This window comes from Mercurialis annua, linkage group LG4 (genome assembly GCF_937616625.2).
Source record: "Mercurialis annua linkage group LG4, ddMerAnnu1.2, whole genome shotgun sequence".
In the NCBI taxonomy this organism is placed as follows: Eukaryota; Viridiplantae; Streptophyta; class Magnoliopsida; order Malpighiales; family Euphorbiaceae; genus Mercurialis; species Mercurialis annua.
The window spans coordinates 39,019,506-39,122,926 of NC_065573.1; the positions used below are offsets into that span (position 1 = coordinate 39,019,506).

The window sequence follows — 103,421 nt, forward strand, 5'->3', positions numbered from 1 at the left end:
ATACATAGAAACCGGCAACAAAGGGTCATACATATTAACCGGTAGTAGATGGGCATAAATAGAAACCGGCAACATGTGGACATACATAGCAACAGAAAGCATATGGACATACATAGAAAACGGCATCAAAGGGACTTAATAGAAACCGGCAGCAGAGGAACATAAATAGAAACCGGCAGCAGAGGAACGTGGATATGAACCAATAACAAAGGGACATACATAGAAACTGATAGCATATGGAAATACATATGAACCAACAATAAAGGTACATACGTAGAAACAAGCATCAAAGAGACATAGATATAAACTAGCAATAGAAGGATATATATATATATATATATAGAAAGGATATATATAGGAACCGGCAGCAGAGAGACATAAATAAAAACCGGCAGCAGAGGGACATAAAATAAAAGCTAGCAGCACAGGGACAAATATAGAAACCGGCAATAAAGAGACATTAACAGAGACAATAGCACAAAACATAAATAGGGATCAATAACACAAAACTAAACTACATAATCAATATCAGAGAAAAAAAAAAGGAAATAAAAAGGGAGATATTTGACTCAAGTAAGGAACGAACTAAACTAGCACAAAGACAGTATCCAATAAGAGAAAAGACGTATAACACAAAAATTAATTAAAAATGAGCTGAAGTTAAAATGCTTAAATAAAGTGGGTAAAGTTGTTTGCTGACCTGTAAGCATATGAATCCAACGACATTCCATGCACAGAAGTGCCAAATATTGGCAAAAGCTGAACTATCCAGATTCCATAAACCAATAAATTTGAGGTCATGAAATTCACTAGCACCAAATGATATTTTGACCGAACAGAAAGCATAGGGACCGCAACACAACACTTCGCCAAGGCATTTCCTAAAATAAAAAAATCATCAAAAAATATAAGTATTCCGTGTAACATAAAAGATTCGTATATAAAAGATAAACTAAATAGTCAATATCTTACCTATAACATGCCATCTGATAGAATAATATGTCTTGGTGGAATTTTTGAGGAATCAAGAATCAAGATAGAGCTCCCAATTTTGATAAGTTTCCAAGAAATATTTTCTGCCACATAAAATTACAGTGTTGACATGTCAACAATGTCAATGAACTAAGAGGTAGTGTAATAATAGCAAGAAAGATTTCAAAAACAGTTGTAAGATATAAAATTGCAAAAGAATATTTTAATGGAAAAGCACTTCTTGACATCAAAATGTCTGCTTGCTAATAAAGCTAAGTTTAAGACCATTGCCTAAAAAAGAAGTGCTGCCAATCAGATAAAACTCATGAACATTAACAAATTCAACTTTTACGTGTAGTTCAAATTACAGTTCAACAGCATGACATCAAGGAAATCTCAAATTAAATTGATGTCACACTGAATTCTAATTAATTATCAATGCCTTCCTAGATACTAACCAGAATGAATACAACACAAGCATTCGAATTATGCATTTGAATGCAGAGCAATATTCGGTACAAAATTCATACGAGAAACAGACTAACAATCAATCCACAACATTAGACAACAAAAATTACAAATTTTAATTACGATAAAATGGGTAAACAGAGACTTTTTTTTTTATCAAAGAATAGCCTATTGCCCATAAACGTATCATACTAAATCCTTATTAATTATCAATTCCTTCCTAAATATTAACCATAAATGTATACAATACAAGCATTCGAGTAGATCATAGACAGCAGATGTATAAACATACTAAAACAATACAGCTATAATACGTTACAGCTCATAACATAACATCAATTCGTTCCAAATTGAAGCTCATAAAACCCAAATAAACTTACTTGTTGAAGAGGAGAGGCAGCAGAAACAGAGGTGGAGGCGACGGCGGCAGAAAGAAGCAGCGGAGCTGGGGGCAGCGGCGGCGACAGTTATAAGGAAAAAATGTGAGGTTCTTTTGTAGGTGATTGAAATTTTGAGAGTAAATAGAGGGGGAAGAAGAAGGTAGCGGCGGTACCAGGCAGAGGCAGACGAAGGAAGAAGCGGCGGCGTCGGCGGCGGTGACAGTTACCGGGAAAAGACGTGAGGTTGTTTTTGTAGGTTATAAATTTTTCAAGAGAATATTAGAAAGGGAAGAAAAGTGGCGCGAGGTTTTGGTTTTTAAAACATAACCGACGGAGATCAAAACCTCGCCGTTTTGGACTCGTTTTGTGTCGCTGACTAAATTAAAGCCTAATTGGATTTGGATTGCGTTTTAGAAACGCGTTGTATATTTATCCTAATACCCCTTAATATAGGTACACAATTTTTAATTTCCGATTTGGATTTTTTTTTTCGATTTTCGATTTTTTTTGTGAGGGACATATATAGATAGTTAGAGAGTAAATAACTGATTAAATGCAATAATGGGGTATTTTATATTTATTATATAAAAAAATCATGAATGGCACTCCTATTTTTTTATTTATCCGTTTGGACAAACATATATTTATTTATAAATATTTAATTTTTAAAATAAATAAATAATTTTAACAAATATCTTTTAAAGCTACTCTTTTTGATTAATGACTTCATATTTCAATTTTAAAATATTTATTAATAAATAACTTAATTAAATTCATAAAAAAAACTTAATTAATACAATTATATTAGCTTTTACGCTTATAATTTAAAACAAAAATGACATTTTACTTGGTTAAACCGAATCTAACAATTTGCTCACCTACCATTAGTAACCAGTAGAAAACCCCTCAAGGATAATATATTCAATGTCCTAAAATCCTATATATGTTTAAGCCTTCTAAAGAATGAAGCTTAACAAGAGGAACCAAAATAATAAGAAGTTGACAAACTATACAAATTAGAGCTACATGTACTTGCACAGTATTTGAACCTGCCAATGTGTATATTTTTCATAATATCTTACTAATGTAACATTGGAGCACAGAAGCTAAATGCTGAAATGGAAACAACAAAATGAGAAATCGTGGAATAACAGTTTTTTACAAAATAAGTTATGAATATAAAATTTCGGAGTTTTAAGAGTGTTTCCATTTCCGAGACGTTGGAAAATAGACAATGTCAAAACCATACAAGCAATAAAATATAGTAATAACAATAATTATGTGATGATTAAGAAAAGATTAATAATTTGGATTAATGAGAATTAAGTTACAGCTCATAATGATTCACTCTGCAATTAGTACAAGATTCCATGACCATCAAATGGTGCCAGTGGAAGAGGATAGTTGCCAACCAACTTCTAATTATGGCTAGACAAGGCTTTTCATCAAATTGTAGTGCACTAATACCAAACCTTTGAGAAGAAGACCCACAAACTTTCAATTCATTGCTCTGGACACAGAGCTAAGATCAGCAAAGGGATGAATCATGTCATTTTCAGGAACAGTAATTAATTATCAAATCTTTTCAAGCTTTAGATTGATTCCCACCAACATTTCTCCTCGCACAGCATCCCACGAAATATATGATTGACTGGTATTTACGGCACAAGGAAAAGAAAGCGTCAAAATGCATCACTGCATATTTATAATCATATTTCATAAAATAGGAATAACAGAATCTTATTGGCGAAGGTAAAGTATTTTGATCAAGTATCAAGTTGACGATGTCCAGTGGATCTTACAGAATATATATAACTTCAATGTGATCCACAAAATGAAAGGCTTATAGTTTTGCAAAGTTAATGAAGTAATGAAATGCCAACAACGTTTGATAATAGTACTTACCAGTACAACAAATAGAATCACATTAAAGATTGCAACGACTCTCCACTCAGTTTTCATGTATTGTGCAACGCCGGCCCTGAATGAATGTATATAGGAGAAATGAGGCAACTTTTATACAGAAGAGAAGGGGGGGAAAATTGATGACACCAAAGCAAACATATTACGTACTTGCAGGAGTCGCAGTTGTAGCATTTGATAGCACGAGAATTTTTATAAAGTTTGCAGTCTTTGCTTGAGCTAACGGGGTGGAAGCTCAAATCGAAGTATGAAGCACTGACAGCAGGATAGCCACATCTAAAAAGTTGAACATAGCATTTTCAGTAAAACGGTTCCGGACTTTCTAAGTTCTCTAGTATTAAATCATACATCTTATGCAATACAAGAAAATTTGACTAATGGATAGTTATTTAAAACGAAGAAACATGAATAACTTTTTTGAAGTAAACAAAAAGAATTTAAGATTTCATTATTTCTACATGGTTAGTTGAAAGCTACTTCAATGCCGGCAAAGGGAGAGGGGAAACAAAATTTAACAAAAGGCGCTTACTCGGATGGTGGCTTGCAGCAACCGGCTTCAATAGGACTCAGTTTTGCTGACTTGTACTGCTTAAGAGTCTGCAATCTTCAAATGAAGTATCAGACCTGATGATTCAGAATTTTGGTAATAGATGGGTTGTCATAATTTGAAGTAAAGATAGCACCTTATATTTTTTGGATAGATTATTGCAGTCCTCTGATTTAACAAGACAGCTCTTCAAGCGCTTCCAGTTTTTGGTATTATTCAACTGACGTATAACTCGAAAGTAAGCATAACTGCGTGTAATTTATGAATAGCATCGATGGTAAATAAATTCGACAGGGTTGCACACCTGTTTAAGAAACCATGAGCTGTAATCCTGAAGTTGATACTCCTTGTACCTGATTAAAAAAGTTCAAGTCAGACTTGTCAGTAGTTACTGCTATCACCAATATGAACAGATCATGCATTAATTATCCGCAATAGACACAGGACTAAAATCATGCTACTATGTTCGAATTCTGGTCTGCTTCCCAGTCTTTTGCAGTTGGATTTGGGGTTACAAGAATATAACTAATAGATGAACCCGACTTGTGTAAATATTGTATATTTTCTTACCTCAACCCAGGGGCATTATGTCCGGATCCATTATTTGTTATGATAAACCTATAAGAAAGCCAAAAGAATTGCAAAATAGTGAAAAAAATGCACAGTATAAAGTAAGAGATGCAGGCCTCTATCATGAATCAAGAATATATAATATTCAACAAGAAAGCTTGTATCATTTCAACTACCAGTTATATGGCCGCTTAAACGCGAGGTAATATTACAAAAAAAAAAAATTACAAAAAGACAACAATGATTTTACAGAAACATGTTTAAGCTCAAGACTCAAATTTTGAATGTTCAAGCACAAAATATTGAAGAACACGAAAAAACCTATCCTATATCTTAAAAAGATTACGAGTGGATCCAAGTAACACACTAAAAACCAGTATCCAAAAAACTTACGCCAACACGGTGAAAACCAGAATTGCCACCAAGATAATACAGAGCATAACCAGATACTGTAATCGACCAGTCAAGGGATGTCAACAGAATATATTAAAGAGCAGATATACAACTAGAGAACGTAAAATAACTTCATATGAAAAACTTATAAATCTAAACTTCACATAGGAATAGGATACAATCCATAACAGTATCGAGTTGTTCTTCAACGCGCCCATGAAACCAACGATTGATCTAGTAAACAACAACATATATCAGTAGCTCCACTTGTTACCAGAAAGTGATTACAATTTACAAAAAAAGAGTAAAAAAGACAGCAAACTTACATAATGAAGATGAAACCACCAAGGCCTAGAACAGGAAGAGTAAGAGATTTTCTGCAGCTGTCATGATGTGTGCTCATCCATATCCCAAAAATTATGACAGCTATAGATAAAAGCTGCAGAATGAGACCAAAACATAAGCATAAAACACACAATGTTGTAACACAGACAGCAAATTTACTTTCTACAGACTTAAAATTTAAGCAAGAACCAAAATTTTTTTAGCTGGATTAAAAAGGCATACCATGGTGAGAAAATTGATCCATCTGATCACAAAATTACTGGTACCAATACCCATCTCCTTTTTTTTCAATGAAAATACAAATGAAGGACAAGAAATTAATTTTTTTTAAAAGTTTGAATATTTTTATGGGTTTTTAAAGAAAGAAAAAAAGAAGAAATGGGTATTAAGGGTATTGTAGTTACTTAAGAAGCATAAGTGCTTTAAGTGGCACTTGCACTACAAGCAATGGCGTTAGAAGAAGAGAGGGTTTTGGTCTGGTTTGGCATTTTGTTAGGGGATAATGGAGAAGAGAATGAAGGGTATTCTTGTCAACTAAAAATGAATTACAGGTTGCACATGGTTCTTGTTTTTAATTTCTTTGATTCATGGCGTTAAGTTTAAATTTAATCACAGGACACGACACGACAATTATGTAACAGAAATACAAATATTCTTAAACTCTTCTTTTTAAGATAATCTTTTAGTATTTTAATGTTAGTCAATGCACCATGTTGACCATTGTCATGTGATTTTATTTTATCTATAAGCAAGAAATTAGGCAGCTTTGGACAAGAAGAAGACTCTATTTGAATGTTGTAAGAAAGACGATATCTTTTTAGATTTTTATTCTGTGAATATGATTTTAAAGAGTACAAGAATTAAATTAAATAATAAGCAATCATTTTTATTTTCATTTTTTAATATTATTCAGTTATTAATTTATTTCAAGATAATAATTATGTGAACAAAAAATACATAACATGATAACCCCGTAAACTATACTTGAATTAAAACTGCTAAAATCAATTTTTTGATTAAAACCGAAAAAGTTATAAAGGTCCTACCACTTGGTAACTCTTTTTATAGACGACTATTGCATCTTTATTTTCCGCTAGTGGGTGTATTGCACACGGCGTTTAAAATTGAAAATTTATTGTTACATCGATTGATACTTTTTCAACTCATATTTAACAACATCACCATCTTTATTTTCCGCTAGTGGGTGTATTGCACACGGCGTTTAAAATTGAAAATTTATTGTTACATCGATTGATACTTTTTCAACTCATATTTAACAACATCACCTTCTCTTTAACAGAAAGACTTCATTTTGAGGAACTCAATCTATCCAAATAAAGTATAGGGACCACATATAAAAATATCGTCAAGTGTCGGGACCTTCGTATAGATTTGACAGTTAAATTTGTACCAATAGTTCAAGATATAGGTGGGAAGGGGACCAACTGGCACCAGCAATGAGTTAGGAAATCATGAAATAGTAGGGACTTTTCAACTAAAATTGCCTAATTAGGGTTAAGCATCAGAATCAGATTAAAAACCCTTATCTTGCCATTAATATGACTAAGCATTTTAACTGAGAGGCCAATTAGTGTTCAACTACCAACAAGGCTACAACTTTTCAGAGCCTTCAATAATTAGTTCCACTTCAAAAAAAATTGAATCTCACTCACTCCATTAATTTTACTGCTGCAAATTGAATAGGGTTTCTGAAGTATATGATACAACATAAACTGAAAATTCAGTCCTACAGTGTGCAAAATCAATATAACCTGTAAATTGATCTACTCTTGTATCGATAGGTCCGTTTGATTACACCCCGAGAAGCATCTCTAATCCGTCAAGAATGAAGAACGCGACGAAACTATGATCCTGCATTTAATCTTTTCTGCTTCCGAGTGAAACCTGGTATATCGAGAACGGCTACTGCAGATCGAAGTTTACGAGCCAGCAAGCAACTATTCTACTCTGCTAGTGCATGATAAAATTGTAGATTTCATTTCTTCTTTATCCAGTGATGCTTCAACTATCACCTGCCCAAAATAGGAGTTCAATACCACCAACTTTTATGAACTCCACAGTGCTATTTCACACAAGGTGAAAATTTTGAGGTTATATGCATTTGGTTCGGGTTGACATTAGAATTTTTTTATTTTTTGGTTCGGTTTGGTTTTGGAAGTAAAATAAATTCAGTTAAGTTTTAGTACAAATTGAACTAAACAAATTAACCGAACCAACTAGTTTGGTTCTGTCTGAAAATTTTAAATCCTTATAATTTGGTTCCCTTTGCTTTTGAAAAAAAAAATTATCGGTTCGGTTCAATTTAGTTTGAATCGAATGCACACCCCTATATACGACTAGCAAAATTCTGAAATTTTTACCTCTTGTACTTTGTTTTCGGATCGAGCAAGTAACTTATACTGATTCTCAAACATGGATGCCATATAAACCTGAAGCAAGAATGGATGGATGAATAAAATATTGGAAAATCAGACTGGCATGTCAAAATGAAAAGGCTTAATTACTTAAAAACCACTCACCTTGAACTTTTTTTTCGTTTATACCCTGACCTAGGAAAAAATTCATTTATACCATGACGTATGTATTTATGTTTCACCTCTACCCCAAGGCACTAAATTAACCTCTTTTCATTAAGAAAAAAATTTAAAATAGTTTTTCATTTTTAATCTAAGCTAATTAGAGTTTAATTAGAAATGAATTTATCTTTAAATGAATGACTATTTTAAACTTTTTTTAAAATGAAAAGAGGTTAATTTAGTGTTTCGGGGTAGAGGTGAAACATAAACACATACGTCAGGGTATAAATGAATTTTTTTTTAGGTCAGGGTATAAACGAAAAAAAAGTTCAAGGTGGGTGGTTTTTAAGTAATTAAGCCAAATAAAAAGGTGTAAAGCTCAAAGCTGAATGCTATAAATCTCAAACTGAACAAAAAATTAAAAACACCAACTTCTTAGTATATTAAACATGTACTGTACTGATAGAACTAGAGCAAATAATTATGTTTCCCTCAACATTAGTAAATAAAAACTATGCTGAATATAGTTACCTGAAAAGTTGGAGCTAAACCGGGACTCAGGAAGAATCGACCTTTAGAGACGGACTGGATTCCTTCAACTTGTTGCAGTTCTTTGATAAGTGATTCCACATCAGCCCACTGTCAATGCCGAACAAACAGTTGTCAATACACAAATGCATAGCAGAATTCTAGCTTCATTATTTTAAACATATCTAATGAGAAAAAAGAATCCACTTTTTCTTCACCAGAGAAAAGGGGCACAGCCATTTACTGACAACAATAAAATATATGAAACTAAAGTTCGACCTCGGAATCTGCCTCTGCTACTTGTAATCTCCCTTCCAAGGAATCATGATCCCCAACCACAGACTCCAATGCCTCGGTCAGTGGATCAGGCTGCCATGAAAAACAAGAAGACAAGAATTTACATGTTGTAACATACAATCAAATAAGGGCAGTGCTCAGACTAAAAATAGGTATGTATGCTGCATAAGCTAGATAATTGTTTACCGTAATCTCTTTTAGTGATAAGAAAATTCGTTCCAGTGTGAAATCCAATTGATGAACTTTTGCCTCCACAATCTGATACCACAAAGATCACCTCAAATATTCAGATACAATGAACAAACAGGGAACTTAAGATATATCAACTAATGCATACGGTATTGAATTTACTTAGCTACAGGTTAAGCACGGAAATTGGATAGCAAATAGAAACAATGAAGTTGACAAATGTTTTTGAGCTTTAACATGCCACGACTTGTCAAATTCCTTGTCTGTGTTTATGTCTTTAAGTTGAAAAGTATAATAATAACTGCAGTTCAGCATAAACTAAGTCCATATACCTGACCAACTTTAAAATATGATGCAGGGTCTAAGGTTGCATCCCATGACACCTCCGTTTGGTGAATTAACGCGGCCACACCTTCAACCTACATGAGTTCTTTTAGGTTAATTTTCTGTTAAGAATATCAAACTGTGAGCTTCAAATTGTTATTTATAACTTTTTTAATGTGTCCATGAAACGATGTAAACCGGTATATTAACTGATATCTCTGAAAACTATTCAGATCTCCTACACATGGAGAGATTATGATACTTGTTATATACTTTCAAGAAGTTTGCTTCTCAGAACAAGCGAGAAAATGGTAATTAATAAATAAGCTAAAACAAAGTAGCATACCTCAACAAAAATTCCAAAGTATGTTATTTTCTTGATGCAGCATTTTACAACATCACCAACTTGAAGTTTCGCCTGCAATAAGCAACGGAAATAAGAGATTCAAGGCCTGGAAGTTGATGATCATTGAAATGAACATCAATCTTTTGAACTAAACAAACTGTGAATATTCGGAAAACTATCCATCTGAATCAGGATAAAATCATAACAGAAATGCAAATTTCATTTTATGAAGTTTTCACACATCATTATTTATATTGAACAAGTGGTGCCAATTGAAAATTCTGTAAAAGGATGCCTTCAACATAATAATAACTGAAATTGTACATATGACTGTTACAGTAAAACTAATTTAAATGCATTCAAAGATGTATAATTTGAATGTAAAAGCATAAGAACATAGAGTAGTTACCAATAAGAAATGCTTCTACATATTTATAACTCACCATGAGACTTCGTTTTCTCTCAATTAACTCTTCCTTCTCTTTGGGCCTCAAAGAAACTGTTAGTTTCCGCAATGTTCTGTCAATCGCTACCACGTTCACCTTAGTTTTCTGCAAATGAAGAGCCCATCAGAATAAAATTTTAAGTACTTAGTATGATTTAAAGATCGAGCCAATTTCTCCTAACCTGGCCAACAAACGAGGTCAAGAATTTGAGTTTCTCTTGGTCATAAATCTTGAGAAGATCTTCCAACTTCATATCTGATTTAACTTCTCCAACATTTTTAGAAACTTCTTGAGTCAAACTTGAATCAAAAGATAAGTTCCTGTTCAAGACACCATAACTTCCAATAATTCCTAAACTTTGCTTATACATTGATGGGTCCAACCCTTTCTGTTTCAACCAAGACTCAAATGCTAGGAACTTCCATTTTGTCACAAGATTACGGTATGGCAGAAATCCTACCAATGAGCCAAAAGATACCTGTAAAGTGATTACACCAACTTAAAAGCTGATAGAACTGCTCACTCCAAAGAAAAATGAAAAAATGGGCGAAACTGAAGCACATTTAGTAAGCTCATATCACCAACTTTGAACTGTACTTACTACAAAGCCTCTTGTGCTGGCGCTAACCAGCTCCACTTCACCCCTATTTCCCGTCTTGAGAAGATCTTCTGCCCTGGACCAGTCACCATCCTACAATTTCACAACATTATAACAAAAGTTGCAATAATAAACAATAAAAAAAACCTCGAAGCTGAAAAGGATGTAAGAATCTGACCTCTGCTGGTGATATAGGAGGGAGACTATAAAGCTCCTCAGCATTTTCATTACTTTCAGGATTCAAGAGAGATGTCTCTTCTTTGACTAATTTTGGCATTTTCATCACAGATTGATCTAATCTATAACAACACAGCATGTTAAAAAGTGTGTTTGAAGACGACTTTGACAAGCAGGGGATCTACAAATTCTAAGTACAACTTTGCTGACCTCTCTGGTTTTCCTTGCAATGTAGCATCAATTGAGAATTTAGTTGTGGAATCAGCCAATACATCATCAGAATGTTCTTTTTCAGGCCCATTTATTTTCTCAAGCGGCTGCAATCCTTAAAAACACAGCAGAAAATCATTTTTCTATAATTCCATCTAAAGGGCATTATCTTGCTTATGATGCAAAAGGCAGGTTGTGATAAGTATAAAGTTCAAGGAAATTACGAATGAATTGTTAAATACAAGATAAGCCCCAACATAATAGCTGCAGCCCCATGCAAGTGCTAACATTTCAATTCTAAAAGGTTCTTTATATAGAAATACAGTTCAGTACCTAGTCTGGAGTCATCTTCCGGCTCTTGGTCCTTCGAAACTGAGCTGCCCCAAGTTTCTGAAGATTCATCAAGACCACTCTTTGCAATTTCAGGCTTCTTTACTAATGTAAAACCACTGTATTTGTTCTCATCCTCTTCTTTCCCTGTTCTCAATCCAGTTGCATCATTGCTAACCTTGATCTCTGCATTACCCAAAGGTTCTTGCTTTTCTTCGGCACTCATTGGTTCCGGCTTTCTCAACAAAGTCATATCACTAAAGTTCTTCTTGTCTTGATCATTTAGCATTTTCAATGTCAAATTTGGCATAATCCTCACTTTCGACTTTGAAGATGGCTTATATTCCTCATCATCCTCGACAAACAAAGCTGGTTTTCGCAAGATAACATTAGGAACAGTACGTTTAGTATTATCTACGTCTCTTCCAACTGGTTTGCTTGGCCTCTTTATCTCCTGTGACACTGGCTTCTCATCTACTTGAAATCTAACTCCTCCTTTAGGAACAGGCCTAACCAAATTTAAACCTTCCAATGAATTCGATGCTGGCTTTTTTACTATTCCTTCTAATGAATTTGACGCTGGCTGTTCGGCTATGCCTTCTAATGAATTCGACGGTTTCTTATTGTCAGAGACATCAAAAGGAAGCTCCTTAATTTCCACTATTTTACCCTTGTTTTTGTAAAATGACTTCTCAACTTCGAGAAATGACACATCCGGGTTGGCCTTTCTAGCCATAATCTAGCAACCAAAAGGATGCAATTACCACACCACAAACTCATAAACATACAACATTACCTCATTCAAAGTTTCAAACTTATACTTAATAGCGCAAAAAAGGAGCCACCTTGGCATGAAATATTCTTAACATTATCTCACAAAAACTTGAGCTATTTTAGCAGTGCCACTAAGTTGCATAAAACATTTTAAATTTTCTTGAATACCCTATATGAAATTCAACACAAAGCACTAAAATGAAGTAAAATTTGGCAAACTTTAAAAACCAAACCTCATAAAAACTTGAACTTTATATACACATAATAATATTCATGAATACCCAATGAAGAAAAACTTAAAGATAGTGAGAAAAACATGAACCTTAGCAAGAGTAAGTTTTGGGTCTTCACCAAGCATACGGCCAAAATTAAGCTCCATTTGGTCGTGTGGCTCAAGCTTAGACTCATCTTCTTTAGCTGCAAAAACAATAAACTTAGTTTTTCTAGCAACCCACAATTCTCTTCTTCTACTGGTTTTTATGAAGCTTTTTTTGAATGTAACTGATACTGAAGGAAATATTGATTTAGTGACTGCGGCGGTGCTGGTGGCAGTGACGGTGGTTAGTGTAAGACCGTCCATATTTGGAAATTTGGGAGTAGTATCATCAGACAGTGATCAATGGCATTGGATTTGTTGTCTTAATTTCAAATAATGAGAGTTTTTTTTTCTTTTTGATATTTTGAGGCAAGGGATAGAATGGGTGTAGAATGAGAAGGAAGATAAAAGGTGGGAAAGATAGAGGGAAGGGGGTTTATCTGTCTGATTCGTATATTGTAGAAATATCTATAATATTTAATATTTTAAATAATAATTAAATATTTCTAATTTTGAATAATAACTGTATGTTAGTTTGTGAATGTTTTAAGTACTACTCCCTCCGTCCCAATAGAGTTGTCCACTTTGTCTTTATCACATAGTTTAAGAAAAGTAATTATTACTTATGGATTTTATAAAATTTTCCTTACTTTTCTTGTCATACCCCTATTTAATATAGGGTCCACTAGCAAGTTACTCACTAGTAAATTTTGAAGAGGGTTAATAAAGGAAAATTGAGTGTAAAAGGTAGTTACTTTTTGAAAGTGGACAAGAGTTTTGGGACAAAAATATTTCTCAAAGTGGACAACTCTATTGGGACGGAGGGAGTATATAATTTTGACAATTCTTTAGTTGGAGGTCTAGAGTTACTTTCTAAAAATTAATAATATTATTTAAATTCCTCTCAAAAAAAATATAATATTATTTAAATTCAATTTATTAAATAATATATGAGTGCTTTCGGATTTGATTAAAATTTTATTATTTTGTCGGTTACATGTCTTGGTTCTTGATAAGTCCACTTATTCTGTTGTGTTTCTTGATTTATTTCAGTTTCTATATGATGATTCAAGTTTATTTGTTACAGATTTATATCGATTTTATTAATTTTTTATGATGATTCAGATTTGCAAAGTGCGAGTTCTTTTAGAGAATTGAGGTTATCCGCAATTATTACAATTTCTTTTGGGTGTAATCAGTATGCTCGAAAAGTTTGTTTATATTTTTAGCAAATGTATCTTATTATATGCCGGGCCATAAAAAATATTATGATTTCTTACGGTGTAACAACCTGATTGAGATAGTAAATGATAAATGATATTTTAAAAAGAAATAAGAAAAAGTTGTATGGAATCATGAGCATCGCATGCTATTATGAATAAAAAATTTAAAAATCAGGGATGATACTGAAAAATTAAAAAGATTATACTTGATATTATGAAAAAATAAAAAAATCATGGATGATATTGCTTTTTTTATTTTGAGATCACATTGCAATTTTTGAAAAAAGGATTAAATTATAAATTTTGCTTCGAGCCAAATTTATTTTAGTAATTGATCCTTATTTATATGAATAAATTGAAATCCAATCATATTTCAATCACACTCGTAAATTAGTCATCTCCCATTTAAAAAAGCGATTATCTTTCACCTATAGCAATTAATTTATGCAAAAACAACTCAAAAGAGAACAAAAATAATTTCATTAACTTGAACTTCCTTCATCTTGCCCCTAATGACAAAACATCTTGATTCGTTTAACAAATTGAACAACATCCAAGAAACCAAAATCAACCCAAAAACATTTCATGGCTACCCAATTTAATTAGCTAATCCATTGCTCCTACCAAATTGGAGGATTAAAATAAATTAAGGACAACATTAAGGACTAAATCATTTATATGCACATTCTCGTAAAAAAGGAGGCTATGATTGTTCTTGTGCAACTACTTCACCCTCTTCTGCTTGAACTTCCTCAGCTTTTTCTTCTTCTTCAATTGTATTTTCAAGATTTTTCTTGATCGAAGCGGACTGTGTGAGATGATTGTAGCTTCCTTTTTCTTTGAACAATTGAGCAAAGTGTGGCTTGCAGTAAATTATACCATCAAGAGCAGCATATGATGAAGTTGTCACAGAGCAGCCTCCGTGAGAGCACCTGAAGCATGATTTGTGGTAGAATTCTCCTTCCACGCTTAACTGTTTGATCACGTATTTTATCAGAATTGTTAAAAAAAATCGAGATATGCTGCGGAAACTATTCGGAAATAAATGAAAGAGTTTACGTAGTTCGATCATGTGATATACTAATTTAAAGTGTGACTAGGACATTTTGAAAATGTATAACATAGGATTCATCTTTCATCGTTTTAGCGTTTTACTCACCACATTTGAAAGTTAGTAAAAAAATCCACTTTTCATTTTTTGTATTTCTAGCCTAAAAGTATTTTTCATTCATCATACAATGTCGTTTTGACAGTTTTGTAATAAACGAAAAGATTTTTTTGCAATTAAATCGAAAGGGGGATTTGAAGTTTGATCACCTTCTCTAATGGGTAGGCAGTTTTCTTGCATTTTGCACATTTGTCTTGGGTGCCAGAGAACATTGAGGAAAGTTTACTAGGAGTTCTTGCCTTTAGAATATACAAAAAAGAAAAAGTTAATTTGCATCAGTTATAAATAACAAAATAACAGAAAACATACATATTTGCAAAGAATTTACGTACCAGTCCATTTTTCTTGTCTCCGGCTTAAATGACCATAATTTAAAGAAATACGTTATTACCAAATGATAAAAAATAAAAAATAAAGATATCAAAGACAAAAAGATAACAATATATTATTTACATGGTGGAAACTTTTTGGCAAAACTGCCCGTCTCCTTGAAAAGTTGCTCAAAGTGAGTTTTGCAGTACAATACTCCCTCCATTGAGGAATAGTTGCTCATCTGTCATACGGAAATAAAAACGCTTAAATGGGAAATATCAGAACATTGAAACAATTTTATTTACAAGAATGTGTTATAAATATAGACTTTTCGAGTTTTATAAATATTTTCAAAATTAAACATCGAAACGTAAAATTTCAGTGCAATACGAACCACAAGACGGCCATCGCAGTGGCTGCATTTGAAGCAAGTCTTATGAAAAGGAATGCCATCAGCAGAGATCATTTCAATGAAATGAACAGTCTTATCGCAGGCCTTGCATTTCTCTGTTGTTCCACTGAAACCCACCATGATTAATTAATAATGATGATAATGAACAAAATTAATTAAGATTAATTAGATTAACAACAAAAAATTGGAGGTCAAGGATTCTATCTCACAAAGATTGAGATAGAATTTGAACTCTCAAGAATTTGTTGTTATGATATTGTTGGCAGATGAATTGGATGTGCATTATATAGCAAAAATTGTTGAGAGTTTTTGTTTGAAGGAGATTAATTAGCTTTTTTAAGCCACTACATATTTAGTGTTCTTTCAATTTGAGGTTCTTTTTACTTTTTTTGCAAATATTGGATCATATTTTTGACCAAAGATTGTCCTCATAACATGGATCATCTTTTTAACGTATTTTTCTTCTAATTTTGCTTTATGATAATTATGTAATAATTTCTTTTTATTAATTATTACCTACATATATAGAGTTGTTCATCGGGCTAGATATATACCTGGACCGCTTAGATCATATTAGAACATTTATTTTTGAATTTTTTTATATGAAATACTGTTTTTTTTCTAACATTTACTGTTTGGATTAATTATATATAAAATTATAATCTTCGTACTAAATTTTAAAAATAACATGATTTTTAAAACGTATCAATCACAGACATTACCTTCATTTCTTTTTAATTTCATCATGGACACATATTTTGGTGAAATTTCGCTGACTTGAACACCTGATAAATATGTCATATGATAGAGTTGTTCATCGGGCTAGATATATACCTGGACCGCTTAGATCATATTATAACATTTATTTTTGAATTTTTTTATATGAAATACTGTTTTTTTTCTAACATTTACTGTTTGGATTAATTATATATAAAACTATAATCTTCGTACTAAATTTTAAAAATAACATGATTTTTAAAACGTATCAATCACAGACATTACCTTCATTTCTTTTTAATTTCATCATGGACACATATTTTGGTGAAATTTCGCTGACTTGAACACCTGATAAATATGTCATATGATAGAGTTGTTCATCGGGCTAGATATATACCTGGACCGCTTAGATCATATTATAACATTTATTTTTGAATTTTTTTATATGAAATACTGTTTTTTTTCTAACATTTACTGTTTGGATTAATTATATATAAAACTATAATCTTTGTACTAAATTTTAAAAATAACATGATTTTTAAAACGTATCAATCACAGACATTACCTTCATTTCTTTTTAATTTCATCATGGACACATATTTTGGTGAAATTTCGCTGACTTGAACACCTGATAAATATGTCATATGATAGAGTTGTTCATCGGGCTAGATATATACCTGGACCGCTTAGATCATATTAGAACATTTATTTTTGAATTTTTTTTATATGAAATACTGTTTTTTTTCTAACATTTACTGTTTGGATTAATTATATATAAAACTATAATCTTTGTACTAAATTTTAAAAATAACATGATTTTTAAAACGTATCAATCACAGACATTACCTTCATTTCTTTTTAATTTCATCATGGACACATATTTTGGTGAAATTTTACTAACTTGAACACCTGATAAATATGTCATATGTCATGCCACATCAGCAAAATGGCACTAAAAACTGCCGACATTATTTTTAAATAAAAAATAAAAAACGGTGTCTATGATTAACACATTTTAAATGTCATGTTAGTTTTGAAACTTAGTGCAAAGATCATGATTTTATATGTAATTAATTCTTATTTTTTTACTAATGCTTTTAACTCTTTACATTTCATAACAACTTTTTTTTCTTTTCCATATTATATTTTGAAAAACTTTTCTTTTATATTAACTCCCATTTCCAACATTATCTTTCATCATTTTTATTTTTATTTTTCACCATTATATTCCTGCACTTAATATTCATCACATATTTTTTTAAAAAATTTTAATTTTAATTTTTCTGAATTTAATTTTATTTTTTATTTTTTTAATTGTTAACGTTTTTCATCAGTTTTAATGTCAACACAATATCAACAACATTAAATAAACTAACTAATTTAAATCTTTACATATTTTTTTACAGTAATTTTTATTTTTTCATCTTATTTCAATTTAATTTTTATTTTTTATTTCATTTCACGTATAATGTGGTTTTTTCGTTAATGTTAATATCAACATAATAACAACTTAAGATCAAAATTGTAATATTACAATAATTCAATATTATTGTTGTTTTCTTCATCAATGCTAAAATTAACAAAATATCAATCGAAAATCAACACAATATCAACACTGTATTATTACAATAATTCAACATGATTATTTGTCTTCTCCCCAGCTAAAATATCATTATCTATTCTCAGTTTAATTAATTTTTTAGTTTATTTCACGGACAATATTATCTTATATGCCAATGTTAAAATTTAAAAAAATCAGTTGATTATCAACACAATATCAACATAAAATCAACAACACTGTAGCATTACAATAATTCATCAATCAACCATCATCGAAAAATCGTACATGGGTTTGAGCTTTTAGAGATAAAAAAGTAAGAGCAATATAAAAATAAAATATTTAAAAAAGTTAGTTAAATCTGTAAAAACCCTTTATTTTTTTTCATCAAACCTAATCCAAAACCTATTGCATTTTTTTTTTATACATGGGTTTGAGCTTTTATTTTTTATTTCTAATATTTATGTAAGCTCAACAACATTCGATCGAAACTTGCATAAATTTGTACGATTAATTTTAAGTTTAGGTATAAACGAATTTAAATTTATACTGAAAAGAGTCAAATTAATTTGATTAGACATGCTCCAACTTATCCAAATTCGCTCCATGGCATATATCGGGTGTACTACGAGAAATACTTACATGAACTTAGTTCACCACGTAGATTTATGAACCATCCATTTATCGTGTGACACGTGGCAACAATAAATATAATAATCAATCAATAAATATCACATTAATTCACATTAAAATATAGGCAATTAATGTAATATTTATTGATTGGTTAATACATTTATTGTTTACACGTGTCACACGATAAATGGATTGTTCATAATCCTACGTGGTGAACTAGGTTCACCTAAGAATTTCTCGTGTACTACATCTAATGATAACATTTTAATATGCAATTTAAATTACATAAAATGAGTTAAATTCTTATCAATTCAGTATAAAACACTTAAAATACATGTTAAATATTTAATGGATGGTGTGGATATTATATTCTCTCAAATCTTTATCTATTAGTCCATTTAAAAATATATGAATTTCTATTAATTTATCGAAGTCACAATTATGACTTGCATGTAGAAACCATGAATATGATCACTCAAAAATTAACTGAATACTCATGATAGATGTATTAGCCGCACTTATTTATTTGAGTGTCTAGATAATTTTAGATGTGTGAAATATTTGAGGAAATTAAAATGAAATCAACATTTAATTAGCTCATTTTGATGGATATTGAACTTCCGCAGTTATTGAAGTAATGAGTTATTAAAGTGTGATGATCAAAATTCGTTTATTTCATATTGGTGATTACAATTGAAAAATTGTAAAAAGCCAATCTTGTAGTAGTTTAAGGCGAAATATTTAAATCGACAAAATTTTGGACAGTCTTATTAGCAGCATAACTATTTTCTGCTTCTTAATATTGTGCTTCAGTTTGTGCTTCTCAATTGTGATCCAAGTAATTTCAAGATTCAACCAATCAAGTTAATTCCTTATGAGATAAATTTTCTTGATCCAGGTGAATCAAGATGCAACCTATCCATCATTAAAGGTGTGGAAGACTGCAGTTAATTAATATTATGCTTCAGTTTGTGCTTCTCAGTTGTAATCTGTTTTTCCCTAATGATAATGTTGCTTTTCTCAATTCTATTCTCTGAAATCTTATTACTCATGGAAAATCTATGTTTTTATTTTAAGTATGTATTTTATGCTTGCCACTATGGTAAGAATTCAAAATAAGCTCATGGTGTATAACTTGCAAACAAATTTAATCTTCAATTAATTCAGGTTTACAAATAGTGGATAAATTAAATTATTTAACTTGCATGCTTTGTGGGTATTTGGTAGTTAAATATATTTTCTTTCACTTCCAAGTTCCAACAATTACTTAAAAAAATTATTAAAATTATATAATTAGGTTTTTAAGATTCAAACAGTTGTCGATATAAAATATTTTATCTATTTTTTTTCAACAAATGATAGGTGATTTAACTCAGTTAAATATTTAAATAAAACTACTCGTGTTAAACATATTATATTTTTAATATATATTTTTACTTTGGCAAAAAAAATATTTTTTATTTAAATTATTTTAAATAATATAATTATTTATAAATTTTTAAAATTCAAAATAAATATCTTATATTATATTGTATTAAATTTATTAATGGAATTTTTATTTTGTTTAATTTTAACTTATGTATAAAAAATTATTTTGTATTTTAATAAAAAATATTTAATTTTTAGATAATATGATTCATCTTATTTATAATGTAAAGTATAATAAAAATTTAATATAGTAATTTATAGTAATTTAATATATATCTAATTATATATGATCAAACAAATAATTTGAAACAACTATCTAATATCAAAATAGATATCCGATATGATTTGAAACAAATAATGTAACTATTAGTGAACAAACCAGGCAATGACGGGGAGACAAAGCCCTTTTTGTCTGACGTTCTCCGACGGCCGGTAATGGTACCAGAGAAGATGATTTTTTTAAAAGACAATTGAAATAATTAAAAAGGTAAAAATATATTTAGGTTCCTACTTTAAAAGTTTAAAGAATTTAATTTGAAAATTATTAAAAATAGTGAGGTTATTTTTGAACTTTTTTTCTAATAGATTTAACTCAGTTAATTTTCATCTTTAATCTGTCCAATTTTAACAGAGGGTTTAATTATCCAATTTTAAAAATAAGAGGGCTTATTGGTGCCAAAAAAAAAGGACTGATCTGTACTTTTTAAAATAATCAAGAGTCTGTTTGTACCTTTTGCCAAAAATAAACTATCCCCTGGTGCTCGACTTACTAACCCAAGTATCCAACGAACTAAAAAAAACTAAAGCAGTTTATTTCCTTGCCAAAAGAGCCGCGTCTTTTTCTTCAATTCTCGTTCAGAAACTACAAGCTGAAGTGTCGCCGCCGCACCGTTAAGAACAACTCCGGGAAGCCATGAAGGTTTTCGATGTTAACGAAAATACCCTTTCTCTAGCTCTCTTTATTGATGTCACCAATTCCAAGTAACTCCTTTTCTCACTTTATCTCTTATTTCCTTTGCGTTTCAATTTAATTTTTCTTAAAATGGTGATAAACTGATTTTTATTCATCATTAATTTCCGTAAAAATTTTAAATATTGCGCCTTCTCAAAAAGTTAAATTGATTGCAGGTTTAGTTTGCTTAAATTGTGTGTGTTTGATGTTGTATAAATTGAGGTTTAAAGTTGAAACTTAATTTTTTAAAAAAGAAATTGGCATTTGGAAATTTTCATAATTCAAAATTGGGATGTTAACGTTTAAGCCTTTCATCAAATTTAGGAATAATTATACAATGTAATGGTTGTCCTATGTTATTCGTGCTACAAACCAACATGACGTTTTCCATGTGTGTATTTAATGATAAAAAAAATGATAAATAAAGATTCCTTATCACAAATATTCATTGATTTGTTATAAAAGTGGTGTGCCGGTTGTATGGGATACACATTCTAATTCAGGTTAGGAAAATGTGTACAAAATATTCTTTAAGTTCCTAAGATGCTTACCTGGTTAATTTTGCAGGGATCTTCTTGAATCTATGCAAGCTGGAACCATGGAACCCGAAGTTGCACTGGTCAATGCCTCACTTGTATGCATCCTGATAGTCAGACTTCAACGAGTCTGGTTTTTTAGTTAGTTCCATTTTAGTTGTGTTTTGGCATTTTTGGACTATATTAATGCTAATGGGTTCTCTTACGGTGGTAGATTCCAGATGTGTTTCCTGTTCTAGCTGCAGCGCATAAGACACTTATTGCCAAGTCACGGGATTCGTTGACGACAAAGACTCTTCATTCTGAGCTTGTTTACAATTGCTCAGGATCTAAACATGTAATTAATTTTCACTATCTGAAAATGCTTCTTGACCTCTTATTTTACGTATTGCTAAAATTAATGTTTTAAGCTGGAATGGTTCTAGATTACAGAATCCTTGAAAAGATGTGGAATTTCAGAAAACACTACATACATCCTTGCAGGTCGTTTCAATGCTTCGGGAGATGAGGTGAGACTCTGTCATAAATGTTGTGATATCATTTTAGTATCCACAATGCTAATTTAAGAGGATGTCTATTCTGATTACAAATTTACAATGACATTATGCCACTCTATTAGATGAAAAGCATAGATAAACTCATTAATGGAAAAGAGATTGACTTGGAGGAATTGGAGGGGAGGGCAAACCAAGCCCAAATACAAAAGGTTAGTTATGCTGCAGCCCCTATCGCCAACGTCTTACAAGTTTATGTGATTTTATATATCCTGATACCATTTATAGATGCTGATCATCAATGTTTGAAAATTGTCAGCACTACAAAATCTCAGGCCTGGAAGCAGGAATATCCTCTCTTGCAGATGCCATTACATGCCGTATAGCTGCTCGTGATGCATTGTGAGGTGAGCTGAACTGATTGTATTTAGTTTGTTGTAAGCTTTTTGTATGGTTGATAAGACTTAAAAGTTATAGCCGAAGTGCTTGCTGAACAATTTTTATTAGACAGATTAGGAACGGAAGATTAAAATTTTGATTTGGCAGTCGTACAAATTGTGAGCTTTTCATAAACAGAAATCTTTTAAACAACCCAAAGAATGAACGAAACCTTAATTTTTGTTATATTTTGTGCTTTTATTATTTAAATATCAGCAGCCAATGCATCCAAAAGAACTTCCTGGTACACGTCCAACTGATTTGAATTTAGCTGCAGTTTCCTCTATCTTAAGACATTCTTCATTTCGTGTAGCTTCAACTTTTGCTTTTTTCTCTTCTGCGGCCATGTGAATTTCTGCCATTTTGTTCTTCATTATCTCTGCATATTCGCCCTTCTTCCTTTCCAACTTTTCCTATCACACACAAAAACAACTTGGACACTTTCCGTTTTCGGTTTACTAAAAAACAGTGTTTTAAGAACCAAATTGGACCTGGCTAGTGCTACCGGAAATCGGTGGTTAGTCCGGTTCGATGCTTTTCTAAAAATCAAAAATATGGCTCAAGCTCAACCTCTTTGCACTAATGAAAACCGCAAGAACTGAAAGCCATTGAACCAATTTAACCGTAAAAATCATATGATTCTTCATTTTCTTGTCAGAATGTGATTCATTTACAAGTTTCTCAAGTCTATTCTCTTGAAATTTATATATGTTTATAATTAAACATACAGACTATTCTACAATATATATGCTGTATAAATATTTTTACTTTTCATTTAATTGGCTGAATCGGTGGTTAAACCGGTTCAAACCTTGGAGCAACACTAGTTTAGTTTTTAAAACACTGCTAAAAATAACTCAATACAGTTTCCTTTACCTCATTCTTCTTCATTTTCATCTCCATATATGCTCTCTTAGCAGCTTCCCATGATCCAACAGCAGATAGCTTTTCATGAATCCTGTTACAAACAATTCAATATAATTCATTTCAGTTTCTTTAATTAAAGCATGAAAGCTTATGTTTTTGACGAGGAAGGTGTTCGCTTTCTTACTTTCTCTCCACTTTAGCCTTCTCATTTTCTTCCCATGCCTTGATCAAAGCATTCCTTTTCTCCAACTCATTCCTTGAGAACGCCGTATCTAAAAGTATAATAATACAGCAGCAGAAGTTTTTGTAAAAAGTTAAACTTAGTCATTTCAGTTTTTCCCCTAATCTAAATTTAGAATAAGCATAATATATCTGGTCATAAATCTTTGCCTGAATATGCATGCGATATTAGATTGGCCTAATCAAAGTTCAGAATATTGAATTTCCTGTCAGTCAGAACATGGAACTCAAAAATTCAAGAAACTTTACTTCATTACTTTATCGATCGGATTGCAGTCTTTAGAAAAATAGAAATTACTATGCATGAATATTAATACCAAAAATATCATTTTTCCCGGGGATATTCCCGAGAATCAAACAACAGAGAGAGGCGTACTTTGAGAGACTGGAGGAAAGCTTTGTTTAAATTCTTGAACAGGTTCGGGGATTTCAGCATGTGAAGCAGTCTCAGGTTTAGCTTTCTTGGGGTTCTGCTCCTCCATGAGTCGCTCTCTAAACCTAGTTTCTTTAGATCAAAGAAGTATTATATACAAGAACAACAATTATGTGATACAGTAAATTTTCTGTCAAGATAACTTAGATAAGGAGATCAAAAATATGAAAAGGTGAGTTGGAAAACAGTAAAAAGAAAGAAAAGAAATGTTAGTGCAAATGTAAGTGGAAAGGGTCGGTTGTGGTAGTTGGAAAGGGAAGTTGAGTATGGACAAAACTAGAACAGCAAATATGTAGGTTTCTTAGGAGTTTCCACTAAAGGAGAGTATTCTTCTTCACCCTTTTAGTGTTGCCAAAATTTTATAGTTCGTAAACCCAATGATAGAACCTATACTATTTCATTGATCCTTATTTTTTTGCGTAACTCGTAATGATTACTGCAGAAAATGTTACTGTAATTGATTTTTCCTGGATTTTGTTGGAAATTGTATGATCCTGGCAAGTTGCGTCAAGCTTTGAAGCTTCAAGATAACTTTACACCAATATCGAAGAATAAACGACAACCATGGTCAATAGTAATATGAAGATTAAGAATCATAATCCAATAGTTAATCACCACCTAGCTATAAACGATATTAACTCAAATCACCAATGAGTTATAGTTCAAATAGTACGTGTGCTTGACATAATTTTGTTAAGGTCATGGGTCCGGACCTTAATGACGGAAAAAAACAAATTAATTCATCCAAATTTAAGTGTTTGCCTCCTTTTCGTTTAACCAAAAACAAGAAGAATTAAATTCACTCTTATAACCGGAATCAATCATTTGATCGGGTATCAGCGGCTAAATCATGATATTTAATAGAGAACTGCTATAATTTGATCATTGATGTATATATTCAGGTTTTGCTTTTAAAGATCCCACTTGGAATATGATATTTGGCATTGGTTTTGTATTTTTCAAATTTTAGTTAATTCTGTTAAATCGGTTTCAATTAAAAATTATTAATTCGTCAGTTCAGTTAAATCCGTCGGTTTTAAAGAGCAACCTAATTAGCATACACTGCTGGGTATGTGTAGTACGTAGCTAGTGTAACAAATTAAATTGGCTTAATACATAGTTTGACCCCTGAACTTGTACCCTTTTACCCATCTAACCTCTAAACTTAACGTCTCACCGGCTAATAATCACCCATGGCACCTCAACTTTAGGGGTGCGGGCGCTAAACCCCCTGAAGTAAAAAAACGGGCAGTAAACTCCCTGAACTTTGAGGCGGCGCTCACAAAACCCCCTAAGACTAAATATCGCCGTTTTTTTCGTTTTCTGTCGACGTGGCATCCAATTTCTCGTCCGGACACCAAATGGCGGCGCCTGTCCCCCCTGCATGCATGTCTGACACCTGCTGCTTGTGTAAGAATGCGTCAGTTGACTTTTTATTAAAAAAAAAAAAAAAAAAAAAAACTGAAAAGTAACCGCGGTAATTTATTTTTTTCTCTCTCCTACTTTTCCTTTTCCCCACTCGCTCCCCTCACTTCCGTTTCAAATATTTTCGCCACGCTTCGTCTTCTTCCCCTCGTTTTTTCGTTTCTTCGCTGACACTGACCTAGGGTTTGCTCCTTTCCCATTTTTCGTTCAATCTTTCTCATTTTCCTCGCATTCTTCCCCATTCTTCCTCCATTGTTCAACATTGTCTTTCATTTACCGAAGTGTAAAAAATATAAGTAAAATCGCTGAAAAACCTAACTAAAAGAGAACATTACTTCTGCAACAAAGAACAAGAAAGTGATTAAAGGTTAGAAATTTAAAGTTACTCGTTATTTGATTTTTTGTGGGTTGGTTAGAAATGTTAACTCCACTATCATGTTGGCAGGTTTTTAGTTTGTGTGGCTGCAAAAATGAAGAGAAAAGGATTCAGTAGACGAAAACGAAAAGAAAAGAGTGATTACAGAAGCGGGCCTCCTGGAACTGCTGGGTATGGCTTGATGGATAGTTCCAGCAGCGATGATGTTGTTGAAGGTATGCTTGTAGTCTATTTTATAGGACATTTTTCCTAAGAAATTGGCGGGGGTTGATGACTGTAAAAGTTGATAAATTTGTAGGACCACTTAATTACTAAACATGTCAAATTGTTTTTTTTAGAGATAAATTGGTTGATTGGTTTGGGACCATTTCTTTTTGGCTGTATATGCTTTTTCAATAATAGAATATGCTTGCTATGCTTGGTGATTGTGATAGTTGAGTTTTTAATATGTCTTTATGTGTTGGAACTGCTGTTTTAGACAATTAAGTATTATTGTTTGTGTACTTAATGATGGTTGGTTGGTTTGTTGGTTGAATTTAGTGTTGCTTTTTTTTTTTCTGTTTTTCAGTTTCCCCTGCAGAATTAAATTGTTTTACCATCAACTTACACATTGGTGGGGAACTTGGGGAGTGGGGATATCATAACGGGGAAGTGAAGAGTAGGGTATATAACCTTGATGTCATTACAATGGGTAAGTTTGATAAATGGGTGGCAAAACTGTTACCCAAGAAGCTTGTTGACTACCATTGGAAAGAGACAGCCGTAGAATATAACGTTGGGATAAAACCAATCAGCCATGAGGAAGATTTTATGGAAATGGCTAGGGCTGGGTCAAAGGCGGGGAGTGTTGAGGTGTACGTTAGGGAGTACTCCGTTGGGGATGTTAGGAAATTACAGCCTAAGAGAAGTCATAGTCCTCCCCCTCCATCAGCAGTTGTCTTAGAGGAAATTGAAGAACCGAAGGACAGTTTCAGTTATCCTAGTCTGGGCCTCGTGTTGAGTCAGGAAAATTGGGAGAAGCATGGGGATCGTGGCTTCAGAAAAAAGGCGCCAGGTGCCATCAGAATGGTGCAAAGTCAGGGGCCAGGGGTGAAAACGCAAGGGAGCCAGGGGCCATGGTTGAGAAGAAGGTCAGCAAGTCAAGGACCACTAATGATTGAAGGCCAATGGGAACCTGAACCCCCCCCTCCGTACACAGCCGTTGGTGAATCAGAGGTTCGCCAGTGGATGAAAAAAACTATGGAAGATCTGATGAGGGCGGGGCCTAGTGAGGGGCAAAATCTAGCTGAGAGGTTTGAGGAGGTGCAAAATGAGGGGCTGAACGAGGGGCTAAATGAGGGAGAAAATCAAAATCTGAATGAGGGGCTAAAGGAGGGGCTAAATGAGGAGCTGAACGAGGGGCAGAAAGATGGGGTGAGTGAGGGCCAAATGGAGGGGCCAAACGACGACGAGCATGGGCAGATGGGAATAGATGAGGTTAGTGAGGGGCTTTATAATGGGTTACCTGCTAGTGATGGGATGTGGAACGAAGGGGACCTTGGCGAGGTCAATCAAGAAGCTAATCAGAGGGGCCCTGCTGCTGATCTGCAATGGGAACCTGAGAGGCCAAGTCAGGTTGAGGACCAGTGGCAAAAATGGGGGAACTTCGATGAGTTGTTAGATGGCCTTTCAGCTGAGCTTCGGGTGCTATTCGACATGCCCAGTGAAAGAGAGAAGGATGTTCCTGAGGGAGTTGTAAATGAAGAACAGAATGTGCAAGAGGAAGGGGGGCATGTGGATGCAGAGCAGAATGTGGAAGAGGAGGTGGGGCATGGGGATGCAGAGCAGAATGAGGAAGAGGAGGTGGGGCATGGGGATGCAGAGCAGAATGTGGAAGAGGAGGGAGGGCATGGGGATGAAGAGCATATTGATGATTACATAGTTGACCCCGACTACGATATATGGGATGATGACGACGATCTCTTGACAGAGCTGAGATCAACAGGCCAACTACACGGAGAGTCATCAGTTCCAGTTCAAGATGGGGATGAACACGATGTTCAATCAACACAGAGGTCTGGTGGCAGACCAAGGGGTAGTTCACAGCCAGAATTTGGGCCAGGTGGTGTAGAAAGAACCATAAATCCGGATTTGAATGAAGCTGAGTCGGACTATATTGCATCGGATGACAACAACACAGCCTCTGATTCTGATGGTCAAACGGGTGCGCGGTTTAACAGGTTCGATGAGGAGGCTGCGAGAGCCAATCCCTCGTTCACCGAAGGAATGTTGTTTGATAATAGGCACCAGTTCAAGAAGGCCTGCAGGGAGTGGGGAATAGTCAACAGGTATCAAGTTTGGTTCCCCACTAATGAGAAGACGCGGGTTAGGTGCAAGTGCTATGCCAAGTGTGGTTTTTTCGTCTTCGCTTCAAAACTAGATATGGCAAATCCGGAAGACGAGACATTCCAAGTGAAGAGCTTTTTCTTGGAACACACTTGTCCTAAGAGGACAACCAACTTCCACGTCACAAGTTCGTATCTGGCAGATAGTTTTTTGGAGGAGTTCAGAAACAATCCCGACTATACCCCTGAGCAGTTTAAGGGCAAGATCCAAAGAGAGCTGAAACAGAACATCCCAATCCAGAAAGCAAGAAGAGCTAAGAGGAAGGCTTTGGATAAGTTGGAGGGGGATGAAGATGGACAGTATGAGAAGATGTATGACTACAGGAGGGAGGTCCTTAGAACAAATCCTGGCAGCACTGTCGAGTTTAAAGAGCCGAGAGGGAAATTTCAAGGCATGTATGTCTGTTTTGATGCGATGAAGCAGGCTTTCAGGAATGGCCTTAGGGAGATTGTGTGCCTTGACGGTTGTTGGCTCAAGGGAAAGTATGGGGGTCAGTTGCTTTCTGCAACCGGTATTGACCCGAATGATTGCATGTACCCCCTTGCAATGGCGTGGGTGAAGGTGGAGAACACAGATTCTTGGACGTGGTTTATGGAGCTGCTGAAGGCGGATCTGCACTTGGGCAACAGCACAGTTTTTATGTCTGATAAACAGAAGGTAATTTCTTTAATCCAGAAGCTTGTTTTGTTTCTTGCTCTCTTTGGTGTATAATGTGCAGTTGATGTTAGGATAAACTCTAGGGATATTTGTAGATGACATATTCATAGTTAAAGGTCCACACTGAATGAGTTTAAAATGTTTAGTGTCCACTGCTGATTTGAAATTTGTAATCCAGGGTCCATAGTTGATCATTCTGTTATGATGGTTCACATGCAGGGGTTGGTCAACGCCGTGAAGAAGCTGTTTCCCTATTCTGAGCATAGGTTCTGCTGGAGGCATCTATGGTCAAATTATAGGTCCACATTTCACCATCAACACTTGAAGCCTCTGATATGGAACATTGGGATAGCTTCTTACAAATCCAAATTTGTTGCGGCAATGAAGGTTTTGGAAGACAGCCATGCAGAGGCATACGCGTGGATTAGTGCTAGACCAAGAGAGCATTGGTCTAGGTACTATTTTGGTACAGAAGTGAAGTGTGACATTCTCCTCAACAATCTGGCCGAGGCGTTCAACAAGTACATCCTGGCTGCCAGAGTGAAACCAATTTTGACCATGTTCGAAATGATCAGAACCCAGCTCATGAAGCGGATATATGACAAGCAACTTTTGGGGAGTAAATTTCAGACTGATGTGTGCCCTAAAATTTTAAAGAAGCTTGACAAGATCATCGATGAGGGATGGAAGTACACCGCAACCCCTACCGGCGGCCCACAAGTTCAAGTTAGTGGTCCCGGGGGGCAGTTTGTGGTGAATTTGCCTGAAAGAACTTGCACCTGTAGAAGATGGGACCTGACTGGGATTCCATGCGTCCATGCCTGTGCTGCTATTCATGAGAACAATGAACACCCACGGCGGTACATTGATGACTGTTATAGCAAAGCGGTGTACGAGCGAGTTTATAGCTTTGTTATCAATCCCATGAATGGGGCTGATATGTGGGAAACAGACCCAAACCCCTTCAATATCATACTCCCACCCTCACCAGTGCAACAAAAGAAGAGAGGGAGAAAGGCAACGGTAAGGCGACTGGAGGCTGAGGAGCTTGAAAAGCAGGCTGCCGAGAAAGCAAGCGACGCACAAGCGACGAGGGCCAAGTTATCACGAAAGGGGCGTCTGCGAATTAAGTGTAGCGAATGTGGACAGTTTGGGCACAATATCAGGAAACATTTAAAGGAAAGAGGTCAAGCTTCGGGTGGAGGTGAACAGCAGCCATCTGTAAATGAAGGTGAAGGACCAATGGCAGAGAGTGAAGTAAGTAACTTTCTGAAATTTCGGTTGCCTGTGTAAGTACAATCTCCCTTCTAATTGTGTTTTTGTTGTAGGCTACTACTGAAGTGCCGCATGCGTCCCCAGCACACCAGACATTGCCATCTGAAACAGAAGCTGCTTGTAATCTTGACAGCCAAACGAGTGCAGTTGATGATGGTGCTCCACCCAAAAGACAGCGCAAGAAGAAGAGTAGTACAGAAGCGTCTGAAAGATACAAGGAACATCTGAGGAAAAGACCTAGGCAGGGCTAGATTTATTTTGTGCCTAGATAATGTTTATTTTGGACCTTATATTTTGTGCCCAGATACTGTAACTGAATCTGTCCTCAACATGTGGGTTATATTTATGTAGATTATATTTCTTGTCTATTTATGTAAAGATACAAGGAACATCTGTGAATTTCTTGTCTATTTATGTAAATTATATTTCTGTCTATTAATTTGCCGTTTTGTGATATATGATGATGTCAGTGAGTAGATAGGAATACTGCCATTCAAGTGCAGATTCTAAACAAATATTACTAATCAATCATGGACCCTGAGATTTGATAAATTGTTATCCATGGCCCTCATAGTATATAACTTATCCACCGTGGACCTGTATATTATACGTTTCATCACGCGTGGACCCTAATGTTTAGATATACGATCATCAATGGCCCTTTAGTTATTAATTGATATCAGCATGGCCTACTTTTGAATTTTAACAGCGCCCCACATAAATAGTCAATAAGTAGCTGGTTTTCTTATTTCGTTCTTCGTTTCCATCTCTCACCCATCGCTTACTACTTAGACTTCTAGGGTTGCAAAATTCCGATCTGTATTTTAACACGTCCGCAAATGGAACGGGTATCTCCACCAGTGGTTTGCGAGTGCGGCATCCCATGTCGTTTACAAATTTCGTCAACGGATAGAAACCCAACTAGAAGATTTTACACTTGTTCAACTGTAAGTAATTGATGTGCTTTACTGCATGTACTTAGCCTTTATTTCTTTGTTCAAATTGTTGCATGTCTGAAGCCTTTATTTTTTCGACCTAAATTTGCCAGAATCAGTGTGATTTTTTTGCCTGGCTAGAGAATGACATGCCTTACCAAATGTCGGTGGTCCGAAACTTGAAACTTGACCTCCATGTCATGACTGTTGAACTGGAGGAGGTCAAAAGTTTGCTTGCTGCTAAAAAGGACGAGTTCCAGGGATTGAAGGAGTCCCATGAAATGTACATAGACGAAAATCAGGGATTGAAGGAGTCCATTGAGATGTATCGCGATGAAAATGGAATCTTGTTTGAGGAAAGCGGTCTACTTTTTATGGAGATAGACATACTGAAGGGCCAGATCAAGGACATGGAGGTCAAGTATGCAGACTTGGAGAGGTCAACCAGGATCATGAAGTTTGGTTTTTGTGCTGCTTGTGCAGTTGCAGGATGCAGTGTAGGCTTGCATTGCATGAGGAAAAATTGAATAATTATTAACAGATGTAATGTTGTTTCGTTTAATGTAATGTTGCGTATTATTAATGAAAAAAACTTGACTTGTCTTATCATTAATTTTGTACAGTAATTATTAATTTACTACAGTAATTATTATAACTACTGACTTGTCTCATCATTAATTATGTTTACGAAACCCAACAAACCCATCCGTTGGTCATTAAGTATATACCCTTTGATTACCCCCATTAAGTACATCCACTGACTTGGGAAACAACACGATGGTTAGGTTGAATATGAAAAGACAAGTATCCAACTTATTTAAACAAGTTATCATGCTTAATTACAACCGACTTGCTTCTTACAAAGATCATTCTTCATATTAAAAGAAAACAAAGCTATGTCTGATAATATAGTTCGTTCATTTAATCTTGAAGTTATGGATTGCCCCATCTGCTGCGAACCGTTAATTCCTCCAATTATTCAGGTTTTTTACATTTCATTTATATGTTTTCATTTTTTGAATTTTTTGGTTAGTTTATTGTGTATCATATAACATTTTATTTTCTTCAGTGTGAGAATGGCCACACAACTTGCAGCACATGCTCTGTGAAGGTTAAAAATTGCCATTCTTGCACTTTGCCCATAGGATCAATGAGAAATCGGGCGATGGAAGCGGTCGTGGAGGCTGTTACAGTGTTTTGCCAGAACAAAATTTATGGATGCACTGAAAGCTTCAGTTACGACGCAAAGACAAAACACGAGAAGTACTGTTCCTTCGTACCGTGTTCATGCCCGCTTCCAGACTGCACCGTCAAAGGGTCGTCCAAAATGATTTATGGTCACTGCAAAGAGATGCATGCAGATTCTTTTATACCATTTCATTTTGGACGTAGATTTGGTGTTTCTCTGAACTTGGATGATAGGGGCTTACTTCTCCAAGAGGACACATCAGACACTGTGTTTGTTCTGAACAACACAACGTCTTCTTATGGGAATATTATAACTGTCTTTTGTCTGGGACCAATGTCAAACGGACGCTGCCCTTATGACATCGAAATAAAATTTACTGAATCCTCCGTTGACAGGTTTCATTCTTCTACGAAGAATTTTCAAGACACCAACAGTTACTACCGTTCGTTGACAGGGTTACTTATTGATAGCAGTGATCGTGATTTTTTTCCTGACGGGTTGGTAAAGATGGAGCTTTGTGTATGTCGATCATGGGAGCTTGGTTTGGAGGATGACATTTAATGACAAGGATGCTGCCCGAAGTCAAATTCTAGGTCTTGATGATGTATTAAGTTTTTGTGTCGTAACTTTGTTTAGAAAACTGAGAATATATAAGTTAGTTTTTTTGTAGTAACCTTTTCTGTTTGTTTAATATGTAAGACTTTTGATCAGTATGTGTTTTAACATAGACGTAATATACTAATTATTGTATGTTTCTTAACATATTATTTTTAGGGTCTTTACTTGATTACATAATACACGATCAGGGTCCTTGGTTGAACAAATAAATAACGTTTAAGGTCCACAACTGAACACGGTCCTAAAGTTCAGGGTCCACGTATGATCGTTAAGTTTAGCTTCCTAAAAACCAAACCAACCAACACGTACAAACACAAATAATAAACGGGAATATCATAAGCAAACAAACAATAACGACCAATTCACAATAATAAACGGGAATATCATAAGCAAACAAACAATACTTCTCCAACATTTAATCAACCAGTGCAAAAATATAAATTCTCAGTATTAATATTAATTGCAAAATAAATATTAACCTAAAAGGTTACAACTGTTGAAGCATAACTTTGCACAAACAAGGTAACTCAAGTGTGTCAATCTTCAGTCTGAACCACCAGACTGCTGCTTCTCCAGGGGTTCATCAACAACTTCAGGTTCATCAACAACTTCACTTTGCAGCACCTCCACTGGTTCACCAGGACTTTCAATCTGCAGCACCTCCACTGGTTCACCGGGACCTTCAATCTGCAGCACCTGCACTGGTTCAGCCTCAGCAACAGCCTGCAGCTCCAATGCATCATCCCCATCTTCAAGTTCTTTCAACTCAAATAATGTTTGTCCAAATACAGGCCTTAGGTTGCACACGTCATCACAGCTTAACTTCCTAACATACACATCAACACTACCATCTTGTGCCGGCTAATAATCACCCACGGCCCCTGACTTTAGGGGTACCTTACGACAAACCCCCTGATAAAAAAAAACGATCAGTAAACCCCCTAATCTTTGTGGCGGCGCTCGCTAAACCCCTTTTCGCATAAATTGACCAAAATACCCTTCAAAACTGTAAATAAATACAAACAAACCAGACAACTTCAATCTAACCACACTTAAAACCGACTCAATCAAATCAAACCAAACAAATCTAATCAAACCTAAATTTATTTAAAAATTAAATAAATAATTATTTTTAATTTAAATAAAAAAATAAAAAAAAATACTTTTTTTAATTCATGCCGGTGAGCAGACCCACCGCGGTGGGTCTGCTCACCGGAGAGCAGACCCACCACGGTGGGTCTGCTGTGCAGCAGACCCTCTGTGCAGCATTTCTCTTTTTCTATCTGTTCCGTGCAGCATTTCATTCTTCATTTCTCTTAAATGGGTCTGCATAATTTCTCTTTTTCTATCTGTTCTTGATCACAAGTTTTCAGCCTTAAACACCATCAACCCAGTTCTTGATTCGTATTTTACAGAGATTTTTTCTTGTTCTTTTTCCACTTTTAATGGGCTTCATGGTCTCTGCATCTAAGCAAAAGAAATATACCCTTTTCTTGAATTTCTCATTTCTTTTAGTTACATCTGTTTTCTTCATTACCCATTTCAATTCTGCTGAAATTTCTGTAATTTTAAAAAAAAGTTCAAAACTTTCTAATGAAATTAGAGTTTGTAACGAGTTTCCAAGCGAAGGAGATTACAAAACCAAGTGCAATTACCTAAAGACCCACGATCCATGTGTCTCTCAAGGCTACATAAACTACCTCCATCTCTTCTACTGCAAAGAGCAGACCCACGGTGGGTCTGCAAATAGCAGACCCACCGTGGGTCTGCTTCAAAGAGCAGACCCACCGTGGGTCTGCTTCAAAGAGCAGACCCACCGGCGTGGGTCTGCTCTTTGCAGCAGACCCACGCCGGTGGGTCTGCTGCACAGAGCAGACCCACGCCGGTGGGTCTGCTGCACAGAGCAGACCCACCGGCCGGTGGGTCTGCTGCACAGCAGACCCATCGTGGTGGGTCTGCTCTCCGGTGAGCAGACCCACCGCGGTGGGTTTAAATTAATTTTAAAAAAAAAAATTAAATTAAAAATAATAACTATTATTTTTTAAAATTAAAGGAGTTATTATTTGGATAATTTTTTTTTCGGCAATGGACGGTGGTGGCCGGAAAAAACCGGCGGCGGCGGGTGAAAGTTTCGGTTGGATGGTTTGATTTAATTGAGTTGATTGGTGATTTAAGTATCATTTGGATGGTTTATATCTGATTTGGTTAGGTGAATGATTTTAGATTTGGTTAGATTAGGTTGGTTTGGTTTTTGTTATTGACCTTAGGGGTATTTTAGGTATTTTTGAAAAAATAAAGGGCTTGGGGCGGTTTTTTGGGGCGGTTTTAGGGTAAAAGGGGTTTAGCTGATCATTAGGTAAAGTTTAGGGGGTTTACGGCAGCTTTTTTTAGATCAGGGGGTTTAGCGTAAGATACCCCTAAAGTCAGGGGCCGTGGGTGATTATTAGCCTCTTGTGCCCCAGCCAGTGCCATGTCCATGACATGGTCATCGTTTTCCATAGGAATTAATTCTTCAGTATACATGCCAGCCCGCCTCCAATAATACATTAGCAATCCCTGAACCTTCAATTCAAGTAACCACTTATCTAGACTATTTAATCCTATATCCTCAATATGAAATTTTCTGACAGCCACATCCTCATTAAAATTACCAAACCATTCAAAGTCTCCATTGTAGTTAAGAATAATTTCAAAGACCTCAAAAAAACGTTCTTCACTAGTAGCTGCGCAAACCAACAAATTTAAAAACAAACAAACAATTTTCAATTACTGAACAAGTAAAACCCAAACTGAAACAACATCAAATGACAAACTAGAAACAAAATACCCGCAAAAAACAACATCCCATAAAAAATCAACCCCAAAATTCAAAATAATAAAAAAAAATAACAGAGACCAGAAAAATCATACCTTTTCGTTTCTTCCCTTCTCTTTCTTCTTTTCCCAATTTCGTCGTTTTTTTGGATCCCATTTTCTGAAAATTAACAGAGACAGACAAGACAAAAATTTAAAAACACTTCGGTAAATGAAAGACAATGTTGAACAATGGAGGAAGAGTGGGGAAGAATGCGAGAAAAATGAGAAAGATTGAGAGAAAAATGGGAAAGGAACTAACCCTAGGTCAGTGTCAGCGAAGAAACGAAAAAGCGGCAGTGAGGGGGAGAAGACGAAGCGTGGCGAAAATATTTGAAACGAAAATAGTGAAACGGAAGTGAGGGGAGCGAGTGGGGAAAAGGAAAAGTAGGAGAGAGAAAAAAATAAATTACCGCGGTTACTTTTCATTTTTTTTTTTTTTTTTTTTAATAAAAAGTCAACTGACGCATTCTTACACAAGCAGCAGGTGTCAGACATGCATGCAGGGGGGACAGGCGCCGCCATTTGGTGTCCGGACGAGAAATTGGATGCCACGTCGACAGAAAACGAAAAAAACGGCGATATTTGGTCTTAGGGGGTTTTGTGAGCGCCGCCTCAAAGTTCAGGGAGTTTACTGCCCGTTTTTTTACTTCGGGGGGTTTAGCGCCCGCACCCCCAAAGTTGAGGTGCCATGGGTGATTATTAGCCCGTCTCACCTATCGAACCTCTGAACTTGTTAAATAATCCGATTTAACCCCTAAACTTGATAAATACGAAAATATTGAACCCCTCCGTGCCACCTGTCACTTGAAACATTCTAGAAGAAATTGTGTACGGAGGGGTTCAATGTTTACGTTTTTATCAAGTTCAGGGGTCAAATCGGATTATTTAACAAGTTCAGAGGTTCGATAGGTGAGACGTTAAGTTTAGAGGTTAAATGGGTAAAGGGGTATAAGTTCAGGGGTCAAACTATGTATTCAGCCAATTAAATTCATACTACAGAAAATGGCAAGATTCCTAGAACATTACGATAGCGGACAAAAGTGATGAACTGAACTGAAACAGAAAAGACAAGAAATAAACAAAAACAAATAAAAACCAGCAAACAGATCACAGATGCCTGAAATCTAAAATTTGGATTCAGCACATGCACTGTTATAACTCCCATCTCCATATATATATGCCTTACACGCCATGCATGCAAATAAAACGACCTCGTTTTATTTTCTCGAAAAACAAACTGCACACAGCTTCTTTCGTCAAACAAATGGGCTGATCTCGCCCATCGTATATAGTAATACTAATACTAGCTACGTGTTCACTTTTATTATAAATACTCTAATCTTCTTGAATATTCTTTTTAAACTTCAATTTCTTACCCTGCTTGTTCTCGATCTACATTTTTTTCCTCTTCTGAATATACTCCATGGATGTTTTTATTCCTGAGGATTATATTATGCAACGAAGAATTGAGAAAAGGCTAGCTGCCGGAAAAATGTTGAAGGATCATCAGCTAAGGAAGAGAGGTGTTAATGAGGAGAAAAATGTCCGGTCACCGGCGCCACCGTTTATTAGATTATCATTAGAGAATGAGTTATTGCGCGATAGTGAAAATTCTACCTTTAGTTGTTTCTCACCATAATTCATACTACTTTTTATAAGATTTTTATTAATTAATGTAGGCGATATGCAATGTTATATTAGATGAGTAATTTAGTAAAGTTTTATTATGGCTGTGGGTATTCATCGTTTGCTTCTCTCATTGTTTTAGCAGTGTGCATCTCTAATTGTCATTAATGTTAAACCAGACTGTTAAGCATCAAGTCAGGATGGCCGAGTGGTCTAAGGCGCCAGACTCAAGTTCTGGTCTTCGTAAGAGGGCGTGGGTTCAAATCCCACTTCTGACATTTTCCTTTTTTATTTTTTCTCAAAATCGAGAATAATTAAAATGAACCAGGAATCCCTTTAGAAATCCGTCTATATTACATTTTTTATTTTAATTATTTAAAAAAATTATGTTAAATTTGAATAATAGACAGGTCCCAAGTTTTTTTTCTTTAATTTGAATAAAAAAAGTACATATTTCTTAAGAAAGAAAAAGGCAGGAAAATTGTTCCACTGTAAATCTTTATGAAAATAGTACATACTTTTAAGTTTGAATATTATATTTCTATCAATATATGCTAATAATATGTACACTGAAAAAATAAATTAAAATAGAGAAATCACAATTTAAAAAATAGTTGCTGACTATTAAAAAAATGATCATTCATTTCTCTATTCTAGTTCCGCCTTTAGTGGACACAATACAATTATCTGCTTAGTGATTCAGCTTAGTAGTCTCATTGGAAATTTTTGAATTAGCTAGCTAGTTTAATTATGAAGTCACTTAGCAACATTTAACCTTATTATATATTTATTTTGCAATACAATAAAGACATGAGGTTAAAATTGCATTGCAACATGTATACAAATTCTTATACTAGTATACTCCAAAGACACATTGAAAAAAAAACAGTATTTGTCCATTAGCTATGAATTGCTTGCTAGTATCATCAATTACTTTTACGGGTTAAAATTTTAGGGTTAATTACATATAAAATCACCACCTTTACACGAAATTGTAAAAATAACACGACCTTTAAAACGTGGCAATTCAGGGCACCAACTTTCATTTCTTTTCAAAAATAACACGGACACATTTTTAGTGGCATTTTTGCTGACGTGGCGTGGCACGTGGCACTCTCATCGGGTGTCCAAGTCAGCAAAATTTTATCAAAAAACGTGCCTATGTTGTTTTTAAAAAGAAATGAAAGGTGATGCCCTGAATTGACACGTTTTAAAGGTCGTGTTATTTTTGAAAATTCGTGTAAAGGTGGTGATTTTATATGTAATTAACCCAAAATTTTATGTGGTTTCATTTGTTATATATGAAAAGTGAACTTTAATTGTTATATATATTAATTTATACCTTTCGAGCAATGAACACGTTAGATTATCATATAAAGTTTTGTTGCAACATAAGTAATCTTTTTACCTGAACTATCATAGTAATATTCTGATGATGTAAAAAGTTTAATTATCAAAATATAATAAATGAAATGATAGTATTTTGTAAATCTCTGTAATTCAGCAAATTAGCGAAAGAAAAACTTAAACCCTTTAAAGTCAACCGTGGATGCAGTGACGGACCCAAGAAGGGTCCAAGGGGGACACTGGGCCCCCCTGATTTTTTCTTCAAAAATTAAGACTAGTTGTGCATGAATAAGAAAACTGAAGTTGTTTGGTTGGGTCTCAATAATGCACCATCATTTCTATAACTCGCTATTTAGATAATGTTACATATATTCATATTTTATTACATATTTTTCTAATTTTGAACATAAAAATTTATAATTTATGTTTTACTTAAGAATTTGTATGAATTTTTTTATTTTTAAAATTTTAAATTCACTTTTTTCTCCTATTTTAAACTTTTTATTGTTAATTTACATACAACTTAAAATTTAATAATTCATACCTTTTTTTTTGTTTTTCTCTTATGTTAATTATACATTTAAAAGATTTATAATTAAAAAATAATGGTGAATACAAAAAATTATAATCATGTTTATCTATTAATAACATTTGTTTCTCTGAAATTATCATAATCATTTAAATAAATAAAAATTAAAATTTAAACTAAAAAAGTAGAATGAGATTTTTCAAATTAATTAATTACATATATATATATATATAAAGATTCATCTTTTTAAGTTTATCATCAATTTATATTAAATATTTTTCTCTTAAGTAACTCATTATTTCCAAATTTTATAACAAAAAAATAATAATCAAACATTCATGTAGTACTTAAATTAAATTATGTCATTTTATTTTTAATCCTTTTTATCTTATTTTAAAATTAAAATGTTATCTTAATAATTTATTTGTATGAATTTTTTTATATATGAAACGATATTATAAAGGATAACTAAGTCATGTAAGAGAATAATCAACATTGTTAGATCAATATATGCATAAATACCATGGAAAAGTTAAAATTTATTTTGATTGAAAAAAAATAATCATCTAACGATTCAGGACGACGACATAATATATTAAGCTATTCATAAAATTTGAGAGATCTGGTTCGTAGAGTTCATTTGTTAATTTGGACCCCCCCTGGAAAAATAGTCTGCGTCCGTCACTGCGTGGATGTAGTCAATAATATTACAATACATCATTCAATGCGAAAGTATTTATTATAACGCCGTGAATAAAGTATATATATAAAAAAATCTTATTTTACATCCGACAGCGGAGGATCATCATCGATAGAGTGATGATCAAGTAAGCTAAAAAGAAAATCGAAAATATCAGTAGCAATAACAGCAGAAACAACATCATCTTTATGAAGAGTTCTTCTCTTGGATTGCATGGTCACCATCCAAGATTTCTTCGTAAGTTCTTCAATGAAAAGCTCACAAGCTTTTGCAAACACAATGGGAGCTTCCCCAGAAATCATCTTGACATCATCTCCAGATTTCTTCATTATTTTCTTTATTCTTGCTAATGGCAGACAGTGTGGTCCACTTCTTCCTGATAATAATAATCCTGAGTATGTCCCCGCTTGCCTCATTATATTCTTGATTTAGGGTTCTTGATTTTATTATCAGTTAGAGGTTGGTGAGTTAGTGCATGAGAGGGTATTTAAACTGTTTGAATTTGATTAGTTAACTTTTAATTAAGGTGTTAATGGCCGGCTGTCTGATTAAGGCCGGCTTAAGTATATACTACTAGTCATACGCGTATATTAATTATAAGTATTTTTATTTGATATTTTTGGAATTATTTTTATATGATTAGAATTGGTAATGGTATGCGACTGCAAGTGAGCCATGCTGTATGAAAAATTGAAAACTGATACGGAAGGTAATTTAGTGATTTCGGACGAATTTAACAATTTGCAATGCAAACATGCTGTATGAAAACTGATCAATTGAAATAAATATTTTAATACCATTTTAAATAATTTGCCGTCATTTTCATATAGTTTGAATTTCAAGTTTGAAATTTGAATTTGCCTCAATTAGTATATATAATTCAAAAACCAATAACTTGCCTTGATTAGTATTGTAATCATGGGAGCAGCTTTGAGTTGCACATTGTTAATTCATCTCTGCAGATTCTGATAGACAGTTCTACTGTTGCAATCGTCAGCTTCTTTTGCAAAACTAACCATAAATTATTAATTGTTCGAGTGTTATTGTGGCTAATCCCTCCCCAAAGGACAAATTACTAATTTTTGACAAACCATGTCCAAACAAACTATTAATTCTTGTAAATTAGCTACTCTTTCCTTACAAAATTCATAAACTTATTAAATTTACTAACATAAAAAATCTGTTGCGCCATGTCATTCGTGCAACAAATCAATCATCCGCTAGTTATGTGGAAAAATTAATGATAAAAAAAATAAATAATAATTAATAGATTTCCTATCGCAAATTCTCATTGGCTTGTTGTAAAAATACGTGGCACAACGGTTGTGTGGAATAAACACTCATAATACCCTTATCTGTTCCTCCTTTCTCGATGCCGTATTCTATAGTGTGCTAATTAATGAATCTTGACTTGTGATGGCTTTTGCATTTTTTTGCGATTTATTAAAATTTTATTATACAAAAAGTTATTGTTATACATAATAATTTTGATAATAATATTCACTAGTTACTATTTATGTGACACAATTTATTTTCATCAAACTATATAGTTATTGATATATGTTGGATTATAAACTTATTTTTTAATTATATTATAAGACAATGCTATGGTCGTAATTGATTTATTGCGAGAATAATTTTTCCATCTCATGCGGTCGTTATTGGCTTCCCCAAAAAAATCATTACTGTGGAAAAAATAAAAATCAGTGGAGTAGTTTTTATTTAAATAAATGGTTGTAATTAAAATTAAAATTTATGGTTTTGAAAGTTTGGATCATAAACAAAAAAAGTCAAAATATTGGGGTATTTTTAATAGTTAAGCCTAAATTTATTATTTCATTGATGGATATAACATTGGTAGATCAAAAATTTAATTAAATCATTATAGATAAAAATTATGAGTTTGATGTTCTTTCAATTTGACTCGTTCAACGACTCAGTAGTTGATTTATGATTTAAATAATCACTAAATAGAGTGATGGATCAGCGAATTTTACAATCAAAGAGCTCTGATAACGCGACCAAAGAATAAAATAATTTTTTTTTATTTAATTAAATTTTTTATCTTATGTTTCTTGAATATTTTTTTAGGCAAATGGTTCATCAAATTAAATTTGTACTCTTATTAATTCATTAATGAAATATTCATTATTATATAAAAAGAAATTGGTTGAAAACAATGAAATTCTTTAAAATAGGCAGGTATTAAGCATAGTTGTTCATGGGTTAAGTTTGGATGCTCTTGGGCCGGACTCCACCATCCTGGACTCTTTTAAATGCAAATGTAAATTCGGTTTGAATTTGATTTGTCTAATACTATTTGAAATTGTCAATTTTAACCTATATCTCAATTTTCAGTTCAATTATCTTCATTTGTTTAAATTGAAATAGAAAAATGACAAACGTTATTTTTATATTTGGAATTTTCAGTGATAAAGAGAAATATGAAACAATATTGAATGATATATTGAATTTTTTTAATTCTAATTTAAACAAATTACTATAATTAAAATAAAAAATTAAAGTTAATAATTTTGAATGTTCGGTCCACAAATAAAAAAAAGTAAGGTGTCTTTAGTAGATTAAGCCTTCAAAAAATTATGTCTCCTTTTTAATCTAATGGGCTTTTAGTTTTGGTTTTCATCTAGGTCCAATATCATGCAAGACAATTTATTGAAAATCCAAACAACTTTTCTATATGTTTAATCTCATTTCTATCTTGATTTGTCTCTATTAATGAAAAAAATATTTAGAAAAAAAAAACTATTTTTCCTAGTATGAAAAGATATAGTAAACTGTACTTGTCCAGCTAAATTAATTGAAATCCTGGTAAAGCTATATAAGGTGTCATATCATATGATACAAATGCATGTGAATTTGATACCAAACTCTCTTAATTTGCCTCAAAATCATGAGCTAACACCTCAATTGAAACATAGTCAAACATTTCTTTGATCACATGAGCTTTTTAGGCTTTTAAGTTGTCTTTGCACGTTCTCATTTTCTTTTTATTGGCACTTGAATTATCCAACAATAAGATCTTTGCATCTATCTTGCCTCATCTTTTCTAATTTCATAAATAATTAGAGACTAAATCATGAGGTGGTTTTGAAAGGAAAAAATACTCGATAAATGTGGTTCATTCGGTTAGCTAAGTTCTTAAAACTCTTAAACTTAGCCGATTCAAAAAAATTATTGATTGAACCAAATTAACCGATTGAATTAACCATATTATACCGATTAAATCCGTTGATTCGGTTTAACCAAGCCTTTACTCAACCTAAGGAGTAAACCCTAATGATGAGCCATAAGGTGTGCTTTTATGCACTTAGCTATGGACCCGATTGTTACTCAAAAATAGGGTCGACCACCTTCACGTGAGCACCTTCTATTGTCTCTCATGTGTGGATATATATAGATGCTCATCATTGCTACTAATTACCATATCCCAACTCTTTATATCTTTTACATTTTTTTCTTATCAGAGCTTATTGACACTTTGAACTTTATCTATGTGTCTCTCATGCTCTTCTTCTTAATAAATGGAAGGGATACAAAAGAAAAGAAAAAGTTAAAGAAACTATCTTCATGTGACTATAAATTTATAAAAAGTTTTAAAATATCTAAATTGGTAAGTCTATTGATCTCTTATTCAATCAACCGAAGCAGACGTGGAATGCCGAAATAATCGATTTCGACTTCCACAAAAACACAAACTAAATGAATATTTAATTGATGATTCACATGATAAAATTTATTTGCATTTGGTTCTTTCCTTTTTATTTTCTATTTAATATTTTTTGATAATTTTAGATAGATTTAAATTTGCAATGTCACAATAAATATGAATCTAATTTTGATAATTTATGTCTTAATAATCCACTCTAATATTTAATTTACTCAAAATTTTGAAGGTCCAATATATTATGTAGAATGTATAATAGATAGTACATTTATCTTACAGATTTTAATTTTTAAATAATATTCTTAATAAATAATTTTCTTATCACACTCTCTTTTACTTTTGTCATGAACTATATCCAGCCTTTTGTAAATCAGAAGCTTCTTATCTTATGCGATGGCTTTAGCAAAAGTTGCCAAAGGATCAAATCAAATGTTTATTATTTATTTAATTTATCATAAGAGCTTATAGAGATGTTCCATCTTTAATTTCTCAAAATCAACATATAATTTCTGATCAAATTTTTTCTTTGATTAGATTTTGATTTGATTAATGAACTAATTAATTAATCTGATTTATTGACCCTGACGTATAATTTGTTAATTCAGGCAACTTCTTATATCAAACCACAAGATTGCAATTAGCTTAAACATCAATTAAATTGATTAGGTAGCTCAAAAATGTTGACTAAATAACAACTTACTAATAAATTGAAATAATTTCGTATTAAAATTGGATGATTAAAAGGATTTGTGTTCATTACTCTGATGGATAGAAAGACAATATTTCTTTTGTACTTAATTAATTTAAAATCTAGTTAATTTTATCCTCTCTCTGTTTTAAATTAACAAACATTACTTTTTTTATTTCAAATTACAGGTTATTATTTGTTATTGAATCAGAGTAAATGTAGTATTTTCTGAAATAAATTTATTTTTATTCAAAATGTTTATCAATTTAGAGCGGTGAAGGTATATTGTATTAAAATTAGTGTCTAAAAAGTTATCATGCACCTAGCTTTGATGTGAGATTTGTTTGATGATAGGTTAATTATGAGCCTAAAAAGGTCCCTAAATTTAGTTCAAAATTAATGAAAGTAACATTGAAATGTAATTAGAAATTTCAAGTCACTACAACAAAATGGATTTTTTGTGGCAAGTTTTTTTGCCACAAAATGTTTAAAATTTGACACTGAAATCGTTTGTGGCAAAAATTAATTTTGCCACTGGTTTGCCACTGAAAGTGAGTCACTAAAAGTGTTTATGGCAAATTTAAATTTTGCCACTAATATTACGTTTTAGTGGCAAACTTGATCTATGCCACTAATATAGAAGCCTATAGTGGCAATAATTTTGCCATAAAATTTAATTTTTCTGTGGCATATTTTTATTGCCACTAAATGAAACTGCAATAGTGGCAATAAATATGTGCCACTACTTTCCTTAATTTTGCTACACATTTTATGCCACTAAATTAAGTGACCATCATTTTAGCAGCATTGTGATATAAATAAACACATTAATCACTTTTTTAATTCCCACTAGAACATCGGAAAAAAAATTAAAAAACACATTCATTTTAACTTTGTAAACCAATCCAAACTAGTACAATAATCTTAAATTATCAACTTTGTTCTATTTACTGCACAAGTACAAAAAATTACAATTGAACACATAAATTTATCCTATTCTATGATAGCTCTTCCATCAACAGTTTTCGGATCACTGCCACCAAGATCTACCATCCACCATTTACTTGCTTCTGCTTTAGCTTTCAAATCATCTCCATGCGGATAAATGTTGATCCTCATTAAGCTAGATATATAAAACTAAACATATAATGTAATTATCAAATTAAAATAATCAAATAAGCAAGTTCTGAAGATTATGAAAAAATATAAACCCATTAGTTTGATGTGCTTGATGTCTCATTTAATAAGTATCATCTTGCATTTGACATTGAATAATAACAACACTTAATTTATTCAAACAACATTATTAAAAAAACATATTTCCTTATGCAATACTATCTAAGGGAAAAAATTGTATTGTACCAAAAGAAAATTTTGAAATCTTTTATCTAGGCCTAGCAATAGTAATTATAAGCACACTAGGAAAATTAACTAACAAAAAAGGCCAACAGTTACTCTGATGTTAACTTGCCGGCAGACTACATGGAGATAAGATAACATGGTTTTCAAATGACTCCCAACTTTTACCATCTAATAAGCAGAATGAAATCATTAGTTGCAAATGCTGAGTTATAACATACCTGTTAAGATATGCTGCACAAATGTATCTATAGTGGACATTCTTAATTTGATACTATTGTTTCTTTAACCCACATTGTGAGCCTACAGACAATAAAGTTTACTATGCACACGTGTAGAATGAAAGTTGATTCAAATGCAAGCAGAGAAACTGGACCTGTTTTAGCAACAACCCGAGCCGTCAAATCATAACAATTACAAACCAAGCAGCGGTATGGAATCCTAACATAATTCCTTGCTGAATAAACGTCAAAATGAAACAGTAACTAAAAATTGCATAAATAATAAAATTAGCTATGCAAAATCAAATTAAGAAAAGATTAACCAGACTATAAGAATGAGTACAACCAGGAGACATAAGGGAATTGTCATAATGAGAAGCATCATCTGTGGTGGAAAATGATTGATCAACTAAGATTTGATTAAACTTGAATTGATCAACAACTAATATTAGAAACCATACCAAAACAACCTTACAAAAACAGAGAATCAATCAACTAACAGTAACATATGACTAAACTCTATACTAATTGAATAAACATAACATCAATGTGAAGAGTTTCAAATACAAGATCATATTTTTGTAGTGCATACTATAAACAAGGACACCAACTTCTCACCTGGAAACAAATGGTATTGAATAATCACTAATTTCATGGAAAAACATAATGGAAGGCTACAGTGAAATAATTCGACTCTTACCCTTTTAAAGAAAATTAGGGGTCAAGTTCTGCAAAAAGAAAATTATCCAAGCAGCGATATTAAATGCTTTAAATACAATGTATCATTATCAGTTTCAATTAAAAGTAAAACAAAATCAATTCAAAAGAGCATTTATCTAATGAGTGCACTATACATATTAGTTAGACCAAAATCAATAAAAAAAGAACTGAGTCACCAAAGAGATCATCACCAATTGCAAGATATTGATGAACTAATGGACACTTTTGTTGCCCAATCAGAGAATCTAAAATGATCAGAAGTAGATCAAATAACCTAATTAACATTATTGATTAAAATATGAAAGTTGAACGAATAACCTAATAGTAATTAACTTTATTGATTAAAATTTACAGAGATTGAAATTGGATCAATAACCTAATTTACTTTAAAATTGATTCAATTAATTAAATAATTAAAATAAACTAAGCTAGCATAAAAGATAATTAAAATTTCAAACATCATTATCATTATGCTAAAGCAGTTGTGCTGATCCAATCTGAATAACATCGACTATTAAAGCGAAGGAGAGAAAAAAAAACGAAGTTTCAATGTCTTACTTTATTTTGGAGATGGAGAAGAGAAGCCCGTTTGCAGATGGAGAAGAGAAGCTCGTCAATTTTGCAGATGGAGAAGTGAAGCCCGTTTGCAGATGGAGAAGAGAAGCTCGTCAATTTTGCAGATGGAGAAGAGAAGCTTTCATTACCAATCAGAAACCCTAACAACTGCTTTAACTTTTCACTCCCGCCCTTCACTTTTCATTCCCGCTCTCTACAAATATTTTAGTACCACTATTTTTAGTTTTTTAATGGCAAAAGGTCAAATTTGCCACTAATAAAAAGAGAACAGTGGCATTCTTTTATTTATGCCACCATTGTTTGGAGTATAGTGGCATATTTTGATCTTGCCACAAAAGTTTCCAAATTTATATGAATTAGTGGCAAATATTATTTTCCCACTGCAAATTTGCCACTAAAAATTCATATTGTTGTAGTGAGTGGTCCATTAAATTTTCAGCCAATGTACGAGAGTGGAAGTAATGATGATTATGAAGAACCATGATTAAGAAACTTTCTTATAAAATAGGTGCAAAGGTATGCAAATGTTGACTAGGACCATCTGTTGATTATGATCTCCATCTTATTTCATCTGAAGCATCAACATCTTCTTGTTCCCACAAGCAGGGCGGAACCACGGGGCGGGATGAACGATCATTTTTCAGACCGTCAATATATCCAACTCATGTTGTCTTTTTAATTTTTTAATTGTCTATCGCCCTTCTTCAATCATATGTCATTTATCTCATCTTTCGTACTTTTATTTTTTAAATTTGAAAAAAAAATCGGAGAAAATGTATTAAAGTTTTAATCAAGAACTAATTAGGGCAGGAGTGAGTATATTGTCCTTTTTAAGTTGTTTGATTAAGTCGTTGGAACTTCTTTAATCACCTTTGTAGAGAAAATAAGCAAAGCATGATCTCATTATAGGATTTGTTAGATGGTACTCCCTCCGGTTCATAATATTTATCGCATTTGACTTTAACACAAGAATTAAGAAAACAATTAATATATTTTAATTTGTAAACACTTTTACTAAGTTAACTCTAGTATCATTTATTTTGTCACAGTTAGTAATAAATGAATTTGTTATCCTGTTTTTTCATGGGATAGTGTAATATGAAAAGTTAATGCACTCCACATAAATTTAGAATATCTTTAAACTATAATGTTACAATAGAACTAGAGTATCTTCCATTAATAAATTTTTATTTGTGCTACAATAAATAACCTGACAATTACATAAATATCTATCAGTGTTAGTTTTTATATATCCTACTAAATATATATCCTATGAAAATTTTACGTGGCACCATATAAAATGCATCATGAGTGGCGTGATATGTCATCTCCATCCCTTAAACTATAAAAAATCACTTTTTTTGAAAGAAAATATTTCTATTAAATTAAATCAAAAACAATTACATTTATAAAAAATACACAAAATTGATAAAATCACTCCCGATAATCTAAATTGGAACTGGCATATTGCACTAAAACGTGCGAGATCGTCTTAAAAAAAATTAACATTATCAAACTGCTTCGCTAACTTAGAATAGTCTTCAATAAGCATCTCAGACTTAAAAAGGGTTAGACTCCGAATCTCCAACACCACCTCCATAAAATCCGATTAAACAATAAACTTGTCATTTAAATATAGTAAAAATAATTTTTTTTTGCCATATAGATATATATTTTCATGCGATGTAATTATCAGCTAGTCTAATTTAACATAAATAAAAATATATAAAAATATTTATTTATTATAAAATTATTATTTAAATATACTATTACTAAAATTTAAAAACAGTAATAAAAGAAAGGCAAAAATACTTAAAAATCCCCCACCTTTGACTTTGTTTTCAATTGCACGACCACGTAGGAGAATTTTCAATTACACCCTATTTAGGGTTTTCAGTTTTCGTCTGTACCCCAATTAACTAAAATGACCTCTTTTTATTTAAAAAAAAGTTTAAATTAATCCTTCATATACTAATTTATTTGTTTTTTTCAAATGAAAAAAATAATGATACAATCCCTCTATTTAGTTGGTTTTAATAATTTTATCATTAAATTAATTAAATTATTAATTTTTTTAATTTTGGGGTACAGATGAAAACTGAAAACTCCAAATAGGGTGCAAATGAGAATTTTCCTAGATGGTGGTGGAATTGAAAAAAAGTTTAAAAATGGGGGAGTTTTCAGTATTTTTACCTAAAAGAAAACAAAATCAAGTATCTATCAGTAAAATAATATTCCAAAAAAAAAAAATGTTCCTAACATAAAATGTAGTGGGGATATGTGAATAATGCAGGACAACCATATGGTCATAAATAAAAGAGGCCATATATTAATAGTATCCTATAATTAAAAATTGGAAAATAGTGTGGCCTGAAGTACTATAGTGACACAGTGGCATTGATGGCAATTGTATGCAGAGTCCCACTCTTAGATGTTTATGTGGCTGTGAACATTAATTTAACTTCTCCAGTTGGGCACCAATTCACAATTCACATGTTTTTGTTTCTCAATTCTTAAACAAGGAGCCTCCTAATAAGATTTTAAATGTGAAGTCTTTAATTTATTTGCATATCACATTAATTTAAATTTAGCTAGCAAAGTATTTTGGAGTATATTTAAACTTATAATATTGACTTACAAAGCTAGAAATTACAAAGAAAGAGAACATTGTGAGAGAAGAAAAAAACGGTAGATTATAGAATAAGAAAATGTTAAAATATATTAATTTTTTTTTAAAAAAATGCATATCAGTTGGGAGAGCAACTGCCTATTGTTTCCGATTAGTTTTGTCCTCTGGATGTTGAAATTAATATGATTAATAGTAAATAAACTATTAAATTTGGCCAAATGATAAAAAATGATCAAACTTTTCATTAAAATTTCGCAAAAGTCTAAAATTTTCAATTCTATCCAATTTATCATGAAAAATATGATTCCGTTTCAATTATGTCTAATTACTTGTGGCGCTTACATGACGCTAATGTGGCATTGCCATGTATCAGTGCCACATAAGCAAAATTGTGTAGTTGGACATAATTGAAACGGAATTATGCGTTTCAGGACAAATTGGATAAAATTAAAAAATTTGAACTTTTATGAAACTTTCATAAAAAATTTGGACTTTTTTCATTCGGTCTTAAATTTATATAGTAAACCATATTTAATAATATTGTTTGTGTATAATTCTGTTACTGATTTATATCCAAATAAATATTAAATGAAAGATTTTTTTAGGAGATACTATTGTATAGATAGGGTGGATGAAAAATGAATAGATCGACCAATCGAGTATTAAAAAATTAACCAATAAATCATAATTCAAATGATATAAACGCTAGTCAATAAACTGTTAGATTGCGGGTTTTTTTTTTTTTTTTCAAAAAACGCTTCGCTTCTCATTTATTAAAAATTAAAAGAAAATCTGAGTTTTCTTAATATTTTATTTGTCGGCTCTATGTAACAGTAGCTTATAAAATATTAAATTAAATTAAAAAGAAAAAAATGACGGGGTCCTAAAGATTAGAATTAGGTAATATAGAGAGGGACCCAAATAGAAAGGTTAGTTAGAAGGGGCAGTTTTATGTTAGTGGTGACAATAGAGAGCACCACTCACCAAATGCAAATCCGTGAGAGCACACTAACAGTCTTCAAATGGTGGTGCTGTGTATGCAATGGTATGACTCCCCAAAACTTAGTTCATTCAATTGAAGATATTTTTAAAATTTTACAATGGAAATAAATCTTTAAATTCTGAATTTAACAGTAAAAATAAAAATTGTTGTAAAAAGTTATCTTAGCCTTTAAATTAATAAAACAAACTCGTATAAATCGAACTTAATCTATTTTGAATATTCTATTTAATTCCAAATAAAATTATGCTCTTTTGTTTTCAGAGAGCGCATAAAAATACATTTAAATTTTGTTAACATAATATGTACTTTAAAATGTTTACATTTGCTTTTTTATGTACTTTAAAAATACTGTATTAAAATAGATAGAATCAATTTTATTTAAAGAGTTATGTACACTAAATTATTAGTATACACTGAATTTAATTTATACGAACCCGACTCATAAGTTAAAAAGACCGAAATGACCTTTTGCTCCTTTTCTTTCTCTGCAATCTATTGTGTATATATATGGGTAAGAAGTTAATGGCGGTGGCTGCAAACACAAGCTTTGCATTCACATGGAGTGGCTACCTTTTTTAATTTGTTTTGTTGATTCTAAGTCCTACTGTATTTTTAGTTAGTAAGCTCCACTGTCACACCCTACCCATGATCGGCTTTAAAGCCAAGTTAATGAAAAAGATACAAATAATATACATGAAAGCAACAACCTTTCTATTTTCTTGCAACATATTTTTTATTTTTCTTTTCCCATGGAATGTACAATTATATATCATATATCAATTTCTATTAATGTAAGTATTATTTATTTCATTATTTGATGTGTATTAGATAGGTAGGCCAATCTCATCTATGCCTTCAATTTTATTTGCCTTGTATTTCTTAATTATGAATTTTTATTTTTTCTTATTTAATACATTTATTAACAAACCCTGAAGTAGTTGCCATGTAACAAATATTACATATATCTAAAAATTACATGTGTAATTATGGATAGGGGTGTGCATTCGGTTAAACCGAACCGACCGAACCGAAATTTTTGGTTTTTTAAGAAACTGAACCGAACCGAAATTCTGAAAAATTTAATTTTTCAAACCGAACCGAACCGAACCTGTCGGTTCGGTCGGTTATTTCGGTTCGATTCGGTTTTTCGGTTCGGTTTACGTGTAAAAGTGACTGAAATTTTTTTACTCTAAAAATCGAACCGAACCGACCAACCGAAAATATTCTACCTTTTCAAACCGAACCGAACCGAATTTGTCGGTTCGGTTCGGTTATTCGGTTTCGGTCGGTTTTTGCACACCCCTAATTATGGATATAAATCCTTTGTGTTTTTTGTTTTGAATCTGATCATTACATTGATAAATTGAGCTTTTATTTTTTTTTAACTAAATTAGTTACTGAACTTTTAAAAATTATATTAATATAGTCATCATATATTTTGCTAATTCAGACTAACCAAAATTTAATTAACATTTTATGTGGGTAAAATAATATCTAAATAGATCATATTTGAGACCAAAGTTTACATTGTACTAGTCAACATTTTGGTGAGTAATTTGAGATCCATTGTGCATAATGTAATACATTTTACTATTTTTGGATCTAATTTTACATGTTTAATTTTTGGCGAGACTAAATCGATTAGGAATATCACCATAATATAAATTTTTTAAATATTATGATCTAATTTAGACAAAAAAAATACTAGTTTAGACACTAAACTGATACATTTAAAAAGAATTATACATTACTATTCTATTATTATTATTATTAACACAATTTAAAGGAAGACCAGAAATAAAAGTATAATTCATTTATTTAGAACCATTAAAAGAATTAGGACATAAGACTTACTAGAAATAATAAAAATACTGTTGATACCCTAATTAGATATTTGCGAGACAAGACAATTAAAATAGTGATTGGTAGCATAACTTCAAATAATGCTTCATTCTGAATCATCTATTGTACTCTTTTTTTCTTTTTTTCAGGAATGTTTTGTTGTACTTGTTGTTATAAATTTTAAGTTTAAATAAATTTATTTCTCACCCAACTTATAACAATATTACCAAACGGCAGGTATATATATATATATATATATATATATTACATGTTAATAAATTTATGCATGATTCAAAAATAAAATTATATTAAAATATTTGCTAAAACGTACACACATTTTTTTAGTAATACTTCAAAAAAATATTGCACTAACTACTTTAACCAGTACCAACGAGCTATTAGGGATGTGCATTCGGTTTTTCAGTTTGGTTAGAAAGTGGAATTATTGAAATCGATCGATTTCTTAAGAATTTAAAAAATGCACCAAATTTTGATAAAAAAGTTCGGGTTGGTTTTACCTAAAAGATAAAAATAATACCTCTTTTTTAAAAAATTGCTCTTAAAAAATATTAAATTTAATATTCAAATTTAAGTTAAATTATAATGTTTTATACACGATATCACTTAAATATAAAAGAGAATAATACTATTTTATAAAAAAAATAATAGTAATTTTTTTAAAAAAGTTAACAAATTAAATAATATTGTTTTTTAACATAAAAAATTAAAACTAAACCGAACCGACATGCATAAAAAATTCATAATATTAAAAAGGTACCGACCATTTTTGGTTTGGTTTATGCACAATTTATGAATTGTATCTCAAATGATATAGGTGTTGGGCAACAAACTGTTTAGGTCGTGGGTTCATATTCTCCCGCAACGTTTTTCTCTCTCCAATTATCAAGAAAACTACTTTTACTTGTTTAGAGAATAAAAAATATGGACTCCCGTAACTTTTTATCTTATCAAACAATTAATTTTATTAAATTTTAAAATAAAATCTACAATTTATTCATCTAATAATACTTTATTGTTCAAGGGTAGTGCTATTTCCAAAGCAAGATTTGACAAGGACAGAGCAAATCTTTTTGTTATGACAAATTTACCCTTATTTATGATGAATCAACATCTCTCTTATTTACAAAAGAAGGATAATTTTGTAAAAATATGATGATTTGCTCTGTCCCTATCAATTCTTGCTCTGAAAATAGAGCCACCCTTGTTCAATACTTCATTAGAAAGATTTAAGGTTTTTTTATAAGTCTATTTTTGATCTCTTCCCTAATTAGAAGTTGTAACTAATGTGTGCATTCTAAAGCAGTAAAGCTTTCTATAAACTAACGAGTTATAATTTAAATGGTATAAATACTCAGCAACGAACTGTTATGTCATGAGTTTAAATCTTTATACAAATATTTCTATCTCCGACTATTAAAAAAACAAAAAAAATCATTTTACAAAGAGGATTTATTTGTTTATTTGTTTTTGTCACAAAAGTCATACATAATTTGACAAAATCACCACTTCCAATGTACATGTCTCATGTTCCTCTCTCAAATAATAGGCATCTAAAGCTGATAAAGTTCAAACAAAGAAATCAGAGATTATAAGAATCCAATTTTCTAAATAAATTTAATATTTGCAAGAATAGTTTGTTTGCTTTAAACTTTGTCTTTACTCTAATTTTAGGTACCTAAACAATGACACCCTTTACTTGCAACTACATCAAATTAGTTGATATAAATATTTGGTACAATTTGTATCATTGAACACCCCCAAAATTTCATGCTAAATATATCCCAAATTCATACCTAAAAATTCTTAATGCACATAATTTTTTAATTCAATTGCATCCCATATCATTTTAGAAGCATAGATATTATAATTATTAATCATTGAATTAAATTGTTAAATATTAATAATTCTTAAATTTTTAAAAAGTTAAATTATCAAATAAATGAAATGTACACAATTTTTTTAATTTTATTTGAAGCAAATATATCCCAACATGTATTTAAACGAAGCATCAATAAGTTAACAAGTCATTTTTCTATATCTTATGAAAATTATAAAACTGTCTCATTTCTTATAATATTTCACTGTAAAAGTTCATTTTTTGTTTTCATTTTTTATATATATTCAAGCTGGAAATTCTCCATAGATAATTTTTTTTCAGTTTATCTTGCATTGTTGAATTTTTCATTTTTTTATTATACTATTTTATTTCACTTTGTGATAATAGATATTAGACTTTAATATGTAATTGATTACTTTTTATTATTTATTTTTCGTAATTGGCATTATATTTTTATTAAAATAGATTTTTGGCAAAAAAATGATGAACAATCATAGTAATTTAGAAAAATTACTCCAGTATATTTTTGGCAGAAAAAAACTATGATGGACAATCATATAAAATATAAATTGCCAGTGATGTATGAGCTATTATTATTATATGGTCCTGGGTAGGATTATTATTTTATGGCATAGTTTTAATTATTAAAATAAAGGACCACATGTTTTCTTACCTTTTTGGTATATCAAATAAAAATTGAAAACATTAATCTACTCCATTACTATTTGATAAATGAGGACACCATAAAAGTTTCATCTCTATCAACTATAAAATTTAAAACCCTAAACCTCTCTTTTCTCTCAAAGCAAACCCTAGCCGTCTAGAGTTTTTTTGTTGTTTCTTCTCCGGCAGCCGTCAATGGTTTGATTTTGCTGTTGACGGTAGCCATCCCTCTACATATGTTAATTTAATTTCATAGATATAATAAATAGCCAATTCTTTTCCATTTTTTCTTGATAGATTAAGATTTATCAACGAAGCACAATTCAATTATCAAGAAGCGGAGATAAATTGAAAATCATCAACAACAAAATGAAATCGTTTATGAGCTATATTAGGTTTATTTATTTTTCATTGTTTTGTTTTTTTTCTGAATGTTTTATTTTGTCATTTCTTTGTGAAAGGTTTGTTGTCCTTCCTCTGTGGAAGGTTTGCTGTCTCTTTTTTATGAAGGAGTTATCAAGTGGTGGTTGAACCGGATGATGTGAGTTTGCGGGTGATGGGTGATAGATGAAGTTTGATCGAAGATTGATTGAAGATTGCACTTAATTAGCGAAACAGTTAATAATTAATTTTTGTTTTCGTAAGTAAGATCTGCGAATCAGACAGCATGTTGTCTGTTCCATGTCAGGTCATCGGGTTTCGTTTTCGAATTATCCCGAATTTCTTACAAATGTAACTGTTTCATATTCGATTTAATGAAATTTGATGAATTCAAAAAAAAAAAATGAGGACACCATAATAGTGCTTTATTAATACTTGATTAAAATGTATTAATGGAAGATTGGGGTTTAGGTAGCTAATTTAAAGCATTAATTAGTAAATGGATCCAAATCAAATGGCCAATTCCATGGACCCTCATCAAAACACACATAGACGTCCATTAATTGATAATGACACCCCGATTATTTTATTTTATTTTATTTATTTGCCTGAGAAAGAATCCAATTATGCTAGATTGAGATTGATTTTTTTCAAATTTATAGAATGACACAATTATTATTATAAATTAGCAAACCAGTCTTTCTTGTGGCGTACAAAAGTTGAATTATTTTTGGCCAAATGATAATTAGATCAAGTAAGTGCCAAAATTAGAATAAATTTAACACTCCAACAAACTTAACAGCTACAAGGCAATTTGGTTGCTGCAGTACCAATTACCAAGCAAGATTTTAAGTTTAAACTCACACTTTGTTCAATTAATATAAAACATAACTTATTATTAATTTAATCAAGAATTATATATTATGATTAATTTTTAAAAATATCTAATTCACATGTAGAGATGAACAATAAAATATTAGATGAAAAAATAGAAATTTTGTGTAGCTAATTTAGTAAAAAGATAATGTTTATATTAGTAGACATATATAAATGTCGGAAATAAATTAATATCTAAATGGTTTAATTCAAAAAGTAAATTTGTCATTTATTTCATGTTAAAAAGAATATGCCTATATATGATTGTCACCTATTGATTTGTCCTGTCTTATACAATTAACTAGCTTTAACCCGTGCGTTGCACGACATTTATTTAATTTTTTTTATTAATTTTTAAAGAATAGAATTGTTGAAATTTTGTTTCTATCTTTTATTTAGATAGTTTTTTTATTTATAATTAAATTGATAGATAACTAATACTTCTTTAATTTTATTGCAAATATTTATGTGGCATTTTAAAAAAATTAATATATAGTTCAATAAGTGTCGGGATTTGTTAAATTATTTTTAAAAGATTATAAATTAATATTTCAATTTAAAAGGTTTGATTATGTATTTAATAAATATTATCAGGTCCGATTTTTCAAGATACAAATTTAATTTTAATTTTTATAATCTTTTTTTAAAAAAAATTGACTAATAATGCTTTTTGTATTTTTTTGTTTGGATAATTTTTTATTTTTAAAGTAATATTTGTTTTATACATTTTTAATGTTAGTATTATTAATGAAATAAAAAAATTACAAATAATGAGACTGTAAAAAATTAGTTCAAAAAAATACTTTGGCATTGCTATCTTTAAGAGAGAGAAAATTAAACTAAAATTAATATTTTAGATATTTTCTTAAAAAAGATACTATAGTGTAAAGAAATACTAATGATTGATTTACATTTAGCTTATCTGTTATTTGAGCATAAAATGCAATTAAAATGCATTTATTTCATGTATTTTAACCTTTAAAGAAAGAAAATGGAAGGTTAACTCTCGAATTAAAACACTTAATATTTATAAAAAATTAACATTCATATTAATTACTATCATTTACAAGGAATTAGTTAGTTATTCGAAAATGACAATTGCAAAATATATTATTAAAAAATTAGAGTGTCAATGATTATAAATTAATATTTATATATATATTACATTTGTATCATGAATAAAGAATTAATAGTGTAAGTTGTTTATGTTGAATGTACCCTCAAGATTTTAAAAAAATTCAGTTATGACATTTAATCACCAATCGGTTTTTGTCCTTATGAACTTCGTGTTTGTAGTAATTTTAATATGATTTGCTAATTTCTTGAGCACTACTTCTGTTTATATTGAGTTTAGTGTTCATTAATTTTATATTACTTGAGCTAGTGATAATGTCATGCTTTTCAAAATGTTTTGCTATAAAAATAACAAATTGCATTTCATAAATATGGAAATAGAGTAAAGTGATAAATTTAAAATATCATAACAGGTTAAACACATTTAATCTAGAATAAAATACCACATTTAATCAAGATTTGTTACAAGTTATAAAATGTCTATCTTCCTCTATATCAATTCAATGTCCTCTATTGCTTGTTTGCCAAATTTTATCTCATATGCATATGATGCTTTTATTTTGAAATTTAATTCTCCATTTCCAAAAATTTGCTTCTTCTTCGGAATGAAGAGTATCATTTTATTTGATACTAAAATTAAAAAAGTTTAATTTATTATTAAATTTTTCTTTTCAATACCACTTATTGAATATCATATAATTATCTTAACAAAATCAAATAAGATAAAGTTATTAATTTTATCAAATTAAATCAACAAATCAATGCATGTATCAAATTTGACCAATTTTACCATAGCAAATAAAAAGAAATAATATAAAGTAACAATTTAAAAGTAAAAGATATATGTTACCAAATTAGATTAGAAAATAAATTAATACTTGAAATTCACTAATCCATACCAAGTTAAAATGTAAATTGTTTACAAACAAACACTACCAAATTTGACACCAAATTAGATTAGAAAATTAATTAATACTTTAAATTCACTAATTTTCCCATACATTACCAAATTTGACCAATCTTGCTATACAAAATAAAGAATTTAAAGGTAAAGCATGTTACAAAATTAGTTTAGAAAATTAATTAACAATTTAAATTCACTAATTTTTCATACCGATTTAAAAAAGAAATTGTTTAGTAACTTAAAAAAACGTTACCAAATTTGAGCAAATCAATTGATATATTAAATCCCAAATGTTACCATATAAGTCAAAAACAATATATAATTTTTTTTTTTTTAAAAAAAACAACACCAAGTTAGATTAACATATCAATTTAATTTTATTATGCTAACTATAAAAAAGTAATAATTTATAAAAAAAATATAAAAGAGAAGGAATCTGGTAGTGCCGGACGTCTTTGTTTTCCCCACCTTGGCGAATCGCATCCCCACACAACGACATTCTTTTTGCGTCCCTTATGAAAATGCCAAGTATCAACTAAAGAAAAAACATTACATCGTACTATATTAATTTAAAAGAAGTGGTGTAGAAATGTCAAAAAAACAAATATGAGAATGATTATGAGAACGTCAAATGTGAAGTAAAGAAATAAATTAGAACAAAAAAATCAAAAAATTAAAATTTTAAAGATGAAAGTTGGTGATAAAACCTATTTGTTTTATTGTCAATAGCAAGGCCTTTAATCTCTACATACAAATTATTAATTAGAGCATAACATTTGAATAATAGAACAAATAAAAAAAAATTAGAACAACTCAAAAACTATAAACAAAACTTTATAATGAATAAGAGAAAATAATAAAAAAAATTACCTGAGCTATATGTAGCTCTCCATTGAAAAAGAGTAAAAATAAGAGTATTTATAATGGTGATCTAAAAGAGTATAAAAAGTCTTTTTTTTTTAGAAAAATATGAAAATGTGTGATAAATTTTGTAATTGTCTTATAAATAATGAGCATTTAATTTTGTAACGGATTATAAATTTTGATAATTACTCCTTTGTTAGTGTTAAACATAATTTATTGGCTATTCATTCTAAAATCTTTCCATTTAAAATATAGACCACTAAAATATTCTAACGTTTTTTTTGAGAAATTCTTAGGTAGACTCGGTCTACCACGTCATCCGTAGACCAAACCTATCACATTATGACACATTATTAAAATGATGGCAATCTTGTAATATTACTATTCAAAGGTGTAAATAAGTAAAAAACGAATTTACAAAATTGCCATCATTTTAATGACGTGTCATAATGTGATAGGTTAGTTTACAGATGACATAGTAGACCGAGTCTACATAAGAATTTCTCGTTTTTTTTATTAGCAGTTGTATACATTTGTTGTTATCTTAGTAAATGTTGACTTATTATACTAAACCTCTTTCATTACCCAGTGTTTTTATTAATGACACATAATTCTATTATTTTTTTACCATAATAAGATCAATAAAGTCCAAAGAATGGTGGTTACCATATTTTTTATGGAATGTTTAATGTCAAAACCTTTTTCATTAATTTTATTTATTTATAATTTAAATTATCTTTTAAATATGTCATTTTTTTCTTATTCTTTGCTGTAAAATTTAAAACTATCGTAATATCATAATTATCAGTAGATTAAATGTATATTTTATCTACTTTTGTGAATATTAATTGTCAAAATTAATAATAGTTATATATTCCAATTAGATATAAAATTAAAATATAGCTTTGTGTTGAGAATATCGAAAATGTGATGATAAAGAGAAAAAAAATCAATTTTGAATTAATTATAATAATAATATTTTAAATGAAGAGAAAAATAGTTTATTCTATTTTTATGAACTTATTCAATCCTACGATTCAAATTAACTAACATTTAAAATTATTTAAATATTTTATTAGTATATTTATAAACAAATATATTAGTGATTTTTTTTATTTAGTTAGTATCTAGTAACACTCATAGGGACATTAATTAGAGAATTAATGATTTAAAATTATTAAAAAAAGGAAATATGGGAGAATTAGTATATGAATGCCATTTGACATTTAAAAGGAAAAAGAAAATATATTAGAATAAATGAGGGAATGCCACTTGTCAATCCGTGGGAAAAAACGTCCTGCTTTATATATATATAGTAGATTTGGCATTATGTAAGGAATTTATGTTTTGCAAAATATTTTAACTCCATTTATAGATAAAGTAATCAAATTAAAAGCTAGATAAATAAAAAAAATACGTTCTCTTATTAATGCTAATGATTAAAATAATGTATATTCACATAATCAAAAATTATGAGGGTGAGTAATTTTGCTTGTTACTACAAGTGATGGTATATTTTCAGAAATAATAGTTTTTCTTCTAATTAGAATTAGAAGTAGAGTTACAAATTTAAAATTAATTTAAAACTCATAAAAAATATTTTATAAAATAAAATTAACATAGCAAAAGATAATGAAATACCATAAATATGAGGGATTAGTTTGTTTGTTTATTATAAAAAATGGAAGATTTAACCCCAAGATGTACGGGAAAAAAAATCTAAGATGAGTTGGTAAGACGCTTTTCTAGTTTAAGTAAGGTCTCAGGTTTGAACGTTACTCATGTATGCAGCCGTTTAAAATTTGAAGTCAGAGTTTGCCTCCCGCAAAAAATCTACACGGCTCGAACGTGGATTAATATGAATGCGGAAGATTTAAAAATGTCGTCTTATAGTTGGAATCCGTTCAGAAAATTTCATGAAGCCTGTAATAAAAAAAAAGTGGAAGATCATGTGTTAAAAAATAGAAGAAGGGCATCTATGTCAAAAAGAAAAACACTGTTCCCTTGACTCAAAATCAGAGCATGCAATGATCTACAACTTTAATCCAAATTAATTACTAATAAAAACTAAATTAAGCATCCCTATATATGATACTCCCTCCGTCCCATTTAAGAAGGGACATATCCCATTTTTATTTGTCCCACTTAAGAAGGCCATATCGTGTTTTTTGTGCCAATTTATATGAATTTTCCTTTTATACCCCCTTTTCTCTTTCCATAATTAATGAGTATTAGTCTATACACAAAATACAACACTATCATAAATAGGGGTAAAATAAGAAAATATTATAGTAGTTAATGCTTTCTTAATATATGTGAAAAAGTCATTTGTCCCTTCTTAAACGGGACGGAGGGAGTAAATAAATACTATGCTAATTTATCTTCCCAAAATACAAGTAGAACCTTCTTTCTAATTTTTTTCCTTTTCATAAATTTAAAAATTTTATTTATTATTATTTTTTAGTTTGTTTATTTGAAAACAATTAAAATAAGAAAAGACCACGTGGCATCACTCTCTAAAAGAGTGTTACAAAGACAGAAAGAGAAGATCCTCAAGAACTTCAAAATTCAGGCACAAACACTCTCATTTCAACAAAAAACACAACACCAAACGAACCAGCTTCCTTTTATCAGATCTGTTCCGTTTCTTTTAACTCGTTGTCTCAGACTCAGTATTTTTCTACTGAGTCAACTCGCTTTTCTCTTCAAACAGTCTATAGTTCTATCCGTGTCATTCTCTTTAAGCTGCATTGGACGAACCGATCACAGAAATGCTAGTTTTCCGGGGAATTTCGCCGGATTCCCGGTGACTAACTTGATTTTCCGGCGACTGAAGAATTTTTTAAAAGATGTTCAAGTCAGCTAGATGGAGAAATGATAATAAGAACAAGATCAAAACTGTATTCAAATTACAGTTTCATGCAACTCAGGTATAAATGTTCTTCCTGAACTAGATTTCATTTTATTTTATTAATCAATGTTTTTTAAAAGAGTTTTGAATTCTTGAATATGCATTTAAAGTGTCACATGATAGAAACAAGAAATTAAATATTTACATTAACTTAAGTATTTAATGTGCATTTGACTCAACTCAATCAAAATTATTCTGCATTATTATTATTTTAATGTTCTTTTTAGTTTAGTGGAAGAATTTGAGTGAGTGTTTGTGTGACTGTAATAGGTAGCACAACTGAGTAATGTAGATACCTTGGTGATATCTGTGGTCCCTGGAGATATTGGAAAGCCAACAGCAAGGTTAGACAAGAGTATAATCCGAGATAAAACTTGTCGGTGGGAATATCCAGTTTATGAAACTGTCAAATTCACTCAAGATTCAAGAACTGGGAAGATCAATGACAGAATTTACCATTTCATTGTCTCAACTGTAAGAAATTGTGTTGTTGAATTGAGTTTGAGTTTTGTTTTGAGTGTTTGATTTTGTAATTTGAATGTCTTTTTTCGGATTGTTTGCAGGGATCGTCGAGAAATGGTTTAATCGGTGAGGTTTCGATTGATCTTGCTAGTTATGCTGAATCTACTAAAGTTAATACTGTTTCTCTTCCATTGAAGAATTCGAAATCTAATGCGGTTTTGCATGTAAGTCCTCTAATTTGTTTTTATGAGTAAATGAGGAAATTGCTGAGTCTGATTGGTTGGAATTAACTTTTGCTGTTGGGTTTCAATAGGTTTCAATTCAGAGGCTTCAGGATAACATCTATAGGTAGATATTGATAATTATTATAATTGTAGTTATGTAATATTTAGTAGCTTTTTCCATTTTTGGAGTTTGCTTCAACTGATTGCAATGTGCTGGCGTTTTTTTCTTCTGAGAACTTTTCAGAGATGTGGAGGAAACCGAAGATACAAACATTAAAACACCGAATAGATCTCTGAATTCCCTCTTAAGCAATGGTGATGCCGAAGAAGGCGTTAAGAATAATTCTAATGAAGTACGTTTCGGAGCTATGGCTTGAATTTAGTTCTTTTGTTCTTGGTTTGCTTGATTTAAGATAGATATTTCTTTCTTGTTTCAGGATAGACTGCCTAATGATGCTTCCCGCAGCTCGGAACTAAATGGTGACTACAGAACATCTAGTGGATCTGACATTACAATGTCAAGTTCCGACAGCAGCTCTGGGATCAATACTCCTCGTGAACTTCAATTCAGAAATAATTCCCTACAGGATCCGACTAGCTTTGTATCATCTCAGAGCCCCAGATTAGCTTCTCATAGACCAACAGTAAATGGTTCTGCAACAGTCCGAGAAGAGCATCAACAATCACAATGGGAGTGGTCGGGGGAATCTGATCACGGAATAAGTACGGATGACTCTATTAATAGTTCGCAGGCTGCCTTGACACGAGAAATGTCACAAGGCACTTCAGATATTGAGATTGAAAAGCTCAAGGCTGAAATTATTGTTTTGTCTAGACAAGTAGATTTGTCGGATTTGGAATTGCAGACTCTTCGGAAGCAAATAGTTAAAGAGAGCAAAAGGGGGCAGGATCTCACAAGAGAACTCAAGGGCTCGAAACAGGAAAGAGATGCACTCAAGGCAGAATGTGACAAGCTCAAAGCCTTTCAGAGACGCTCAGAGGATTCAAAAAGCAAACCAAAGTCACAGTTTGACGGTGGTGATCCACGGGCTCTTCTTGATGAGATCAGACAAGAACTGAATCACGAGAAAGAATTGAATGCCAATCTTCGATTGCAATTGCAAAAAACTCAGGAAGCAAATGCTGAGCTGATCCTTGCGGTAACAGATCTAGAAGCGATGCTGGAGCAGAAAAAGGGGGATATAGCTGATCCTCCCAACAAACCAAAATCCTCCGAGAATCCTACATTTAGAAGTGAGAGTGACGATGATGAAGAGCAGAAGGCGCTGGAAGAGCTCGTTAAGGAGCATAAAGATGCTAAGGAAGCATACCTTTTGGAGCAAAAGGTTATGGACCTCAGCAATGAGATAGAAATCTATAGGAGAGACAGAGATGAGATAGAGATGCAAATGGAGCAGCTTGCACTTGACTACGAGATATTAAAGCAGGAAAACCATGACATGTCGTATAAATTAGAGCAATGTGAGCTGGAAGAAAATCTGAAGATGCAATGTGAGTTCTCCTCTTCTTTTTCCAACATCAGTGAACTAGAATCCCATATTGAAAGCTTGGAAATTGAACTCAAGAAACAGTCTGAAGAGCATTCAAATTCTTTGGTGGTCATAAATGAACTTAAATCCCAGATTGAGAGCTTGGAAAATAATCTCAAAAAGCAAACCAGAGAACACTCAGATTCTTTGGTGACTGTGAATGAACTCGAAGCCCATATCAAGAGTTTGGAGGACGAACTGGAGAAGCAATCCGAAGAGTTTGAAGCTGATCTAGAAGCTTTAACTCGTGCAAAAGTTGAGGAAGAGCAAAGAGCAATCAGAGCCGAGGATGCGTTAAGAAAGACAAGATGGAAGAATGCCGATACAGCAGAGAAGATACAGGAGGAATTTAAGAGATTGTCTGTGCAAATGGCATCAGCATTTGATGCAAATGAAAATGTGGCCATGAAAGCACTGGCGGAAGCTAACGAACTGCGTATACAAAAGAATCAACTTGAAGAAATGCTTCAGAAGGCAAATGAAGAGATCCAATCCGTTAAGGATTATTATGAGGCAAAAATACAAGATATTTCCGACCAACTGAATATGAAAGTTACTCAAATAGAACAGATGATGATGGAAATTGATGACAAATCCAGGAAGATGGAACATCAAAAGAAGAATGAGGAAGATCTAAATGGATCTTTCTCTAAGGAAATTTTGAGGCTAAAGGGCGAGATCAAAAATCTCACATTAGAAAACAATATCCTTTCTAAACAAGCAGAACAGAAAGAGAATCTGCAAGTTGAATTACAACAGTTGAAGTCGTCTTTTAAGCACTCCGAAAATCTTGTACAAAAAGGCAAAATAGAAAGAAATGAACTTGCGAGTACACTAGCTTTGGCGAAGAAGGAAATGGAGAAGTTGATGAAGGAGTTAAATGTAATTGAATCACTCAAGGATGAGAAGGAGATAGCAATAGATCTCTTACAGACGGAGGTGGAAACACTGAAAGCTCAATGTGATGAACTGAAACATACTCTTTCTGAAGATGAGTCGGAGAATGAAAAACTTCGGAAGCAGGTTTTTCAGTTAAAGGGTGAGATCAAGAAAAAAGAAGACACTATCACCATTATTGACAAGAAGCTCAAAGAAAGCAACAAACGCACGGCAATTTCTGATAGCACGAAAAATAATCTCAGAAACAAGTCTTCTCCGGTACTTAATGGCTCTAAAGAAGCTGCAAATCTGAAAGAAAAAATAAAATTGCTTGAGGTAAATATTTTACTTCCAAATTTAAGTAAATGAAAAGCTTTGACAAGAATTTACTAGGCTGAACATTAAAGTAAAACCACAATAGAATAAATTCTTAGTCATTGCTCGTATTATCATCATGGTTTTCAAGTGCATTTAGACCTTGTTATGGTAATTTCGTATTGAATTCTTGACCTTAACCTATGGATGCTGTGTTTAAGTGCTTATTATATAATGATTTTGTTCAACAGAGCCGGATAAAATTGAAAGAAACTGCTTTAGAAACGTCGGAGAACTCATTTTCGGAGAAGGAAAGAGATCTTCTAAGCAAAATTGAGGAGTTGGAGGACAGACTAGAAGAACTCAATCAACACAATGCAATTCTACATGACAATCTATGCCAAAAGGTTAGCAATGATGATTAAATCACATATCTTAAAATAGCTATCAAGTTGATGACAGTAGTTAAAGAAGTATTTACTTTACAGTTATGTTGCATGGGAACTTATCGAGTTCGACGTTTTGACATTTCGTTTTTGTTTTCACAAAAAATCCGAAATTTATATTCATAACCTATTTGTATAAAAATATCATTTTGCCTTTTTCCATTTCATTGTTTGTTGTTTTGATGTTTCCGTTTCGGTTTTATATTTTGGTGTTTCGTTTTCGTTTGCACAAATGTTATTGAAACTCTGATACTTTTAATCTAAAACATATTCTTGTAAAATTACTGTTTCGCTGTTTTCTGCATTAGCATTTGTCATTTCAACGTTTCTGTCTGTTTCCGTGCAACATAGCTTCACATAATAACAATATATCTAATTGGTCGACCCTGCTATGCAGTTACCGGAGGACACCATTGGCATAATTTCAAATGGTGGTTCAGTTGAAGAAATTGGAAATGAGTTATTAAGTGAACTTGAATCATTAAAGGAGCAAAACTTATCGATGGAAAACGAACTGAAGGAAATGCAAGAGAGATATTCAGAAATAAGTCTAAAATTTGCAGAGGTAGAAGGTGAAAGACAACAGCTTGTGATGACAGTTCGGAACTTAAAGAATGCCAAAAAGGGCTAATATTTTTTGTTTGTTTATTTTTCATGATATACAAAATCTATATACTGTGTATAGCTTAAATGGCTGGAGAACTCACACGTAAAATTCTTCATGTGAGAGTTGAATTAGGGTGAATAATCCGATTTGTACAAAGTTAAGACAAAACTACTAGCAATCTGATTCTGAGTGTAGGTAATTAAGGTTTTTCCATTACAGCTTTGTCTTATGTATGATGATTTTCCCCTTAATATATTCATATCAAAATTATTTTTTCTGCTACAACAGTCCAAATTGTTCATAGACTGAAGTCTGAACAATGGAAGTAATGGTCCATCGTGTATTTCTTATGGTGCCTTTGGATTCGAATGGTTGTAACATTGATACGGCTTGTTGAAGCTATAGTATCAATTATTGTGATCTCGTTCGGCCGGATTGGTATGCGACGAAATCAAGATTATTCTATGTATTATTCCAACACAAATAAATTTTATAAAATTTTGCTTTAAAATAGTTGTGTTTGGTTTACTTATGCCAAAAATAAAATAAATATAGATTTGAACCAAATAAAGGGCTAGTGTCAAGTACCCTACTTGTACACTTTTTGAGGTTGACCATCTTCGACAGTCTGATTTAGTAATTTTATAATATGCGTGAATTACTGAATTATATCCATGCAGCAAATATGAAAGTTGAAGGATCTAATTTTTAAAAATAAGATATCTTTTTAGTACCTAAACTTGTTTTTATAAAAATTCAGCCCATCATTAAAAAGAGCTTATGAAAATTTATCTATCCAATTAGCTTAAAAAAAGTTAAGTCAATAAAAAAAATTTATTATAAAAGAATCTATGAAATTTTTGTCTAAAAATGGACTAATTTATTATAAAGTAATTTAACATATTGAATTATATTTTATTTGTATCAATTAAACCCTTCATTTTTTTCATTTTCATTTTGAATAATAATTATTTTTAAATTGATAGAATTGTCATTTTTTTTTATAATCGAGAAGAGAGGGCACTTGTGGAAGGGGGGGAATAGAACTGACGGTTTAGTATAGATGCCACCTAGCGCTTAACCGTTTGAGGTATAACTCATTGGTTGGAACTGTCAATTTTATATATATTCATAATAAATTTATCGATTTCATCACAGCTTATATAATAGTTGATTCTGCAAAATCGTTAGTATAAGCACAATTTTTTTTGTCAAAGTATAAGCACAATTTCATCACAGTTTATTTAATAATTGTAATTTGGTAACTACAGTATTTTGAGAGATACCTTACAAAAAGATTTTGCAGCTCAAGTACAAACAGGTCACCAAAATTATAATTAAAGAACAAATAAATGTACAAGAAATTATCATATCAAAGATCCCAAAGGGTTGCATTAAATTAGATTGCATGTTACGTACCAAATAAGTCCTAAAAATATTGTTACCAATTTGGTTGGGTTTAAATTAATTAATCAGCAGTTGAGATTCACTTCAAATAATTTCTAGATTATTTTTTGTTATTCTTTCAATGTCCATTATATTCTTACGGTGATCCTCAAATCTTCAACAGCTGAATATTTCACATTTTTTAATTTACATAAGCGTGGAACTTTGAACAAACCCTAATTTCAATTATATATATAGCATCAAATGACACACGAAGCATCAAATTAAAATATAAAATGAAGGTCTCAATAATTGTGCTTATACTTAATTAACTCGGTTATCCTCCTCATAATGCCAAATTAATTATTGAGGGTCAATTGCAATGAAAACAGGAAGAAAATTAATAAAATAATTAATTAAAATCTTGACACATTTTAACAAAATGCATCTTTGGTGGAAAAGAATCAAAGAACGGGAAGGTAGGTGGCCGCTCCATAATCGCTAATAATTGTGAATTAATTTTAGACTAAAATTAACGTTTTAAAAAAAGTTAAAAAAATTGATATTTTTTGTGACTAAATCATTTATTAATTTAATATATATATCCTATACGAGCACAACTATAGATGGTTCATAATCTTACTTGACGAACTTGGTTCACACAAGCATTTTTCTTATATTATCTTCTCCTCCACATTATTTTGACTAATTCTAGAAATTAAATTGCTAAATAAATATATAATATAGTAATAACGTTCATACCAGAGTTTTAATTAATCTTAAAACGTGTTAGGATTAGCTTCAATTAAATCAATATAGAAATTATATGATGGATGAGTACTGAATTTTTCCTCATTTGAAAAAAAAAATTATTTCCAGTAGGTTTTAACATTAATGACAAGGAGACAAGGACTGAACATATAGATTATGTAGAATTTGTATTGCCTGATCCTAATTACGAAAAATATATGATATCTAATTAAAAGATTTCTTTATTTTTTTGTTTTGTGTCTGAACCATTTAAAAATTGCTATTATATTAGGAGTAAAAGGTCATTCTGATCCTTAAACTTATAAACCAGATTCATGTAAGCTAAATTTAATCTATTATGACAATTTAGTTCATAACCAATTGCACCCTCATGTGTTTTCAGGAAAAAAAAGAAGATATGTAAATTTGTATTTAACATTTTATATCAATTAAAATATGTTTACATTTTTTTATTTAATGTTAGTTGTTGTTTTGAATTTAATATCTTTACATTTTATGCGCTTATATTTGATTTTGTAAAAAAATTATAGATTAAATTGTTAAAATTGGTCAGATTTAATATATATGAACTAGTCCCAGAAATTTAAGGATCAAATTTGCTGATTTAATTATTATTTTCAAATGTGTACATGTAACACCTACCGTTGTTTAACCAATTGCATAAAGGGCATTTTATTAATTAAAAATTGAAATTATGAAAAGGCTAGTGTTTACACTTCCGCTTGTCATATCCTAAACCCAATGAAACATGGAGATTTGCTTATGAACTTGACTTAGCAATATTTAAAAAGTTATAATGTTTCATGCATTAACTGTTTACTTCATATGAATTGAAGTCTAACTTAAAATAATAACAAAATTAATTAAGTAGTATATGTTTAAAGATAAGTTCTTAAGCTACTATCATGATGTAATCATATAAATTTCAACTACTAGTATAAAGTCATTAATAAATTGCATTAACAGAAAGTAACTTTGCTAATGATTATTATGATTAAGTGAAGGACTTTGAGCAAGCTGTAGAAATGGGGAGTACAAATTTTGTTGGTATTTGGATCGGGTCGCCCATGACGGATTGACCCGAACTCAATTGATTATATAAATATGCAAGAGAAATGTTGCAATACTTTTCATAAAAGGTTGCAATTCTATAAAAAATGGTAACTTCATGAAGAGTTATATTTGTTAATGGAACCCTTTAATTGCTTATATATAATGTATTGAAAATATATAATTAACTAATGAATCATATTTCAATTTTCTACCAAAATTTATACAATTAATAAGTACATTAGGTAGTGAAAAATTAGTATTTTCCATTGTGAGAATACTTGAGACTTAGTGCATTAAATCAATCAAATTTGTGGAATTGACAAGAGGTATGTCTAGAACTATCCTATTTAATTTTTGCAAATTTCAACAAATTTAGAAATTGGACCTTTTCATATTTACTTTTATTGCTCATGTAACATTATCCGGCTCATATTCAGATTAATTTGATGTTTAATGTAATAATTACTAAGATATAGAATGATTAAAAAAAAGATCACAATTAATATAATGGATAATTAATTTTTGAAGTTATTAAACTATTGTTTTTTATGTTTATTTTAGTTATTAAATTTTAATTTGTTTTATTTTAGTTATTAATTTTTAATTTTATATTAACGGAAGATATTCAAGTTAAATAAATACGTGTCAATCAATTTTTACTTAGTTTTTGAAACAATTGGTTTTTGCTGATTTCTTCATACCTAGAAAGTTTTCAGGCAAAAACGGATTGTCACTGATGGATACCGAATCCTATTCTACTTATAATGGAGCCGAGTCGCAGAAGATATATTCTCAAACGACACCAGACTCCCGCCCAAAGGGCCGAATCCACCGGATCCGCCTTGACTGGAATACATCATTCGACATCATAAAAACCGAATCCCTGAGGACTCGGACAAAGCACGTCGACCCCGGGATTCGGATAAGACCAAGATCTACGTATATTCGGAGTATCTGTCCTATTTGGATACAAATTCCAACTTAGGAAGATAGCCTCAAATTTAGGAAGACGAGACTATTTAGGAATATCTTCCTAAATAGGACTCCTGTCTGAATAAGGAAGTACACTCCTAAACAGGGTCAAACCCTACTAAATAGGAATCACTTTCCTACTACACTTCTACAAGGTATACATTCGACTAATATAAAAGGAGTTTGAGGTATGCCTAAACACACAACTTAGAAAATACAATTATTCTCTCTTAAGCCTAAACTGACTTAAGCATCGGAGAGCTAATCGGACAAACCGTCCGATTAGCCATCTACACTGTTTTGCAGGATTAATGCCGTCGAGATGCCGGAATCCATCAATTGGCGCCGTCTGTGGGAAAAGCTTAACTCAATTTCAAATTCGAATGAGCTTTTCTGAACTCAAAATAAATTCTCATTGAAGGATGGCATCTGGCGGAATTAATCTCAAGAACGAACAAATATATTTATTGGATCTGCTAAATCAGAAGAGTCGGAAATATCAACGGTTATCCGAATTAATTAAACAGTTAAAAGAAATAAGGAGGTGAAAAACAAAAAGAAGAAACAAGTCGCAGCATTAAAGAATGAGAGAGTCAACAACAAGAAATTATTTGACCAAGAAAAAAGGAAAAACGTGGTTAATGGCAAAGGATGCAGATTATATGATTTTTGACCTAAATTTCGAAAAAAAGAGGAAATTGGCAGGAATAACAAAGCAGGTGATTAAGGAAAGATGAATTACACAAGCAGGTCATGTGTGTTATAAACAATAAGCATGTCAAAAATCAAAAAAAGAAAGAAGTTTAATTACGGAGGGAAGCATATTATATTATTGGCCAAATTCAAAAGAAAAGTAGAGGATTTTATGGCATCATGAAGATCACGTCCGGGATTGTCAAATCGGAGATATTATTTTATTATCAACGGGAGCTAAATCACGATAAGTTCTCAAACTCATTAAATATTTTATTATATGTGAAATTAATTACTCGTGTCATGATTTTAGCATATTGCCCATCTCGCATGATTTCTTCTAAATTGATAGGTTATAATTTGCAATTATTTTTGCATTAATCGAAATTATAATATGAGATCAATCAAAATATATATTCTGTCTTAGTATAATATTTGAGATCTTTTCTTTTTAGGAAAGATATATACATGAATAACTCGACAATATTTTAGTTAAGCATATGAGTACAAATATCTATATATATATACATGAGATCTTTGCTAATTAGGAAAATTTATAAAAAGAATATATTCCATGATTACAAAAGACTAATAAGCTAAGAAGGAAAAAATCAAATGTAGCATATGGAATCATTAGTTTCCTTTATCAAGTAATAGATTTACTACTTGAATATACAATATCTTTATGAATAAGAAAACCATTTAATAAAAATTTATAATCTGAGAATGGACTATATCCTACACAATTTATATAAGATCGCTTGCTATCTTGAACACAATTCTATATGATAAATTTTTATTATATTGTGAAGTCCATACAGACATAGAAATATTGGAGAATATTGGAGAATATACTGAAAGAAAAGATGAGATGTCCTAAACACCAGAAAACTAGGCGAACAACGCCCAACAAAAAAGGAAGAATGAAAACGGCCCAAGAGGCGAAAAACGAAGACATGATCTAAAAAACGGGCATAAATACCCTTTGAGATCGGTGTATTTGTGGGGGAGCTTGAAGGATAAAATACAAATTCCACGAAGAATGCGATCGAGAAAAGAAAAGACAAACAATTAGCGGAAGCAAATAACTCAGATCTAATGATTACAAAAACAAGAAAAAATCCAGAAAAAGGAAATAAAGCGAGAGATGGTGGCAACAGAACTCCTACAAGGAGTAAAAAAATATAGAAAGCATAACAAAAATCGGTGGCAAGAAAAGAAAAAATAAATATAAAGGCCGAAAGAAGAGAAGAAATAAGAAATCAAATGAATTTTATCCAGAACAATAACGAAGATGGAGAAACTTGAGATCATGAAGAACCAAGCGATGTAAAAATGAAGGAAAAGACCTCGGACAAAACGAATGAATAAACAAAGAAGGATTCGCCAAAGAAGAATAAGCCAAAGCTTAAACAAGAAGAGACTCGCCTTAATAAGGCTCGGTCAAAAAGAATAAACAAAGAAGGCTCCGCCAAAGAAGAATAAGCCAAAGCTTAAACAAGAAGAGACTCGCCTGAATAAGGTTCGGTCAAAAAGAGTAAACCAAGAAACAACAAAAAAGAAAATAAAACTTGACAAAGAAGACTCATCAGGAAAACCCCAAGAGGGACAAAGAAAATAGATTCGTCTGAACCTTGAAAAAAAACCCAAGAGGGAAAGAAGGATGAATAAGATAGAAGTCAAAAGGCCCATCATCAAGTATAGACTTTTGGTCGTACCCGATGGTGTCAATAGCCCGTCGTCAAGTATAGACCTTTTGTCATACCCGGCGGTGCCAATCGCCCATTGTCAAGTATAGACGTTTGTCATACCCAATGGTGCGAACTATCTTTAATTCATACAACGCAGCAAAGCAGACAGGAATCAGAATAAATAAAGGCGAAACGCCGAAAAACCAGAGTATAGATTTACTCTAAAATAAAGGCGAAACGCCCAAAAAACCAGAGTATAGATTTACTCTAAAATAAAGGCGAAACGCCCAAAAATCAGAGTATAGATTTACTCTAAAAATAAAAGCAAAACGCCAAAAACAGAGCGAAATATCAAAGATCAAAATCAACTCGAAGCAAAATAAAGCGAAAGACGAAAATGCCAAGAAATAGAGGAATGCGAAAGAAAGAAAAACGCCGAAAAATAAGAGAAATGCGAAAGAAAGGCAAAATGCCAATCAAAATGAATGTGAAAGATCTCAAAACAAAAGACCGAGTCTAAAATGATTCGGGTAAAAATAAGGCCAAGTGCCAAAATAAGGAGACTCACTCAAATCAAAAGAAATAAGGCTACATGCCCAAATCAACGAATCACAAACAACTCGCCCAAATCAGAGAAACAAATCTTAGTAAGGAAGGCAGTCCACCCGAAAAGAATTAAAATCAAGGAAAGTCGACGAAATAGATTGAATGACCTGATCTCAAAACGGGCATAAATACCCTATGAGATCAGTGTATTTGTGGAGGAGCTTGAAGGACTCATATCTGTCCAATGAAGAAAACAAAAGGAACAAAATGAAAAAGAATTGCAAACAAGAAGAGTCACCTCGAAGAAACAATTACTCATTAAAAGAGTAAACATCAGCTGGAATAAAAGACTTCGAGTAATGAAGATAAAGACAAGCACAAAGAACACAGAAATATTGAAATCCGAAAACCAAAAGTAAAAGATGAAATACAACAGTTTAAAGACAAAAGAAGATAGAATGAATGGACACATGTCCTACCTTCAAAAAATAACGAATAGATGAACGACACATGGCGAAAAAGGAGAAAAACTGGAATCTTGCTCGAGAAGTAAAAAGGAACGCCAAAATACAAAACGACTCGCCTCAAATAGAGCTGAAATACTCCGAGGCATAAAATACCATGACTTCAGCTCACTTGCGGGGGGGCTAATGATGGATACCGAATCCTATTCTACTTATAATGGAGCCGAGTCGCAGAAGATATATTCTCAAACGACACCAGACTTCCGCCCAAAGGGCCGAATCCACCGGATCCGCCTTGACTGGAATACATCATTCGACATCATAAAAACCGAATCCCTGAGGACTCGGACAAAGCACGTCGACCCCGGGATTCGGATAAGACCAAGATCTACGTATATTCGGAGTATCTGTCCTATTTGGATACAAATTCCAACTTAGGAAGATAGCCTCAAATTTAGGAAGACGAGACTATTTAGGAATATCTTCCTAAATAGGACTCCTGTCTGAATAAGGAAGGACACTCCTAAACAGGGTCAAACCCTACTAAATAGGAATCACTTTCCTACTACACTTCTACAAGGTATACATTCGACTAATATAAAAGGAGCTTGAGGTATGCCTAAACACACAACTTAGAAAATACAATTATTCTCTCTTAAGCCTAAACTGACTTAAGCATCGGAGAGCTAATCGGACAAACCGTCCGATTAGCCATCTACACTGTTTTGCAGGATTAATGCCGTCGAGATGCCGGAATCCATCAGTTACGTATGCATTTTAAGTAAAAAAAACAATTGTTATGAATGCATTTTAATCGGGAAATATCTCTTCGAAATGAAATTGGAAATTAACAACCAAAATGAAACAAATTTAAAATTCGAGCACCAAAATGAAACAAGATCATAGTTTAGTAATTCATAATATCAATTACCATGAATCAAATTAAATATGAACTGTGATTCTGTGTGGCTGTACAAATGAATCTTGATGCAATTCCAATATAAATATTTGGTTGTAATTACAGCTTTTGTATACAACAAAAATATTGTAAAAAAACTACTTCCTCACAAAAAGGGGTCAAAATTCTCTCTCTCTCTCTCCTGTTTAATGTAATAATTACTAAGATATATAGAGTGATTAAAAAAAGATCACAAGTAATATAATGGATAATTAATTTTTGAAGTTATTAAACTATTGTTTTTTTTCTTCATTTTAGTTATTAAATTTTAATTTGTTTTATTTTAGTTATTAATTTTTAATTTTATATTAACGGAAGATATTCAAGTTAACTAAATACGTGCCAATCAATTTTTACTTATTTTTTTGAAGCAATTGGTTTTTGTTGATTTCTTAATACCTAGAAAGTTTTCAGGCAAAAACGGATTGTCACGTATGCATTTTAAGTAAAAAAACAATTGATATGTATGCATTTAAATCGGGAAATATCTCTTTGAAATGTCATTAGAAATTAACAACCAAAATGAAACAAATTTAAAATTCGAGCACCAAAATGAAACAAGATCATAGTTTAGTAATTCATAATATCAATTACCATTAAATTTAATTAAACATGAACTGTGTTTCTGTGCGCTGTACAAATGAATCTTGATGCAATTCCAATATAAATATTTGGTTGTAATTACAGCTTTTGTATACAAAAAAAATATTGTAAAAAAACTACTTCCTCACAAAAAGGGGTCAAAATTCTCTCTCTATATAGATCAGCTAATACAATTGAAGTCAGTTAACAAATTAAATAAGAGGATCCTAAAAAATTTATATCTAAATATTTTTCACAATCTGTTCATCATCAATCCATAAACAGTCACAAGAGCCATGACAAAGGAGTGATCAACATTAGGCTCCACCATTAATGTCAACACATCATCTCCTAACACAATTCCTGTTGATGTTTGCTTTCTTGTAGCCTTTGCAATTACTACTCCATTGCTGCAATTTGTGATCTTGAATGCTGATTTTCCAGCCGAGGCTTCTAATTTATAATAGCACCCATCTTGAGAAATTTTATAAATTAAATTTCCTTTGAGAATTCTTGAAATTTTTCTAATTTGAAAGAATGGTTTTTGTGATTTTGATTTTAAGCCATCAGCATCATTCTTGTATCCTTTCCATTGTCTGAAAAGCAATTGTTTCTGCAAAAATATAACAAAAATCACGATCAGATACAATTCTACATAACGAAACTTCTCGAGTCTTACATTTCAGTGTTTCATTTCCGTTTCCATTTCCAAAAACACTTATAAAACACTAAAAAATATTGTTTCTTTCGTTTCAGCGTTTATGTTTCCATTTTCGGAAACACTTCTAAAACTCCGAAACTCCGAAAATATCGTTTTGTGCTACACAATTGAAAGATCATACAAATAATTATTAGATTCTTGAAAAAGGAACATACCCTTATGGTAAAAAGAACTCTGCCTTGAAGATCCATGAGATAAACTTCACTACTTCCTTTCTTATCATAATTATCAACCCTAAAAACAATTTCACCATTTTCATTATAAACAGTGCAACCATTTGCTTGCATCACAAGAGACTTCATCCAAATTGTAAAAGTTTCTTTTTTCGAATCCGCCATGGAAGAGCTGCAACAAGCAGAAGAAGAAGAAGAAGATTCATTTCTGTCACTGCTAACTAAAGGATGAACTTTTGACATTATTAATCTGATGAGTTTCAGTTTGAGAGTTGCAGAATAAATGAGAGAAAGTTTTGGCTGTTGGAGATAGAATTATTAGCTTAATTTTTGATGATGTGTTTGAATGGTCCATAGTGTGTATATATATAAGATGAAGTCATGTTTTTTTAATATGTTATTATTTTTTGAGGGAAATAAAATAAAAAAAGGAAAAAGGAAAGAATAAAGAGAGTTCAGTTCATTAGTTTATTGAGTATGGTTTTGTTTGGATATTTAATCACGTTTATGGCATGAATAGTTTGTTTATCTATAATATTGAGATAGGTTATCATCTAAAATTGTTGTTAATTTTTATTGAGGGATGCATATAAACTTGAAGGTAATTATTTTTGTTAATTTTATTGAGGGATTAAAATGCATACAAACTTGAAGGTAGTTTGGTTTTAATTATTAACTATTACATTTAGTAACATTCTGTTGAGGTGGTGGCTCAATTTTTTCCGCCAACGCTCGTTTCTTTTTAATGATGAAAAAATTATAATTAACTATCACAAAAATAGAGTAATTGATTATCAAAATTACTGAAGTAACTTATTTTATTTTGATGATTTATGTTTAATTTATTTCATTTTAATTATTAAATTTTAAATTTGATTTAATGGTAAGTTTTTAAGCTAAAAATACGTATGTAGCTCTTTACTTATTTTTTTCACATGGCAGTTAATTTTAGTTTTTTTTCCCCACAATTTTAGTTTACATCTACATGAAAACTTAACACATACGCAAAATGTGACTTGAAAATTTCTCGAGGAAATTAAAATTTATCAAATAATATTTTTTTTTATTTAAAAATTTGCCACATATACGCAACACAAGCAAATTAAGAGCTGCAAAGGTATGGTTTTGGTGAAGAAAAGTAATGAATGACATTAAAATGCTTTTCTATTTTTAAAACCCTAATTTTTGTATAAAAAGATCAAGATCTTCCATTTTTATGCGTTGGTTCTTTTGTGTTTTTTATTTTTGGATTTTGCAAAAAAACTAATTTGACTCAGTGGACAGGTTTAGTGAGTGGTGGTTCGTTTGCATATAGAAAGATTGAAGCAAAGCACATGGGGTGACTGGTTTCTTACTAGACAAACTGACAGTACCCTTCTTCCACCATTTTGTTATTTACTAATACATGGCAAGCTTTTCGATTATTTATTCTTGTTGGAGAAACTATATATTCTTAATTTGTAACCTTACTCAATTAGTTAATATTTTGTGAGAAATATTTCCTTTTCTAATTTTTCTAGTCGATTTCGATCATACTGAAAATACCCATATATTGAATGATGGAATCTTTTCAAATAAAAGGTCAACTAAGCTCTTAAATTTGTATTTTAAAATCTAATAAGTACATTTTAATTCTTTGGGTCAGTTAGATATTTTAAATTTGTGGTTTAGGATCAAATAGATTATTTTAGTCAATTAGTCTCCATAATATTTGTATTTCGGAGTCAAATAAATCCACATTTGAGAGGTTAGTTGATTTAAATTAAGAGAGTTTGGGGATTAAATGACTGATAAAATCAAAAAAATGATGTGAAATGACTTATTCGACCTTGAAAATATTGACTCAATAAAATTAAAATGTATTATTTGAAGCCGATGCTAGTTTAAGGACCGAATTGAGCCTTTATTTCAAGTTAAATCTTTTGATTTATTTATCAAAGGTTTTTATATATTTATTTGTGTAGAAATAGCTTATGATAAAAAAAAGGTGTATGAGTATGGGCAAATGGCAATGTGCTTCAAAATGTTCAAACAATTTGTTGACTGCAGTGTGCGTATAAAGAAAAAATCAACTCAGATAATCATTTATATATAGGAAATAAAATAAAATGATAAAAGGAGTTTATATTCTTCACCCGCTTCTTCATAATATTATTTGATAAAGTGCCCACGTTTTTTAGATTCATATACACATTTTTTCTTGGGAGAATGTATGATATTTCATATATAAAAAATACCGTGCATGTGTTGATTTATCTGATAATAATATAATTTTGCATTTTAAATTAAACTGTCAGAAAGATTAAGAATATATGGAAGATGAAGGGAAGCCCTATATATGGGTATTTCTTTATTTTATGAACAGAGAATAATTACTCGTCTCAGTTTACTTTGACTAGAATTAATTAATTATCTTTTTTCGAAGTATAATATTGTGGAGATTTTTAAAGAAAGGTGTTGTTTAAAGATGAATAACATGGGTTAAGTCTAGGAGGTGAGTCATAGCCGGTTTGCTAAAAATAGATCAATTTAATTAAAAATAAATTAATCAAATTATTATAATCTTTTAATCGAGCCAATCAAATTAAAATTTAACCAAATAAAAATAAAATAAAATAATTAAATTTTTTAAAAAATAAAGCCAAGCAAAATAATCCATTAATTCGGATAATTCAATTAAACTTATAATAATAAAGAATAATAATTAAAAATTAAAAATATTTTAAATATTCGGTTAATCAAAATTCTAAACTTTTAACCATAATCAAGGCAAAAAAAAATATTGACCACTTGGACTAACCGAATAAACTGAAATAGAATGCAAATATAATTAGGAAAATGCTATTTAACCCACCATTTTGTACCTCCTTCATTATCCCTCCTTACGTGGCAGCATTTAATTCGTCTAATTCCTCTCCAAAAGTGTATATATCAAAAACAACTTTTAATGCCTCCACTAATTTGTTGCCACGTCAGGTGGGTTAAAGCAGGTGGGTTAAAAAGGAGGGTTATATAGCATTACTCAATTAATTAAGGATATTTTGTAACTGGAATTGACATGTGTAATAGTAATTGAATTGCCCTATAATCGTGGGTGCCACAAAATTAAAATGCAGTAGAATTTTGTACAGAAATTAAACAAGGTCAGCATCTAGCCAGAAAAGCATATTATACTATATGACAGTAATATAAATTGAAGGGTGTGATAAGAGTAGGAAACAAAGGGTATGTGACGGTTGACATAAAATGCAAATAAATAGTAGTAGTTGGCATGTATTGGCCTGCTAAATGTCCAACATCTACTAAATGTTTTGTCTAATAACATTCTTCAAAACTTTATAACCTATAGTTTTCAATAATCAATTTTGTTGTCCCTTTTTGTGACAATACATTTGTATTGTCATTTGCGTTATGTTCTGGCAATTCGAGAATTTGTGTATCTATAGCAAAAAATAATTAAAACTATTACCTAACATTGCATATAAAAACAGTGATATAGAACTAATTATATTCATTTTCTGTCTTTTCTTGCATGTGGCATTATCTCCATGTCACATTTTTGATTTTATTGATTTGTTTGGCTACTTTTTGCATTAATGTTTTCATGAAAAAATTAAGTAGACAACAAAAATTGTTATATTCAAATATTGGCGGATCCATAAATTTTTATATCGTATCAAACATTTATAAAATGAGAAAAAATGATAACATGTAAATTTTAAGATTGGCAGACTATATTATGATGATAAAACTATAATGGTCAATTCTATATTGATATTTCTCAAAAAAATTAAAATTATAAGGTGGACAACTATTAACTATACATTCTTCCTAGGCTCATCCTTATTAATACAAGGAAAAATTAAACCATTGGAGTTGAAACTTTCCATAATATGCTATTTAAGTGTCTAAATATTATGGGTTAATATCATTAAAATTTATAACTTTATACGTTTTTTTATTTTAATCACGCAGTTTAAATTTTCTCATTTTCATGCACGAGCTACCACTTTTTCTCAAATTCATGCAAAAAAGTGCTGAGATGTCACGGCTCCATTGGTGTAATTCACTGAGGTGGAGATCATTTTACACCAATGAATGAGTGTAACCTCAGCACCGTGCATGAATTTGAGAAAAAGTGGTAGTTCGTGTATGAAAATGAGAAAATTTAAACTGCGTGATTAAAATGAGAAAACATGTAAAGTTCGTGATTTTTTTTGACATTAACTCTATTTTTAATTAGTATTTCAATTTTTATAAGTATATTAATGAGTGTTTATTAGTTATTTTTTGATCACCAGACTACCAAGAATGTAAAAAATAGATTTTAGATTTGCTAATATAATTTTCTGTTTTAGTTTCACATATATAAATTATTATTGCATATATAATTATCATTTTTAACTAATATGATAGTGACATAAAAAGAATAACATTCTTTATGTAATTATGGACTCAAGTCTTTTTTTTTATCAAAGATAGCCTACTCTAATTGTTAGCGAAGATTAGAGGAAGTTAATATTAGACATTTTTTAAATAGGTACACTGCCCGTGAGTGTTTTTTTTTTCTTCCTCATTTTTGTAGATAACCTTAGGTAATAAGTATTATATATATATATATATATATATATATATATATATATATATATATATATATATATATATATATATATAATACTTTTATGATTTTGAATTGTATTGATTTTTCATATACAATTGTGTAATAAAAATAATATAATTTTATGATTTTTTTATATATAATTAGTCCAAGTTGTTAAATTTTAATAATTCTTGTCACCATATTTACTAATTTCACATAATTTAAAATTTCAAAAATAATTGTGTTGATCTTTTTAATTGTTATATAATAATAGTTATGTGCATATTTATTGACCTTTTTTAATATAGGATATCTTGTATGATTTTTAAAAAAGTTAAATTAAAATGTTATAAAAAGTAGTTTTATTTTTAAAAAAATTATTTGATGAAAATAATATTACTGTACTTTAAAAATATTAAAATTATATAATAAAGTTTAAAATTTGTTATAAAAATATTAAATTGATTTATAAAAATAATAAGAATTTTTAGTCAATTCTATTTAAGGACACCATTGACTTCTTTCTGTACTTTTATAATAGATAGAAGGTTTGTTTTATAACTTTTTAAAAGGTTAAACTTTCTTTAATAGGAGTGAGACTATCTATTTCTCTTAATTTACAACTTTAAACCTTTTACTTCTACTTAGAAACATGAAATGAGCTATCAAACAATGATAGACTTAGGAATATGCAGAAGAAAATCCTCTTGAATTAATTTGATTAAAATATGAATCTCCAATATTACACTTTACAATTGTACATCCTATCGATACTACGGGTCTTCAAAATTTTACTCCACAAATTTCAAATATGGAATGATAAAAAGTATATACATATATTGACTAAAGAATAAAAGGACGGCAGGTGGGCGGTCAGATGGCCGTTGTTTTCGACTGTTCTACTTCTTCCGGTATGATTTTCATCTAATTTTTCTTTCCGTTATCTTTTTTTTTTTAAGCCCATTCGATTTAAAAGGCTTCATCCTGACTAATCCGGATTCGATTCACATCGCGCACCTGACATGGTGGGTGAGTCTACCAGTGAAACGCATTCACAAGATTCGAATCCGAAACCTTACTTAAGCGATAGCAAGCCGCTTACTACTTGGACCAAACTTCATTAATCCGTTGTCTTGTTTTTGATTATCCATCATTTTTATTCTCTCTCTTGTCATTTTCTAGTTCCGCCACTGGCATGTGATATTGCTTCTGATCCGCCCATGCCCTTGAGAAAAAATCTACATTTTGCGATTGATTAAGCCATAGACAGTGATAATCGCCATGATTAGTGAATGATCAATATGTGGCTCCACAATTAGGCTTAATACATCATCTCCAAATCCATTTCCCGCCAATGATTGCTTTTTCTTTACCTGCTTATTACGATAACATATTAATTAAGACACCAAACCTTCGATACTGTAATGAAAAAGTTGAATGCCTAGTGGTTAAATTAAAATGGGAAAAAGATCATTTATGCCCCTAAAATTTGTCTCCAGAATTAAGTAAGCCCTCAACGTCGTAAAAGGTTCAAATATGCTCCTAAAGTCGTAAAAAGTGAACAACCAAGTCCCTCTGATTTTGACAAATAGGCCTCCAACATCTCATTTCTGCATCAGAATTGGGGTCTGATTGTTCATTTTTTAAAACGTTAGGACATAACCGGACGTTGGAGGGTTTAATTAATTCTGTAGTCAAATTTTGGGGACATAAATTACCCTTTTCTCAATTAAAATAAAACATAGGCTTCTATAATTACCTCAGCAACAACATCTCCTTCGTAATCCACAATCCTAAAAGCTGCTTTCTGACTCAATTTTACGATCCAAAACCTATCAAAACCTACACTAATTTCACAGCTAAAATTTCCCATACAAATACTACAACTTTTTTTAACTCCAAACCATGGCTTTTGCTTATTTACGTTTCTAATATTCCATCTATAACCGTACCATCTTTCAAAAACTAACAATCTCTGCAAAAAATGTCAAAAAAAAAAAAAGAATTCAGTAATTATTTCGAAGCTCACAATTACTTTCAAAATAAGAAATTCAAAAACACTAATAAATTAATACCTTTCTTCTTAATATTGTTACGAGAACTCTGCCTCGAAGATCCATTAAATAAACTTCATTGCTGCATTTTGTATCGTAATTTTCGACCCGATAAACGATATCACCGTTAGAATCGAACACGGTGCAGCCATTAGTATGGCAGACTAATGATTTCATCCATACAGTATATGTTTCTCTTTTATAAGTCATCAAATTTGCCGGAGAAAGTATGGGCCGGTGAGGGAAAATTTTAGCCATTGACGCAATAAATAAAGAGTTTTAAGGCTCTATGGAGATGAAGAGCTAGGTGGATATAAATGTTACAAAAATTAGTTTGAAAGATTTTAAATAACTATCAAATGAGAAAGTTTGCATTTTAAAATATCTGAAATATTAGTATATAGTTTTTGCGTAGACCTTTTGGAACTTTTTAGTTAGAAAAACCATTTTACTTATGAAAATAAATGTTTTTAAAATGAAGCTTTTGAGTTGTTTAAAAATTGTACTATTCAAAAGCGTTTTTTTTATAAAAAAATAAATAAATTGAAGTCTGACTACAACAGAGTTTAAGGTGGTGTGCACCATGCTTTTGGATCATATCAAGGTATGGTTGGCCACTTTCTGCTAGCTCATTTTTTTCTTTAACATAATGTATATATAATTTCCATTTTTCTTATTTTTTTGGTGTACAACGTCAACCGAACTAATAAATTCAGTTTCAGTTCAATTCAATTTGATATTATTAAAAATATCTAATTTATTGGTTTTAGAAGTAAAAAAAGTGAACAAACAAAACATTCAGTTAATAATTTTTTATAAAAATCTAACAGAAAAAATCAAACAAACTGATTAGTTTGGCTTGTTGAAAACTTTAATTCAGCTCGGTTGTGTTTGAAACGAATACACACCTCTAGCTATATGTACTAAATTTATATTTAATCTGCTCAATCGTTCAAAAATAAATGAATCATATTTGAGATTGGAGACCATTTCAATACCAAATTCACCTGTATTTAATTGGTTTATTCTATTTTATTTTTTGTTATTGCGTTTTGGACTAATGATTTAAAAGTGTGGATATATATATAGTGATGATGTGGAGCACATTGATTGGCGCAGAAATGACAACTTGAAGGTAGCATGCCAGCTTTGATTTTCAGCATGTGTAATGTTATATTTGTCTTTTAAGAAAAATGAGCATCTATCTACCTCTGCCCTTAAACAAGAATCAACTAGAATATATATATATATATATATATATATATATATATATATATATATATATATATATATATATATATATTTATATATATACTTTTTCTGTCAAAATAGATAGTATATTGATAGAACAATCCAAATTTACAAAGAAGATAGATTCAAATTTTAACATAATCCAAATTTACAAAGAAGATATAGGTTCAAATTTTAACATAACAAGTTAAATCATGAGACGTTGTATTAATTGATTAACCAATTAATTTATACACAAAAGTGTGTAAATTTACATTTTTATATTTTTGAAAATTATTAAGAGTTGATGTCATGCATAAAATAGGTAGATATGAACAGTACTTTTGCTCAGTTTCTAAATATTGGAATTAAATTGAAGGTTATATTTGCATGTTTAAAAAGTTTAAGATTGTATAAGAATGTTTAGAAAACATCAATTAAGAATTACTGAAAGGCGAAAATGGATAATCCTAGTCCGTTCTTATCAATATTATGGCTGCTAATTAATTTATTCCAGGGTCGGTATTAGTGAATCCATGTCATGCCTTTTAAGTCGATCGAAGGATCTAATCCTAATCTCATCTTTAATCTATAGATTAATTAATTATGAAATATTAACTACTAAAGTGATATATATGTCCGATTAAGAAAAAGTTAAAAGTGAAAAATGCACTTTTCGGCATGTGATGTGTAAATCCTACGTAAGACATAGTGTATTAGGTGTTCCTCCACCTATTATGTGTCATGTATTCATGTTTTTTTATTTTCTAAAGCAAAAGTTTAATTATGGTTTAATTATTTTAATTTTGTTAGGCCATAATTAGCAACTTTTTCATTTATCCATATGTAGTAGTAAACAAATGGGGTTAGTTGGGATCAACAAATTGTCATTTTCATATGAGTTAAAGATGCTGAGGTTCTTGCTGTTTTAAAATTTAGTATAATGCTATTATTTTTTGTTAGTTAAAGATTCATGTGAATATTCACATTTGTAGGATTCATACATGAATTTCACAAATTTAATTGGACCTTTAATTTTGTATTACATTATTATTGTATGGACTTTTTAACTTTACTCAACTGATTCAGCATTTGAAGGCCAAGTCCTTTAGTTTGCATGTCGGGGTTCGACCCTTCGATTCTCCTCGGACCGTGGTTTGTATGGTTTAACTTAAAAAAAATGTATACTAATTCCTGCTAATTTTTCATTAACAACTAACATAAAATAGGTTTATCTCTGATAAAAAAAACTGATTCAAGCAATAATTAAACTGATTAAATCAAAATTCAATAGCCATATTAGTTCAGTCATCGGTTCGGTTTTTAAAACTGTGTGAAAGGTACAACAAATTATGGATGCTACTACATTGATATAATTTGGAGTTTTATTGTTTACTTATACAAATACATGGCTTATTCGTTCAAAAATATCATTTTTCATTGGCCTACTTTTTACATCTGTCAACTATAATCTAATTCAAATAGAAATAATTCAATTGTGGCCAATTTCAATAACACATAAACTTAAAAGTTAGGGTGGTCACAGGTACTAAATGACATTGGAAATTTTTAATAGAAAAAAAGTAGGATTTGTAGCGAATTCGAAATTAGAACGAGGTCAAGTCTAGACTGTTGAAAAATCAAAAGTGAATTAAAAATAAGTTTGGGCTAATATAAAATGTTAATTCTGTCACCAGCCAATAAGGTATATTTATCAAAAAAATACTCGATTCAATTATGACCAAACCTAATGTTTTTCAATAAAACAATACTTATCAGATATTAGACTACAATTGATAAAATTAAAAAAATTGATTACAAATAAATATGGCTTAATCACCAAAAAATGCCAAACCTATACGTTTTGTGTCAATTATAGCCAAACCTTTAAAAATCACCAGATTTAGCCAAACCTTATATGTTCTGTTTCTTTTTTAGCCATTTTTGAATCGAACCGGTTTTTTTGACACCGTGTCGTCCACATCACCGCCAACTAAGCAATTGGCTGGCATGTCAGCTGAAATATTAAAATAAGGTTTGGCTATAACTGACACAAAATGAATAGGTTTGGTATTTTTTGATAAATAAAACTAATTTTAAAATTAAATAATTAAATGATTAATTATATTATAATAAAATTCATATATATTTAAAAAATAATATTTTTATTTCACGCTAATTAAAATTAATTTATTTTTACTAAATTTAAATAATTATAATAATTTTTTTACATATTTGAGGGATATATAATTACTTTAAATTCTAATAAAAACAAAATATGTCATATTCATCTTAAAAGTTATTTTTTTAAAATTCCAGTCGTCGGTTCTTTGACATCGCCGCCGTTTGAGACCCAATTGTTCGTCTTCCGACGAACAATCTGAGAGTAATATACACAACAAACATACGACAATATTCATAAGTCAACTATGCACACATAAACATAAAGATAATTACTGAATAGACTGTTTATTTAAAGGACAAGTTTAATTATTTTCTCATTTTTTTTCTTTAAAAAGTGAAGCTCATTGCGGTGTAATCAATATATATCATGATGTTTATAAGCATAAACGCATATGTCATTTTACTCGGCATAGCCAAAAAATTACCTTAATTTACACATAACTATTTTATTTATTACCTAAATTCAGTCATAACAAGATCTCAACAACATTAAAAATACTAAATCAAGTTTAAAATCATCATAAACATTAAATCCTTTCACCAAATTTAATTCAATATTAATTCCTAAGTAATACGTTAATTTATTTTTTAATTACATATTCATTAAAATATATTAAAATATAAATTTATTAGATTTATTTAGGTTTAATAAAAAATTAAAATTAATTTTAATTAGTATTAAATAGGAAATATTAATTATTTTTAAATATATATAAATTTCATAAATGATATAATTAATTTACTTATTATTAAATTTAAAAATTGGCTTAAAATTAAAATTAGGTTTATTCACCCAAAAAATACCAAACCTATATTTTTTGTGTCAGTTATAGCCAAACCTTATTTAAATATTTCAGCTGTCATGCCAGCCAATTGCTTAGTTGGCGGTACGTGGACGACACTGTGTCAAAAAAACCGGTTCGATTCAAAAATGGCTAAAAACGAAACAGAACATATAAGGTTTGGCTAAATCTGGTGATTTTTAAAGGTTTGGCTATAATTGACACAAAACGTATAGGTTTGGCATTTTTTGGTGATTAAGCCAATAAATATTAAAAAGAGTCAAATACGTTTCTACAATTAGCTACGATTAAAATGTATTTATTGTTAAACTATAATTTTAAATATGGATATTTTTTAGTTATAATGCCAAAAACAAATATACATAAATTCAGTCCTGATTCTTCCAGATTGAAATATACTATTAACAAGCAAACTATAATTTGGTCTTCATATAAGCCGTGAGTGGAAATAAATATCCACTTTTTCAACAATTCAAAGAACCAAGAACTAATTCTACTACTCAAAAAGAGCTCTGATTCAGCATTTCACTTGCATTTTTGTGCGTAGCTTAACAAATTTATTTTTGATTCTATAATTTTTCCCCATTTGAATTGAATTTGAAGTGAAGAGTATGTGAATAAAGCAGCCTCTCAGTTAATCACATTTGACCATTCCTTAATTTTGGAGAAATTAATATTAATCTAGAATATCAACTTATACATCAAAAATTCTTTGTTGTAGGGCTGACATTATTATATCTGCTGAAATATGCAATATAACATGAGCAAATGAGATTGACAGACAACCTTGTACTTGTCTCAAGGAGCACCAATTTTCTGTAGAGACTATAATTTTTAACTAGGTCGGAATTACGGGTACTATAATATATTAAATCGAAGCTAATTCATTGATATATACTCATAACTGGCAGATTTTTAACTTCAAAACCATCAATTAAGTCATTTTTCGGACATTTTAATATATTAAATAATTAAAATAAACCAACTTATTTATTTTGAATTTAACTTTTTTTCTATATTGACTAGGATTACTTCTAAAGCCCTATATTAAATATATCTTATTGATTTCAACAAAAAACTATCTTATTTTATTATTTCAGCGTCAAATAATAATACAAATTTTATTATCTTAAAATATGCTATTTCATTTTCTATTTCTTTATATCGATATTTAATTTTATTTTCAAAAACTCTATATCTATATTATATTGTTGTACAATATATTATTTTATTATCTCTAATTATATTTTGATATTTTCTATACTATAATGTTTCATGTTTTACCTTCTTGTATCTTATCTTCTATTATCCTCTGGCCCAAACTCAAGAAATGGACAAGATAAGCAAAGCCTTGCTTGCTTGACCCACTAAAAGTTGGGCCCTGCCCATAATACTGTTTCATAAAATATAAACAAAATCTCTAGAACAAAGTTCCATATTTTAATTTCAAAAAAAAAAAAGTTCCATATGTTAATTTAATTTTTCCGAGTCTATAACCGCTATACTGTTTATAGCCCGGACTCAGACGGGCCTGGGTCGTTTTTGACACTGATAGGTGCAAATTTAAAATTAGGCCGAGTTCGGTTCGAGTTTTATATGTCATATATAAGTCCGGTTTTTATAATATTTTTCTGGATACAACACGAACTTAAATTAAGAATTAGTTGATTGTTTAAGCTCAAACCCATCCATAAAAAACTGGACTGGGCTTGCTACGGATTCGGAATCAAACCAAACTTTATGTAGAATCTAATGTCTAAAACCGACCAAAACTGACTAGATCTAAAGGAGCCGGGCGGATATTTGGCCCATTGATCAGGTATAATTACCACTCATCTAAGTTTTCCTTTTTTTAAGTTAACCACTCATTTAATTTTGTGCGCTTTAAATTGTAAAAACTGTTGAAACAGTCTGTTTATGCCCTTTCTTGCAAGTTCATAAAGTAATGAATAAGGTACCCAACCCACATATAATGCAGTACTTGGGGACCATTACAGTAATAATATAAATTCTTGTACACTTAAGATTTCTTCAAGCCAATCCATAATACAACACAGAGATTGGTCTCTTCCTGTTTCTAACCGGGTCAGTTGAAATGACATTGACCATGGCCACTATTTTATGATTGAAATATTAATTAATGGACTGTCTGGGTCCTAAAATGTGAACTAAAGGTTCATACACCATTTTCCAAAATATCTTCTAAGATCAAACCAGTCGATTGAATCATAAATTGGCAAACTGTTTGGTCCAATTAACCCTAAAAACCAATAATCACGTCCAAAAGAATTGAACCGGTTGACCCGGCAATTTAAATGATTGAACCAATTGTTGAACAGAAAATTCAACTGGTTAGATCATAACTCATACTCAAAATTTACTAGTATACATATAATTTATTAAATTTATTGAATCCGCGGCTAAGCCGGTTGTATTATAGAACTAAAAACCGAAGGCCTTATCGGTTCATTCACCGATTCAATTTTTGAAAACATTGCTTGTACTATACGATTGGAGAATATTCTGTATAGGATTTTCAACATCCTAAAAAATCAATCTACAATTTATTAGGGCTTTTTACACAAACAACCTACTTTGCCCATTTCTTATCTTTTATACGGGTCCAAGTTTGCCTTTTCTAAACTACCATGTGCGCCCTATTTTATTACTTTCATACGGATTCTATATATTAAACCCTAATAGCATGAAAATCATAACTTCATTTATTTTCTCTCTCCTCATCATTAAATTCTCTCTTCCTCTCAGCTCATCTTCTCTCTCTTCCTCTCAGCTCATCTTTCTCTCTCTTCCTCTCAGCTCATTGTTTCCCCTCAGCTCAGATTTAAACAAATTAATCTGTCAACATACATCGTTATTCTACCTCAGTTTCTGATCGCGAACTGATTTTGATAAACTTCATCAGCTATCTCCATCAATTCGACATCTTCATCTTCAAATTACGAAGAAGCAACACCTAGATCTTAATTTCAAGCGAAACAGTTAAGATAATTCAAGTTCAGATTTAATTTCTTGCTGTTGACTTTAATTTTCTTAAATTTACAGTTTAATTAGATTAATCAACAGAATATCATTAATAAGTAAAGAATTAAATATAAAAATAAAATATATTGCAGTTTTCATGTTGATTTTGTTTTCATGTTAATTTTGTTTTCATGTTGATTTTATTTTCATGTTGATTTTGTCTCAGGGATGGATAGTATTGCAGTTTTTGTTCAGTACAATGGTTTTTGGAATGATAAGCTGAAATACACAGATTTTGCTGTTAAAGGACTTCTAATTCCAACAGATTGTAGCATGCAACATCTTGAAGAATTACTAGCCAAACAGCTACAAATAGATTTAGAAGACACAAATATGCAAATCAAGTATCAGGTATTTTAATACTTATAAATTTACAAATACTTGTTAAAATTTATATTGACAGAATATAATTAGTATAAAATTGATATATTTTGGATGACATGTTGTTGACTTTATGTTGATAAGTTGTTGATATCTTGTTGTTTTAATAGTACAACGATTATAATAATTTTTTTATGTTGACATCTTGTTGATGTGATGTTGATATGTTGTTGATTTTTGCATAAACAGTTCTTTTTTTAAACTCTTATCTAGGTCAAAGAAGACTATCCACCAATAATAATACAAGATGATGATGCTTTAAATTTCTACTTTAAGATGAAAGGAAAATCAACAGATCCAACACACTTTCCACTCTGCATTGAAATTGAACAAAAAATAAGAGATCTATCATTGTATGTATCATCGTCAAGATCAACACACCAGAATGTCAACAGAAATTCAACAGTCTGTGAACTCCAAGAGAATTCAACAAATGTTGATAATTCTAATTCAGTTTCAAATATATTTCAGTATGCAATGGACATGGGAAATCTGTTAGATGAGGATCAAGAAGTGCAGAGTCCTTACATAGAAAGTACGATCATTAATGAAATAAAGGCGACAGAAATTGAAGAAGGTCAAAAATACAAAGACAAGAACACACTAAAGACTATACTAAGCATTTACGCGATCAACAATCATTTTCAGTTCAGATCTTACAAGTCGTGCAAAATTGAGTACATAGCAATATGCAATGAGCCTGGCTGTGAATGGAAATTGAGAGCGTCGAGAAATAAAAAATCAAGTGTATTCATTGTGCGAAAATTTAACAATGTACACACTTGCAAAGTTGGGGAAAGGATGGCCGATAAAAGGCAGGCAACATATGATTTGGTTGGAAACTTCATAAAGGATAAGTACTCAAACTTCAAGACTGTTTACACGCCTGCCGATATTATTAGAGATATGAAGAAGGAATATGGAGTCGAACTAAGCTACCAAACAGCATGGAGATCAAAAGAGAGGGGATTAGAGCTCACGAGAGGACATCCAGCTGATTCATACAAATTGCTGCCTTCTTATCTACACGCGCTGAAAACAACAAATCCCGGGACTGTTGCTGAATTGGAAACAAGAGAAGACAGATTTCTTTACGTTTTCATATCCTTGAATGCATCAATTAAAGGATGGGGTTTTTGCAAGCCGATAATTGTAGTCGATGGTACGTTCCTCAAAGCAGCTTATGGAGGAACTCTTCTAACGGCAGCTACTCAAGATGCAGCAAATAAGATTTTTCCTCTTGCATTTTGTGTGGTAGATTCTGAAAACGATGCTTCGTGGGAGTGGTTTTTTAACAAACTTAGAGAAACATTCGGCGTGAGGGAAGGAATGTGCATTATCTCGGATCGACATGACAGTATTAAAAAAGCAATTGAAAACGTATTCCCGGAAGCACATCATGGGATTTGTACATACCATCTTTTCAACAATGTCAAAGCAAGATATAGAAGAGCGAAAGGTGAAATCAGAGAACAATTTTTTGGGGCAGCCAAAGCTTACACGATTGAGCAATTTGAAAAACACATGGCGGAACTTGACAAATTTGACCCCAAAATAAGGGAGTACCTCACTGAAGTGGGTTTCAAAAAATGGACGACAGTCCATTCCACCAGCAATAGGTATTCAACAATAACTTCAAACATTGCAGAATCTTTAAATGCAACAAACATAGCTGCAAGAGAACTGCCCATAACGACGATGCTCGAATTTCTACGTTCGCTTGTGCAAAAGTGGACTCATGCAAATAGAAACTGTGCAAGATCATTAAAAACAGATATGACAAAAGTGGCTGAGGATATATTGAATGAAAGCTATATTCGATCTCTGAATCTGACGGTAAACCCAATTTCAAAACTATCGTGTTGTTGACATGTTGTTGATTTCGTGTTGCTTTCCTGTTGATGTGGATGACCAAAATTGGTTTTCTAATTCAATTCTTTTTTCGTGTTGTTGACATGTTGTTGATATCCTGTTGCTTTCCTGTTGATGTGGATGACCAAAAATTGGTTTTCTAACTCAATTCTTTTTTCTCAGGTAAGCCCTGCAAATGACAATATATATACTGTCACTAAAACAAAAACTCCCTTCTCGGTCAATTTGGACACACAGACATGCTGCTGCCGAAGATTTCAAACAGACAAAATACCGTGTGCGCACGCAGTTGCTGTAATAAGGAAATACAACAAAGATCCTTTGTTCTATTATTCAAAGTACTACATGAAGGAGACATATGTCAACACGTACATTCACACTGTGTATCCAATGACGAATAAGTCAACATGGAATACACCTCAAGAAGTAAAAGATATAATCGTGCTGCCTCCAGAATCAAGAACAAAATCGGGGAGACCGAAGAAGAAACGCATAGTGGCAGGACATGAAAAAAGGTCAAAGAATAGATGCACGGTTTGCAAGAAGAAGGGTCACAATAAAAAAACATGCAAACGATCACTATAATTACAGGCAGATTTATTTCTTTCAAATTAAATTGTTGTGTTTGAATTTCATATTATTTTTTTAATTACGAATTTGACTGAAATTTTCAATTTTATGTTGATATCATGTTGATATATTGTTGATATGGTGTTGATTGAAAATTGATTTTTAAACTTTTTAAGAAAACGTAAAATTAGTGTTAAAATGCTGTGTTGATATCATGATGACATTCTGTTGATTTGACTTCTATAAACTAATATTTCATTTTACGAATTTTATGGATAAGTGAGCATTCATTGTTGATATCATGTTGCCAACATGTTGATATGGTGTTGATGAAAAGTTGATATTGAAGCTTTTTTAGAAAAAAAAAATTAGTGTTAAAATGCTGTGTTGATAGCCTGATGACATTCTGTTGATATGACTTTTATAAACTAATATTTACTTTAACGTTGATGTCATGTTGCCAAAATGTTGATATCATGTTGATATCATGTTGATATCATGTTGATATGATTGTATTACTTATTCTAAAAAAACACTAAAATTACAACAAAATTAAAGTAACTTAATCAAATAAAAGAAATTATCAGTAAACTGTTCAAACAATATGAAAAAACAACAAGAATAATTCACATACCAAACATATTTAAAAACAAACAAAATAACTGAAAATAAACCAAAAGACAAGCATTCCCAAAATATTAACACCTAATAAGAGACATTATTCCTCCTCAGTTCTCTTCGAAGCTGGACGGTTCCTTCAACGTCACTTTTATAATCAGTTTCTAGCTTCCACTTTGCATAAGAAATCAAGCCTTGACAAAGTCGATTCCGGTACCTTTCCATTTCATCTTCCGAAAATGACGAAGTAATCGGCTTGCCATGAATTAGATACTCCGCGAACAAACAAGTAAAAGCACCACAATCACTGCAATATTTAAAAAGCAAATTTAACAAAACAGAAAAAGGTATTAAAATCAAATGAAAACATAAAGGAAAACAGAATAGAAACAGTTACCTCTTAATTTGAATTGGCACTTCAGCAACATTTTCATAAGAGAAAGGAGAATATCTGCTGTCGAAACTAGAAGATAAGGCAAATGATACAGAATCATTCCTAGACGAATAGAAGTTCATTTGTTTTAAAAAAACAGGGAGATAGTGCGTAAAAGCTCCTATCATTTTTTCAATATTTGCTTCAATCTTTTCAGTCTTGTAGGAATTGTAGACATACACCTTGCATTCTTCAAAATTAACCCGCACGAGAAACCAATGATTCGGGTCTAAGATGATTACGGGACATAGAAGCTCATTCACCTCCAACCAACTCTTATTATATCGACAACCTCCTCCCTTATAGTATTCAAGAATGGAGTTTCCAGACGTAACTTTGAATTCAGCACAACCAGACGCAACGTACGAAAAATATTCTGCTACTAAAATCTGACTGAAAATGGAATCTGTAGTACAAAACTTCATCTTGTTGTCAAACAGCAATTTAATCTTCTTCCTCAAGTAGTAAAAGATAACATCGATATGCTGTAACGTACAGAAAAAAGTATAAGAAAATAGTAAACAATAACAAATGTCAACATAAAATTAAAACAATTAAAAAACACTTACAGAAGTAGATAGTTCTCCACCACAGAAATTCAATGTGTGAAAAAAAATCTTCTTCGTAATTAAATCACCACCAATATCGAAAGGAGGAGTAATTACAGCATATTTTCCAGTTAGCGAACTACAAAACATACAAAAAAAACAGTCAACAAATGTTGATGCAAATCTATAAAATAAGAAACAACAATAATATAGTTCTTTTACCAAGTTTTCTTATTCCATCCTTGCTCAATCCAGTTAAAAGTTTCCATGTCTCTAAATGCATCATTTTCAGTGTACTCAAGATCAAGCAAGGGACAAGGAGCTTCATTATAAGGCAATGCAATCTGGTCTACAATAAATAAGGAAACAAAATTAAAAAAAAATAAAAATATATTCTAAATAGAAACATACTAATGATCAATTTCATAAATAATAAATGTATGCTTATGTTGACAAGATGTTGATATCCTGTTGACATTAATGATTACAACTGTTTCACAAAAAGTTGATTTATGTTTACATCATGTTGACATAATGTTGATATCGTGTTGACATCAATGATGCAGGATGATATCAACATCAACAAATTAATAAAAAGGACAATTAACAATCACCTAAAGTATATCAATTCATCAAAAACACAAATTACATAAATATTTACCAGTATGACCAGATCCTTGACTTGAAGAAGCAAGATCACGGCTCCTACAATGAGACGCAACTTGTTCGTCCAACTGAGTTAACTGGGAATCCGTTAAAAAAACATCTTCTCCCTTCAAAATTTTTAACAAGTATAAACAGTTAAGAACAATAATATAGTACACATTAAATACAATGAAAAACCACAAATACCTCATTCATGTTCAAATTTGTATCAACATCAACCCCGGAAACATCGTCCGTAGCTTCTTCAATCTTCCTTTCACCACCTTCCACAGATTTATCTTCTTCTTCCTGATTAGCATTATCCAAAGCAGAAAGATCTTCAGCCTTATTAAGATCATTATCTTTATTCTGATTATTGTCATCACTTTCCGACGAAGAATCACTTTTATGACCACGATCATCCTTATCGTCAACACGCTAAAAACACAACATATATCAACACAACAATTTCAAAAAATAAAAGAATGTATATAAACAAAATAAAGAAAGTTAAAAACTGTACCTTAATAATTTCTGACTTTTCAATATAACGGTCCATTTTGGTGACCAAATCTTTCAAAACAGCTTGTATTTCAATCATACCATTATCAATATCATCATGATAGGATTTCAGATCCTTCTTGATCTCAGACTGCTGAAGAATAACACTTTTCAGCTGCTTTTCAATATTCCCAACCCTCTTTGACAGACTGTTGATATGCTGTTGATTTTGTGTTGATGCAGAAGACAAAGAATGGTCATTCGCATCATTAACAGCAGCAAGATCATCATCGTCAGCGGTATGAGCTTTCTGGATACTGCCCTTCTTCTTTTCAGAGGCAAAAAAGCCATTCAGCATTAAAACTCTTTTCTCATCCGCAGAAGGTACAATTCTTTCAAACTTAAGCTACATTTAATAACATAAAAGAAAATCAATAAATATGAAAGAAAAAAAAAACAAAAAACAATCAAAATACAAAATAATAAAAACAAAAATACCTTTGATCCATGATTATAAAAATCAGTTTCCAAATCGATCACGGCAGGAGTTTTGCTTGAAGTCCAATTCAAGCATCTTGGCACTTTGTTACCCACAAGCATGCATATCTTACCGTCAACAGAAGGGAAACACTCGTAAAATAAATACTGCAAAATAATAGGAAACCCAAGCAATCTGCAATACCCTTCTTTTTTGGTCTTCTTTAAAAGGTCCTTGGTCTTCAAACTGTTCAGGGTATAAGAAAAGATTTCTTTACCCCATGGGTAACAGTTATAGTCCTCAAAAGCTATTACATCCAAATGATGACCATCGACAAGATTAGAATCAAGCGCAGACAGAAAATAAATCTCCAGCACATACAAAAAAGCAATTCTGACAGCATCTTCATCAGACTGCCATCGCTTCGACAGTAAACACTCAATGACAGACTGCCTATTAACCTTCGTCTTCCCGAAAAAGTACTTATCAACAAACGAATTGCCTGAATCTTCAAAGCCTACCTTCTGAATTTCACCAGTACAATTCAGTCCCGTTAAAACTGCAAACTCTTCAATGCTGAATCTGACTTTATGCTCACCAACACCAAACCACATCTCATTCTGTTTTGGATGAATAAGCTGCCTCGCTAACAAAGAATTTATAACCTGCCCTTGAAACAAACATGGGGGCATTTCCAAAACAAAGCCGAAACATGTTTGCTTGAACAATTCCAGCTGTCCTTCCGACAAATTGCTTCTCAACTGATCAACAACATTATACTTCAGACAATGATCAACCCTTGTGGTAGGAATGTCTCCAAGTTTCCAACGAGGAGACCAAATCTATTGGAAAAAAATAAAAATTAAATTAGACAAAATTTGTGAAAACATAAATTCAATCAGTAAACATAATAGTAACAGTCTAAAAATTTAAATATATACTACATTAACATAAATGTCAACAGCATATAAACATGGAATCAACACCATGTCAACACAAGGTCAGCAAAAAACAGTTATGACATAAACTTAATAAGTACAAGTGAGCATAATATAAAGAGCTAGTCTAAACATATACTTAAAATAAAATTTTCAATTATAACTTAGAGATATGGAGTTGAAATAAAATTTCAAAAAACACAAAAATACAATACCTTGATGGAACCATCATCCAACACTTTTTCAGATTCACTGCTTTCAGTATAAGATTTTTTCTTTGAAGAACCAGGGGTTGACCTAGTCTTAGGTGCCTGTTCAAGTCAACACAAGTCAACAGAATATCAACAACACATCAACAACAAATCAACATATCAACAAGAAATAAAATTTCAAAAAACACAAAAATGAAATACCTTGATGGAAACATCATCAACCACCTTTTCAGATTCAGAGGTTTCAGTAGAAACTTGTTTCTTTCCAGAACTAGAAGTTGCCCTAGTCTTATAAGCCTGTATATATCAACAATATGTCAACATTATATCAACAACATGTCAACAACAAAAATGAAAATATTAAAAAAAAAACAAATGAACAGAAAACATAACTATAAGTTTTTTAAAAAAAACTATATAAAATAAAATTAAATGAACAATACCTTCATGGATTTTTCCTCCTGAACTTCTTCATGTTCAGAAGTTTCAATAGAAGCTTTTCTTTTCGTACTAGCGGCACTCTTAATAACTTTCTTTTTTATCGGTGATTTCTGCAAAAGACAGTTCATACACAATTACAAAAACACAATAAGGAAAAATTATATTCAACCAAAAACAAAAAACAACAATAAAAAAAATAAACATAGATTAATACCTCCACAGTTTTATCAGCCACATTGTCGTCATTAATCGATTCAAATGACACTTTTCTTTTTGCACCACTCGTAGACTTCTTTATTACATTTTTCTCCGGAACAACAGATTCTGCAACACGGCTATCTTCTTTGCTTTTTTCAAATGAAACACGCTTCGCTGGTTTCTTAACATTGTACGATGCCTTCAATTTCGCGAGTTCAGCAGCAATAGAAGAATCTTCAGAAATCTTTGTACGCTTTGACGATCGAAGAGCCGGCTTCAATACAGTTTCATCTTTATCTTGTAAATCAGTTGCACCGGCTTTCGGATCTTCACTATTTTTAACAGCAGCAGCAAGTTTAAGCCTACTTTCGATTATCATTGACTTCGTCAACGTAGGTTTCGGAGATCTTGAAAGCATGCTCAAAGCTTCCTTTGCGATCTCCAACACGTTAGGCTGCTCTACAGTGTCCTTTTCTTCAACAACAGGAATTCCAATCGATGAAACCTCTTCCCTAATTTCAGCAGATTCTGTCACTTTCGACGACTCCACTGGTTGAGCCGTTTCAACAGAAGCAACTTCCTCGCCATGCCTAGATTCCGCTACTTCGACATCAATATCATGATTCGAAGTTTCAGAATCAGTTTCAACCGACGAATGGCTTGATTCCGGTCTATGGCGAACAGATTTAAGCCCCATATCAACAAATAATCAACAAAAACCTGAATTTACAAATCCAAACACAATGAATCATTACAAAACTAAACAAAATATTTCAATAAAAACAACAATCACATAAACATTAACATACCAAAAAAGAACTAAATCAATTTACAAAGAAAATCACAATAAAAATTACAAAACTGAAACATAAATTAAACTAAAATTTCCAACACAAATAAACATGTACAAAGCCTAAATCGAATCAAAAACAAAAAAAAATCAACACACAATCATCTGTTGACCTAACAATTTCAAAATTAAATTGAAAACCTAAAACATGTACAAAACCTAAATCAAATTAAACACAAATAAATCAACACAAAATCAAAAGCAAAATCAAATTTCAAATTTAAAATATCAAATAAATGTAACAAGAAGAACAGTAACAGAAATCGTGAAAACAAAAACAAAAAATTATAACAGGTTAACATAAACAAGGTTAAAAACAACAAAAAATAACACAAAATCATAAGATAAATGAACTTTACAATGTTAAATCACAAATGCATGTAAAGAATAACAACTGTAATTAATTTTTTTTTTTTAAACAGATAACTTACCGTTATATAGGCAAGAGCGGTTAAGATAATAATGAAATACAAATGAAAATGAGAGAAGTAAGAGGATTCGTGCAGTAATGGAGATAAGGAAGAGCAAGATCGTGGAGATGAGGAGCGAAAATGGCGGAGAAGAATGAAGAAACCGCCAACTGAGAAGGAAAGTGAAAAAACGGTAAAAAAGAAAGAATTTCAAAATAAAAGGTTAGGTTTAATAAGAATGATGGTGTGAAAAGTAAAGATATAGATTGGGCCGTATAAAAGTAAAGTCTAGCCCAAATCCTGTATTTTATATAAAAAGCCCAATTTATTAAAGACTCACGGTGCTTACAGTGTAAATATAATTACTCAAAAGAGTGAAATTTCGTATTCAATTTAAAATAAATTGCATAATTAGGTAATTGTTCATAGCCGAAAATGATCATACTAAAAATTGCATGAAGAGCCATCTGTAGTTCAATTTGAGGACCACATTTGCTTTACTAAACAAAAAAATTATTTTTCTGTCAAAAAATTGGAGAATGTAGAACATGTATTGTCCTTAGTAGACATTTAATTTTATAAGTGGTACGTGAAAGTATATATAATAGAAAGTCATTTTAGCATTTGCAAAAACTTGAAGAATTTGTTAGGGTACAAAAAAACCTTCTGCTCATAACTGTGCCCAAAAATAAATTTAAGTTCATAATAACTACTAATAAATTTATCTATAAATTTTACAATTATAAATGAAATTGAAATTTCAAAACTTTATTCATATTATAAATATGATATAATCCAAAAGAAAAAGATAAAATTTAATGTCTGTAATATGAATAACACAATTTAAGGATAATTAATTAGTTTTTTATACATATACGAATAATTTTGTAGGTTTTTTATAAATGTCTAATTTTATTATTTATCGAACCGGCTCGAAACATTTTGTATTAAATTTTGAGAGTTTCCATTTTTCAAATATGTTCGATGAAATTTTCAAAGTTTGCGTGTTTGTTAGTTGTAAAGTAAGTGCCTTCCAGACTGCAATAAGAACAAAAAAGAATAGGCCATGCCTGCATGTTAATTTAACATTTTAAATTCACAAGCATAGTGTCCATGGCAACATATTATATTTAGTAGAACGGACAATTAATTGAATGGTGAAAGTCACAATAAACTATACATTTTTATCACTAGATTATGTATGTAAGAATTATTTTATCTACAATTTTCAACTGGTTCGTTTTCTTTCTTTAGTTTCTAATTTTTTTATAACCATAATGTGTTTTTTATAGAAAATTATTGACATTAAATGATACATGAACTAACTAATTCATTGAATGATGTTTTGAGGAGCCAAATTTAGCATAAGTTTGAATTTTGAATGTTTGTATAAAACAATCAATCTATTCAAAAATTTAGATTGTTGGATGAGACTCCAATAATAATATTATAATAATAATTTTAATATCTCTCTCATGCGAATGTCCATTGAATTTAAAGCGTAAATAAACGAGTAGACATGATCACCTCACTTTATGCGTAATTATTTAATTAATCAAATAGATATTGTCAAGGATTGGACTCTAAATCTTTTGACTATGAAAGTTGTAATACTATATCAATTATCAATTCTTCAAAGTTCAAGTTGTTGTTTTTTTGTCAAAGTTTAGTGATGATTCAATAATTATATATCTTAACAGTTTGATAGCCTAGTTAGTGTAAATTGAATAACCGAACTAAAACGATAAATGTAATGTTGGTTTGAATTTTTATATATATAGTTCGGATTGATTTAGAAACAAGATTAAAATTCAATTTAATTCAATTTGATTTGATTTGATTCGATTTGGTTTGGTTCAAACCAAATGCTATCCCTTCTAAGCCCAACAACCCTATCAATGTAATTCCATCAATTTGAAGAGAAAGATATTTCACATTTCATGGTATGATATTTGATGGAAACTTTAAAATCTTTTTATGGAACTATATTTGATGGAAACTTATAAACAATTTGAGGAGGCTAATGTGGACTCTACCAAATCCTGAGCCCTTTTACTTTTAACCAAACTTTGAACCCTTTTTTTTTGTTTTTGCTTTTGATTACATCTTGACAATGAAGGTGACAGCCGAGCTAAACATATTTTAGGGATAACTACTATTATCTCTTTAGTTTATTTCTCCTTTAAAGTTTTTTTTTATTTTGTCTTTATTATGTTTTATATAATTTAAACCTCTTATAAGGAAGAGTTTTAGTAAAAGAAACTAAAACATTAAGAGAAAAATAAAAAAATTCAAAATGTATAAAAATAATAATAATTCACACCCTAAACTCATAGGAGCAATAGTAATTAGAGTAAATAATAATAATTCACACTTAACCTCTTAGTTAAATATCAAACTATATAACCCTCTATTTTTACTTCTTTTAGTATTTTAGCCTTTTATACATTTGATGTTAGTCAACTAAGTTAAGGGACTTGGTTCATATAATTAAAGTTAAATTTAATCTTTAAATTTATTTTTTAAAATAAGAATAAATATAAGTTATATTCTTATAAGATTTAATTACTTAAATAATTTAGATTTAAACTTTTTAAATTTATTAGTGTTTAAATTTGATAAAAAAAAAACTATTTAATTTTTAGTTTCACAAAGTAAGCAAAAAAAGGAAATAAATCAGTATAAATAAATAAAATATCTAAATTGGATACATTAAACTAATAGATACCATAAAAACACGGTGTCAATTTATATTCATATAAAAATTTATTTAAAAACTAAATTGAAATTATTTTATTTTTAAATTAAGCTATTTGGTTTAATTGACTAACAAAAAATGAAAACATTGAAATGATATCATTTGATTTTTATGTAAAATAAATAATACTATAAATTATATCACATGTGAATGTATTTTAGAATTTTTATTATAGAATTAAATTCACAACATACGGATTTATTGAATAATGGTTACTGGAAATTTTTTTAGACCTATATAATAACAGTAAAGATAATCTTTTAGTCAGACCAGATTCACATTTCATTTGTAAATTCAACTAATTGTATTTTAAAAATGTTAAATAATTTTTCTAACTTTTTATTTCTAACAATTATTGGGTTGAATTCGTAAATAAAATACAAACTCTGTCTAGGTAGAAATTTTCTATCGTTAAACCAATATATTTAATTTCCAAAAAAAATCAGAACACATGGTGCAGACTCAACGTATTTTAGGTATACTAGTTTTTAAAAATATAACTGCTGAATCCAATCTGATCCGTCCGGTTCAACGAAACAATTCAAAACCACGGATCCAAAATTATGTTAGGTGTATATGATTACATGACTAAACTACGTATTTGACTAGTTATCATTATTTTATTATCGACTACGCTAATATTGGTACTGATTAAAAAAGTTAAAATTGGTGGTTAATGGTTTATTTTTTCAAACCTATAATTGGTTTAATAGTTCTCACCAAACATTATTTTTCTAATTAGTGTTCCCACAAAATTTGTTTTAAATGGAAAAGAAAAAAATGCAAAATCTAATTAATGTGAAAATTAACAAAAAGAAAAATACAAAAAGTCTCTATATTTTGTGTTCTCCCCCTAAAACGATTTAAAACTAAATTAATTAAGAAGACAAGATAAGTCATTATCAAGAA

The 103,421-nt window shown here is 31.0% G+C and overlaps 14 protein-coding genes, 2 long non-coding RNA genes and 1 other non-coding gene across 17 annotated transcripts; 6 read left to right on the forward strand and 11 right to left on the reverse strand.

The window, feature by feature from the left end:
• Positions 1 to 553: 553 nt before the first annotated feature.
• Positions 554 to 2,228, reverse strand: LOC126678871 (uncharacterized). The gene is made up of 3 exons (XR_007640753.2): positions 1,821 to 2,228; positions 973 to 1,076; positions 554 to 881 (listed from the first exon to the last, which is right to left on the reverse strand). It is a non-coding gene; the product is annotated as an uncharacterized LOC126678871 (long non-coding RNA).
• An 880-nt stretch (positions 2,229 to 3,108) lies between these two features.
• On the reverse strand, positions 3,109 to 6,265 carry LOC126679488 (tetraspanin-10). The gene is made up of 11 exons (XM_050374529.2): positions 5,821 to 6,265; positions 5,580 to 5,692; positions 5,433 to 5,487; positions 5,254 to 5,309; positions 4,861 to 4,908; positions 4,595 to 4,643; positions 4,427 to 4,510; positions 4,273 to 4,340; positions 3,894 to 4,019; positions 3,726 to 3,801; positions 3,109 to 3,471 (listed from the first exon to the last, which is right to left on the reverse strand). The coding sequence occupies exons 1-11, from the start codon at positions 5,872 to 5,874 to the stop codon at positions 3,406 to 3,408; spliced, it is 795 nt and encodes a 264-aa protein (XP_050230486.1). The 5' UTR covers positions 5,875 to 6,265; the 3' UTR covers positions 3,109 to 3,405.
• Positions 6,266 to 7,245: 980 nt separating this feature from the next.
• LOC126677337 (uncharacterized) lies at positions 7,246 to 13,108 on the reverse strand. The gene is made up of 14 exons (XM_050371899.2): positions 12,677 to 13,108; positions 11,584 to 12,319; positions 11,251 to 11,365; positions 11,042 to 11,162; positions 10,867 to 10,956; positions 10,447 to 10,743; positions 10,263 to 10,370; positions 9,820 to 9,891; positions 9,482 to 9,568; positions 9,147 to 9,218; positions 8,943 to 9,032; positions 8,667 to 8,774; positions 7,980 to 8,048; positions 7,246 to 7,631 (listed from the first exon to the last, which is right to left on the reverse strand). Exons 1-14 carry the CDS (start codon positions 12,932 to 12,934, stop codon positions 7,557 to 7,559), a joined length of 2,298 nt encoding a protein of 765 aa, XP_050227856.1. The 5' UTR covers positions 12,935 to 13,108; the 3' UTR covers positions 7,246 to 7,556.
• A 1,248-nt stretch (positions 13,109 to 14,356) lies between these two features.
• LOC126676525 (LIM domain-containing protein PLIM2b-like) lies at positions 14,357 to 16,043 on the reverse strand. Its single transcript, XM_050370744.2, has 5 exons — positions 15,768 to 16,043; positions 15,515 to 15,614; positions 15,394 to 15,416; positions 15,211 to 15,300; positions 14,357 to 14,866 (listed from the first exon to the last, which is right to left on the reverse strand). The coding sequence occupies exons 1-5, from the start codon at positions 15,903 to 15,905 to the stop codon at positions 14,597 to 14,599; spliced, it is 621 nt and encodes a 206-aa protein (XP_050226701.1). The 5' UTR covers positions 15,906 to 16,043; the 3' UTR covers positions 14,357 to 14,596.
• A 4,855-nt stretch (positions 16,044 to 20,898) lies between these two features.
• Positions 20,899 to 22,727, forward strand: LOC126677969 (uncharacterized). The gene is made up of 6 exons (XM_050372790.1): positions 20,899 to 21,102; positions 21,641 to 21,707; positions 21,824 to 21,946; positions 22,035 to 22,118; positions 22,229 to 22,315; positions 22,423 to 22,727. Exons 1-6 carry the CDS (start codon positions 21,035 to 21,037, stop codon positions 22,507 to 22,509), a joined length of 516 nt encoding a protein of 171 aa, XP_050228747.1. The 5' UTR covers positions 20,899 to 21,034; the 3' UTR covers positions 22,510 to 22,727.
• Positions 22,616 to 24,295, reverse strand: LOC126677970 (remorin 1.4-like). The gene is made up of 4 exons (XM_050372791.2): positions 24,025 to 24,295; positions 23,593 to 23,680; positions 23,418 to 23,499; positions 22,616 to 22,954 (listed from the first exon to the last, which is right to left on the reverse strand). The coding sequence occupies exons 1-4, from the start codon at positions 24,128 to 24,130 to the stop codon at positions 22,754 to 22,756; spliced, it is 477 nt and encodes a 158-aa protein (XP_050228748.1). The 5' UTR covers positions 24,131 to 24,295; the 3' UTR covers positions 22,616 to 22,753.
• Positions 24,296 to 29,103: 4,808 nt separating this feature from the next.
• Positions 29,104 to 30,811, forward strand: LOC126677966 (uncharacterized). Its single transcript, XM_050372788.2, has 2 exons — positions 29,104 to 30,181; positions 30,253 to 30,811. Exons 1-2 carry the CDS (start codon positions 29,126 to 29,128, stop codon positions 30,448 to 30,450), a joined length of 1,254 nt encoding a protein of 417 aa, XP_050228745.2. The 5' UTR covers positions 29,104 to 29,125; the 3' UTR covers positions 30,451 to 30,811.
• A 1,219-nt stretch (positions 30,812 to 32,030) lies between these two features.
• On the forward strand, positions 32,031 to 32,884 carry LOC126678685 (E3 ubiquitin-protein ligase SINA-like 10). The gene is made up of 2 exons (XM_050373580.2): positions 32,031 to 32,117; positions 32,204 to 32,884. Exons 1-2 carry the CDS (start codon positions 32,031 to 32,033, stop codon positions 32,882 to 32,884), a joined length of 768 nt encoding a protein of 255 aa, XP_050229537.1.
• Positions 32,885 to 34,316: 1,432 nt separating this feature from the next.
• Positions 34,317 to 36,493, reverse strand: LOC126678686 (uncharacterized). Its single transcript, XM_056105557.1, has 4 exons — positions 35,852 to 36,493; positions 35,390 to 35,664; positions 34,597 to 34,681; positions 34,317 to 34,501 (listed from the first exon to the last, which is right to left on the reverse strand). Exons 1-4 carry the CDS (start codon positions 35,910 to 35,912, stop codon positions 34,317 to 34,319), a joined length of 606 nt encoding a protein of 201 aa, XP_055961532.1. The 5' UTR covers positions 35,913 to 36,493.
• A 1,124-nt stretch (positions 36,494 to 37,617) lies between these two features.
• On the forward strand, positions 37,618 to 37,701 carry TRNAL-CAA (transfer RNA leucine (anticodon CAA)). Its single transcript has one exon. It is a non-coding gene; the product is annotated as a tRNA-Leu (tRNA).
• Positions 37,702 to 40,076: 2,375 nt separating this feature from the next.
• Positions 40,077 to 40,647, reverse strand: LOC126678687 (nuclear transcription factor Y subunit C-3-like). Its single transcript, XM_050373582.2, has one exon. It carries the CDS (start codon positions 40,413 to 40,415, stop codon positions 40,077 to 40,079), a length of 339 nt encoding a protein of 112 aa, XP_050229539.1. The 5' UTR covers positions 40,416 to 40,647.
• A 4,590-nt stretch (positions 40,648 to 45,237) lies between these two features.
• Positions 45,238 to 47,658, reverse strand: LOC126676659 (uncharacterized). Its single transcript, XR_007640369.1, has 2 exons — positions 47,231 to 47,658; positions 45,238 to 46,680 (listed from the first exon to the last, which is right to left on the reverse strand). It is a non-coding gene; the product is annotated as an uncharacterized LOC126676659 (long non-coding RNA).
• A 14,213-nt stretch (positions 47,659 to 61,871) lies between these two features.
• On the forward strand, positions 61,872 to 66,952 carry LOC126677415 (uncharacterized). The gene is made up of 8 exons (XM_050372009.2): positions 61,872 to 62,272; positions 62,524 to 62,727; positions 62,817 to 62,939; positions 63,029 to 63,063; positions 63,184 to 63,292; positions 63,377 to 65,704; positions 65,935 to 66,090; positions 66,527 to 66,952. The coding sequence occupies exons 1-8, from the start codon at positions 62,192 to 62,194 to the stop codon at positions 66,758 to 66,760; spliced, it is 3,270 nt and encodes a 1,089-aa protein (XP_050227966.1). The 5' UTR covers positions 61,872 to 62,191; the 3' UTR covers positions 66,761 to 66,952.
• An 8,951-nt stretch (positions 66,953 to 75,903) lies between these two features.
• Positions 75,904 to 77,093, reverse strand: LOC126677885 (protein LURP-one-related 11-like). Its single transcript, XM_050372699.2, has 2 exons — positions 76,729 to 77,093; positions 75,904 to 76,465 (listed from the first exon to the last, which is right to left on the reverse strand). Exons 1-2 carry the CDS (start codon positions 76,987 to 76,989, stop codon positions 76,106 to 76,108), a joined length of 621 nt encoding a protein of 206 aa, XP_050228656.1. The 5' UTR covers positions 76,990 to 77,093; the 3' UTR covers positions 75,904 to 76,105.
• Positions 77,094 to 82,058: 4,965 nt separating this feature from the next.
• Positions 82,059 to 83,752, reverse strand: LOC126678847 (protein LURP-one-related 4-like). Its single transcript, XM_050373758.2, has 3 exons — positions 83,422 to 83,752; positions 83,106 to 83,321; positions 82,059 to 82,719 (listed from the first exon to the last, which is right to left on the reverse strand). Exons 1-3 carry the CDS (start codon positions 83,656 to 83,658, stop codon positions 82,585 to 82,587), a joined length of 588 nt encoding a protein of 195 aa, XP_050229715.1. The 5' UTR covers positions 83,659 to 83,752; the 3' UTR covers positions 82,059 to 82,584.
• A 7,765-nt stretch (positions 83,753 to 91,517) lies between these two features.
• On the forward strand, positions 91,518 to 92,673 carry LOC126678688 (PKS-NRPS hybrid synthetase cheA-like). The gene is made up of 2 exons (XM_050373583.1): positions 91,518 to 92,499; positions 92,600 to 92,673. The coding sequence occupies exons 1-2, from the start codon at positions 91,518 to 91,520 to the stop codon at positions 92,671 to 92,673; spliced, it is 1,056 nt and encodes a 351-aa protein (XP_050229540.1).
• A 1,514-nt stretch (positions 92,674 to 94,187) lies between these two features.
• Positions 94,188 to 99,191, reverse strand: LOC126678689 (uncharacterized). Its single transcript, XM_050373584.1, has 12 exons — positions 98,511 to 99,191; positions 98,299 to 98,406; positions 98,057 to 98,152; positions 97,859 to 97,954; positions 96,726 to 97,547; positions 96,250 to 96,633; positions 95,934 to 96,164; positions 95,743 to 95,854; positions 95,304 to 95,430; positions 95,103 to 95,220; positions 94,498 to 95,018; positions 94,188 to 94,407 (listed from the first exon to the last, which is right to left on the reverse strand). Exons 1-12 carry the CDS (start codon positions 99,189 to 99,191, stop codon positions 94,188 to 94,190), a joined length of 3,516 nt encoding a protein of 1,171 aa, XP_050229541.1.
• Between the last annotated feature and the right edge of the window lie 4,230 nt (positions 99,192 to 103,421).

Coding starts and splice junctions, on each gene's coding strand:
- LOC126677885 (XM_050372699.2), bottom strand. CDS start 76,989: ATGTCAAAAGTTCATCCTTTAGTTAGCAGTGACAGAAATGAATCTTCT. Junction 76,466..76,728: donor GAGTTCTTTTTACCATAAGG/GTATGTTCCTTT, acceptor ATATTTTTGCAG/AAACAATTGCTTTTCAGACA.
- LOC126677970 (XM_050372791.2), bottom strand. CDS start 24,130: ATGGAGGAGCAGAACCCCAAGAAAGCTAAACCTGAGACTGCTTCACAT. Junction 23,681..24,024: donor CTTTCCTCCAGTCTCTCAAA/GTACGCCTCTCT, acceptor TTATACTTTTAG/ATACGGCGTTCTCAAGGAAT. Junction 22,955..23,417: donor TGAAAATGAAGAAGAATGAG/GTAAAGGAAACT, acceptor TGTGTGTGATAG/GAAAAGTTGGAAAGGAAGAA.
- LOC126676525 (XM_050370744.2), bottom strand. CDS start 15,905: ATGGTGGGTTTCAGTGGAACAACAGAGAAATGCAAGGCCTGCGATAAG. Junction 15,615..15,767: donor ACTGCGATGGCCGTCTTGTG/GTTCGTATTGCA, acceptor TCCGTATGACAG/ATGAGCAACTATTCCTCAAT. Junction 15,417..15,514: donor TGCCAAAAAGTTTCCACCAT/GTAAATAATATA, acceptor TGGTCATTTAAG/CCGGAGACAAGAAAAATGGA.
- LOC126677415 (XM_050372009.2), top strand. CDS start 62,192: ATGTTCAAGTCAGCTAGATGGAGAAATGATAATAAGAACAAGATCAAA. Junction 62,940..63,028: donor AATCTAATGCGGTTTTGCAT/GTAAGTCCTCTA, acceptor GGGTTTCAATAG/GTTTCAATTCAGAGGCTTCA. Junction 65,705..65,934: donor AAAAAATAAAATTGCTTGAG/GTAAATATTTTA, acceptor TTTGTTCAACAG/AGCCGGATAAAATTGAAAGA.
- LOC126677337 (XM_050371899.2), bottom strand. CDS start 12,934: ATGGACGGTCTTACACTAACCACCGTCACTGCCACCAGCACCGCCGCA. Junction 11,163..11,250: donor TTGCAAGGAAAACCAGAGAG/GTCAGCAAAGTT, acceptor GTGTTGTTATAG/ATTAGATCAATCTGTGATGA. Junction 9,892..10,262: donor AGAGAAAACGAAGTCTCATG/GTGAGTTATAAA, acceptor TGCTTATTGCAG/GCGAAACTTCAAGTTGGTGA.
- LOC126677969 (XM_050372790.1), top strand. CDS start 21,035: ATGAAGGTTTTCGATGTTAACGAAAATACCCTTTCTCTAGCTCTCTTT. Junction 21,708..21,823: donor CACTGGTCAATGCCTCACTT/GTATGCATCCTG, acceptor TTACGGTGGTAG/ATTCCAGATGTGTTTCCTGT. Junction 22,119..22,228: donor TCAATGCTTCGGGAGATGAG/GTGAGACTCTGT, acceptor CCACTCTATTAG/ATGAAAAGCATAGATAAACT.
- LOC126678685 (XM_050373580.2), top strand. CDS start 32,031: ATGTCTGATAATATAGTTCGTTCATTTAATCTTGAAGTTATGGATTGC. Junction 32,118..32,203: donor TAATTCCTCCAATTATTCAG/GTTTTTTACATT, acceptor TATTTTCTTCAG/TGTGAGAATGGCCACACAAC.
- LOC126677966 (XM_050372788.2), top strand. CDS start 29,126: ATGATGGTTCACATGCAGGGGTTGGTCAACGCCGTGAAGAAGCTGTTT. Junction 30,182..30,252: donor GACCAATGGCAGAGAGTGAA/GTAAGTAACTTT, acceptor TTTTTGTTGTAG/GCTACTACTGAAGTGCCGCA.
- LOC126678689 (XM_050373584.1), bottom strand. CDS start 99,191: ATGGGGCTTAAATCTGTTCGCCATAGACCGGAATCAAGCCATTCGTCG. Junction 96,634..96,725: donor TTTATAATCATGGATCAAAG/GTATTTTTGTTT, acceptor TATTAAATGTAG/CTTAAGTTTGAAAGAATTGT. Junction 94,408..94,497: donor GTGCCAATTCAAATTAAGAG/GTAACTGTTTCT, acceptor TAAATATTGCAG/TGATTGTGGTGCTTTTACTT.
- LOC126678688 (XM_050373583.1), top strand. CDS start 91,518: ATGGACATGGGAAATCTGTTAGATGAGGATCAAGAAGTGCAGAGTCCT. Junction 92,500..92,599: donor AAGATATAGAAGAGCGAAAG/GTGAAATCAGAG, acceptor CCCCAAAATAAG/GGAGTACCTCACTGAAGTGG.
- LOC126679488 (XM_050374529.2), bottom strand. CDS start 5,874: ATGGGTATTGGTACCAGTAATTTTGTGATCAGATGGATCAATTTTCTC. Junction 5,693..5,820: donor GGATCAATTTTCTCACCATG/GTATGCCTTTTT, acceptor CTCATTCTGCAG/CTTTTATCTATAGCTGTCAT. Junction 4,511..4,594: donor GCTCATGGTTTCTTAAACAG/GTGTGCAACCCT, acceptor GTTATACGTCAG/TTGAATAATACCAAAAACTG.
- LOC126678686 (XM_056105557.1), bottom strand. CDS start 35,912: ATGGGATCCAAAAAAACGACGAAATTGGGAAAAGAAGAAAGAGAAGGG. Junction 34,682..35,389: donor CACTGGCTGGGGCACAAGAG/GCTAATAATCAC, acceptor TGCTATTTGCAG/ACCCACCGTGGGTCTGCTCT. Junction 34,502..34,596: donor CATGGATCGTGGGTCTTTAG/GTAATTGCACTT, acceptor TTAAAATTACAG/AAATTTCAGCAGAATTGAAA.
- LOC126678847 (XM_050373758.2), bottom strand. CDS start 83,658: ATGGCTAAAATTTTCCCTCACCGGCCCATACTTTCTCCGGCAAATTTG. Junction 83,322..83,421: donor TAACAATATTAAGAAGAAAG/GTATTAATTTAT, acceptor CATTTTTTGCAG/AGATTGTTAGTTTTTGAAAG. Junction 82,720..83,105: donor AAGGAGATGTTGTTGCTGAG/GTAATTATAGAA, acceptor CGTAATAAGCAG/GTAAAGAAAAAGCAATCATT.
- LOC126678687 (XM_050373582.2), bottom strand. CDS start 40,415: ATGAGGCAAGCGGGGACATACTCAGGATTATTATTATCAGGAAGAAGT.